The sequence below is a fragment of the Pongo abelii genome, chromosome 1, assembly GCF_028885655.2.
Source record: "Pongo abelii isolate AG06213 chromosome 1, NHGRI_mPonAbe1-v2.0_pri, whole genome shotgun sequence".
Lineage (NCBI taxonomy): Eukaryota > Metazoa > Chordata > Mammalia > Primates > Hominidae > Pongo > Pongo abelii.
In genome coordinates this window covers 136,597,815-136,729,052 of record NC_071985.2, presented here as the reverse complement: position 1 = coordinate 136,729,052, position 131,238 = coordinate 136,597,815, and the positions used below count along the sequence as shown (strand labels likewise).

Genomic DNA, 131,238 nt, shown 5'->3' with positions numbered 1-131,238 from the left:
CGTCCCTGAGAATGAAAAGAGGCTGAATCTTAGGGATAAATTCACATAGGAATTTTTGCCTCAGAAATGAACTGGAGATAATCAACAGCAAGAAAGTCCTTGAAATTCAACAGAGATCTAAAGAAGCTGAAAATTAATCAGCTGCCACAAGGTGGCGAAATCACATTGATGTCCTTCTTACTGCTCTATTTCCTTTTAATGTCAACTATCTGAGGACAAAGGTGTCATTTCTACATTTAAATAAAAACCACTTATCACCAAGATTTACAAACCATTTCAGTGCATTCAGACAGCTATCTGGGTATACTGGATAGCGTGTGAATAAGTAAGGTGACACTGCCAAATATAAAAAGCTAAAAGTACATTTTGTTTTCTCATAGCTACCTGTGAGAACCTGTGTTCTCCCCATATTTGATGTCCGTTTGCTAAAGATTAAGAACAGAAAGCATTTAAGGTATATTTTAGAGCATGTTGCAGAAATTCTGTGAAGTGCAGTTTACTTTAGCTATAAGGTGGGTGCATGAACAAAGATGCAGATACTATTGCAAACATTTCAAGTGCCATCACAGAGAAAAAGGGCAGTGTCAGGATGCAGCGGCCCTGTATCCTGGGCTGCTGCTCACCAAAGCATGAACTCTGCTCTTATTGGTGTTTTCAAATCCCAACACATCCATTTATATTTTTAGGGATTTTATTGAACACCAGCTCCTCTTATTTTAACATATTTGATAACAATACTTCAAACTACTGTTGTGGTGATAAAATGAGTGAATTCATGTAAACATAGCTGCTACTAGCCAGAAGCACACTGTGGAAATTAGACAAAGGTGCCTCTCAGGGTACACACATCCCTTCTCTAGGAGACAGAACATGGCAAGCAAAGCTTCCGCTAGATCTCAGCACACCTGTCCCCTTTCCTGGCCATCCTGTTGCAGGGATCACTCTGTGCAATTGTATGTCTAGGGTCTGCATGTAAAGTACTTAAAACAATGCCTGGCACAAAGAAGATGAACCCTCTAAAAATCATCATCATCTTCATCATCGTCATCATCATCACCAGCACATCCCTTGTGGCCTTGTCATTGTAGCCTTACTATGTCTAGTTTATTCTACAGGTGTGTGAGAAATGTATCTATAGATATGGTAGTAGGGAGATACAATGCAGATTAAACAACTTTATAAACAAATATGCTGACCTGATGGGGAAAAGTACAATAAAAAATTATGAGTCAGAGTGGTGTGAAATCAAGACCATAAAAAAAATAGAGAATGTGTAAAGGGTAAGACCTTTTTACAATGGTAGTTCCCCAGCCAACCCCCATTGTAACCCTTCCTTCCACCCTATCCCTACCTAGTCCAAGGCTTACTACAATTGGTATTGGGACTCAGCTACACATTTAAAGTAGGTCTTTTGCTTTATTTGGTGCTTTTTCAGATACCATTTCTGGGACCCAGTATTACCACATGACTTCCTGGGTGATCACCTTTCTGTAGGGCCTCATGTCATCTCACCCAGACATTAATTTACAGTGGCTACTGTACTCACTGGTATATGGCTACCAGGTATCCCTGACTGTCATTAGGAGTGCATAAAGGAAGACAGGCAAGGAACCAGTTAACAGAACCAGGCTCTGACAAACCACAGGGTCTCAAGGCACCTTTTTATCAAAAGAGCATCGCTATTTACTTTAACTGTGACATTAGGAGCAGTGGCAACAGTTTGTATCGGAGCTAGTATGTAATATAGGTAAGGTGTCTGACCAGGACTCTTTCAGTCTAGATGAAACAAATACTAACACAGGAGAAGTGAAGAATGTGACAGTTTTGCTCTTACAGTTTACATCTTCTTCAGAAGACCTTGGCACACTTTTCAGAAGTGAATAAAGGGTATTCATGCCATGTCATGGCCACTCAACACAAAACTTCCAGTTTACTGATTTATTCTCAGAATGCAGTTGCTGACAAAATGCACATTGATTATGAAAAATGAGGACTTCCAAAATATTGATAGAACTTTTTATGGGGGAGGGAATTAACTTAGAACTTAAAGCATGAATAATATGTTTTGATGATATAGCAATTAAGTCAGTTTTATTGTTTTGGAACTGTTAATTTTCTACTCATTCAAGGGAAAAGGAGGCCTTTGTTTTCTGAAATAAAAATTTTCAACTGTCAGGTTTTGTACAACAGGCCACAAGCCCTTTTGACATCATCTTTTCGTGAGGCGCTTTTGAAGTAAATGTGTTATTAGTACAAGAAAATCAAGACTATTGTAAACAAACAATAACTATTAGTTTTTCCTGTGTATGTTTAACACATGGTTATGGAGCCATTGTAGTACTAAGCCACTTGAAAAGTCATTGATCCAAAGCACAGCATTTTCAGGGCAGCTCTTGTAAATTCTTCCATAACAGAGTCATATTGGGTAGTTTATGACAAGCTCTGAAGCAGTCGCTGGTAGTAACTGGAAAACATACACAAGGCAAAAGCAGGAACGTTGATATAGGGCCCAGCAGAAGTCACAGCCCCATTCACAGGGACAGCTTGGGATTAATATGATGCTGTGCGGGGCAACCTCCCATAGGCATTCTGGGACCCTCATATCAGCCTAGGAAACAGCTGGGCATTATTAATATGATACTCACTTGCCTTCCCTGGATGGAATAGCAGCTTGGAGAAGTTGATGGGATTGTAAAATTGGAGTGGGAGAGTCCCAGGATCTCTACTCCAACTTTAACAGCAGATCTGATCATCTGTTTTACTCATGGGGCTTCTGAGAAAGACTATTTAAAGAAAGGGCCTCACTGCTTTTTTAAAAAGCAACTTTTTTAAAAAAAATTGCTCTGATAGAAAGGGTTAGTGTTGGGAAACTGGAGAAAGGGAGATGAAGGAAGAATGAAACCAAGTTAAAATTAGAGGGTTGATTAATGTGGAGTCCTTTGGGCATCTTGCCGGAGAACAGGTGAGGGTGGGGGTGTGAAAGCTGCATCCTGGCAGCTTTGCTGCACCATAGGATGAAATTAATTTAGATGATGAGGAACAGGAGTAGCGAAACAAAGACAAAAATCTCTCTCCTGAATGGAACTTTTAATCTTAGATACAGCAAGATTAAAATGTGGATTATATATTTTATGTATTATTTTTTCTTTGGTAGAGAAATTACTTTATTCCATTTGTTATGGTTAATTTTATGTGCCAAGGTAGCTAGGCTATGATGCCCAGCTGTTTGGCCAAATACTAGTCTAATGCTGTTCTGAAGGTATTTTTGTAGATGGGATTAACATTCACTACTGGTTGACATTAAGTGAAGCATATTACCCTCCATAATGTAGGTGGGCTTCATCCAAGTTGTTGAAAGCCTTAAGAGCAAAAAACTGAGGTTTCCAGAAGAAATTCTCCCTCATACTATAATATAGAAGTCTTGCCTGAGCTTACATCCTGCTGGTCTGCCCTACTGATTTTGCATTTAAGATTGAATCATCAGCTCTTATCTGAATTTGCAGCCCATGGGCCCACTCTACAAATTTCACATTTGTCAGTCCCATAATTGGGTGGACAAATTCTTTAGAATAAATCTCTTTCTCTGTACACACACACACAGACATACACACACAATGTGTATATACATATAATTGCTTCTCTCTCTCTGGAGAATCCTGAATGACACACCAGTCATCCCAGAGAGGTTCTGATTACACTCAGCCTTGTACTAAAAGGGTATGATGGCTTCAGGTACAACATGGCCCAAGATTCAAACCCAGGCACTGCTGCTTATTAGTGAGGTCCTGTGTAAGTTATTTCATATCTTTAAGTCCCAATTTTCTCAACTATAAAATGGGAGTAATATTACTTATCTTCCTGGTATTTTTCTTTATGAGAATTAAATGGGAAAATGCACACGAAAGTATACAGTACAAAACTCGGCATGTAGTAGCTGATCAACAAGTAGCAAAGAATGTGGATTATCTATGTATTGTACTGAAGAACATTCATATTATTTTACCAGCTATTCAGGTCTGTGAGTTCAATATTATCTCGGTTTCTGTTTCTAGACATAGTCAATTAAAAATAGCCTTTAGTGTATATACAATTTCTTAATATGAATCTCATGAAACACTAGTGCCATGAAATTATTGAAGACAAAAAAGGTCTCAGATTGAAATAAGAGTGGCAGTCTGCCTAGTGTAACACCCTCTGGGAGAGTCACGTTTTACTTTAATATATTAAAGACTCAGAAATTCTGCAGTTTCATTTACTTTTGAATAATCTAATTATGGTAGTCATTTGGCCTATTTACAAATATTCAATTTTCCTTTCCTCCATGAGGTGGTAAGTTTTACCTCCTCACTCTTTCATATTAGACATGGTCATATGACTTGCTTTAGGGAAAAAAAGGTGAATGAAGTGACATGTGACATTTCCTGGTGGAACCACTAGAACCACTTCCCTTCTCCTGTCTTGGACATTGCAGAAGCATAAGTTAGATGGATCTTCAATCAGTCTGGGTTGCTGACTGACAATAATGAGCAGTGTTTCCTCTCCACTGATCTGTTTTGATATGGTACTCATGATTGGGAAATCAATATTGTGTTATTGTATGCCAGATTTTCAGGCTGTTTGTTACTACTACAGCATAACTTAGCTTATTTTGTGTCACACAGGATTTTGAAAAGAAAAAAGTGAGGTGCTGGTATAACAATACCCTAAAATACATAGCACCAGTTCCATGGTATGATGGTTAATATTGAGTGTCAACTTGATTGGATCGAAGAACGCAAAGTATTGTTCCTGGGAGTGCCTGTGAGGGTGCTGCCAAAGGAGATTAACATTTGAGTCAGTGGACTGGGAGAGGCAGGTCCACCTTCAATCTTGGTGCACCATCTAATCAGCTGCCAGAGTGGCTAGGATAAAAGCAGGCAGAGGAACGTGGAAGGACTAGACTGGCTAAGTCTTCTGGCCTCCATCTTTCTCCCATACTGGACGCTTCCTGCCCTCAAACAACAGACTTCAAGTTCTTCAGCTTTTGGACTCTTGAACTTACACCAATGATTTGCCAGGGGCTCTCTGGCCTTTGGCCACAGACTGAAGGATGTACTATCAACTTCCCTACTTTTGAGGTTTTGGGACTCGGACTGGCTTCCTGACTCCTCTACTTGCAGATGGCCTATTGTGGGACTTCACCTTGATATCGTGTGAGTCAATTCTCCTAATAAATTCCCTTTTCATATATTCATCTATCCTATTAGTTCTGTCCCTTTAGAGAACCCTGACTAATACACATGGTTAAGTTGCAAATATTGAGGAAACTGTTAACAGAACCTGAAAGAATAGCAAAGTGTTTTAAAACATAACAATATACATGACCACAAAATCATTTTTCCTGGAATCTCTGTTAGTGAACATACTTTTGAAAACATTGTTCCAGAATGTTCCCTGCAGCACTTTCCTTTCTCTTTGCATGTGAATTATTACCAAAATAAATTAGTAAATAAAAGTGCAATAAAATATTTTATGAATGGGAAATTATTATCTAACATTTCTTGCATAGGCTGTGCATTTTATACTCCCTTCTGTTTGCTTAAACTGCAATGATTTTTCTCCCTCTTCATCTACTTCATCCCATGTTATTCTTCAAAGTTTACCTAAAATAATACCTCCTCAATAAGGCCTTACCAGATTTAACTGCTTGTGATTAATTGCTCAGTCCCATTAATTTTGAATTTTAACTTATTTCTAGCATTTACTGCCTTCTGCCTAATAGTATGATTAGTTTATATACGTATCTCATCCCTACCAGGTTACAATCTCCTTTAAACTTGGAACCATCTCATTGGATCTTAATATCTTCTACAGGATTTTGCACAGGATTTTTCATTTATATTAAACTCAATGATCATTCTTGGAATAGCATTATGCTAATGACTAATCATACAATTAATAATAATAACAATGACATAACTAAAAATTTTGAGCAGTTAGTAATGTGCCAGAAACTATAACAGATGTATATGATTATTTCTTTTATTCTTAATATTATACCTATGTGTAGTTACTGTTATCTCCATTTTATAGGCAAGAAAACTGATGCTGAGAGAGGTTAAGAAACTTGGCCAAATTCACACAGCTGATAAGCAACTACCATATTTTTGCAAATGCAAGCCTAGATATTGGTCTCAGGTGCAGAAAGATAGATTTTCACAGTTATACGTGTGGTATTGGCATGTGCTTGTATCTCTCTTTTCCAATTTAAGGTCGTCAACCCCAAAGTGTGGCAGAGTCAGCTTGGTACACACAAAAATGGGGTTTGGACTGGCAGAAAAAGAAACAATGAGAGAGTGTAAAAGGCAGAAAGAGGCATACTTGGTAGAAACAGATAATAAGGCCGTGACAGCCACCCCTCATCCTTCCCCTCTCATAAATATGGAGAAGTGGCAAAGAGCAACAGAAGAGGGAATAGAGGAGGAGGAGGAGGCGAGTCTGTTGTGCGTGCAGCACATTTTGCTGAGCCAGAAATGAGAGTGAAGCTCAGTGATGTCCTGGCTTCAGAACCTTAGGGATGCTGGTGGGGAAAATATTCAAATAGCATCATTGGATATTAGATGTTGAAAGAGCTAAGATAAGCTGCAGATTACTTTTTAATAAAAGTAGCTTTGGAAGTTGTCTTTGTCTCTTATCCTTCTTATTTGCTGTATTCATTGGAAACCCTGCCATTAGCATTAATTGAAAGAAAGCACCCAGTGTGCTTAAATCTTTGTCAGAGGAAAAAAGACTCCTCCAGATCAAAGAACCAACATTATGCTCTGATGAAAAGATAATCCTATTTCAGTGACACACCACAATTGATTTCTTTGTGGACCATCAGCAATCCATTTACATATGACAGTTGATGTTCAATGTGATCATGGTTCAACAGGGGCTTAATGAATGCCTACTATGTGCTAGCCCAGGGTCAAGAGCCAGAGAGAACAAAAATGACTTCAGAAAAAGTGCCCCTCCCTTCTAAGAGCATGGAACACATTTGAGACAGTAAAATATTGTAGGATATATACATGGAATCTCAGGAGAAAGCAGAGTAAGGTGGTTCACAGTAATGTTGGCATAATTAACAAAGGAAGGTCTAAAAGACCGAATACAAAACTGTAAACAAAGTATTGTCAATATGGGTAGAGAAACTTCAATTCGTTAAAAAAAATTTAACTACAAATCACCCATATTAAAGTGTGGAATACTGACTCTGTGTCAATGTCCAGAGCCTCCTCCTATTTCACAAAGAAGACCTGAGAGAGAGCATAAATGTAAGAGTGAATACCAAAAGAGAATCCTAGCAGATGAGTAGGTATGGTATGCCTTATCTAAAGAGGTTGATAAATCTTATTTTATAGATAAAACTGAGACCCAAGGATATAAAGCAATCTGTCACTTGTTGCACAGATGAACAAACTGAAATTCAAACACAGACCATCAGAATCCTAGAACCATTTTTCTGTTGTTCTGTTTTTCTCCACATTATTCTGGGTTCTCTGCCATAACCAGGAATAGCTAAGATTGTGTCTGGGGAAGACAGGATAGTAGATATCTAGCAAGCTGCCTCACCTAACCATCCTCACATTCTCTAAGAATAGCCAGAAGAGCCTCCAAATCCACATAGTAACATTGGTGTGCCCCTGAGAGCAATTCTGTGATCCTTTCCTTATGACCAACGTTGATTGAGCCAGAAGTGGCATATGACACGGTTGAGACAGTGGATGACCTTTCTCCCTATTTCATTCTTTGACCCTAATTGTTTTTTTTTCAGGGATGATTGATCCCTAAACCAAACAGAGTAAGGAAAATAAATTCAGTCTCAGATGAAGTGGTGGGTTTTTATTAGGAAACTGGGAAATGTCAGCTACATGTGTTCTGCAATATGCTCCAATCATTCAATCCAATCAAAGCTGGTCTGTAGAGAAAAAAATATAGCCTGGAAAGAAGCAGACTCTGTCCCTTTTGGAGGCCCAGCTGCATCTCTGCCTCAGGCTCTGTGAAATACTCTGAGAGGAATTACCCTTTTCTGCTTAAGCCAACCTAGTGGATTTTAGTCACTTGGAGTAAAACGAATTTGACCCAAGAGGAAGTACGTGGATCTTAGTGGCGAAGCAAGGAAGCAATGTTAAGATAAGCAAAAAGGCTGAGAGGTTTAGAGAAACAGAAACAAATGATGAGATACTGAAGAGGTACATGGTTTAGGAAGTTAGGTCCAAACATGGAGTAACCATCCTTGTATGCTACACTTGTCATGTAGTGGCAGATTTTCTAAGCAGGCAGAGCCATTAGAAAACGTGATTATGAACTGGTCAATAGCAGATTTGTCATCTGTGTTCACTGGAATCTCCCCTGGGTTCAGAATGAGTTAGAATGGGTAAGATGTTTATCATTGTAGCCAATAGCAGCATAAATAGAAGCAGAATTTGAATCATAATTGAAAAAGGCGTTCAGTGAAGTGAAATGGGAGTGATGTAATGTTATAAGGAAAAGATAGATATCAGACTTAAATTTGCAAGTGGAAAGACATGGGAATTCCTTATTCCAGTTTGTTACTGTTAACAATTCAAGACTAATGGGATGGATGATAGCAGGTTGTAAAGCATGGAGACTGCAGTCAGGCCGCTAGGTTTAAATCCCAGATCTGCTGCTTGTTAGCTTCGGAACTGTGGGTTAGTTATTTTATACTTTGTAAATTTCTAAAAGAAGAATAGCTGACAACCTGCTATCTGTTGCTATGTAATATAACCAACCCAAAACTTGTTGCCCTAAAACAAAGAGCATTTATTCTTGTTCACAGTTACCTGGTTTCTTTGGATATTTTTTATGGTCTCAACTCAGGGATTCTTCTGGTCTCAGTTGGGCTTATCCATGGGTCTACAGTCTGAGTACAGCATCCATGCTCTTAAACCACTACGCCATATGGCTTCACAGGCATAAATTATATCACCTGCTGCTCTTGGCTTGGTTCTCTTATATATTTTGAGGTTAACTGGATGGAAGCTACTCTAGATAGTTTGACTGCGACAGATCTCCTTTATGTGGTCTCTCAACTACCGGGAGGTTAGCTCAGGCTTATGGCAGGAGCCACCTGAGAGAGAGACAGCAGAAATATGCAAGTTGTGGCATGAGCTCAGAACTGGTACAACATCACTTCCACTGCATTCTATTGGTCAATGCAAATCAGAAGATCAACTCAAATTCAGAGTTTAGGGAAACAGACTCTACTGCTTGACAGAAGAACCTACAATGTTATATTAAATGGGCAGTTACAGGACTATCTGGGTGAAAGCGTATTTTGCATTCAATTTATCACAATGGACATAATAATAGTACCTACTACCTAGTGTTATTTTGAGGATTAAACGTGTTAACGTATGCAAAGCCCTTAGCATAGTTTCTGACAGATGTGCAGTGTTATGTAAGTGTTTGTTTTTATTATCCTGATATCTTAATAGACCCAGACAGGAAAACAATTTGTCACCTTCTTAGCAAGGGGAACAATGTTATTATCATGATTTTTTAAGTCATATATTAAAATTTGAGCCAAAGAGTGCACCCATTGTTACAACACGTCACTGCTTTCCAGTATTTAAAACTGTAGGAGAGGCAAGAGTTCTAACCTTTAGTTTTATTTGTATCAGTGCATTGCTATGACTTCTGGCAAGATACCTGATATGCGCAGGCTTCTGCTTCCTCACTGTAAAGCAAGGTTTGGACTTCATGATCTTAAGTGTCTCCTAACTGCTAACCACTGATGAATCCTGAGAAGAATATTCTCCCCAATTTTATTCCAACAGCTAATGGGAAAGGGTGAGTCTTCTTACCGCATTGACAAAAAATTGCTTTTAACGAAAAAGAATGCCAGATGGAACTGGGCTGCTGAGAATAACTAGGAACTTAAAGTGAATTGTCAAAAACAAGTTGACCTAAAACAATTTTCTCAAAGTCTAAGTGTTGGAAAGAATAAATTGGTTAAAAAAATCATCTAATACAGATTTTTCATTTTAGTAATTTTGATGCACTTGAAGAAGTTTTGTTAGCTTTCATGAGTAATTAAGCTTTTTTTGTCATTTTATTCCCCACAATTTTCAGGGGAACAAAGGTTCCTTTTCTTTATCGTTTCTAATTCATATAGTCAATTATGTCTGCTCTGCTCATTTGTCTTAAAGTTCATTATTCTAAAAATCAATGTTTCCAACTGCCAGTTAACATTATTTTATAATTTTGAAATTTGTTATAATTCTCAGAACTTTTATCCGTATTTTTAAAAGTTATACTTCTTACTATGTAATTTCACTTTTTAAAATGTTTAGATTCATTTTCAGCCAGTGATGTTAACTTCATTTACTTAATCCTATTTTGTGTTCCATTTTGGTTGCACATTTCTTATGTATTTCAGCAAATTTTACAGAGCAGCATTTTTACTGCTCAAGGTTGCTGTCAGATTGAAGCTGTAATGAAAAACATGTAAAGTCTCAGTGTGGCTTCTCAGACAGCTATAAGCGTAGGCTAAAATTTGTTGACCTAACAATGAATAAATGTTTCATGGTAAAATTCTTGATAGCAATTGGCTCTGGGCCCCTGGTAACTTCACTGAAGAAAGCTAGGAAAAGAAATATATGCTGGCTTTTCTGATCCAGTTAATCACTACATTAACTTGATAGTTGAAAGCCTTCATGACTGAAATGAAAAATGCAGAATATTCTAAGTCAATGTGGTGATTAACACAACTTCAACGACATCCAGTAACTTTATTCTTCAGAATCATCTTTTGCCACATCATGTCTTTAATTCTGCAGATTCCTTGGAACATACAATTGTTACAAAAGAGCAAATGACTAATTAAAACAGATTTAGACTAGGTCGGTTTGAGCAATTTGGTACAAAATCATAAAAGTATTGCTAAATCAGAAAAGCAAACATAATGGGATGAAAATGCATCATAAATTGAAAACAGAAGTTTAAAAAACTGGAGAAAAATCTTCTAAATCCTGAAAAAGGAAAAAACAACCCATCACAATTCTAAACACCTTCTACATTATTTCCACATTAATAATACATGAATAACCAATTACAGAAGAATAGTTATGTTTTATTATTTTTTACTAGTTTGGTTTTAGGCAAATTGTTTTTGACCAAATTGGCAGCTAACAAATAGAAGCAGTGATTTGAGCCAATACCCTTTAAATGTGCTAGGCTGATTCATGGTGCTATTTTAAACAGACAGAATTTGATCTGGGTTTATTGACACAATTTATCTCAAACTCTTCAACTTCTTGCTCTTTGGTTCTAGAATTTCTTTTCAGTTCTGACCTCCCCACATGTGTCTGATGTTGGAATTCTCATCGCTGGCCTCTGCTTTCATTTACATCTAGTGAGAACTAGACCAGGTTTTCAGCTTTCTGCTTTCATCATTCGTTTTGTTCATTAGGTCCTTTTTCTTTCTTTGGAACTAAAATGGTCCAGAATGCTCACCAAGGCTTCTCCCCCTTGTTATCTCTAGTAGTCACCCTTTAAAATGAGGCTGCCATCTCAGGGATTCCCACAGTTCTCTCTGGCTCTTGTAATCAAGTCAGGGACTCAGGGACTCCAAAATCTGTCTCCTAGCTTCTTATGGGGCAGACATTCTTATTTCTTCCCTCGGATCCACAAGAGTAAACCCATTGGAAGCCATACTGGTATTATATGAACCACCCTTCCTGATCTTAAGGTAAGATCTTACCTATCTTTTATCTCGCCTCCAATAAGGTAAGATAAAGGAGTAAACATATCTTAACAAACTGGGTCAGATTTTCTTTACCTAGTATTTGGAAAACTGTTGTTGATATGGTTTGGCTGTGTCCCCACTCAGATATCATCTTGAATTTCCACGTGTTGTGAGAGGGACCCAGTGGGAGGTAGTTGAATCATGGGAGCAGGTCTTTTCCATGCTGCTCTGGTGATAGTGAATAAATCTGAAGAGATGCGATGGTTTTAAAAACGGGAGTTTCCCTACACAAGCTCTCTTCTCTTGTCTTCCACCATGTGAGATGTGCCCGAAATCTTGTCCTTCTGCCATTGTGAGGCTTCTCCAGCCACATGGAACTGTAAGTCCAATAAACCTCTTTCTTTTGTAAATTGGCCAGTCTCAGGTATGTCTTTATCAGCAGCATGAAAGCGGACTAATACAGTTGTCATCTTTGTAAGTGACTAGAATATCGTATAAGTCAGATGCTGAGGCTGGGAAGGCATTTTGCATCATGTCAACCAGTAAGTCAGAGAAAACTAGTTGTTGCTTGTAACCTCAGAAAGATATTTTATTCTTTGTTAAGCAATATTCCTTCGTGATTAATCAATGTTGAACAGTTTGACATTTATTGCCAGCCAACAGAGGCCAATTCTCATTGAACTGTAAACAATGTGTATATCCACAGCTTAGTGACCTTTTCCTGTTTAGTATATTCATGTGCACAGTAACAAATTAAATACCTACAATTGTTTGTGTACTTTTAAAAAAACTGTGGTGAAGGCCGAAGAACTACCTATTCAGTACTATGCTGACTAATGGGGTGACAGGTTCAATCATACCTCAAACCTCAGCATCAAACAATATACTTTTGTAACAAACCTGTGTATGTTCCCCTTGATTCTAAAATAAAACTTGAAAGAGAAAAAAATATCAGTAAAATAACAGAATTTACTATCTTAACCAATTTTAAGCATATAGTTCATTACTAACTTAACCGTTTTAAAGCATATAGTTCAGTAGTGTTAATATATTCACAATGTTATGCAACCAATCTTCAAAACTCTTTTGATTTCACAAATTAAACAACAGCTCCCTAGTGTCTCTTTCCCCCCCCTCAGAAACCACCATTCTAGTTTCTGTCTTTATGAATATGACTACTCTAAGTACCTGATATAAGTGGAATCATATGTCATATAGTATTTGTCTATTGTGATTTGCTTATTGCTTTTAACATAATGTCTTCAAAGTCCATTTGTGTTGTAGCATGTGTCAGGATGTCCTTCATTGTTAATGCTGAATAATATTCCGTTGTATGTATGTACCACATTTTCTTCATCCATTTGTCGATGGATACTGGATTGCTTCATTTCTTGGCTATTGTGATCAATGCTGCAATGAACTTGGGCATACAGATAGAAGGCGAATGTTTAAATGGAAAGAAGATAAAAGGATACATAGAGGAAACTAGAGACAATAAACAGAGATTTCTGACCCCTTCCTTGCTCCTAGCTATCATTATCTATTGAGATCCACTTGCATTTCTGTTCTTGAGTTATGTGAGTCACCTCTGCATTTATATACAATAAATTCTCCTTTTTTGCCTAAGATAGCTCAGACTGGTTTCTCTTATTTACAGCCAGAGTCTTGACTAATATATGGTTAGGAGAAAATCTCTGCAAATAAAGACAAGTCCAGCTCATGACAAATATTTCTTTTATTCTGTAAATAAGAAATAAGATAAAATTTCACTGTCAACAAAGAAATTACAAACTGCAAGAACCATCATAAGGTGGAACTTTTGCAACCTCCCAGACCTTTAATAAGAAGCTGAGAAAAGGAGGAAAAATTCCTTCATGAGACCCAAGAAGGAAGGTTAATGATATTTTAGATTTGGTTATTCTTTTTGTTCTGCTTTTGCTTCAATTCTTTACTGTCTCCCTGCAAAACCAGAACTGTCCAACAGGGATTGAATTTTCTGTGGACAGTTTGTCTTTCATAAGCTTCACAGACAAAATTAACCAGCAATGGAAAAATAAGATGACATTACTATTTTTGCAAGTTTAAAATCGTTCTCCCAAGTATCTATTGTATGTCTCATTTTTTTTTTCTTAATCCCTTGGCTTCATCTTCTTTGAAATTACTGCTATAAAAGTTAAGATAATACATATTACTAGTATCCCGGCATCCAAACAGAAGAGTTTTTCTCATCCCATGTTTCACAAAAGCAGTTGAAACAAAAACAAACATATTGCCACATAGCCTCTCTCTTATTCCTGTCTTGTGGTTTTCATAAAGATGTTAGCTTGGAAATTTCATCAAGTCTGAAAGATACCAAGTGATCTTCTCTTCAAAAAAAAATTGGTAGTAAACCTCTCTTCAAAAAAAATTTAATTTCTATATTTATTTGACCCAGTCTTCTATCCATTTTCTCCAAAGTAATTTCAGTATTCAGACCTTGACTCCTAACTCCCACAAAATTCTTTGTGTTTCTGCCTCTTCCTTTCCCATCACTCCTCTCAATAATTTTCTCAAATAACCTGCTTCTTTTTCTCATCATACTTTGGCCTTGTATTTTTTAACCTGCTTTCTCTTTTTATCCACACTGTCTGGATAGTTTTATTTTAAAACTTGATTTCTAAGGGATGGTGCTAAAGAGAAGATATGCGACAAAGACAGAGGGGAAAGGGATATATTTTTAAATGCTTCCATGTACTTATGCTGGTGTTCTCCCTCTGTGCTAAGACACAGCAACCTGAATTTATGGCATGCTTAGAGTTTCATACTGAAAAAGCATAAAGACCTATAGAAAACCCCTCCAAAAACCTCCTAAAAAAATCTACATGTGTTGACATAGTTGAATGATGTCAGCAGCCAAATCATGCATTGGGAGAGAAATTAACATTTAAATAATATAAACATCCAGGAGAACTGTACTCCTGCAAACTTTCTTTACATTGGAATCCTTGTCTGGCTAAACTCCTTATACTAAATCAATGTAACAGAATATAACATGGGATCAAATAACTTCTCTTAAATGACTTTTTCCCTACTCACTGACGAGTTATTAAAGATTTAAAAGTTAAATTTACTTTTGGCTGTATACAGATTAATTTAATTCAACAATAAAATGTCCTAGTTATATTTTTGTATATATTCATGCTCTTTCAAGGTCAGAAAAAAATAAAAGTTTTGCGTGGCTTTTAAAAACAGCTGCCTAAATCATATAAAATTGCGTCGACTGATTTAAAAAAAAACATTCCAGGCCGGAGCAGTGGCTCCGGCCTATAATCGCAGCACTTTGGGAGGCCAAGGCAGGAGGACTGCTTGAGTCTAGGAGTTTGAGACCAGCCTGCGCAACATGACAAGACCTTGTCTCTACACAAAATTGAAAACTAGTATTTTTTTAAAGAACCCATTTCATGTCTGCAATTGATGACATATCGTCTAGTCAATAGTTCCCATTTAGCATGAACATGTAGAAGCAGATGCTGAATCTCAGCCATCATAGCCTGTCAAAGCTAAAATGTATAGTAAAACTATAAAATTTATTATTCAAATATTTATCAACACCTATTTTGTGCATTGTCACTAAAAACTGATAGGGAAGGAATCCATTCAAGACATAGACAACTTCTCCCAAGGAACTCATTAGCTTAGTTGGAGAGATTGAATATACATTCACAAAAGAATTATTAAAAATACAACATATAACCTGATAAGTGTAAAAATGTCAAATGAAAATTGCAAACAAAAATTCCTATAGAGATTCACACAAGGGAAACAGTCATTGACATGGGTGGACGGGAGAGTCCAGAGGAGGTGCAAGGCTGAACTTGGAATAGTTTGCAGGGATCAGGGAAGCAGGAACTCAGAGCAGAGCATTACAGATGCATGACTGTAGGATGGAGAATATGATCAGAGACAAAAACAAAATCATTCCCATCCTGCTTGAGGGGAGGGAAAAAAGAATAGAGCAGTGTGTCTAGACAGGAGAGTTATCAACAGAAAAAAAAAACATCTCATCTGACTTCTCCAATAAGGATGAAAAAAAGCTTTTCAACTAGTGAACCAGCTGCAGAGACACTAGGGTTCTCATATGGTTATGTCTTACACAGAAAAAGAAATAGATATCTGCCTAACTAAAGCAACCTTAATGACTTCCAACAAATATTACAGAAACTCGTATGTGTATTCAGAGTTTCTAAGCTAAAGAGAGAGACATTTAACAGAAAATAAAAGTGAAATAAAGCAAATACCCCTGTAGTTTATCTGTGGCAATTTTCTTTAAGGAAATACACATACATTGAATATGTTTCTTTGACTATGCACAAACACACACATGTACAAGTAGAGTATAAATAAAGATTATGCTGCTGGTATTTTACTTGTTATTTTGAAACATAAGATTGAGATTTGTGAGTAGAACTTAAAAGTTCAAAAATCAATGAGCAAAATTAATCAGTAAGAGAGTTGAAAAATATTTTTTGTGCACCTTTATTAAAGATTAGGCTTAAGACTGCCCTCACAAAGCACAAAGAAGAGTATTTCCTAGACCTGATGCACTTTATTCTCATAAAGATCTTCTCAGACTAGATTATGCATGCACCTAAGGGGATGTGGTTGTGTGCTGGTGCAGGATGCCATGAGATAAATGCACCACATCTTCCTGGAGTTACCATTTTATCCAATGATATGGAAGTAGGGCAAGTTAAGTAATTTAATAGTAAGTAATTGAAGACATAGTTTTTGTATTAAAGCACATACAGAAAAATTATACTGAAGAATACAAACTGCTCCTAAAATTTCATGAGAAAATATGAGGCATCAAATAAATTTCCTTCATGGTTGGTTGCAAGTAATTTCCCACATAGAAAGAGAAACAAAGAAGGCTACTTAACAGAGTTTCAAGCTCGTTTACTCTCCTTACTTTGGGAGAAATTTTTACAGTATAATTGCTCTAGTAGATTATTTATTCCTTCCATACTTATGTAGCCTGCTTTTTAGTTAATCTTATTGTTTAAATAGTTGAAAGATAATCAATCATGTAAGGTTGTTTTCCAGTTTTTAAGGACAAGTTTAGCAACCCATTCTAACTTTATGCGTGCCTCTGGGGCTTCAGGCTGGTGACAATACCTCCAATCCCATCTCCATCCCGTTGAGTTGTTCCTGGGTCCCAAACAATGCTTCCTAGGGCTGTGGGTAATGCCAGACAATCAGTTCAGTCTGCACCATTAACCTCCAGGGATTAGTAGCTCTCCGTGCAATTGAATGTTCCCAGATTAGTCCCTGTGGTGAGCCACCTGCCAGGACTCAGCACTTCACAGGCAAAGCTAAGAAGCTAGTAAAAGATTTAAAGCTCAAACTTGAGCTGAGCAATCAGGATATTTTTCTCCCACAATTTACAGCTACTGTGGCATGACCTAATTTCTTATTCCCCATTTTTTTTCTTTAAATTTTGAGGTTTGATTTACCTGATAGAATTTGTTTCACAAAAATTAATGGAAGAAACATCAATTTTCCTATCATAAAATTGGAAAACATACTGCAATCCAACATAACCTTTAAGCTTTCGTTAAATTCCCATATGTTAACACTTGATACGTATTAAAATAAGAGCTGTTAGAGTTTTGCAAGTAAGGGCTACCTTTCATTTGTTTGATGGAAACACCCAGCCAGTAGCAGAAAAGCATATGGGGAGATCCACACTCTACGTGGTGTGCACACAAAGTATACAGATCGTAAAACGTAGGATTGACTCACTGTAAGTTGACATATTGATGTATAAAGTGGTATAAGGTTATCAATTTGTATCCTGAAAAGGGGATAAGTGTTTCGCTATCAAATGAGATAGAGTAGGAGGGAACAAGTGGAACCTATTCATGCCTGAAACAACTAAAACAGACAAAATATATGATAAAACCATTTTTAAGACACTAGATATCTGGTAACTAAGGGCAATAAACCCAGAGAGATGAGAAGCAAGTGAGATGTGCTCTGATTTCCCCAGTGTAGTGCCTTAATTGTTTGGGGAAACCATGGTGCATGGAGAGTAACCTTGGGTAAAACCTGTCAACTCTCTGAGAAGACAGAGATGAAAATGTGAGGAAAATAAAGTGGCTAGATTTTGCCAGAGAGAATATTGGCAAAAAGAGAGCTACACAGAGAAAAAACTCCGGAGACCTTGAAGGGTCCTCCTCAAATATTCAGCAGAGTACCAGTCAGTGCACATGTATGAGGTAACTCTTCATGGATGGGTAGAATCATCCCAGAGGATTACAGAGAGCAATGTTCAGTGTTCACATAGACCAAGAACAGTTCCTGTTTCCATCACCCAGACTGGAAAAACATAATTCATGGCACATCGGGTAGAGTGATTCAAAAGAGTCTTGCTTCAGTAATGGGAAATGATTATCCCTATGCTGAATGCTGACCTGCTCCTACATTTAGTAGATTGTAAATCTTCTTTTTAAAATTCTTAAAAGAAAGACCTGGATAGATCTAACTATTTCTTAGTAACCAATTGTTCATAAGAATACAAAAATATCTTGCGTTGAACAAAGTAATATTCACAATATCTTGCATCCAATCAAAGAGTAAGAGGCATACAAAGATGCAGGAAAATATAATCCATAATGAGGAGAAAAGCCAATTAAAACCAATCCAGAACTGACACAGACATTAGAACTAGCTAACAATGACATTAAAACAGTAATTATAACAGTATTATTGATGGTGATTAATAAAAGGCACAAATTGGACATCTAAGGGCGAAAACTACAAAATCTGAAATAAACAGTGCTCTGGATGGAATTAATGGTAGATCAGACGTCACAGAAAACTAATGAATTTGAAGGCATAGTAATAGAAACTATCCAAACTGAAACTAATAAAAATATAAAAGAACATTAATGATTTGTACAATTTCAAGCAGCCCAATGTTAAGGTTCCCTAAAACACAGTAAAAATATTTGAAGAACTAATGGATTAAAGAAGTTCAAAAAAATTTTTTTAAGAAAACTATAAGCACTTAGATTCAAGAAGTTCAATGCACTCCAAGCACAAGACATTTGAAGAAAACCATACCAAAGTACTTTATAGTCAAATTATTTTTAAAAACTTATGATAAAAAAATCTTAATAGCAACTGGAGAAAAAAATCCTTATATGCAGAGGAATAAAAATCAGAATAATCGAATATGTCTCGTCAAAAACAATGCAAGAAAAAAGAGAGAAGTGAAAAATCATTAAAGTACTGTTGGTAAAAGAAAATACAAAAAAACTACCAATCAAGGATTCTACACTTAGAAAAAATACATTTCATGGGAATCAAAACCACAATGAGATACCATCTCACACCAGTTAGAATGGCAGTCATTAAAAAGTCAGGAAACAACAGGTGCTGGAGAGGATGTGGAGAAATAGGAACACTTTTACACTGTTGGTGGGACTGTAAACTAGTTCAGCCATTGTGGAAGTCAGTGTGGTGATTCCTCAGGGATCTAGAACTAGAAATACCATTTGACCCAGCCATCCCATTACTGGGCATATACCCAAAGGATTATAAATCATGCTGCTATAAAGACACAGGCACACATATGTTTATTGCAGCACTATTCACAATAGCAAAGACTTGAAACCAAGCCAAATGTCCAACAATGATAGACTGGATTAAGAAAATGTGGCACATATACACCATGGAATACTATGCAGCCATAAAAAATGATGAGTTCACGTCCTTTGTAGGGACATGGATGAAGCTGGAAACCATCATTCTCAGCAAACTATCGCAAGGACAAAAGACCAAACACCGCATGTTCTCTCACTCATAGGTGGGAATTGAACAATGAGAACACATGGACACAGGAAGGGGAACATCACACACCGGGCCTGTTGTGGGGTGGGGCGAAGGGGGAGGGATAGCATTAGGAGATATACCTAATGTCGGATGACGAGTTAATGGGTGCAGCACACCAAAATGGCACATGTATACATATGTAACTAACCTGCACATTGTGCACATGTACCCTAAAACTTAAAGTATAATAATAAAAAAAAAGAAAAAATACATTTCAAAAACAAAGGTAAAATAAACATTGATTTTTGGCTATACAAAAGCTGAAAGAATTCACCAGTAGATTTACACCAAATATATTTTAAATAAAGTACTCTCGGAAGAAGAAAAATAACATCAGTTAGAATAGTAACTACATGGGTAAATATAAAAAGTTTTAATATTTAAATTCCTTTAAAAGGTAATTGGCTATATCAACAAAAATAATAATATTGTACTGAGAGTTTATAACATGCATTAATGAAATATATAACAACAGTAGCATAGGGGAAATGTAACTACACTATTGAAAAATTATTCTACATGAAGTAATATAATCTCACTTGAAGGTACACTATAATCAATGAAAGATGTATAATATAAATCCTAAAGCATCAACTAAAATAGCAAAAAGTTATGGTTAATAAGCCAACAGAAGAGATAAAATGGAATGAAATATTCAATTACTCTAAAAGGAGGCTGAAATAGTGAATAAAGAACAAATGGAACAAATAGAAATGAAATAACAGGATGATAGACTTAACTCTAATGATGTCAATCATCATATTAAATTTAAATGTTCTTAACACTCAGATCAAAAGGCAGAGATTGTCAGATTGAAAAACTTGAAGAAGAGAGAGTACTTCCTAATTCACTTTATGAGGATAGCATTATCCAGATACCAAACTCAGACAAAGACATTGGGGAAAAAACTATAAACTAGTATTTCTTATGAAAAAAAAATTAGTAAATCAAATTCTAAAGTATATAAAAAGTAATTATAGGCTTTATGCCAGGAAGGCAAGTTTGGCTTAACATTCAACAATCAATCAATGTAATTCTCCATGTTAACAAATTTAAAAAGTAAAGCCTGATGATTCAATAGACACAGGAAAAACATTTGACATAATCCAGCATTCATGCCTGGTAAATATTCTCAAAAAACTAAGGATGGAAGACTTCATTAACTGTACAAAAGGTAAAAATCTACAGTTAACTTCATACTTTATGATGAAAGATGGAATGCTATCTTTTCCCCTAAAACAATGGACAAAATAAGGGTGTCTACTCTTCCATTCAGCATTGAATTAGAGAGTTGTAGCCTGTGGAATAATGCAAGAAAAAGAAATAAAAGCAGTGGAAAGTAACCTAGGAAAAGAAAATGAAATTTGTTTTGTTCATAGATGACATGATCACCTTGGAAAATGTGATGAAATCTACACATAAGCTACTAGAACCAGTAAGTGAATTTGTCAAGTTTGCAGGATGTAAGCTTAAAGTAAAATATTAATTGTATTTCTAAGCATTCTGTTTGAATCAGAGGAGAATGTTTTGTAAAACATGACAAACTGATTCTAGAGTTCATATAGAAATACAAATAGGCTAGAACAGCCAAAACAACTTTGAAAAAGAACAAAGTTGACAAGCCAGAACTATCTGATTTCAAGACTTTATTATATGCTCCACTTATTTATTATGCTCCACCTCCTTGAGAGACAGTAGCTACATAAATAATTTGGAATTCTTCGAAGTCAGAGATTTGCTTCTTGTATCCACTAATTTATTTATTTATTCATATCTGTGTGGGTCCACTAATATTTATTTTATAGTCTAGGTTATAAACCAATACAACTTTATTTTGTTGCTCAAATTGTTCCAGCTTTGGTAATTGAGAGCTCTTTCAAGACTTTATTATATACTTTATTTCAAGACTTTATTATTATAAGTTTACAGTAATCTTAGCTGAGCATGGTGGCACATGCCTGTAGTCCTAGTTACTTGGGAGGCTGAGGCAGGATTGCCTGAGCTCAGAGTTTGAGGCTGCAGTGAGCTATGATTATACCACTGCACCCCAGACTGGGTGACAGAGAGAGACCCCATCTCTAATGAATAAGTAAATGAATAAAAATTGCAGTAATTAAGACAATGTGTATATTAGTCTGTTTTCACACTGCTGATAAAGACATACCTGAGACTGAGCAATTTACAAAAGAAAGAGGTTTAACCGGACTTACAGTTCCACATGGCTGGGGAAGCCTCATAGTCATAGCAGAAGGCAAGGAGGAGAAAGTCCCATCTTCCATGGATGGCAACAGGCAAAGACAGAATAAGGAAGACGCAAAAGCAGAAACCCCTGAAAAAACCATCAGATCTCATGAGACTTTTTCACTACCATGAGAACAGTATGGGGGAAACCACCCCCACGATTCAATTATCTCCCACTGGGTCCCTCCCACAACATGTGGGAATTATGGGAGTACAATTCAAGATGAGTTTTGGGTGAGGACACAGGTAAACAGTATCAATGTGGTATCAATGTCATGAGAGACAAATAGATAAAATGGGAAAGAATACAGGCCACAAATAGACCCACACATACATGGACTGCTTATTTTTGATGAAGGTGCAAAAAAAATTCAGTGGGGAAAGAATAGCTTTAAAAAATGCTGTTATAAAAACCTGTTATCCATATGCCAACATAAATAAATAAATACCAATGCATACACAATCTAATTTATATAAAAATTAATCCCAAATGGATCATAGACATAAATATAAAACCTGAAACTGTAAAACTTGTATAAGAAAACATACAAGAAAGCCTTTGTGACCTTGGGTTAGGCAAAGAAAAAAATTAAAAATTGATAAATTAGACTTTATCTAAATTTAAAACCTCTGTTCATAAAGACATTGCTAATTGGATGAAAAGATAACTTTCTACTGGAACAAAATATTTGCAAGTATATGTCTGATAATAGGCTTGCACCCAGCACATACAAAGAAATCTCAAAACTCAAAAGTAAGAAATCAACCCAATAAACAACTGAGCAAAAGATTTAAACAGACACTTGTCCAAAGAATGCATGAAGACAAATAATTTTAAGTAGGCACATAAAAATATATATAGCATTATATATATTTATATAATTTTATATAATATATAAAATTCATTTCATATAATATATATAATTCATTTTATATATAAAATGAATTATATATATTATATACATATAAATGAATTATATATTATATACATATAAATGAATTATATATTGTATATATAAATGAATTATATATATTATATATAAATGAATTATATATATTATATATAAATGAATTATATATATTATATATATATGAATTATATATATTATATATAAATGAATTATATATATTATATATAAATGAATTATATATTATATATAAATGAATTATATATATTATATATAAATGAATTATATATTATATATAAATGAATTATATATAATATATAAATGAATTATATATATTATATATAAATGAGTTATATATATTATATATAAATGAGTTATATATATTATATATATAAATGAGTTATATATATTATATATAAATGAATTATATATTATATATAAATGAATTATATATATTATATATAAATGAATTATATATAATATATATAAATGAATTATATATAACATATAAATGAATTATATATAACATATATAATGAATTATATATAACATATATAATGAATTATATATAACATATATAAATGAATTATATATTATATATAATGAATTATATATAACATATAATGAATTATATATATTATATATAAATGAATTATATATATTATATAAATGAATTATATATAATATATAAATGAATTATATATAATATATATAAATGAATTATATATTATATATAAATGAATTACATATAATATATAAATGAATTATATATATTATATATAAATGAATTATATATATTATATATAAATGAATTATATATATTATATATAAATGAATTATATATATTATATAAATGAATTATATATGTTATATATATATGAATTATATATTATATATATGAATTATATATATTATATATAAATGAATTATATATATTATATATGAATTATATATATTATATATAAATGAATTATATATATTATATATGAATTATATATATTATATATATAATGAGAGAAATTATTAGTCATTAGAGAAATGCAAATTAAACCCCAAAGATATACCGTTATATACCTTTTGGAATGACTAAAATTAAAAGGACAGATCATAAAGAGTGTTAATAAGGACTTGGAGAAACAAACTTCTATACACGGCTGGTAGGAATTTTACATAATATTACTCCTTTGAAAAACAGTTTGTCCATTTCTAAAAAGAAAAAAATTAAACATACGACGACCATATGGACCAGCTATTCCACTCCTAGGCAGTTACCCAAGAAGAAGGAAAGCCTATGTCCTTATAGAAAGTTGCACTTGAATAAACACCCAAATACCCATCAACCGATGAATGGACAAACAAATCATGGAGTACATATCCACACAATGGAATATTACTCTATAATTAGGCTGAATGAAAGGAACCTTACTAAAAAAATACATACTATATGATTCCACTTCTTTAAAACTATGGAAAATGTAAACTAATCTATACTGATAGATCAGTGGTTGTCTTAGGGAGGATGGGAGGGTGGCAGGTGGAAGGGATTTAAAAGGGCATAAGAAAACTCTTACAGATGAAGAACATGTTCATTATGTTATTGTGGTAATAGTTCCATAGGTTTCTACATATGTCAAAACTTATTAAATATGTTCAGTTGATTTTATCCCAATTATAAATCTTTTTTTATTAAGAGAGAATAAATCAACCCTACAGGGGTACAGTTCTACCTGTTAAAAATAGTTTTCTGTCCTTGGATGCTGTGAATCAGACATATCCATTTGGCTCTAACACTGTTGGCCTCCTAAAACCATGGTGCTCCTATCCACATGATGAAAGGATAGAGACAGAACAACCCTGCTCCATATGGGTATTGTACAATTCTGAGTGGAATTGTAGAACTCCACTTTGTGGAATTTGTAAGCAAAAAACATATAGCACATTAGGAGTCATTAAATTCCACAGGTCTTTATTTTTCTTTTTTTTTTTTTGACTGAAAGTATTTTCATTAATCTTTTTCTTTTTATTATTATTATTTTTATTATACTTTAAGTTTTAGGGTACATGTGCACAACGTGCAGGTTAGTTACTTATGTATACATGTGCCATGTTGGTGTGCTGCACCCATTAACTCGTCATTTAACATTAGCTGTATCTCCTAATGCTATACCTCCCCCCTCCCCCCACCCCTATTTTTCAAAAGAAAATGTTTAGGACGTAAGAGTAGCTGTTGCTTTATTTTAGTAGATTTTTAAATAAATACATGGCAGTAGCTCAGGGTAACACCTGCCAGTGTAGCAAAGACCAACAGCTTAATTTGAGTCACCAGAGTAGCATGAGCAATTTCAGTACTTTATCCTCAATGCAGAAGCCATTTATTGCCCTTTTCGGGGCAATAAATTGATTTTTCTACCTTTAAAAGATGTTTTACTTAAATTGTGCAAACATGATTTACAACAATTAGCAACAGTGTAGTTCTTAGACATTGGAGCCAGCTCAATATGGGCAACACACAAACTACAATTTCTAACCCTACAGAAGAAAATGAATCCAAAATTTTATATCAACTTTTGTATTTTTTGGTTTTCCTTCTAGTATATAATACAAAAGTATTTTTAATATGAAATATTTATAATTTTTCTAATATATGTGAAATGTATTTGAAAAAATAAATGTTGATATTTAATCCTGTTATTGTGGGTATCAATTTTAGCACATTTATTTTTTTCATCCTATTATTGCAACCCTAGAATGCTAATTGGCAAAGAGATACACTCCAACTGATATGCTCTGGCATTGCAAAAGGCATTACCCAGAGTATCTTGCTGAATTGCTTGTTAATGACAAATGCTGAGGATTATGACATGACATGATCGTCACCATACAAACACGAAATTGCCTACTGCTGCTTGAAACTGCACAATAAAAATTTTTTCCTTGGATTAAACATTGAGCTCTCCGAAGGGTAAAATACTTTTAAATTAAACTTCATTTTAATCATTACGGTTTTTAAGTTTATTTTACAATTTATCCTTATGAGATTTTTAGTTTATTATTATTTGGTTTACTATTTATTTTAGTTAATTTAGTTTTGTTTTATATTTATAGAAAAACTGGAAGATAGAGTGCCCATATACCCACAAAGCAAGTTTCCCCCATTGTTAAATCAGCACCTTACATTAGTGAACAGATGGTACATTTGTTACAATTAATGAACCAATACTGATACATTACTATTAACTGAAGTCCATACTTTATTCATACAGCCTTAGATTTTACCAAATGTCCTGGTTCTGTTTCAGGATCCCATCCAGGATGCTACTTTGCATTCAACCATCTACCTCTTCAGGCTTCTGTTAGCTGTGACAGTTTCTCAGATTTACCTTGTTTTTTGGTATTTTACACGTTACTCCATTGGACTTCTTTGATGTTTTTCTAATTACACTGGAGTTACAGATTCTTTGGAGGATGACCCAGAGACAAAATGCCATTCTCATCATATTGTATCGTGGTTATGTGCTATCAATATAATTTACCACTTTTTTTTTTTTTTTTTTTTTTTTGAGACGGAGTGTCTCTCTCGTCTCCCAGGCTGGAGTGCGGTGGCGCGATCTCGGCTCCCTGCAAGCTCCACCTCCTGGGTTCCCGCCATTCTCCTGCCTCAGCCTCCCCAGTAGCTGGGACTACAGGGGCCCGCCACCACTCCCGGCCAATTTTTTTGTATTTTTTTAGTAGAGACAGGGTTTCACCGTGTTACCCAGGATGGTCTTGATCTCCTGACCTCGTGATCCACCCGTCTCAGCCTCCCAAAGTGCTGGGATTGCAGGCGTGAGCCACCGTGCCCGGCCGATTTACCACTCTTGATGTTCACCACCTGGCTGAGGTAGTGCTTGACAGTTTTTTCCTTTTTAAAGTTTAATCTTTTTTCCTCCTTTTCATAATGGAATGAAGAAAATTCAGTCACTGTGCACCTAATGAGTGGGGAGTTATGCTCCACCTCCTTGAGGGACAGTAGCTACAGAAATAATTTGGAATTCTTCGAAGTAAGATATTTGCTTCTTCTATCCACTAATTTATTTATTTATTCATATCTGTGTGGGTCCATTAATTTTTTTATACTCTAGGTTATAAACCAATGCAACTTTATTTTGTTACTCAAATTGTTCCAGCTTTGGTCATTGAGAGCTCTTTCAGTTGGTCCTGTCTCACTTTAACATACTCCCATAATTATGGGTTTGTGGAGCTTTAAAAAAATTCCTTATTTTCTAGCACTGTAAGATGCTCCAGTATTACCTTATATATTTTTTGTTGTAGTCTGAAATCATTTCTTCATAATGACATTTTCTCCTTTTATTGGAAAATGTTAGAAACCAAGATCAAGAGCTTGATGTGCTTGTTGATACTGGAGTGTCATTGATTCTCAGCCCTGTCAACTGACCAGATCAAGGAACTACATGTGTATAAGCTAAGGCATGTATATGCACATATATAGATTTATAAATATTGTGTATGTAACTATCTGTATCCATATTAAGCTACACATGAGTTCATTCTGATGTTCTCCACTCTGGCAAGACACATAACTGCAGCCTCCTACCCTTGCTTATCTTTAGACTCCCATTACGGTGTCGAGTAACCTGGCTCACATCATACACCATCCACTTGGTTAGTTGCTTACTTTCAGTATATGTGAACAGTGGCATCAGAATTATTAACCTGTACCTTAGTTTCTTGTGCCTTCGGCCTTACTGATTTTTCTCATTTCCAAAGCTACTTAGGTAGGCACCCTTTCCCCCACTCCCTTCAGTAAGGTTGTTTCATATGTTTAGACTACAATTAGGTGGTTATCCCATTCTGCATTCTATCCTGGGTTCCCCAAACCTCCTAAATTCATTTTCATATTTGCATACATCAGGGTTCACTCTTTGTGCTGTAAAGTGCTTTGGATTTTGACAAATGCGTTGTGTGATGGTATCCACCATTACAGTGTAGCATTCTATACAAGATATAATACTGTATAGTATAATATTGTATAATTTCTGTATTGTATAATTTCTGTATTTTATAATATTCTGACCAGATATAATACTGCATAGTATAATATTGTACAGTATAATTATAATATAGTATAATACTGTATAGAATACTGGATAATACAGTATAGAATACTACACTGTAATGGTGGATACATCACACTAAGCATTTGCACCACTGTAAAATCCTGTGTGCTTTAATTATTCATCCTTCCCTTCTTTCCCACCAAATAATCACTTGCAACCACTAATTTTTTTGCTGTCTCTATAGTTTTGCTCTTTTCAGAATGTGACTTAATTGGAGTCATACAATAAGTTGCCTTTTCATACTGGCTTCTTTCACTTACAATATGCATTTAAGATTCATATATGTCAATAAAGAACGAGATCATGTCCTTTGCAGGGACATGGTTGGAGCTGGAGGCTATTATCCTTAGCAAGCTAACACAGGAACAAAAAACCAGATACCACATGTTCTCACTTATAAGTGAGAGAGAAATGATGAGAACACATGAACACATAGAGGGGAACAACACACACTGGGACCTATGGGAGGGTAGAGGTTGGGAAGGAGAAGATCAGGAAAAATAACTAATGGGTATGAGGTTTAGTACCTCAGTGATGAAATAATCTATATGACAAACCCCTGTCACATAAATTTACCTATGTAACAAACCTGCACATGTACATAAACTTAAAATAAAAGTTAAAAAATTTATGTCATTTGTGACTTGATAGCTCACTTCTTTTTGTTTATAAGTAATATTTTATTTTATTCATGAATCACAGTTTGTTTATCCATTCACTTATTGAAAGATATCTTGGTTGCTTTCAGTTTGGGGAGATTGTAAATAAAGTTTTTATAAACTTTTATGTAGACATAATTTTTTTAATTAATTAAGTAAATACCTTGGAGTGTGATTGCTGGATTATGTGGTTAGAATATGTTGTTTTTTTAAAAACAGCCAAATTGTCTTTGAAGTGGCTATATCATTTTCCATTCCTACCAACAATGAATGAGAGTTACTGTTGCACTTCATTCTTACCATTAACTAGCATTGTTATTTTCATTTCTAGTTTAATTCCATTGTGGTCTGAGAAAGTAAGTTGTACGATTTCGATTCTTTTAAATTTGAGAAAGTGTGTTTTAGGATACAGAATGTTGTCTATCTTAGGGAATGTTTCATGTGAGCTTGAGAAAAATGTATAATCTATTGTTGTTGGAAAGAGTTGTCTATAAATACCAATCAGATCAAATCAATCAACAGCACTCTTCAGGTCAAATCCACCCTTACTGATTTTCTGCATGCTTGAGCTATCAATTACTTATAGAGTAGTGTTAAGGTCTCCAGCAATAGCAATTAATTTGGCTATTTCTCCTATCAGTGTGATTAATTTTTGTCTCACATATTTTGACATTCTGTTGTTAGGTGTCTACCTATTTAGGATTGTTTTGTCTCTCAGAGAATTGATCACTTTATCATTATGTAATACCACTCTTTATTCCTAATAATTACCTTTGTTTTGAAGTCTGCTTGTCTGAAATTAATATAGATACTCCAATTTTTATTTGATTATTGTTACCATGGTTTATTTTTCTCCATCCCTTTACATTGAAGTTGTGTCTTGATAATTAAAGTGGATTTCTTGTAGACAACATATAGTTACAGATAAAATATAGTTGGATTATTTTTTCATCCACTCAGACAATCTGCATCTTTAATTAATGCATTTTGACCACTTACATTTAAAGTGATGATTGGTAGAGCTGGATTAATGTTTAACTTATTTGTAATTGTTTTCAAATGGTTGCATTTATTCTTTGTTTCTGTTTATTATCTTTTAATGCCTTTACTGGTTTTAATTAACAATTTTATATAATTCTATTTTATCTTCTCTCTTAGCACATCAATTATCACCTAAAAAACATAGTAATTGCCCTAGAGTTTGCAATTTGCATTTTTTCCAGCTGTATTGATGTATATTGACAAATAAAAATTTTATGTACTAATGACATACAACAAAATGTTCAGATATATATAACATTGTGAGATGATTACCACAATCAAGCTAATTAACATATCCATCACTTCACATAATTATCTTTTTTATTTTGTGGTGAGAATATTTCTACTTTCTTAGCAAATTTTAGGTGTAGAGTACAGTATCATTATAGTCACCATGATGTACAATCATTCTCAAGAACTTATTCATCCTATCTATCTGAAACTTTGTACCTTTTGACCAGCATCCGCCATTTTCCCTACTTGCCAGCCCCTGGCAACTATCATTCTACACTCTGCTTCTTTCAGTTCAACTGTTGTAGGTTTCAGATTTAAGTGAAATCATGCAGTATTTGCCTTTTATATACCTGGCTTATTTAACTTACCATAATATCCTCCAGGCTCATCCAGGTTGTTGCAGTTACAAGATATACTTCTTGTGTGAATATTTTTTCATGTGGTAGAATATATATGTGTGTGTGTACATATATACACATATATGTATATATGTGTGTATATACATGTATATGTATATATGTATATATTTATATACATGCATGCCATTTTCTTCATTCATTCATCTATCTATGGACACTTAAGTTGATTCCATATCTTGGCTATTGTGAATAATGATGCAGTGAACACAGTAGTGGAGACATCTCTTCAACATACTGACTTTATTTCCTTTGGATATATACTGAAAAGTGGGATTGCTGAATTATATGATAGTTTTGTTGTTTATAATTTTTTGAGGCACCTCCACACTGTTTTTCATAATGGCTGTACTAATTTACCTTCCCACTAATAGTGTACAGGGTTTTCTTTTCTACACATCTTCACCAACACTTGTCATCTTTCGTCTTTTGATTAACAGCCATTCTAACTTGTGTGAAGTGGTATCTTACTATGGTTTTAATTTGCATTTCCCTGATAATTAGTTATATTGAGCATGTTTTCATATACTGTATTATTCTGTTCTTGCACTGCTATGAAGAAATACCTGAGACTGGGTAATTTATAAAGAAAAGAGATGTAATTGGCTTATAGTTCTTCAGGTTCTACAGGAAGCAAGGCAGCATCAGCTTCTGGGGAGGCCTCAAAAAAAGCACAAAGCAGGGAGGTGCTACACACTTTTAAACAACCAAGTCTCACAGTAACTCACTCACTCACTATCACAAGAACAGCACCAAGAGAATGGTGCTAAAACATTCATGAAAAACCACCCCCACAATCCAATCCTCCCACCAGACCCCACCTCCAACGCTGGGGATTACAGTTGAACATGAGATGAGATTTGGGTGAGGACACAAATCCAAATCATATCATACACCTATTGGCCATTGGTATGTATTCTTTTGAGAAATGTCTACTCAGATCCTTCATCCACTTTTTAATCAGGTTATTTTTTTTTACTATTGAGTTGTTTAATTCCTTATGTATTTTAAATATTATCCCCTTATAAGATGTATGGCTTACAAATATTTTCTCCTATTCTGTAGATTTTCTCTTCATTCTGTTGATTATTTCCTTTGCTGCACAGAGGTTTTTAGTTTGAAATGATCAGATTTATCTATTTTTGCCTTTAGGATTGTAGTCAAAACATCATTGCCCAGACCAATGTTACATAGTTTTCCCCTCAATTTTTTTCCTAGTAGTTTTAGAGTTTCAGTTTTTATGTTTAAGATTTTAATTCATTTTGACTGGATTTTTTGTTTATGATGTGAGGTAAGGGTCCAAATTCATTCTTCTGGGTGTAGAAAACAAATTTTCCCATTGTTTGTTAAAGAGACCATCTTTTCTCCATTGTATATTCTTGACTTCTCTGTCAAAGATTAATTGGCCATAAATGCATGAATTCATTTCTGAGCTGCTCTATTCTGTTTCATTGTCTACATGCCCATTTTTATGCCAGTACCATGCTGTTTTGATTACTTTAGTTTTGTAGTACAATTTGAAATTGCAATACAATGTTATACTATACTATGGTATAGTACAAATATTGTAAGTATTATGATACATCTAGCTTTGTTCCTTTTGCTCAAGATTGCTTTGTCTACTCAGGGTCTTTTGTGATTCTATATTAATTTTAGCATTGCTTTTTCTATTTTTGTGAAAAAATGACATTGGAATTTTGATATGGATTGCATTGAATCTCTATACATTGCTCTGGGTAATATGAACATTTGAACAATATTAATACTTCCAATCCATGAACATAAGATATTTTTCCATTTATTTGTGTCTTCTTCAATTTCTTTCATATATGTTTTATAGTTTTCAATGTACACGTTTTACCTTCTTGGTTAAACATATTCTGAAATATTATTTCTTGCTATTGTAGGTGGAATTGTTTTCTTGATTTTATTTTCACATAGTTTATTGTTAGTAGATATGGTTTGTCTGTGTCCCCAACCAAATCTCATCTTGAATTATAGCTCCCATAATTCCCTCATGTTGTGGGAGGAACCCAGTGGGTCCCAATTATTTTAAGATAATTGAATCATGTGGCCAATTTCCCCCATACTGTTCCCGTGGTAGTGAATAAGTCTCACGAGACCAGATGGTTTTATAAGGGGAAGCCCCTTTCACTTGGCTCTCATTCTATTATTTTGTCTGCTGCCATGTGAGACGTGCCTTTAACCTTTTGCCATGACTGTGAGACCTCCCCAGCTACATGGAACTGTGAGTCCATTAAACCTCTTTCTTTTGTAAATTGCCCAGTCTCAGGTATGTCTTTATCAGCAGGATGAAAACAGAGTAATACAACCAATACGGTAAATTGGTGCCAGTAGAATGGGGTGCTGCTGAAAATATACCTGAAAATGTGGAAGCAGCTTTGGAACCTGGTAACAGGCAAAGGCTGGAACAGTTCAGAAGATTCAGAAGAAGACAGGAAAATGTGGGAAAGTTTGGAACTCCCTAGAGACTTGTTGAATGGCTTTGATGAAATCCAGGCTGAGGTTGTCTCAGATGGAAATGAGGAACTTTTTGAGAACTAGAGTAAAGGTGATTCTTGTTATGTTTTAGCAAAGAGACTGGCAGCATTTTGCCCCTGCCCTAGAGATTTGTGGAACTTTGAACTTCAGAGAGATGCTTTGGGGTATCTGGCAGAAGAAATTTCTTTTCTTTTCTTTCTTTTTTTTTTTTTTTGTGTGACATGGAGTCTTGCTCTGTCACCCAGGCTAGAGTGCAGTGGCGCAATCTCCGCTCACTGCAACCTCCGACTTCCAGGTTCACACCATTCTCCTGCCTCAGCCTCCCGAGTAGCTGGGACTACAGGCGCCCACCACCATGCCTGGCTAATTTTTTATATTTTTAGTAGAGACAGGGTTTCACCATGTTAGCCAGGATGGTCTCGATCTCCTGACCGTATGATCCGCCCGCCTCAGCCTCCCAAAATGCTGGGTTTACAGGCGTGAGCCACTGAGCCCAGCCTGGCAGAAGAAATTTCTAAGCAGCAAAGCATTCAAGGTATGATTCAGGTGCTGTTAAATGGTTTCAGTTTTAGGAGGGAAACAAAGCATAAAAGTTTGGAAAATTTGCAGCCTGACAATGTGATAGAAAAGAAAATCCCATTTTCTGAGGAGAAATTCAAGCCAGCTGCAGAAATTTGCATAAGTAATGAGGAACAGAATGTTAATCACCAAGACGATGAGGAAAATGTCTCCAGGGCATGTCAGAGACCTTTGCAGCAGCCCTTCCCATCACAGGTCTGGAGGCCTAAGAGGAACTGGCCAGAACCAGGGTTCCTCTGCTGTGTACAGTCTAGGAACTTGGTCCCCTGCTCCCAGCTGCTCCAGGTGTGACTAAAAAGGGCAAGGTAAAGCTTGGGCCATGGCTTCAGAGGGTGCAAGCCCCAAGTCTTGGCAGCTTCCTTGTGGTGTTGAGCCTGCGGGGGCACAGAAGTCAAGAATTGAGGTTTGGGAAACTCCATCTAGATTTCAGAGGATGTATGGAAATGCCTGGATGTCCAGGCAGAAGTTTGCTGCAGGGGTGTGGCTCTCATGGAGAACCTCTGCTAGGGCACTGCTGAAGGGAAATGTGGGATGGGTGCCCACACACAAAGTCCCCACTGGGGTGCTGCCCAGTGGCACTCTGAGAAGAGAGCCACTGTCCTTCAGACCCCAGAATGGTAGGTCCACAGACAGCTTGCACTGTGTGCCTGGAAAAGCCACAGACACTCAATGCCAGCCCATGAAAGCAGCCAGGAGGAAGGCTGTACCCCACAAAGCCACAGGGACACAGCTGTCCAACACCATGGGAACCCACCTCTTGCATCAGCATGACCCAGATGTGAGACATGGAGTCAAATTAGATCATTTTGGAGCTTTAAGATTTGACTGCTCTGCTGGATTTTGGACTTGCATGGGACATGTAGCCCCTTTGTGTTGGCCAGTTTCTTCCATTGGGAAGAGCTGTATTTACCCAATGCCTGTATCCCCATTGTATCTAGGAAGTGACTAACTTGCTTTTGATTTTACAGGCTCATAGGTAGAAAGGACTTGCCTTGTCTTGTATGATATTTTGGACTGTGGATTTTTGAGTTAATGCTGAAATGAGTTAAGACTTTGAGGGACTGTTGGTAAGGCATAATTGGTTTTGAAATGTGAGGACATAAGATTTGGGCATGGCCAGGAGCAGAATGATATGGTTTGGCTCTGTCCCCATCCAAATCTCATCTTGAATTGTAGTTCCCATAATTCCCTCATGTTGGGAGGGACCCAGTGGGAGAACCAGTCACATGGTTCTGTTTTCCCCAATATTGTTCTTGTGGTAGTCAATGAGTCTCATGAGATCTGATGATTTATAAGGGGAAACCCGAAACCCCTTTCATTTGGCTCTCATTCTCTTCTCTTGTCTGCTGCCATGTGAGACATGCTTTTCACCTTCCACCATGATTGTGAGACCTCCCCAGCCATGTGGAACTGTGATTCCATTAAACCTCTTTCTTTTATAAATTGTCCATTCTTGGGTGTGTCTTTATCAGCAGCATGAAAACAGACTAATATATTAGTGTATAGAAATGCTATTAAATTCTGTATGTTGATTTTCTATCCTACAGCTTTACTGAATTCATTTATTAGTTCTAATAGTTTTTCAATGGAGTCTTTAGTTTTCTGTTCTTATTTATTTAAATTTGCTTTTCCCTATTTCTCTTTCTCTGCTTCTTCTGAAACTCCTATAATGCATATATTGGTTCATTTGCTGGTGTCCCACAAGTTCTATAGGCTTTCTTCACTCTTTCATTCATTTTGTTGTTGTCGTTTCTCTGAGAGAGTATTTTCATATGACCTGTCCTTAGGCTCACTGATTCTTTCCACTGCTTGATTGAGTCTGCTGTTGAAGCTGTCTGTTGAATTCAGTTCAATCAGATTGTGTTCTTTGCCTCCAGAATTTCTGTCTGGTACTTAGTAAGTTTAACCCTCTTGTCGAATTTCTCATTTTGTTCACATATTATTTTCCTGATTTCATTTGATGTCTATCTGTATACATTTGTAGTTCACTAAACTTCTTTAAAATAATTATTTTGAATTCTATATCAAGCATTTTGTAGATCTTTATTTCTTTACAACCAGTTATCAGTATGTACTTTGTTCCTTTGGTAGTGTTATGTTTCCCTGGTTATTAATGATGTTTGTGTCCTTGCATTGACGTCTGCGCATTTGAAGAAATGAACAACTTTGCCAGTCTTTACAGACTACTTTTGGCAGGAAAAGCCCTTCAACCAGTCACACAATCTACAGGTTCTGGGCAGGCTGCCTGGCAGGTTCCTTGGGCTGGCTTGCTGATGGAATCTTTGGATGAGCTGACTTGGTGCTTGGGTCAGTTGGAAGGTGGGCCTGTACCTAGTTCCACAAGGGTGGCCCTAGGACCAGGGTCTGGATCCTGAGGCCATGGTAGCCACATAGGCCTGGATCCTGAGACCATGGTATCTTGCTTGGTACCAGGTCCACTTGGCGAGCCAGTCACATCAATCCCCACAGACAGGCCTGAAGTCTGGATCCACAGGGTAGTAGGAAGAGGCCTGACACTATGTATGCAAGGACCATCTTGAAGTCTGTATCCACAAGAGTTAACCTGGCACTAGGATGTTTGTCAGGCCTGAAGCTGCAAACAGTAGGCTGGAGCTTGAGAACACAGAGTTTTATAGATCCTTGATTTATAAGGCTATCCTGAAACCTGGGACTATGAGGGCTAACCTGGAACTAGGGAAGGCCTGGAGTCTGAGTCTCCAGGGGCAGACCTGAGTCTGGGGCTGCGAGGGTCAAGCTGGAAACTGGGGACTCAGGGACTGATCTGGAACCTGGGCTGGTCTGGCCTGATGCTAAGTCAGGTCTAAAGCCTAGAACCACAGAGTCAGGCCTGAGCCTGAGAACATAGGAGTTGGCCTGGTGATGGAGCAGGCTTGGAGTCTGGGACATCAGGAGTGGGCCTACAGCTTGCAACTATAGGACTGGCTGGGTGCTAGAGGGGACAACTTCACACTGGGATTAACTGGAGTGGGCCTAGTCCTGAGGTCCACAGTGAATCAGGTGCTCATTTTAGTCTCCTCCCCACAACCTAAAGGTTATCTCTACCCATGCTGTGCTGACTGGGCTTAGAAGAGGGGTGATGTGAGTCTTGTGAAACTGTCCTCCCTATCCTCTTCCATGTGACTTTTTCTATTTCTGTGCTATACCCAGGTGCTATAGTCTTGCACCTGGATTCCTTAGTCCTTGTGAAATATTTTTGCACATGGATATTTGTTCAAATTGATGCTCCTGCAAGGGAAAGAGAGGTAGAAAGTTCTATTCTGCTATCTTCTTGTTTTCACTATGCGGAATATACATTTTTACTAATCTAAGTCTACTTTTTTTTTTATTATACTTTAAGTTTTAGGGTACATGTGCACAACGTGCAGGTTAGTTACATATGTATACATGTGCCATGTTGGTGTGCTGCACCCATTAACTCATTATTTAACATTAGGTATATCTCCTATTGCTATCCCTCCCCACTCCCCCCACCCCACAACAGGCCCCGGTGTGTGATGTTCCCCTTCCTGTGTCCATGTGTTCTCATTGTTCAATTCCCACCTATGAGTGAGAACATGCGGTGTTTGGTTTTTTGTCCTTGTGATAGTTTGCTGAGAATGATGGTTTCCAGCTTCATCCATGTCCCTACAAAGGACATGAACTCATCATTTTTTATGGCTGCATAGTATTCCATGGTGTATATGTGCCACATTTTCTTAATCCAGTCTATCATTGTTGGACATTTGGGTTGGTTCCAAGTCTTTGCTATTGTGAATAGTGCCGCAATAAACATACGTGTGCATGTGTCTTTATAGCAGCATGATTTATAATCCTTTTGGTATATACCCAGTAATGGGATGGCTGGGTCAAATGGTATTTCTAGTTCTAGATCCCTGAGGAATCACCACACTGACTTCCACAATGGTCGAACTAGTTTACAGTCCCACCAACAGTGTAAAAGTGTTCCTATTTCTCCACATCCTCTCCAGCACCTGTTGTTTCCTGACTTTTTAATGATCGCCATTCTAACTGGTGTGAGATGGTATCTCATTGTGGTTTTGATTTGCATTTCTCTGATGGCCAGTGATGATGAGCATTTTTTCATGTGTTTTTTGGCTGCATAAATGTCTTCTTCTGAGAAGTGTCTGTTCATATCCTTTGCCCACTTTTTGATGGGGTTGTTTTTTTCTTGTAAATTTGTTGGAGTTCATTGTAGATTCTGGATATTAGCCCTTTTTCAGATGAGTAGATTGCAAAAAATTTTCTCTCATTCTGTAGGTGCCTGTTCACTCTGATGGTAGTTTCTTTTGCTGTGCAGAAGCTCTTTAGTTTAATTAGATCCCATTTCTACAACCATCTGATCTTTGACAAACCTGACAAAAACAAGAAATGGGGAAACGATTCCCTGTTTAATAAATGGTGCTGGGAAAACTGGCTAGCCACATGTAGAAAGCTGAAACTGAATCCCTTCCTTACACCTTATACAAACATTAATTCAAGATGGATTAAAGACTTAAATGTTACACTTAAAACCATAAAAACCCTAGAAGAAAACCTAGGCAATACCATTCAGGACATAGGCATGGGCAAGGACTTCATGTCTAAAACACCAAAAGCAATGGCAATAAAAGCCGAAATTGACAAATCGGATCTAATTAAACTAAGTCTACTTTTAAAGTATACTATTTTATTCTAATGCAAGTACTTTATAACAGTATTCCCAATTCTTACTTCTTATCTCAGACAATATTGTCATTTGTTTCATATACTTATATGCACTGGTGATAAATTCCCTCAGGTTTGTTTTTCTGTGAAAGTTATATTTTTCCTTCACTTTTGAATGATGATTTTGCTGAATATAAAATACTAGGTTGATGTTTTTCTTCTTGCAACACTTTGTCTTATTCTACTTTCTTCTTGGATGCATGATTTCTAAATAAAAGTCTGGTGTTCCTTGTTTTTCTATAGGTATGGTTTCTTGTTTTTTTGTTTTTTGTTTGTTTTTGCAATTTGAATATGATGTGGCCAGGTGTCATTTTTTTGGTATTTATAAGCTTCACATTATCTCAGATTCCTAGTGTTATAGTTTGGTATCTGTCACTAATTTTGGAAAGTTCTGTGCCTTTATATTTCAAAGATTTTTCTGCTTCATTCTTTCTCTCTTCTCTCTCTGATAATCCAATGATATGTAGATTATACTTTTAGAAATTGTCCTATAGCTCTTGGATTTTTCTCTTCTGTTTAATTATTACTACTCTGTTTTTCTTTGTATTTTAATTTGGAAAAGTTCTACTGATATATATTCATGCTCACTAATTCATTTCTTGGCCATGTTCAGTCAACTGATTAGTCCACCAAAGGCATTTTTCTAGTTCTAGCATTTTCTTAACATTCTTAGAGTTCTCATTTATCTGCTTTTATTCCCATTTGTTTTTGTACATTCTATATTTGTTATTAAAGCCTTTAATATATTAATTATAATTATTTTAAATTCCTTATTTAATAATTCCAACATGTGTGTCATATTTGAGCCTGAACCAGATGTTTACTTTTTCTCTTCATACCTTGTATTGTCTTCCTTTTAGCATGCCTTACCATTTTTGTTGAAAGTTGAGCATGATAAATGAATAATAAAAATGACTGCAAAAATAAGAGTAATAGGAACTAAGGTAAATATGTCTTTAGTGTGAGATTTTATCTTAATCTGGCTAGAGCTGTAGGTTCCAGAGGCTTTAAATTAATGCCCTTGTTTTTGTCTCCCCTCTTGACCTCAGTCTTCACTAAGTACTTCTCAGAGATAATCTGTGTCTTGCAGTTCTTCCATCTATAATCCACTGTTATGCTGAAGCCCATTGGTGTAATGGTAAAGTGTGGGGGAGGGGAAGCATTCGATAATCTTATGATTAAATCTTAGCCTGAGTCCCTGGTCTGTGACTATTACAAGTGCTTCTTAGGTTTTTTTGTCCCCCCACACCCCTTTTCACTGATGAGATGAGACAAGAAGGTTAAGGGGTGGGGGGTGGCAGCTGGAACAAGAGAAATACATTTTCCTCAAGTAGGATAAGACTCCTGTAAAGTCTTTTTTTCTAAAAAGTATGTCTTTGTAATGGAGAACATGCTGGGGATATTTCACAATGGTTTCTCTAACTCTCCTTTTGCCAGTCATGAGATCTTTTTCAGAAATTCAATATGAGGACCTGACAGGGTTTTCAGAGTAAATCTATAAAAATGTAGGCCTCTCCTGAGACTGTGGCCTGTAGCGCTTTCTCACTGTCATACTTAGACACACTCAGCCTCCAATAATTCACCAAAATATGATTCCAATGGTTTATCTGCTCAGTAAACAAATTTCATTTGTGACCTTAATTTCACATGTCTCTCCAGATTTCAGGGTAGTAGTGTGCCCTGTGAACTTATATCTCTGATGGGTCTAAGGAAAGTAATTAATTTTCAGTTTGATCAACTTTTTTTCCTTTGAATTATAGAGGATTGAATAATCAACTTCTTATTTTAAGGATGGTAGTGATGTTTTCGAGCTTTTTTTTAATGCTGGATCTGATTTCAGAAGTCTATATAGGGTAATATTTGTAAAGGCAACATTCTAGAAGAAATAACATGATAAATCCTTACACTTAATATATACTGGACACTGTACTATTTATATATCGTATATTATTTAAAAGATAAAACATATCTATAAGATAGTTGTCAGAAGACCTAGTATCCAATACTGTATGCTTTTTACTAAGTCATGCTGCCTCATGTTTCAGAAACTTTGATCTCATATTTAAATAGAAAGACTTACAACAAATATTTTTTCAGCAGAAAATATTTTGGTCAGCAGGTCTAAACTGTATTAATTACTGAAACACTGTTTGACAAGCAGACTCCATGTTGAGAAAAGGCCTTGAGGCTTCTATCAAACTCTCTTTTTTCTTCTACTTGGTCTTTAAATGAGCTACATTTTGCTTATACACCTCCAGAATAAAATTGAGATTTTTTTTTTTAAATGAAATGACAGTTTATTTTTTAAAAAAGATCAACTCTAAGCAACCGGGAAAATTTGCTCTTTAGAATATATTTCAAATAAAGAAAAATTTGAAAGGACAATTGCAGGACAGAGAAATCCTTACTAACATAAGAGAACTGTACAAAAAAAAAAAAAAGTCACAACATATGGCGCTGTATTTTCTTCAGAAAAGCAAGCCTCCTGGGACCCAGTTCTTTGATACTAATCACGACAGTAATTAGAGATGATGTTGGTTAGTGTTCTTGAATGTTTTCCATGTTGAGTACAAATATACAACTAACCAAGGTGTCTTCCTTTTCCCACCCCGTTGGTGGCCTGACAAGTTCATCTCTAAGGTTGGTTTTATTACTGATGCTAGAGACTTGTCACACACATTTCCAATAATGAAACTGGAAACCTATTTATTTGAAAGCCTTTCTTTAATTATAGTTGTTTGGTCTCTAAGTAATAGTTCTGAGGTTTACAGAAAAGTAAAACAAATAGTAGGAGATTTTAAAGCAAACTTGAGCATGTAAATGTGGGTTTGGTAGGTAAGCATCCAAACAAAAGAACTACTCTATATTCAGAAACACTGGCATTGAAATGTTATGTGGATCAAATCTACATTGTGACCGAGTTGTTTTCAAGCATCAATGGGAAGATTTCAATCAAGAGAGCATGGGCAGTATTGATGGCAGAATTTTGTGTTGTAAATATAGAGGCCAGTCTAAGCAGGCTGGAACTATATGATGTGGAAGCCAATTAGGAATAAAAAACAAAAGGGATGGATTTTTTTTCTGTTTTTTTTAACTTTTATTTTAAGTTGAGGAGTACCTGTGCAGGTTTGCTACATTAGGTAAACTCGTGTCATTGGGGTTTGTTGTACAGATTATTTCATCACCTAGGTACTAAGCCTATCACCCATTAGTTATTTTTCCTGTCCTCCTCTCCCTCCTTTTACCCTCCATCCTCTGTTAGGCCCCAGTGTGTTGTTTCCCTCTATGTGTTCATGTGTTCTTATCATTTAGCTCCCACTTATAAGTGAGAACATGTGGTATTTGGTTTTCTCTTCCTGCGTTAGCATGCTAAGAATAACAGCCTCCAGCTCCATCCGTGTCCCCTCAAAGAACATGGTCTCATTTGTTTTTATGGCTGCATAGTATGCATGGTGTGTATATGTCATATTTTCATTATCCAATCTATCACTGAAGGGCATTTAGGTTGATTCTATGTCTTTAATATTCTGAATAGTGCTGCAATGAACATAACGCATGCATGTGTCTTTATAATAGAATGATTTACATTCCTTTGGGTATATACCCAGTAATGGGATTGTTGGGTCAAATGGTATTTCTATCTAAGTCTTTGAAGAATCATCACACTGTCTTCCAATGGTTGAACTAATTTACACTCCCACCAAAAGTATATAAGCATTCCTTTTTCTCCACAACCTCTCCAGCCTCTGCTATTTTTTGACATTTTAATGGTAGCCATTCTGACTGGTGTGAGATGGTATCTCATTGTGGTTTTGATTTGCATTTCTCTAGTGATCAGTGATGTTGAGCTTTTTTCATGATACTTGGCCACATGTATGTCTTCTTTTGAAAAGTGTCTGTTCATGTCTTTTGCCCATTTTTTAATGGGGTCACCTGTTTTTCTCTTGTAGATTTCAGTTCCTTATAGATGCTTGATATCACACTTTTGCCAGATGCATAGTTTGCAAAAATTTTTTCCCATTCTGTAGGCTGTCCTTTTATTGTTTATAGTTTCTTTTGCTGTGCAGAAGCTGTTTAGTTCAATTAGATTCATTCATCAATTTTTGCTTTTGGTGTCTTCATCATGAAATGCTTGCCTGTGCCTGTATCCTAAATAGTATTGCTTAGGTTGTCTTCCAGGGTTTTTGTTTGTTTGTTTGTTTTTTAGTTTTGAGTTTTACATTTAAGTCTTTGATCCATCTTGAGTTAATTTTCGTATATGGTGTAAGAAAGGGGTCCAGTTTCAATCATTTGCCTATGGCTAGTCATTTATCCCAGCTCCATTTATTGAATAGGGATTCTTTCCCCATTGCTTGTTTTTTGTCAGGTATGTCAAAGATCAGATAGTTATAAGCATGTGGCCTTATTTCTGGGTTATCTATTCTGTTCAATTCTCTACTATGTGTCTGTTTTTGTGCCAGTACCATGCTGTTTTCATTACTGTAGCCCTGTAATATAATTTGAAGTCGGTTAGTGTGATGCCTCCAGCTTTGTTATTTTTGCTTAGGATTGCCTTGGGTATTCAGGCTCTTTTTTTGTTTCATATGAATCTTAAAATAGTTTTTTAACTATTTTAACTATTTTAAAATAGGATTTTTTTTGTTTTTTTTGTTTTGCTTTTTGTTTGTTTGGTTGGTTTTAGTTCCATGAAGAATTTCGATGGTAGTTTAATGGGAATAGCATTGAATTTATACATTGATTTGGGTGCTATGGCCATATTAACAATATTGATTCTTCCTCTCCATAAGCATGGAAGTTTTTGCATTTGTTTGTGTCATCTCTGATTTCTGATTTCTTTGAGCAGTGTTTCGTAGCTCTCATTGTAGAGATTGTTTACCTCCCTAGCTAGCTGTATTCCTAAGTATTTTTTATGGCAATTGTCAATGGAATTACATTCCTGATTTAGCTCTCAGCTTGATGGTTGTTGGTATATAGAAATGCTACTGATTTCTGCACATTGAGTTTGTATCCTAAGACTTTGCTGAAGTTGTGTATCAGCTTAAGGAGCTTTTGGGCTGAGACTATGAGGTTTTCTAGATAGAAGCGCATATTGTCTGCAAACAGGGATAATTTGACTTTCTCTCTTATTTGGATTCCCTTTATTTCTTTCTCTTGCCTGATTCCCCTGGCCAGGGCTTCCAATACTATGTTGAATAGGAGTGGTAGAAGAGGGCATCCTTGTCTTGTGCCAGTCTTCAAGGAGAATGCTTCCAGCTTTTGCCCATTCAATATAATGTTGACTGTGGGTTTGTCATATATAGTTCTTATTGTTTTGAGGTATGTTTCTTCAATACCTAGTTTATTGAGACTTTATAACATAAATTTTATATAAAACTTTTTTTCTGCAACTGTGGAGATGAACATGTGATTTTTGTTCTTAGTTCTCTTTATGTGATGAATCACATTTACTGATTTGTATAGGTTGAACCAATTTTGTATCGCAGGGATAAAGCCTACTTGATTGTGGTGGATAAGCTTTTTGATGCACTGCTGGATTTGGTTTGCCAGTATTTTGTTGAAGATTTTTGCATCAATATTCATCAATGATATTAACCTAAAATTTTCTTTTTCCGTTTGTCTCTGCCAGGTTTTGATATCAGGATGGTGCTTGCCTCAGAGAATGAGTTGGGGAGGAGTCTCTCCTCCTCAATTTTTTGGCATATTTTCATAGGAATAGTGCCAGCTCTTCTTTGTACATCTGGTAGAATTCAGCTGTGAACCCATCTGGTACTGGGCATTTTTTTGGTTGGTAGGCCATTTATTGCTGCCTCAGTTTCAGAGCCCATTTTTGGTCTGTTCAAGGATTGAATGTCTTACTGGTTCAGTCTTGGGAGGGTGTATGAGTCTAAAAATTTGTCCATTTCTTCTAGATTTTTGAGTTTATGTGCATAGACATGTTCATAATATTCTGTGATGGTTTTTTGTATTTCTGTGGGGTCAGTGATATATCCCCTTTGTCATTTCTAATTGTGGTTATTTGGATCTTCTCTCTTTTCTTCATTACTCTACCTAGCAGTCTATTTTACTAATTTTTTCAAAAAAAAAAACAGCTCCTGGATTTGTTCATCTTTTGAATGTTTTTTTATGTCTCTATCTCCTTTAGCTCAGCTTCAATTTTGGTTATTTCTTGTCTTCTGCTAGCTTTGGGGTTGATTTGCTCTTGGTTCTCTAGTTTTTTTAGTTGTAATGTTAAGTTGTTAACTTGAGATCTTTCTGGCTTTTTGATGTGAGCATTTTGTGCTATAAATTTCCCTCTTAATAGGAAATTTCCCTGTTAATTGCCTTAATTGTGTCCCAGAGATTCTGATATGTTGTATCTTTGTTCTCATTAGTTTAAAAGAACTTCTTAATTTCTGCCTTAATTTCATTTTTTACCCAAAAGTCATTCAGGAGCAAGGTATTTGATTTTCATGTAATTGTATGGTTTTGAGTGAATTTTTTAGTCTTGATTTCTAATTTAATTTCTCTGTGGGCCAAGTGATTGTTTGTTATAATTTTAGTTCTTTTGCATTTGCTCGGGAGTTTTGTGTGTACAAATATATGGTTGATTTTAGAGTAAGTGACATGTGGCAATGAGAATGTATATTCTGTATTTTTGTGGTACAGAGTTCTTTAGATATCTATTGGGTACATTTGATCCAGTGCTGAGATCAGGCCCTGAATATCTTTGTTAATTTTCCGTCTCAATGATCTGTCTAATATTGTCAGTGGGGTGTTAAGGCCACCCACTGTAATTGTGTAGGAGTCTAAGTCTCTTTGAAGATCTCTAAGAACTTGCTTTATGAATCTGGGTGCTTCTGTGTTGGGTGTATATATACTTAGGATAGTTAGGTCTTCTTGTTGAATTGAACCCTATGCCATTATTTAATGTCCTTCTTTGTCTTTGTTGATCTTTGTTGCTTTAAAGTCTGTTTTGTCTGAAATTAAGATTGCAACCCCTGCTTTTTTCTGTTTTCCATTTGCTTGGTAGATTTTTTTTTCCCCATTCTTTTATTTTGAGCCTATGGGTGTCATTGCATGAGAGATGGATCTCTTGTAGACAGCATAACACTGGGTCTTGATTCTTTATCCAGATTGCCACCCATCTCTTTTAATTGAGGCATTTAGCCCATTTACATTTAAAGTTAGTATTGATATGTGTGGATTTGATCCTGTCATCATGATGTTAGCTGATTATTATGCAGACTCGTTTATGTGGTTGCTTTATAGTGTTATTGGTCTCTCTACTTCAGTGAATTTTTGTAGTGGCTGGCAATCATCTTTCCTTTCCGTATTTAGTGCTTCCTTTAGGAACTCTTGTAAGGCAGCTCTGTTGGTAACAAATTCCCTCAGCATTTGCTTGTCTGGAAAGGATCTTATTTCCCTTTTGCTTACAAAGCTTAGTTTGGCCAGATATTAAATTCTTGGTTGGAATTTCTTTTCTTTAAGAATGTTGAATATTTGCCCCCAATCTCTTCTGACTTACAGGATTTCTGCTGAGTGGTCCATTGTTAGTCAGATGAGCTTCCCTTTTTAGGTCACCTGACCTTTCCCTCTTGCTGCCTTTAACATTTTGTCTTTCATTTTGACCTCGGGGTTTCTGATGATTCTGTGTCTTGGGGCTGATTTGCTTGTGAATTATCTTACTGGAGTTCTCTGCATTTCCTGCATTTAAATGTTGGCCTCTCTAGCTAGGTTGGGAACGTTCTCATGGATAATATCCTAAAATACGTTTTCCAAATTGGTCCCCTTCTCCCCTTCTCTTTCAGAGATACCAATCCATCATAGATTTTGTCTCTTTACGTAGTCCCATATTTCTCGGAGGTATGTTAGTTGATTTTCATTCTTTTTTTTTCTCTATTCTTGTCTGCTTGTCTTATTTCAGAAGGTAGTCTTCAAACTCTGAGATTATTTCCTCCACTTGGTCTATCCTTCTATTAATACTTGCATTATGAAATTCTTATAGTGTATTTTTCAGCTCTATCAGGTTGTTTATATTCTTTTCTATATGGGTTATTTTGTCTGTCAGTTTCTGCACTGTTTTATCATGATTTTTAGCTTCCTTGCATTGGGTTTCAATATATCTTTGTAGCTCAATGATCTTCCTTTCTATCCACATTCTGAATTCTATTGCTCTTGTTTCAGCCAGTTCATCCCAGTTTCCAAACCCTTGCTGGAGAGGTGATTTGCTGGTTTGCATGATAGAAGACATTCCAGTTTTTTGAGCTTTTGGCATTCTTGCACTGATTCTTTCTCATCTTTGTGGGTTTACCTACCTTCAGTCTTTGAGATTGCTGACCTTTGGATAAGTTTTTTTTCTTTTATCCTATTTGATGACCTTTTATCCTATTTGATGATTTGATTGTGGTGAAATGTGGATTCAGTCAACTGGCTTTGTTTCTGGAAGATTTTTAGGGATTCAATACTCAGCTTCCAGCTCCTGTACTGCATACTCTAACTCTGGCATTGGGGGACTTACATTGAGCACTGACTTTGTTCTCTGGCTCCTCAAGGTTTGGAGTCTGCTGCACTGTGGTGGGCTGAGGTGCAGCAGCTGCAGCAGAGTGCTAGTGGATGCAGGGGTGCCTGCCTTCCTGTGGACTTTCACCACAGTGGTGGAGGCAACAGAACTGTGAGAGTGGGGCTGTAGGGGGCCCCTGTTGGAGACTGCATGAGCAGTTGCACTGGAGGTGGTGTTGGCTTGGGAACAGAGTACTGGTAGGTGCAGGTCTGGGTGCCTTCTCTGTTTCCTGCAAGCAGAAGTGATTGCTTAGGGTGTGGGAGGATCCACTGTTCTCTGCCTAGTGTTAGTGCAGAGTGGGGCACTGGTAGAGGCACGGCTTGCTGGGTCTGTAGCTACCAAAGCTCTTTCTGCAATGGCAGTCAAAGGGGGGATGAGGGGTAAACTGTACTCCCTCATGTTGGTAGGTAAAGAAAAACCTACTCATGCAGACATGTGCCCATAAAGTGATGTGTGGTGTTGCCATGGGCCCAGGGGAAGCTGTAGTATGTGAAGGGAGCGTGAGATCTGGTGCATGGCCATAGAAGCCACCTTGCTGGAGCTCTCCACAGGTCAGGCACAGTCCACCAGCACAGAAGCTATGATGTGGGCCCCCAGGGCTCTTGAGACTGCCCTGTGAGCAGGCATGGCCAGGCTGGAGCCCCAGGAGAGGTCATCAGAACAAAGGATACATGGGTTGGACCAGCCCCATCTGATGTACAAGACTGCTCTGCAGCAATCAGGCCCAACAATTCCCCTAGGGCTAAAGTCTCTTACTGGAGTAAGTTGAGCCCAGAGGGATGGCCTTCCCTGGCTGGTCTCTACTATAGATGCTCCAGCACCAAATCTTCTGGACTCTACATAAGCTGGCTTGCTGCTGCTACCATTTCTTTAAACAGCTCTCCCTGCCACCTAAAGTGTCCGTGGTGGTCAAGAGGTGCCCTTTTGCTGGGTTTCTGGAGGCCTGTAGCAAGAGGAGGTTGCTCCTTGCCAGTTCAACTCACCCATTATCCTGGAGCTGTTGTGGTTCAAAAATGGGTCCCAGTGTGTGGTAGCCCAGGCAGAGTTCCCAGCTTTCTCCTGCTTCAGCCCACTTTCTGTGTCTTCCCTCTGTCCACTCTTGGAACCTTCCCTCTGAACATCTGTTCAAAGTACACCAGTTGTCTCAGTCCTGTGTGGGAGCTGTTCCATTTGTCTGCATCTAGTGGCCATGTTGCTCTCTCTCCTTTTCTGATACTTCTTACAGAAGTCAGGAGCATGGAGAAGAGCACGATTAGATGACAGAGGGCATTTTGTGAAAATTATGAGTAGTAATTTCTTCTGAGAAGCCTAAAAGAATATTATTCTTTTTTACCACTGTCATATTGGCCAGTGGGCAGCTTAATGTTATGCTAGAGGTTTACGTGAAGGGTCAGCCTCATAAAGTTTCCCTGCTTACTGCAGTGAAATCCTCAGCAAGTCACTGGGAAACTCCCTAGTGGGGCTTCAGCGCAGACACATAGGCAGCACTCTGATCAACGGGTTGAGAAGCCTCCTAGGAGCTGGGGGCCAAGAACACAGATAAAACAAAGCCTTGTTGGGTTGCCTGGTGTGCAGGCTGTAGTGTGGGCAGAATGAGTACTTCAAACAAGGACAATGGAGACTTATTATGGAAATGATGTACACTGAAACTTCTAAAGGTTGTCTGTAACGTTCTTCCCCTCTGAAGAAATCATGCTTCTATAATAACATTTACAAAGTTTAACATTTTAACCTGGTTAAACACACTTTTCCTTTTTCCTTTTTTTGCTGTCAATAAGTATCTATAACTAGCAACAAAATTAAGTAAGGTCACAAGAAATTTTCTGAAACTTTGCATATGATGGATGTTCCTCAGAAATGATGATCGTGAAGCTAGAAATGTACTCAAGTTGATTCTCAATTATATGCACTAACAGAGAATAGCAATGGGGCAAACAATCCAAATTGAGAGAATGGTAAAAAAAATAATAATTTTTTGACTTTAGAAATATCTTCTATGATTTGTCTCCAGAGTATGTACTTTCATAATTTTGAATAATTTCTCTCCTTAAAAACTCTTCAACTATTCCCATCAACTACAAGATAAAGTCCAATAATTCTTAATGTGCCCCTTATGATCTGTTTCCATAGGTCTTTGTCCTCCAGTCATACTAAATTATTTGCAGTTTGTTAAATCTATGCAGTTTTCAAATCCAGAAGCTAAAGTGTGGCTGATATTCCTTATTTCTCTTTTTCCACTTGGCAAGTTTTTACTCCCCTTCCATAATAAATTCAAACTCTTCTCTGTGAATATTTGTCCTCCCTGTAGCCTACTTACTGGGAGATACTAATGAGCTCTCCACTGTATTCTTTCAGAATTTTTTTCCTACTTCTTTCTTGGAACTCACAGCACTATAGAACAACTGTCTATATATGTCAGTTTTTCATCAAAAGTGTGAGCTACTTGAGGCCAGGGAACTGCTGGAATTCTCAGAGAACCCAAATATCAGCATAATGAATGGTAAATGACCAAGGGGCTGAGTTATGAAAAGAAAGTACAGATTAGAACTCTGCAAGTAGAGAGATACTCTGGGATTTGTCTTTTATGTGAGAAAACCCACACAGTACATAAATCTCCCTGGAATAAATGCATAGTTAGAATTTTATATGTGCTTTTACCTCCTAGATTATAGAGGCCACAGAGGCCATTTGTATTTTATTCTTCCCAAACAAACAAACCTCAGTTTTTCTAACATATTTGACAAGTGACTTTCAGGGAGGAGGCATTCACTGTCTCAAAAGGAAGACCACTCCATTCTTGAATGCTTATAATTGTGAAAATATTATTGTTTGTTGTTTGTTGTAAATCAAACCAAAATCTTTTTCTCTGTTAATTCATCTTTTCCCTGCCAGTCTTGGAGTCAGAACATGCCCTGACAGGCTAAAGAATAAGGTTAACTTGATTTCGTAAAACAAATCATCAAATATTTGAAATCTGAGATCTGAGGTAAATTACCTAATCCCTCAAAGACCCATTGGTTTTTGTTTCTTTTTTAAATCTTTCAATGGAACCATTCTTTTAGATCTTTAAATAGCACTAACCTCCCAGGGTTATAATGATGATTAGATAAAATTAAACATGTAAAGAACCTAAAACAGTGCCAGGTAAATAACACTAAAAAGAAAAAATCTAGTTAAACAACTCTTAGGTCTTTCAGTAATTAATTACATAAAATGTCCCCCTTTTTTTTCCTTTGTGTTTTTGAGACAGAGTCTCGCTTTGTAGCCCAGGCTGGAGCGCAGTGGCACGATCTTGGCTCACTGCAACCTCCACCTCCTGGGTTCAAGGGATTCTCCTGCTTCAGACTCCCACGTAGCTGGGATTACAGGCATGCATCACTACATCTGGCTAATTTTTGTATTTTTAGTAGAGATGGGGTTTCACCATGTTGGCCAGGCTGGTCTCAAACTCCTGACCTCAGGTGATCCACCCACTTTGGCCCCCCAAAGTGCTGGTATTAGAGGCATAAGCCACCGTGCCTGGCCTATACAAAATTTTCTACAACATCCTGGCTACCATCAAGTCCATGCACTTCAGTTTATAACAGTCTCTCTAGGAACAGAGTGTCCAGAATGTTATGGGTCATAACAGATGTGGACAAAGTAGTGCAGATTCCAGTGGAATGATGTCCTTCCTTTATGAGACACCAATCTGCCATTACAGCAACAACATTTACATTCATTTTTTGGCAGCTTCATAACACTATTGATTTATATTGAGTTTATAGTTGAATAACCCCTAGGTCACCTGTGAATGAAGTTCTCTAATCCAGGTCTCTACCATTCTAATCTGGTACAGTTGGTCATTTTGAACGAATATGTAACATTTTCATTTTAATCCAATTATCCTTCTTCTTGGGTTTAGCTTTTTCTTAACTTTCTTAAAGTACAAGATCAACAAGATATTAGCAATCATTTTGTGCTTTTGCTGAGTGCACAGAATATAAAATAAAGAAAATAAAATTTTGACCTGGACTGTGGAAAGGATTAAATAGCGCAGCATATATAAAATTCCAAGCACATTGCCTAGAATATAGGAAGTGTTTTATATTTAATACTTTTCCTTTATGTGATATCCAAATATGATAATCAACACTTTATATATTTTAGGCTAGGACCAAAGCAGAGTAGTTCTCAGTAATAAAAATCAAGGAAACATCAATCAACTATTAATGTTGTTTATGAATGGCCTTATAATCATCTATGAATCCATTTAATTCTACTCTTACTTGCATTTTCTGGTTACTTTATATTAATAACTAGCTTTGATTATGTTGTCCTTTGCCAAAAAGGCCTACTAACACTGGGGTACACATTGTACACCCTCTTGTTCTGGCTGATGATTGTGTGTGTGGGCAGTGGAGAGGAGTGTCCTTCCTGATGATTGCTCAGGGCTCAAGCATAAGGGAAGTGCTTTGTTGGAAAGAACTGTTTTCTTCAGGCTTCTCTCCTCTCTTCAGAGCCCTTGTTTTCTCCTAGGTGCTTACTCTGTGCCCCTTATCTATAAGGCATTGCCTTGATCAACATATACTGATTCTGCTAAAACATTAGTAACAGATTCAGGTTTCAATTCTTGTGGATATATTTTCTTTTTATTGAAAAACCATTGAATCTTTCATGATTCAAAAAAAGATCATAATTTGATAGGATTCCAGGTCACTTAATTTTAGCAAGCTTTCCTGGCCACATACAAAGTAACACCATAGACTTAACAGTCTATTGAGAAAGGTGATAAACCATACTACGTACCACATTAACTCATGCATTCAACAGATGTTTACTGATCATTTATTATATGTGGAGGCACCAAAGATAGGTGATAAACAAGACAGAGATAATCCCTCCCCTCATAATGTTCCCAGTGTATTGAGAGAGATAGGCAATAAACAAATTAGCCCAACAGAGGTGGTAATGAGACTTTGTAGGATAATATTTTAAGATACTAATTTACTTTTTTAATGTTATATTTTCCCTTTTCTCATTAATGCCCTAGGAGAAGTTTGTGACAGGAAAAAATAGGCTAACATGAAGTTTCTTCCCTGGCTTTTGTTTCCAAATGCCATCAGTAATTGAGGAACTCATGCTAGGTGTTTAGAAGGAAAGAGGAAAGGATGTGCCTCTAGAAAGTCAGGGAAAATAGGCTTCCCTTGAGAATGAAAGAAGTTCCCTTAAGTTGGAACTTGGATTGACAGTTGTTGGTATATAGGAATGCTAGTGATTTTTGTACATTGATTTTTGTATCCTGAGACTTTGCTGAAATTGTTTGTTAACTTATGGAGCTTTTGTGTTGAGACCATGAAGTTTTCTAGCTATAGAATCATGTGGTATACAAACAGGGATAGTCTGACTTCCTCTCTTCCTATTTAGATTCCCTTTATTTCTTTCTCTTGCCTGATTGCCCTGGCCAGGACTTCCAATACTATGTTGAATGGGAGTGGTGAGAGAGGGCATCCTTGCCTCGTACCATCTTTCAAGGGGATGCTTCCAGATTTTGCCCAATCCCTATGATGTTTGCTGTGGTTTTTCATGGGTGACTCCTATTATTTTCAGGTATGTTTCTTCAAAACCCAGTTTATTGAGAGTTTTTAACAGGAAGGGGTTTGAATTTTATCAAAAGCCTTTTCTGCATCTATTGAGATGGTCATACAGTTTTTGTCTTTAGTTCTGTTTATGTGATGAATCACATTTATTGATTTGCATATGTTGAACCAAACTCGCATCTAAGAGATAAAGTCTACTTTATTGTGGTGGATTAGCTTTTTGATATGCTGCTTGGCCAGGCGCGATGGCTTACGCCTGTAATCCCAGCACTTTGGGAGGCCAAGGCGGGCGGATCACCTGAGGTCGGGAGTTTGAGACCAGCCTGACCAACATGGAGAAACCCCCTCTCTACTAAAAATACAAAATTAACCGGGCGTGGTGACGCATGCCTGTAATCCCAGCTACTTGGGAGGCTGAGGCAGGAGAATTGCTTGAACCCAGGAGGCGGAGATTGCAGTGAGCCCAGATCGCACCACTGCACTCCAGCCTGGGCAACAACAGCAAAACTCCATCTCAAAAAAAAAAAAAAGATGTGTTGCTGGATTCAGTCTGCCAGTATTTTGTTGGAGATTTTTGCATAGATATTCTTCAAGAATATGGACCTGTGATTTTCATTTTTGTTTTATCTCTGCCAGGTTTTGGAATCAGGATGATGCTGGCCTCATAGAATGAGTGAAGGAAGAGTCCCTCCTCAAACTTTTGGAATATTTTCAATAGGAATGGTACTAGCTCTTCTGTGTTCTCTGGTAGAATTTGGCTTTGAATCCATTTGGTCCTGTGCTTTTTTTGGTTGGTAGGCTATTTATTACTGATTCAATTTTGTAGCTAATTATTGGTCTGTTTGGGGATTCAATCACTTTTAAGTTCGGTCCTGGGAGGGTGTATGTATCCAGAAATCTATATATTTATTCTAGATTTGTGTGCTTATGAGCACACAAACTATAGGTGTTCATAATATTCTCTGATCGTTATTTGTTTTTCATAATATTCTCTGATATTTATTTGTATTTCTGGGGGTCATTGATAATATCTGCTTCATCATTTCTAATTGTGTATATTTGCATCTTCTCTATTTTCTTCTTTATTAGTCTACCTAACAGTCTATCTATTTTATTAAATTTTTCCCAAAAAATCAACTCATGGATTCATTGATCTTTTGAATCATTTTTTGTTTCTCAGTCTCCTTCAGTTCAGCTCTGATTTTGGTTATTTCTTGTCTTCTGCTAGCTTTGATTTGCTCTTGGTTCTCTAGTTCTTTTAGTTGTAATGTTAGGTTGTTAACTTGAGATCATTCTAACTTTTTGATATGGACATTTAGTGCTATATATTTCCCTCTTAACACTGCCTTAACTATGTCCTAGAGATTCTCGTCTGTTGTATCTTTTTTTCTCATTAGTTTCGAAGAACTTCTTGATTTCTGCCTTGATTTCATTTTTTACCCAAAAGTCATTCAGGAGCAGATTATTCAATTTCCATGTAATTTTATAGTTTTCAATGATTTTCTTAGTCTTGATTTCTAATATTTTGCTCTGTAGTCAGAGTCATAGTGGGTGCTATGATTTTAGTCCTTTTGAATTCACTGAGGAGTATTTTTGTGTCTGATTATGTGATTGATTTTAGAGTATGTGCCATGTAGCAATGGGAAGAATGTATATTCTGTAGTTTTGGGGTGGAGAGCTCTGTAGATATCTATCAGGTACATTTAATCCAGTGCTGAGTTCAGGCCCTGCATATCTTTGTTAATTTCCTGCCTCAGCGATCTGACTACTACTGTCAGTGGAGTGTTAAAGTTTCTCACTAATATTTTATGGGAGTCTGAGTCACTTTGAAGGTCTCTAAGAACGTGCCTTATTAATCTGAGTGCTTCTGTTTTGGGTGCATATATATTTAGGATAGTTAGATATTCAAGTTGAATTGAACCCTTTGCCATATGTAATGCCCTTCTTTGTCTTTTATGACCTTTGTTTAAGTCTGTTTTGTCTAAAATTGGGATTGCAACCCCTGCTTTTTTTGTTGTTTTCCATTTGTTTAGCAGATATGTCTCCATTCCTTCATTTTGAGTCAATGTGTGTCATTGCATGTGAGATTGGTCTCTTGACAGCATACCAATGGATCTTGGTTATTTATCTAGCTTGCCACTCTGTCTTTTAACTGGGGGATTTAGCCCATTTACATTTAAGGTTAGTATTGATATGTGTGGATTTGATCCTGTCATCATGATGTTAGCTGGTTATTATGCAGATTTGTTTGTGTGGTTGCTTTATAGTGTCGCTGGTCTATGTACTTCAGTGTGTTTTTGTAGTGGCTGGTAATCGTCTTTCCATATGTAGTACTTCCTTTAGGAGCTCTTGTAAGGAAGGTCTGGCAGTAACAAATTCCCTCAGCATTTGCTGGTCTGAAAAGGATTTTATTTCTCCTTTGCTTATGAAGCTTAGTTTGGCCAGATATGAAATTCTTGGTTGGAATTTCTTTTCTTCACGAATGTTGAATATTGGCCTCTAATCTCTTCAGGCTTGTAGGGTTTCCGCTGACAGGTCTGCTGTTAGTCAGATAGGCTTCCCTTTTTAGGTGACCTGACTTGTCCCTCTAGCTGCCTTTAACATTTTCCCTCATTTCAACCTTGGAGAATCTGATGATTTTGTGTCTTGGGGATGATCTTCTTGTGAAGTATCTTACTGGGGCTCTCTGCATTTCCTGAATTTGAATGTTGACATCTCTAGCTATGTTGGGGAAGTTTTCATGAATAATATCTTGAAACAGTATTTGTAATTTGCTTCCATTCTCCCCATCTTTCTCAGGCACAACAGTGAGTTGTAGATTTGGTCTTTTTACATAATATCATATTTCTTGGAGGTTTTGTTTTTTCCTTTTTTTCTATTATTTTCTGTCTGACTTATTTCAGAAAGCCAGTCTTCAAGCTCTGAAATTCTTTCCTCAGTCTGGTCTATTCTGCTATTAATACTTGCAATTGCATTATGAAATTCTTCTGTGTTTTTCAGCTCTATCGGGTTGTTTATGTTATTTTCTATACTGGCTATTTTGTGTGTCAGCTCCTATATCGTTTTATTGTGATTCTTCACTACCTTGCATTGGGTTTCAAAGTACTCCTTCATCTTGATGATCTTCATTTCTGTCCATATTCTGAATTCTGTTTCTGTCATTTCAGCCATCTCAGCCCAGTTCAGAACCCTTGTTAGAGAACTAGTGCAGTTGTTTGAAGGAATTAAGGCACTCTGGCTTTTTGAGTTGTCAGCATTCATGGACTGGTTCTTTCTTATCTTTATGGGCTAGTGTTCCTTCAGTTTTCAAAGCCGCTGTCCTTTGGATGGGTGTTTTTTACTTTTAGCCTATTTGATGATTTTGAGGGTTTGATTGTGGTATAAGGTAGGTTCATTCAACTAGCTTTGTTTCTAGAAGATTTTAGGTGGCCAAGGCTCATCTCCCAACTCCTGGACTGTATGCTCTAACACTGGGGATCTTGTATCAGGCCTCAACTTAGCTCTCTGGCTCCCTGCAATTACAAATCCATTGTGCTGAGGTGACCAAGGTGTTCCCAGACCACTGGTCACTACACTCCAATGAGTGGTGCAGCAGCAGCAGAGTAATGGGGTCCATGCTTGTCAGCTGCAGCAGGTGACAGCAAGGGCCAGGGTGCCTGCCTTTGTGTGGGCATTTACGGCAGAGGGGGAGGTAGCACAGTTTGCAGGGAAAGGGAGCCCTCGTTGGTGACTGCACATGGTCACATTGGTGATGTTATTAGCATGGAGGCATGGCCCTGGTGGGTGCAAGTCTGTGCTTTTTCTACCAAAAAATAACTGTGGTCTTCAAAATTGTAGGGTCATGAAAGTCAAAGAAAGAAAGTACTATTTTAGATTAAAGGATACTAAAGGAACATGACAAAGAAATAAAATTAATTCTTGATCACAACAATTTTTTTTCTTTTGTTATATAATGCTCTAGCAGAACAATTTGCAATATTTGAATAATAGCTATAGACTACATGGTAATATTATACCATTGTAAATTTTCTGAGCTTGATAATAGTGCTGTAGTTAAGACAATGTCCTTGTTTTTCATGAAAACATACTGAATTATGTAGTGATAAAGAACTTTTTCTGCACAATATTCTCTCAGTATGTATGTATACATACTACATATATACGTACATGAGAGAAGGAAGATAGAAAGCAAATGTGATAAAATTTTAACATTTGGGGAAATTAGGTGAAAATATAATAAATTCTTTGTACTATTTCTGTATCTTTACTGAAAATCTGAAATTATTCCAAAAAATTCAAATTAAAAGAGTAAGTCGTAAACAGAGAAGATATTTACAATGCATGTATCCTACTAAGGACTTGAATCCAAATATAAAAAGATATACATAACTCAAGAATAAAAAGATAAACCTATAAAAATAGAAAATATACTTGAATAGATAGTACACAAATATTTGCCTGTAGCCAAAAAAAATACATAAAAGATTCAATGTTACTCCTCATCAAATTAATACCATTCTTATCATTGTGTAGTTGTTTGCTTTATTACTAATGACCCTTTTTCATTTATGAAGCATATTTTCTAAAACTTTTATGGCTACCCTTCATTTCTTCAGGTTAGTGTTTGTGTTTCTCCTTTTTTTCCATTCATTTACTTTTATATTTTCCATAATTTTGTTTAGGTGTGTCTTTTAAAACATACCTTTAGCTAGATACTTTCTTAACTAGTCTGATGACTCTGTCTTTAGACTGATGAATTTAGTCATTTTCCATTTGTGTGATTAATAATATCTTTAGAATTAAGTTTGCCATCTTTTTTCAGCTTTATATTTCCCTAGTGTTTCTATGCTTCTTTTATCTAACTTTCCTGCATTGTTTAAATTGATGTTTCATTTTATTTTTATTCTTTATTTTTAAAAATTATATACTGTATTCATATTCTCTTACTACTAAACCTTTAATATATTATACTTAAAATCTACAGTTAACATTTCTACACTTCAGTATAATACACATATTTCAGAACTCTTTTAACTCCAGTAATTCCAACTTCGTATTGTCTGTCATGGGTAGTCAATATCATCTTTAGTTTCTATCATTTTAAGTAGAGATTAATATTACTGTTTACACAGCCAATATTTGTTAAGAATGATACCTGTGATTTTTAAAGTTATTCACTCACCATGCCTTCTTATATCTCACATCATTATAACCTGATTATTTTCCTTTTTTCCCTAACTACGACCTTGAGAATTTCCTTAAGTCTATACTTGACAAATTCTCATCTGAAAATGTCTTTATTTTAACCATATCCCAGAATGATAATTTCACAGGATACAGAATTTTATGTTGATAGTCATTGTCCACCAGCTATTATTTTTCTTTCTTGTGGTTTTTATCATTACTATGAAAAAGTCAGCTTCTAGTATAGTTGATTGTTTATGGCTAAATTTAAGATTTTCTGGTTGTCTGATCTCCTGCAGTCATCTGCTAAGGTTTCATTTCTCCCTTTTGAATCTGATAATTCTTACACTTAATCAATCTGGAATCTTCATTCTCTCTTATTGTTGTCTTGCCTCCATTCTCTCTATTTTTTCCCTTTAAAAATTTAATTAGGTGTATCTTTGAATAACTATTCTTATCTTCATGCCTGTTAACATCTTTCTAATTTTCCATTTCCTTTATTTCTGTACTTCATTTGACAATTTCTTTTGATTAATCTACCACTTAACAAATTTACTCTTCAACCACGTGTATTCTTTTGTCTACAACATTGGTTTCAAATTCATTCCAATCATTCTATATATATTTCCATTTCTAGGAGTTACATGCAGTACTTTTTCTGAAGGTATTATCTAATCATTTTTATGGTCTTTTTTTCATTACTCACGCTTTGAACCCACATTTTGTCTCTTTAATCATTTTTAATATAGTCATTTTATATTCTTTGCTTAATTAATCTAAAATATAAAACTTTTGGAGGAGTTTAATTATTCTTTATATAATTTTTTTCTTCAATTCTTTCTCATACCTTATTTCCTCATGTGATTTTAATTTTGGTTTGTATGAGTGACTGAATCTGTGAAATATTTGGAGCGTGAATTGAGGTATAGTGCTCTAGAGAGGGTGTGTGCTTGTTACTGCCAGGCACTCTGGGCATGAAAAACCTAATTCTATTTTAAAATAATGTTTTCACTTGAGATTTTTGTATGACTCAGGCGCACCCACATAAGGATAGCACTATAGCTACAAATTCTCCATTACCTAAAGATATGGGCTTTCAGCCGGGTGCAGTGGCTCATGCCTATAATCCCAGCACCTTGGAGGCCAAGGTGGGCAGATCACGAGGTCAGGAGATCAAGAGCATCCTTGCCAACATGGTGAAGCCCCGTTTCTACTAAAAATACAAAAATTAGCTGGGCATGGTGGCAGGAGCTTGTAATCCAAGCTACTTGAAAGGCTGAGGCAGGAGAATCGCTTGAACCCAGGAGGCAGAGGTTTCAGTGAGCCGAGATTGTGCTGCTACACTCCAGCTTGGTGACAGAATGAGATACTGTCTCAAAACAACAACAACAACAACAACAACAACTGGATCCCTTCCTTACACCTTATTAAAAAATTAACTCAAGATGGATTAAAGACTTAAACATAAGACCTAAAACCATAAAAATCCTGGAAGAAAACCTGGGCAATACCATTCAGGACATAGGCATGGGCAAAGACTTCATGACTAAAACACCAAGGGCAATGGCAACAAAAGCCAGAATTGACAAATGGGATCTAATTAAACTAAAGAGCTTCTGCACAGCAAAAGAAACTATCATCATCAGGTTGAACAGCCAACCTACAGAATGGGAGAAAATTTTTGCAATCTGTTCATCTGACAAAGGGCTAATATCCAGAACCTACAAAGAACTTAAATAAATTTACAAAAAAAAAAAAAAACCCCATCAAAAAGAGGGCAAAGGATACGAACAGACATTTCTCAAAAGAAGACATTTATGCAGCCAACAAACATATGAAAAAATGTTTATCATCACTGGTCATTAGAGAAATGCAAATCAAAACCACAATGCGATACCATCTCACACCAGTTAGAATGGTGATCACTAAAAAGTCAGGAAACAACAGATGCTGGAGAGGATGTGGAGAAATAGGAACGCTTTTACACTGTTGGTGGGAGTGTAAATTAGTTCAACCATTATGGAAGACAGTATGGCGATTCCTCAAGGATCTAGAACTAGAAATACCATTTGATCCAGCAATCCCGTTACTGTGTATATACCCAAAGGATTATAAATCATTCTACTATAAAGACACATGCACACTTATGTTTATTGCAGTGTTGTTCACAATAGCAAAGACTTGGAACAAATGCAAATACCCATCAATGATAGACTGGATAAAGAAAATGTGGCATATATACACCATGGAATACTATGCAGCCATAAAAAAGGATGAGTTCATGTCCTTTGCAGGGACATGGATGAAGCTGAAAACCATCATTCTCAGCAAACTAACACAAGAACAGAAAACCAAACACCACATGTTTTCACTCATAAGAGGGAGTTGAACAATGAGAACCCATGGACACAGGAAGGGGAACATCACACGCCGGGGCCTGTTGGGGGTTAGGGGGCTAGGGGAGTGATAGCATTAGGAGAAATACCTAGTGTAGGTGATGGGTTGATTAGTGCAGCAAACCACCATGGCACATGTATACCTATGGCACATGTATACTCTGTATACCTATGTATATTCTGCACATGTACCCCAGAACTTCATGTATAATTAAAAAAAAAAATTTTAGAAAGAAAAAAAAGATATGGGCTTTTTAATGATATTCTCAGTTCCAACACTACCTCAGGTGGGTCCAAGGCCTTGCCTGCTTCCCCATAAAGCTATTACATTAAAAACAAAAACAAAAACAAAAAAAAAAGCAGGTTTCTGCTTCTCAAAGTAAGTTCAACATCAGTTTCTGTTTATCACATTGGTAGACATGTCCTTCTTCAGTATTTTCCTACTTTTCTTTTTCTTGCAAATTCATCTGGGGTTTTGATTTTCAAGTTTGGCAATTTCAACTGTTTGGTAATAAAATTTTTTCCAAATATCTGGACTACCTATTTTCAGAAACCCAACTCATAGTTGTTTAAATTTTAGGGTTATATTTACATTAGTGGTGGAGAGTTTATTCACTTCAACTAGCTCATGATCAAATACCATCATTTTCCAATGAATGACCCTCATTTTGAGTTTCTTATTTATTTATTCTTTTTCATTTATTAATTATTTTGTTTGTTTAATTTATTTCTCTCCTCTTATTCTCATTCTGCACTTCACTTTTCTTCTTTTCTAATGGTCATTTATTTGAAAGTGTTTAAGGTCTCTTCTTTCATTTTTAGGTTTCCTTGTAAAACATGCAATATTATTTTGCATGTGTGTGTTTCACCTGACATTAATGTTATTATACTTTAGACTTTTGATTTTTACTCTCTCACCCAAGTTATGTTTCTGTGGTCTATCATTTTGGTCTATATACCTATACGCATCTCTTCCTTTGCCTTCAACTGCTTTATAGCATTTATAGTGAACACTCACTATTAATGACAGTTACTTAAATTGCCCCCAACTTTCTTTTACTACAAATATTGTAGTGAATACTCTACTACATGTTTTCTAATGGGCACATAAAATTTTCCCTGAAACATGTAAGGAGGAGAGACATTCCTAGTTTGTATAATGTTTGTACTTTTAATTTGGCTGACTACTGACACAGTGCCCTCTCAAATACCTGTACCAGTCTACACACCCCCACTGCGTGTCTCCACCCCTCCAATAGATTTGAAGGAAGCATCTTGTCCCACTCATCTTTCTATCTCTTACAATTTACTCGGCTCCTGGAACATAGTCATGGCTCAAAACATTCATAAACTTTAGCAGAAACTCAGTCCATGGAAATGCAAAAAAAAAGTAATTTCTAAATATTTGAATGATCTGATACCTAAGTAACAATTTTCATAAAATGAGAACATAGTATGAGCAGTTTCTTTTTTACACTTAATCATTTTGTTTTAGCTCACATTCTAATACAGGGAAATTACTAAAACTATTGCTTTCTTTCCACTATTGGATTGCTCTAGGGTGAATTACTGATACAACAAATACCTAGTTCATGTTATATGCTGTTAAAAAAATAGTCTGAAGTTAATAATTCAGCTCACTTTTCAAAACACTGTTGCTTTCTACTTATCATTTTGTTTCATTATGATGATTTAGTTATTCACAGAACTTTGTTTTCTTTCCTGAAACCAGGTATATTAAAGAGGAGGTTATGTTGTTGTATGACAAAAAATATTTTAAATTCAACCTATTGAAAATGCAACCTCTAGTCTTGACAGCATCTTTTAAAATGTTGTACTTTAACAAACTTGAGGTTTCTACTGAGAAAGTTAATTTCTTTCTCTGTGTTGGTATATGTCCTAGCTTTAGGGCAATAAACACAAATAAATACTACTTTTTCAAAGATCTTGTTGCTATTGAGAATTGATGTCTAATAGACATCCAAAATTCAAACACCTCATTTTATAAAGTGTGAGACCATTGTGACTTTGAGGTGTGTACAGATCATCTGTAGAAATAGCATTTAACATTCACTTCCATTTTCTTTATATATATATTTTTTTTCTTCTTTCTTTCTAGATAAATTTTCTCTGCATAATTCATTTTCTTAAGATATATACCTTGTGCTGTCATGTGTGTACCATTTTCAGAGCTTTTCATAAACCTGAACTAATATATATCCCTTTGTAACACAGTATAACAATAGTTGATTCTCATTCAAACTGTGGATTAAATATCTGTTAATAAAATATTTTTGTGGGTCATTGCTTTATCTCCAATTTCATAGTAATAAATAAGCATTTAAATAAAAGCAATAGGTCAAAATGTTCCTTGTAGTTATTCTTTTAAAATATCAGAGGAATTCATTCCTACCTTGTTGCAGGTGGAGTACATAATGATTTTATTGAAAAAGGCTTGCTGGAAAGAGGATACATCCTTCTGATACAGAAACCCAAAATAAAGTGACTTAGTGTCATACAAGTTCACTTCTGTCACATGTAACAAACTAGATTGAAGTATCTCAGGCTGGTATGCAGGCTCTGCTGTGTCTAGGACCAGATTTCTTCTATCTTGTTACCATGCCATCCTTAGAAACTTGCTTTATATCCATTGATCCAAGAGGAATCACCACTATATCTATGTTCCAGTTGGCAGGAGGGAGAAAGGATAAGGGAAGGGGTCGGGGAGAGACATGCATCCTTTGAAGGTCAGGATTCAGAAGTTGAAATTATCATTTCCAATCAAACCCTTTTCACCACAATTTAGTCATGTGGCCACACATAACTGCAATAGAGACTTGAAATATATAATCTTTATTCTGGGTGGTCATGTATCCAGCTAAAATTCAGGAGCTCTATTAAAATAGAAAAAGGGAAGAGTAGATAATTGGAAAATAACCAGCCATATTCTGCGTACATCGTCACTGAATTTCAGCTTATATTTCCTATCCAGAATGGATAACATCTAAAAACATGTGAGAACAATTTTAACATTCCATGAACCAAAGAGAAGGTGGTAAGCCTGAATAAATAATGAAATTTCTGCTTATGTGAAAAATCCATTTTGTTAAACACATACCTTCCAGATATCCAAAGTAACCGTAAACAGAGGTGCAGGTTTCCCATCAGTGGAGAAACTATCCAAGTGGATTCAAAACTCTTTAACTTTTTATATTCAAGTATTATCTTTACATTATCCAAAAGGAGACATGCACCTTTAAAATATAGTTGCTGTGCAACTCCTTACTAGTGGATAAAACAGATCGCACTTTGTGCCCAATGAACGTGATACAGAAAAGGAAGCCTAGGTGTTTCTAAATAAGTCTTAAGCAAGAGCAAAGCTCAGAAATTCAACTGGGGGGTAAGGGAGATGAGCTGAATTCTAGCTATATAACATAATACAGTCAAGATAATTAATAATTATCAATAATTAAAAATTACCTGGGTACTCACCCAGATTCCCTTTAGCAGCCTGTGAAGTCTATACCCCTACTTCTGCAGGCATTGGCTGCGAAGGATCATCACATTTGCACCTTCTGCCGAAAATTGCCCTTAGTTGATAGGCGCTACCTTGCTGGACGATGCCTGGGATTTACCCTGGCGCGTGACCACTGCTTGGCAGGGTCTTTAAAAGCCCAGTTCCTGGCCTCTGAGTGGACCAAACTCTGTAATGTGATATACTCTTCAGCACTTGCAGTGTGATCTGATTGAGTCTATACTTCTCCTAAAACTGTATCTTTGCTTAGTTTCTTCCTCTTTATCTTCACTCCCTTCAATAAATCCCTGGGAATATTCCTTAATAAATCACTTTCATAAGAACCCCCATCTCACGCACTGTTTCTAGAAATCCCAAACTAAGATATTTTTCCTTAAACAGGCTTATTATTCTGTTAACATGAGGCATAATTAGACACATCCTGATACAATGCTCAATCTACGTCATCATCAACAACTGCCATTTTGATTAAGGACATTGAAATATTTTCACTAATCATTTATTTTATCAGAAAACAATATATAATATGTAAACCTATAACGGAGAAATATAGCTTAGTTAATCTATCCAATAATGGCTTGGCACAGTAGCTCATGCTTATAATCCCAGCACTTGGGAGGCTGAGGCAGGTAGATCACCTTAGGTTGGGAGTTCAAGACCAGCCTGGTCAACATGGTAAAGCTCTATCTCTACTAAAAACACAAAAATCAGCCGGGTTTGGTGTCAGGTGCCTGTAATCCCAGCTACTCCGGAGGCTGAGGCAGGAGAATCTCTTGAACCCAGGAGGCGGAGGTTGCAATGAGCCGAGATCATGCCACTGTACTCCAGCCTGGGCAACAAAGCAAGACTCTGTCTCAAAAAACAAAACAAATAAACAATAATAAATATATTTTAGCCATAAATGATGCAGAATTGTAGTCCCAATGCTAGTCAATATACAATTTTGATAAATATATATAATAAAATTCTACCAGAACCGTTTTTGATTACAAAAAATTCAGGATCATGAAATTATGAGGTTAATGAAATGGCCTAGGTGAGCTTACTGTGAAGAATAGGAGTCAAGCTCCAATTGTGCTGCTGTATCTACAAATTTGTATTATAGCAAGGCTTATTATTGCAGGGTGTCATTCTACATGACTACTCAAACATTCTTAAAATTTGCAAGATACATTTAGCCCTGGAATATCACGATTCTGACTCTTCTTCACATCATTAATACTGCCAAATTTACCAGTTTTATAGTAAAAAAAAAAATGTATTTTTCAAACGCCCATGAGATGTAAAAGTTGCTTACAGTAACTTTACAATAATTCTAAGGCCAAAAACTTTGCAGTAATTCTAAGAAATATATTTGTATTTATAAAATATCATCGCTTTTTAATGAATAGTTTTGGTTTTTAACCAAATTAGTTTTACTTGAAACTAGGTCACATTCATTAAACAGATACTTGTTAATTCTTGATATTTGCAGTCCAAAGGCAACCACAAGAATTTAAAATATGATTCTTGTTCCTATTCATGTTTCCAAGGAGAGGGACTGATTCTAAATTAACATTCCTGGTATCTTGTCTCATTTTCTTACTCATTGTTTCTTATGAAATAAAAGTGAAATTACTGACTGTTGTGTCCACATTGAATGATTGGGAAATCTATTAAAAAATGACCAAGGATTTACCTATATATTTTCTTCCATCTCCAACCCTGACCGATGTAACTCAGCAATGAGTGTGTCACCTCTTCCATTCCACACGTTCCTTTAGGTGAGTGTCTAGACCACCAAGGACTGAGAGTGCTGCAGGACCATTGACCTACCGTGGGGCCATTACTGCCAATCAAATGTTTACCAATGATAAAGGTGTAAATTTTATCTCGTTTTTGGTCAGTTATTTCTCATTGTTTTCAAAACTAGAATACAGGAGAGAAGATGGTTATTCATTGACTTTCTAAAACCCCAAGAATTCTTTTCAAAATGTTTGTGTCTGTTGATGTGGTGACTGACTTCCCACCAAGCAGCCTGACGACCCCACAAAATGTATGATGCACTGATCCCAGGGCACTTCAGAAAAGGCAAATGTGCTTTCTGTGTTTGCAATCAAGCCAATGTGTATGCACATTTTGATCCTGAGTGAACTTTTAAAAATATTTTATTTTATTTTATTTTATTATTTTATAAGTTCCGGGATGCACGTGCAGGATATGCAGGTTTGTTACGGAGGTAAACATGTGCCATGGTGTTTTGCTGCACCTATCAATAGCTAATGCATGCATTCGCTCTTTATCCTGATGCTCTCCCTCCCCCAAACTCCCATGACAGGCCCCAGTGTGTGTTGTTCACCTCCCTGTGTCCATGTGTTCTCATTGTTCAGCTCCCACTTTTAAGTGAGAACATGCAGTATTTGGTTTTGTGTGCCTCTGTTAGTTTGCTGAGGATAATGGCTTGCAGCTCCATCCATGTCCCTGCCAAGGACATGATCTGGTTCCATTTTATGAACCTGAGTGAACTTTTTTACTTAAATCAATAATATTCTTCATTCATATCTTTTAATGTACAGCTTATTTTTAAAACTTGAGTTGTCAGAAGTCCCTAATTTAAAAAAAAAAAAAATCTTGCCTCAAGAAACTGCTCAGTATCTCCAAAAATATTCATAATAAAACCCTGAACTGAGATTTTTTTGTATCTTACACATTATATTAAAAGACATTGCCTGACCATCATCGAGAGGTTTCTTTTTTTTTGCAATTTCTTTTTTTGAGATGATGTCTTGCTCTGTTGCGCAGGTTGGAGTGCAGTGGCACGATCTCGGCTGACTGCAACCTCCGCCTCCCAGGTTCAAGCAATTCTCCTGCCTCAGCCTCCTAAGTAGCTGGGATTACAGGTGCCCACCACCACAACCGGCTAATTTTTTGGTATTTTTAGTAGAGACAGGGTTTTGCCATGTTGGCCAGGCTGGTCTCAAACTCCTGACCTCAGGTGATCTGCCTGCCTCAGCCTCCCAAAGTGCTGGGATTACAGGCGTGAGCCAAAGCGCCCGGTCTTTTTTGCATTTTAAAGAGTCATTTTGTTGTCTATAACACATTTATTCAACCTGACAAGAAAAAGGGGAAGAGAAAAAACACACCACGAGCTCCTCAAAAGCGGTCCACTGCTGAAATGTAGGAATTTCTCCCACCTCTTAAAAACAGTCTTTTCCTCTCACTATGCCCTGGGCAATCTCATCTGCTTCATGACTTTGTACTTCATCCCTGTGTTTCTGACTTGTACCATTTGTACATCCTGTCTTGCCTGCAACATTAACATATTTGCTCTACCTATAATATATAAAACATAATTTCAGAATTGCTACATCCATATCACTAGCAAAACAAACTTTGTAATAAAAGTAAGGAATTTCTGTGCATTTTTTTAGTCCTTAGAATATATCCCTCTGAGGCTGTATAGTCAGTATACAGCATTCCAAAATTACCTGGATTAATTCATTTTTTCTTTTTTGTAGTTTTTTTTTGGTGAGCTACAAAGTTAAGTTTATTTGTTTCTGCTTATCTCCAGTTTGAAGTTTTTCTTCATCTTTGTTGATTTAATTTTCTGAAATTTGTTAAAAAAAAAAAAGCATAGTTCACAATGAAAACTATATGAAATATATATGCAAAAAAAATCACACTCACATCTATACCCCTTCCACCTAACTCACAACCCTGTAGGTAATCAATTTTATTACTTTCTAGTTCATTATTCCTGTATTTGTTTCAGTGAAATTAAACAAGTATAGACATACATATTCTAATTTCCTCTCGCTGCTTAGAAGAAAGGTAGCATATTCTAGGGTTTTCATTTGCATCTTGCTTTTTTCATATAATAATGCATCCTAGAAATCACTCACATTAAAGAGATTTTTAATGTCACATTAAATCTCTTTAATGTCCCATTAAAGGGATTTTTTTTTATCATTGCCTGTACTGATTAGTTATTTTACTAATTAATATTTGGCAGCTACATAGTACTCCAATGTGTGAATGTGCCAGAACGTATTTGACTTTCTATATGGTATTTAGGTTGCTTCCAATTTTTGCTTGCGAGTAATCTTGTACCTACTTTTTTTTTTTTGTATCTTCAGACTAAAATCCTAGAAGTGGGATTGCTGAGTCATGTGGCAATGAATATATAATTTCCATATATATTACCAAGTTTACCTGTACTGTGGCTGTACCGTTTTGCACCCCCACTAGGAGAGTGCCCATTCCCCCACCTCTGTTGAACGGCCGGTGGCCAATCCTCTGGCCAGTAATTTGACAGTTAAAAATAATACATCAGTGTACTTTTATCATTTTTTCTCTTATTATGAGTAACATTAAGCATTTCTTTTATATATTAAAAAGCCATTTGTGTATCATTTATTATAAACGTTTCATGATTTTGTCCATTTTTCTTTGTTGTTGTTGTCAGTTTTTAAGAGTTCTATATATATTGTCATTTCTTCCTTTATGGTTGGTTTCTTTTCTCCTAGCCCTAGTCATAAAGATGGTATCTTATGTAAACCTCTGCTGATACTGCCCAACAGAACTTTCTACAGTGATGGACATGTTCCATATCTTTGTTGCTCAATGCAGTGGCTGCTAGCCACAGGATTGTGGCAAAAGCTAGCTATTGCACAATTGAAATGTGACCAATACAACTAAGGAACTGAATTTTTAATTGTTTTTAATTTTAATTAATTGAAATGTAAATTTAAATACCCATGTGACTAATGGCTACTTTATTGACTAGCGCAGCTTTATATAGATACTTTAATTTTTTTATCTTTTGAATTTAAATCTATATGAGGAATTTATTTATAATTGTGAAGTGGCTGGCAGTTTTATTTTTTTAATATGGACATTAAATTTATCCAGCACCATGTATTGAAAAGATCCTGTTCTGCAGAGTTATGTGTAATAAGTCAAGTGACCATGTAGTTTCGCTTCTAAATTGTTCTGATCCACTAATCTGTTTTTCAATCCTTAATTTCAATAACACTTGTGTAATCTCAATGAGCTTATAATGTTCATATGCGGTAATATGTTTTGCGACTTATCATCTTAGAGAGGCTAGTTTGAGTCCTTTAATTTTCCATATAATTTCTAGAATAATAATTTTACTTTACACAATTGGCGAATTTTAGTCTATATTAATCAATGTACAGAGAATTGACATCTTAAAATATCAGATCTTTCAATCTCTGAACATGGTATATCCTTTCCCAATAATATCAACATTAACTCTGATCACTTGGTTAAACTGGGGTCTCCCAAGCTTTTCCACTGTAGACTTAGAATTTCTTGATTTTTTTATATTAAATAAAATTTGCATTTCTACAAAATATTCAACATGGTGGTGATATATTATCCTTTATATACATTGTTGAGTTTGGAATGCTCATATCACTTTAAGATATTTAATCAATGTTCATAACAAAGATTGACCAGTAACTTATGTTTTTATCAAGTATTGTATCAGGTTATGCTGGCCTTAAAGATTAGTTGAAAATTGTTTTTCCTTTTGCACATTTTGAAAACAAATTACAGATATGATTCTCATTTATTTTATCTAAATTTTTAATTTTGAGGAAAAAAGGTGTTCATAATAGTCATTGAATATCTTTTAATGTTTGTAGGCTCTATCGTTATGTCCCTTCTTCTGTTACTTAGTATTGGTAATTTGTACCTTTTTGCTCCACTGTCTTGGTTAGTCTTCATATGTATTTATCAAATTTTGGCTTTTGAAATGAACAACTTCTGATTTTGCCGATTTTCTTTATTGTGTGCTTGTTTTCTATTTTATTAAATTTGATTCCTTATTATTTTCTTCATTCTGCCTTATTTAGGTTTAAACTTATGCTCTTTTGCTAACATCTTCAAATGGATACACAGATCATCAATTTTCAGGTTTTTATCTTTAAATATATAATTTGCAGGCTGTAAAATTTTTTCTAAAAATGGCTGTAACTCCATACCACAAATTTTATACATTCTTTTTTGGTTATATTTTGATTCAAAATATTTTTTATTATTTTATTGATTCTTTAAAAAATTATGGATTATTTAATTTTCAAACTTTAGGGGGTTAACAGTCACTAATTTCAAATTTAATTCCATAGTAGTAAAAAAACACACTTTGTATTATTTCAATTATTTGATATATGTTGAGATTTGCCTCATGTACATATAGTCCAGGATATAAACATTTTGAGAAATATTGCATGTGTACTCCTGTGTATTGTACAGTTGAATGCAGTGCTCTATATGATTGATTAGGCCAATGCTTATTAATCTTACTTTTTGAGTATTCTATATTTTTACTGATTTTTTACGTGCCTTATCCTATGACTTTTTGTGAATTTTGTGTTAAAAATCTTTCACTGTATTTGCGTACTTATTTATTCATTAATTTTTTTCAGTTTTGCTTTCTAAGGTATGTAATTATGTGCATACAAATTTTAAATTTTAAATTGATCTTTTTATCATTACAAAATGTCCCCTCTTTACCTCCAATATACTTCCTGTCTTAAAGTCTACTATTTCTTATCTTAGCATAATTACATGTTTATTTTGATTATCCTTTGAATGTTATACCTTTTTTCTTTTATTTGACTTTACAATTTTTGTGTAGTTATTTAAGTTTTATCTCTTTTAAAAACCACTGTATATAATTGGCAGTGGTTTTTATTCTGACAATCTTGACTATTAATTGAATAATTTAATAGAAATTTAATAACTATTATTAATTTAAGTAATTACTGATACATTTGGATTTAAATCTACCATCTTAATGCTTTATTTTATTTCTCCCACTTGGTCTAGACTTCTTTTCTCTCCTTTTGTTTTTTTGTGTTTATCAAGTATTTTTTTGTTATCACATTTTCTCCTCTATTAACTTTTAAGTTATATTAATTCACTTTTAAAATTTTATTTTATTTGTCCTTTTGGTAGCTCTTCTGTAGATCTCTCATTTCTAAATCTCATATAAATTAGCATCCCTAGGTAAGGCAAGGATGTTAGAACACTTCAGTTACCCCTTTTCCATTTGTTATTTTGTCATGTGTTTTGATTAAATGTCACAATACATTATTATTATTGTTGTTGTTTTATATATATCTCATTTTTGAAGAATATTTACTCTGAGGAGAATTCTACTATAACAACTATTTTTTTCAGCATTTTAAAGATGCCATGTCAGTCTTTTCTAACTGCTATTGTCTTTGTTGAGAAGCAAGTTAATAATCATAAATTTGTTCCTTTGAAAGTAATTTATCTTTTTATTAGATGTTTCTAAGATTTTGCTCTTTATCATTAGTTTTCATTAACTTTACCATAATGTGCCTGAAAATGATTTCTTTGTTCTCATTCTGATTGGGCTTTATAGTGTTTCTTGAATATGTGGCTTAATGTCTTTCATCAGTTCTGGGTAATTTTTGCCCTTTATTTGGTCTCTTTTGCAGTCCTGAGAGTCTGTCACATATATGTATTTTCTATGTATTATACAAGTCATATTATCCTTTTTGTGTTTGCCATCCTATTTTGTATTTTTTTTACTAACTTATCTTTCAAAATCACTAATTCTCTGTCTTGCAACTCTCTGATAGCCAGTTAGTATGAAAGTCAGTCACTTTAATGCAATTAGATATTAAGCTATTTATAACTGGTTTTAGGCCTGGTCTTCTAATTTGCTATTATTCCTAGTGTATGCTATTTCAGGAGAGTTAGAGAAATACCTAGAAAGTTTATTGTGGTTTTCCCCCTTGCTGGGCTTTGAACTTCATTTAAAAATCTCCAAACAGCACTGAAATTCTCTGCCTCTTAGCATCTGCCTTCTTTCAGCTTCTGAGCCTTTCTACCCACATTGCATATGCACTAACTAATGACTCAAAGGGAAAAGCTGCCAAGAAAAATACTCTTAGCAAATTTTCCTTCTCTCTGGAATCCTGGGTCTCCAAGTTTGGTTGCCTTGATTACTTTCTGGTGGGTTCAAACAGGTTTAAATTTTTATCTAGCTTTTATTTTTGCTCTCATTGAGAAGGTGGTCTTCTACGATCTATTTCTTTCTAGCTGGGAATATAAAGTTCAAGATATTTTTTATAATACTATGTTAATAATAACTCCTCCATAAAGCTTTTTTTCTTATTATTTCAACAGAAAAAAATCACTATCTCAACTAAATTCTTATGAATGTAGTGATTAAGAACACAGAATATGGAGCTTTTAGAATCAACCTTCACCATGACTTTAGACAAGTTACCTAACTTCCTTTTGCCTCAGTTTTCTTATAAGATTGAGATCAATGTACAGACATATTGTACTTATGTCACAGTATTGATATAAAGATTAAATGAGATAATGGATATAAATCACATAAGCATTCCATAAGGGTTAGATATTTTTGGTAATAGTTTTAGTAATATGATGGCATTTTTTATTAAAAACTTTGTTATTTAAGCACATAAGAACCTGACTAGATTCCCTGATAGAGAGAAATGTCTTCCTCATCTTTACTCCTCAGCCTTGGGATATTTCCACACTGGGTATCTATTGCATTGGTGGATAAATGCAAAATTAATTGCATACATCCAAAATTGTTAATCCAATGAGATGAAATGAAAATTTATTTCCAAAGACCCATGGCAGGGGGAAGAAGTTTAGCTATTGCAAATGAGACCTGAATCTGTAGATTTTCCATATCCATGTTAATATGTTTTTAACTCCTTGAAATCAGTTATTTTCTGTTTTGTTCATCTCTTTATGTCAGCACCTAGCTCAGTTTTTGGTTAATAAGAGACAATCAGTGTTCGCTAAATGACTAAAGAAATAATTCATTTTTATCTTATTACTATTGATTATCTAATATTGTCTTTTCACAAGTACTTCTTTATTCAGATTTCAACTTATCAAATCTTCAAAAATTTTTAAAAAATCCACTAGTTTTTTTAAGAGCCAGTTGTATTTCTCTTTTTCAGTAAGCTGTGTTTGCCATTGAGTTTATTTTAGAAGCAGATTATAAATGATCTGTATCGGTCAGGTGTGTTTCTGCTATGCTGAACTCATAATACAAGTATCATCCAGGTGTCTGTAAACCAATAGACCAAACAATTTAAACACCTTCTCATATGCTACAGAAGGCAGTGAAAGTTTTTTTATATTTTTCTTTTAAGCCTAGATTGTCCTTTTAAACTTTTGATCCTAATCTTCATTTTTCATAACATTTGCCAAGGTCTCACGGATTTTATTTTCTATGTGTTGCCTTCCCAGTTGTTCTTTGATGAAGAGAAGAAAATGTTCAAAGACTCTATCTGGACAGCAGAGCAGTGCACAGCTGTGATGTTTCTTTTTTCTCTGCCTTGACCTTACTCTGAAGAAAGTACTCCTTTAGGCTCAAACTCCTGAAATTGACTGAAGTATCTCTTAGGGAATGCTTTGGTCATAAAAAATTTTTTTAAAAACTTACTTAAATTTCATTGCAGGTGCAGCCTCTCTTTACTTTATAGGTTAAAGTGGGAAATATCACTGGGAAAGGGAAAAGGATCATGAATATTTAAAGTTTATCATAAATGAGAAGTCTGTGAACAAAGCCTGCCCATGAGGCTGAGTTTTGTGTTACATCATCTCTTGAAATCCCTCTGAAAAAAGAGTATGCACTAGACAATTGCACCAACATAGGGAAAGCAAAGGCATATCTCATTATCACCCTGAGAAATGCCAACACCTATGGTCTTGATCATTTTTAGACATTTTTCCTTTAAGTCACATAGGCCTTATGGCTCACACAACAGAGAAATTATTCTTAAGTCTTATAATTGATTGTTGTTGTCATTTTTTAAAGGAATTTTGAAGTTAAGAAAATATATGAGAAAAATATCTGTTAGATGAATAGAAGAAAAAGCAACTCTCTGGCATAAAATGACGACTTCCAAGGTTAATATTTCACTGGAAAAAACACCAGTAATCTTTGAATGAATGATATGTATGATAACAGTATTAAATATTCACTTACCTATTGAACAAACATTAAAATGTGCTATATACCAGACACTGCAAAAGGCCAAGTGAATTTACAAATTTGGCCCAAATTTGCTATAGACACAATGCCAACCACCAATCAGAATATAAAACATAAAACAATGCTATTTGATGAAATTATATAAACCCTATCCTATAGCTTTAAATGTAAACAAAACAACTCCCTCCATTTTCAAGTATGTCTTAAACCTCCATTGCTTTTACCTGCTACACACACACCAAATCATGGTGTACACTGGTGAATAAATGATATGTAGTCCATAGCCTTTACCATCATTGAAAAAATAGTGTCCCTCCACTAATTAATTCATTTATTATCAAACATTACGATTCTACTATATGCAAGGACGATCTATATAATACACACTAACTTCAGTGTATTCCATATTGTTGGGTTATTGAGTCTGAGGGATTAGCAGATTTATTTGTAAAGGACTAGGCAGTAAATATTTTAGACATTGGGGGCCACTTATATCTCTCTTGCTGCTGCTTTTTAAAATTTATATTATTTTTAACTGCCAAATCATAATATATTACATTTATGGAGTACAATGCGATATTTTGGTATGTATATGTAATGTGGAATGATTAAATCAAGCTAATTAATATATTCATCACCTACTTACTTAACATTTTTTGTGATGATACATTTGATATTTACTCATGTATTTTGAAATATATAATACATTACTATTAACTATGGTAACCCTGTGTGACCAAAACTTAAAACATTCCTCTTGTCTAGCTGAAACTTTGTCCTCTTTGACCAGCAGCCCTCAAACCCACCTTGCCTTCCCACCCACCTCCCCACCCCCACACCAGGCTTCTGGTAACCATCATTCTACTCTCTACTTCTGTGAATTCAACTTTTTTAAGATTCTATATATAAGTGAGATCATCCAGTACAGCGGTCCGCCCTTATGCATAAAAGATGTTTTAAGGCCCCCAGTTGATGCCTGAAACTGCAGATAGTGCTGAACGTTATGTGTACTAAGTTATTTAGGTCTAGTAACCAAAATGGCTACTAAGTGACTAACGGGCAAGTAGTGTATACAAAGTGAATTTGCTGGACAAAAGGATGGTTGATATCCCAGGTGGAATGAAGCAGGAAGACAAGGGATTTCATTATGTTACTCAGAATGGCATGCAGTTTACAAATTATCAACTGTTTATTTCTGAAATTTTTCATTTAATATTTTTAGACCATGGTTGAGCCTAGATAACTGAAATTTTGAAAAGCAAAACTGGAGATAAGTGGAAAGTACATATTTGTCTTTCTGTGCCTGGTTTGTTCCAAATGACATGATTTTGTTCTTTTTTTAAAGGCTAAATAGTATTCCATAGTGTATATATATTTTAAAAATATTTTCTTTATTCATCAGTTAGATGGACATTTAGGTTAATTCCATATCTTGGCTATTGTAAATAATGTTGCAACGTACATGAAAATTTACACATCCCTTCAACATATCTATTTCAATTCTTTGGATATATTCCCAGAAGTGAGATTGCTGCATCATACGGTAGTTCTACCCCCATATCGTTTTCCATAAGGGCTGTACTACTTTACATTCCCACTAGTAGTATATAAGAATCCCCTTTTCTCCACATCCTTGCCAACACTTATTATATTTCATTTTTTTAATAAAATCCATTCTAACAGGTGCAGATGATATTTTGTTGTGGTTTTAATTTGCATTTTCCTAATAATTAGGAATACTGAGCATTTTTTAATTAATCTATTGGTCATTTGTATGTCTTCTTTTAAGAAATGTCTGTTCAGGTCCTGTGCTTATTTTTTAATCGAGTTGCTTTCTTGTTCTTGAGTTATTAAAATTCCTTATATATTTTGGATATTATCTCCTTATCAGATGTATGATTTGCAAATATTTTTTGTACTCTGTGGGTTTCTTCTTCTTCTCAATCCTTTAGAGATTTAAAAATTATTCATAGCTCATGAGCAATACAAAAACAGGCCTTGAGTTGGATTTGGCCAGCAAGACATAGTTTGCCAATTCCTGGTCTTGAAGAATGTGTTTATCAGAATAGTACAAATTGAGCTCTAACACTCTCACTCTTATCCTCTTTAGAATCTCTGCCACCATGAGATAAATATTAAAATTCATGTTTTTTTCATCATCAGGTTTCTGCCTAGGTTTGTAGATGGTAAGTGATTAAATACGGGTACACACGTATTTATGTTTAGAAACCATTTCTCTAGTGAAACATAATCTCCATGGATGCAATTTCACTCAAACTGAAGACCACTTCAGTATTATCATGCAAAGCAGTTTTTTCACCATGGAGTTAAACCTCAGTAACAAAACCTAGGATTGCAATTTTCTCTGCAGAAATAGTCTGTTAAGGTGATCCTTCACATCAAAGGAGTAGTGTGCTTTAAAATATAATTCTTAAGGAATAAAACACTGCAGTTTAAAAATGTTAATGCTAATTTCCGGATTCTGTTATCCACGATTTCAAAACAGTCTTGGGTACAGGCTTAGAAAATATAAATACAGTAACATACATACAGTGAGTCCCACACATGTTGTGAAAAAGAATAAATTGGATTCAGTTTTATTTATGGTTTTTGGAATCAATACCATTTGTTCAGGGTTATATCTAATATGTATATATATACATATACTACATTATAGTGGAATTAGTAATGCTAAGTGACTGTTAGTTATAATGCAAAGTCATATGTAATAGATACCCAAAATAAAATGGGTTAAATAAGATAAACATCTATTTCTTTCTCACTTAAAAGTCTTGATATAAATATTTCACCATTTATATGGCAGCTCAATAGTCATCTTGGACTCAGGCAACATTTGTGCTTCTGCTCTTCTATCTCTAGGACAGGTCCCTCAGCCTCATGGTCCAAGATGTGGATCCAGCTCATGAAAGATAAAGGGTGGAAGGAGAACCATATGACTTTCACTAAGAAGAAAGTTCAGAAACTGCACCTATTGTTGTTTTCCACATTCCCTTGGCCAGAACTTAGTCTCAAGATCACAACTAACTATGGGGTAGACTGAGAAGTGTAGTTTTCTGATAGGCATGAAAATCATATGTTCAACTGGAGAAAACATAGATATGAAGAAATATGACATTATCTTTCCCTATAGTGACCAGAAAGTTTTAAGACCATTTAGGGGCATTTAAAGCTAGATAAATTATCTACAAAGGAGTAAACCATACAGGTACTTCTGACACAATAAATGGAATAAATAAACATCTTATTAAAGGCTATTAGGATGGAGTGACATCAGCAAGATGGAGAAGAAAGACTTTCTAGCACTCATCCCCTTGCAGAAACATAAATTCAAACAACTATCCATGCATGAAAATGCTTTCATAGCAGCTAAAGAATCCATGTGAGAGATTAGATTGCTTCAGTGGAGCACAGAAATAAAAAAAAAAAAAGAGGCATTGATGAGAGTAAGAATAGTTTCACATTATCACATCACTAATTCCCTGAACCCAGGTAGCACAAGGAAGATACTCTTCACCTAGAAAAAAGAGAATAAAGTAAGAATGAAGTAAGTATCTAACTTCACTGTGGAACATCAGCAAAATTCAGCACTAGGCTAGTCCCCACAGCCCCAGGCTCCAGGTTAGCCCTTATATCTCCAGGCTGCAGGCCAGAACCCTTACTTATGGACTCAGGATCCAGTCTTGGCCCTATGGACCCCGGTCCCAATCTGGCACACTCACTGACCAAGACACTAGATCAGCCTGCCTGAGGATTCCAGCAGCAATCCCATCAACAAACCCTTTCAGACAGGCTGCTGAGAATCTCTGGGCTGGCTGACTGTTGAGGGGATTTCCCCAATGAAACCAGTTCATAAAACTAAAAGAGGTGTCTATATCTTAAAATTCGCAGACACTAACACAAGGCCACAAGGATCAGGAATAATCAGGGAAACATGACACAACCAAAGGAACAAATAAAGCACCAGTAAGCAACCATAAAGGAAAGAATATCTACAAATCTAAAAAATAATTCAAAATAATTGTTTTTAAAACAGTGATCTACAAAAGAACACAGACAACAAAATGATGTCAGGAAAACAATGTATGAACAAAATGAGAAGTTCAAAAATGATATCAGAGAATTAAAAAAACAAACAGAAATTCTGAAGCTAAGAAACACAATAAACTGAACTGAACAAAAAAATTCCACAGAGAGCTCCAACAGCATACTCAATCAAGCAGAAGAAAGAACCTGTGAGCTAAAAGACAGCTGCTATAGTTTAAATGTCTCCTCCAAAACTCATGTTGAAATTTAATTGCTATTGCAAACATTATCAAGAGGTAAGACCATTAAGAGGTGATTAGATCACGAGAGATCCACCCTTATGGGTGGGCTGGATACTTTTTTTAAAAAAGAGTTTTTAGTGGTGGGTTCCCTCTCTTTGTCCTTCTGATCTTTTGCCATGTAAGGAACAGTGTTTCTCCCTTCTGGAAATTTCGGTGTTCAAGGTACCATCTTGGAAACAGAGATCAGATCTTTATCAGACACTAAACCTGCTGCCATCTTGATCTTGGACCTTCCAGCCTCCAGAACTGTAAGAAAAATTTTTATTCTTTCTAAATTATCCGGGCTCAGGTATTCTGTTATAGCAGCACACACAAAAAAAAGACCATAGGTTCTTTAAAATTATCCTGTCTGAGGAACAAAAAGAAAAGTGAATTGAATGAAAAAGAGTAAAGAAAGCCTATAAGATTTATGGGACACCATCAAGAAAACCAATATATTAAGTTAAAAAGTTCCAGAAGGAGCAGAGAAAGAGAAAGGGTGAGAAATCTTCTTTAAAGAAATAATGACAGAAAACTTGTCAAATCTGAAGAAAAAAATGAAGATCCAGATCTATGAAATCCAAAGAACTCCAAATAGATTAAATATAAGAAAATTATTACTGAGACATATTATAATTAAATTATCAAACATAAAAGAGAATTCTGAAAGCAGCAAGAGAAAAGCAACTCATTAACTGTAAGAGAACCCCCATAAGACTATCAGCAGATGTCACAGTGGAAAACTTGCAGACCAGAAGAGAGTGAAATAATACATTCAAAGTGATGAAAGAAAAAAAACCTGACAACACAGATTACTATACCTGGCAAGTCTGTTCTTCAGAAATGAATGAGAGATAATGATTTTCCAGACAAACAAAAGTTGTGGGAGTTTATCACCATTGTATCTCTTTTTACAAAAAAAAAAAACTAAACAGAGTTCTTTAAGTTGAAATAAAAGGATACTAATTAAAAACATGAAAAAATAAGAAAGTATAAAACATAAAACTCATTGTAAAGATAAAAATATAGTCAAATTCAGAATACTCTAATACTGTAATAGTGGTGCATAAATAACTTTTAACTCTAGTATAAAAGTTAAAGAACAAAAGTATTAAAATAACTATAGCTACAGTAATTTCTTAATGGATACATGATATATAAATGATATGAATTGCTACATCAATAATATGAAATATGGAGGGAAGAGAAGTTAAACCATAGAGTTTTTGTATTCAAAGGTAAGTTGTTATCAGCTTAACATCGATATTAATTATATTTACAAAATGTTTTAGGTAAGCCTCATGGTAAATAAACAAAAAAAAAAGGCCTGTAGTAGGTAACACAAGGCCACGAGGATAAAGATAAAGAAAAAAAAAAAAGCATACAACTATAAAAATAATCAAATCATAAGGGAAGAGAGCAAAAGAAGAAGAATGGAATAAAGGAAATGAAAAAGAGAAAATAATTAACAACATGACAGTAGTAAGTCCTTATCTATCAAAAATGGCTTTGAATATAAATGGATTAAATAATCCAATCAAAAGGCATACAGTGGCTGAATGGATTTTAAAAATCCAACTATATCCTGCCTATAAGAAACTCACTTTAGCTTGAAGAACACATAGGCTAAATGTGAAGGGATAGAAAAAGATATTCCATAAAAATGTAAACAAAAAGAGTAAGAGTAGCTGTAATTCTATCAGATGAAATAGATTTTAAGCCAAAAATGGCCACGAGAGACAAAGAAAGTCAACATATGATGACAAAAGGGTCAATTTATCAAAAAGATATACCAATTGGAAATACGTATTTCAGAGCACTTAAAAATATAAAACAGATAGTAACAAAACTGCAAAGAGAAATTGAGAAAATATAATAACAGTAGGAAATTTTAATACCTCGATACCAGTAATGCATAGATCATCCAGTTAGTTAGTTAATAAGGAAACAGCAGTTTGAACAACATGATGGACCAAATGAACATAACACGCATATTGCATAGATCCTATCCAACAGCAGCAGAAAACATTGTTTTCAAGTGCACATAAATATTATCCAAGATATGTGATATGTTAAGCCCCAAACAAGTTTTTATCCATTTAAGATGAGTGCAATTATATCAAGTGTCTTTTCAGACCACAGTGCTATAAAACTAGAAATCAGTAACAGAGGGGAAATTCACAAATATGTGGAGATTAAGCAACACACCAATGAAGAACCAATGAGTCAAAGAAGAAATCAAAAGAAAACTTTAAAAAATCTGATACAAATAAAGAAGGAAATACAGCATACCAAAAATTGTGGGATCCAGCAAAAAGAGTTTCAAAAGGGAAGTTTATAGTAATGAATGCCTACCGTAAGAAAACAAATTTTCAGATAAACAACTTAACTTTACACCTCAAGAAACTAGACCAAGGACAAATTAAGCCTAAAGTTATCACAAGGAAGAAAATAATAAAGATCAGAAGAGAAATACATGAAATAGAGAAAAAAGCAAATAGAAAAGACTGACAAAACTAATCATTTCTTTTGAAAAAATAAACAAAACTGACAAACTTTAGCAAGAGTAGGAAAAAAGAAAAGACTCAAAATTGTAAGTAAAAGAAAAGTCATTACAAGTGATACCATGGAAATACAGAAGATCTTGAAGAATCATAAGCAACTACTATGAATAATTACATGCCAGTGAGTTAGATAACCAAGAAGAAATGGATAACTTCCTGGAAACATGCAACCTACCAAAACGGAATCATGAAGAAATAGAAAATATAAACAGACCAATGAGAAGTAAGGGGAGTGAATCAGTAGTTACAAATCTTCCGACAAGGAAAAACCCAGAACCTGAAGGCTTCACAAGTGAATTCTACCAAATATTTAAAGAATTACATGATTACTTCTCAAACTCTTCCAAAAAAATGAAGAAGTTTATTTTATGAGGCCAGAATTACTCTGATATCAAAGCCAGACAAGGACTCTACAAGTTAAGAAAATACAAGTTAATATTGCTGATAAACACAAATGCAAAAATTCTCAAGAAAATACTAGCAACGGAATTCAATAGCACACTCAAAGTATCATACACGCTGATCAAGTAGGATTTATCTTTGGGATGCAAGGATAGTTCAACATACACAAATCAATAAATGTGACACATGATATTAATAGAAGGAAGGATAAAATTATACAATCATTACAATAGGCGCAGAAAAGGAATTTGACAAAATTCGGCATGATTTCATAATTGAAAAAAAAAAGCTCAACAAATTAGGTATAGAAGGAAGGTACTTCAATATGATAAAGCCCAAAGCTGATATATGACAAACCACCGCTAATATTATATTCAATAGTGAAAAGCTGAAAGCTATCCTCATGGGACCAGGAAGAAAACAACAAGAAGTGCCCACTCTTACCACTTCTTTTCAATATAGTACTGGAAGTCTGAGCCAGAGCAATTAAACAAGAAAATAAAATAAAATTATCCAAATAAGAAAGAAGAAATGAAATTGGATCTGCTTTCTGACATGATCATAAAGCCTCTACCAAAAATTGTAAGAAATAATAAATTTAGTAAAGTGGCAAAATCAACATAGAATCAGCAATGTTTCCATACACTAACAACAACCTATCTGATAAAGAAAGCAGGAAAATAATCTCATCGTTTAACCTGATGAAGGATTAATATCCAAAATATATAAGGAATGCAAACAAATAATCTGATTTTTAAATAGGCAAAGAGGCTGGGCATGGTGGCTCATGCCTGTAATTTTGGGAAGCTGAGGCGGACAGATTCTTGAGCTCAGTAGTTCAAGACCAGCCTGAGCAACACGGTGAAACCCCATCTCTATACAAAATACAAAAATTATGCAGGCTTAGTGGCATGCACCTGTAGTCCCAGCTCCCCAAGAGACTGAGGTGGGAGGATCACTTGAGCTTGGGAGGTTGAGGCTGCAGTGAGCCATGATCACACCATTGCACTCCAGCCTGGATGACAGAGTGAGACCCTGTCTCAAAAAATAAAAATAAAAATAAAAATAAAAATAGGCAAAGAACCTGAGTAGACATTTCTCAGAGAAAGATGTACAAATGGCCAAGTATATGAAAAAAATGTTCAATATTGCTAACCATCAGGCAAATAGCATTTTAAAAACAAAATACTTAGGAATAAATTTAACCAAGGAGACAAAAGACCTATACAACTCTCAAACATTAGTGAAAGAAATTGAAGAAACACAAATAAATGGAAAAATGTCTTATGTTAATGGACTGGAATAATTAATATTGTCTGTATATCCATAGTACCCAAAGTGATCTACAGATTCAATGCTATCCCTAAAGTTCCAATGGTATTTTTTAAAGAAATAGAAAAATAATCATAAAATTTTTATGGAACCACAGACGACTTTGAATAGCCAAACGAATCTTAGGGAAAAAAAAAAAAAACACCAAAAAATCAAAACAAAACTAAGCTGGAGGCATCACACTACCAAATTTCAAAATATACTACAAAACCGTAGTAATAAAAATAGCATAGTATGGGCATAAAAACAGACACATCAACCAATGGAACAGGATTGACAGCCCAGATATAAATCCATGCATTTATGGTCAACTGATCTTCAGCTAAGGTGCCAAGAATACAAAATGAGAAAAGGATGGTCTCTTCCATAAATGACGGTGGGAAAACTATATCCACATGCAGAAGAATGAAATTGAACCCTTATTTCACACCATATACAAAAATCAACTCAAAATGAATTAAAGATTTAAACATAAGACCTGAAGCTATAAAAATACTAGAAAAAAATCATAGGGTGAAAGTTCCATGACATTGGTCTAGGCAATGATTCCTTGGATATGACCCCAAAAACACAGTAACCAAAAAAAAAAAAAAAAAATTCTAAAAACCTTCTGCACAGCAAAGGAAACAGTCAACAGTGAAGAGACTACCCATGGTTTGAGAAAAAAATGTTTTCAAACCATATACCTAAGTTATGGGGTTAAGTATCCAAAATACAGAAGGAATGCAAATGACTCAATAGCAAGAAAACAAATAATCTGATTTAAAAATAGGTAAAGAATCTGAGTAGACATTTATCAGAGGAAGACATACAAACGGCCAACAAGTATATGAAAAAATGTTCAACACCACTAACCATCAGGGACATGCAAATTAAAACCATAGTAAGGTATCATCTCACACCTGTTAGAAAAGCTATTATCAAAAAAGAAATAAGTATTGGTGAGGATATGAAGAAAAGAACCCTTGTGCAATGTTGGTAGAGATATACATTATTACAGCCATTATGGAAAATAGTATAAAACTTCCCCCTAAAATTAGAAATAGAACTACCACATGATCCTGAATCTCACTTCTAGATATACATCCAAAGGAAATAAAATCAGCTGTTGCCTATCTGTACTCTCATGTTCAATGCAGCATCCCTCACAATACCCAAGATATGGAATCAATCTAAGTGTCTATCAGTAGATAATGGATAAAGCAAATATGGTATAGACACATGATAAAATATTATCCAGCCTTAAGAATGATGGAAATCCTGTCATCTCTGATAACATGCAGGAACCTGGAGAATATTAAGTGAAATAAGCTAGGTACAGAAAGACAAATACTGCAGGATCTCACTTATCTGTAGACTCTAAAAAAAGTTGAACTCATAGAAGCAGAAATTAGAATGGTGATTGCCAGTGGCTGGTGTGGGGAGAAATGGGAAGATTTTGGTCAAAGGTACAAAGTTTCGATTAGGATGAATAAATTCTAGAGATCTGTTGTACAGCACGGTGATGATAGTTAATAATAATGTATTGTATACTTGAAAATGCTGAGATCAGAGCTTAAATGTTCTCCCCACACACATAAAAATAACAATGTGAAGTGAGAGACATGTTATTTAGCCTGATTGTGGTGATTATTTCACAATATATCGAAATATTATGCTGTATACCATAAATATATACAATTTTTATTTGTCAAAAACGTATGAAGAGAATCTTTTCGTAAAAAAAAAACAAAAAAACAAAGCTATTTGGAAACATTCAGTAACGACCTAAAAACCTTAATTAGAAGACAGTGGTGAAATAAAATCAATGTATTTTTACATGTTTTTTACATCAACACTGCTTGTGATATATTTAACTAGAGGAGACATCTGTAGCTTTGGAGAATTCCCCATCCATTCTCCTTTTTCTGGTTAGAAGCATCTTCAGTTTCCTTTGGAAGACTCACTTCTACTCCACTGTGTGCAGCCTTCGTGGAAATATCAATAGGTGCTCTACCTAATTGCTGGGCATGGGAACTAAATTAAATAAATGAGATTCTCCCTAGAATTTGAAATGAAACCAAATGATACCAAGTTGGAAGGAAAGGTTGGAGTGATTGATTCCTATAGCCCGCTAGTGAGCTATAGACTCCATAGCTTCTTTGTTCTCCTTCTATTTGGATTCTACATCTATATACTCATTTCTTTATTTAAGTGAGCCACCCCAAATCAACTTAGTGAATTCTCTTTCTGCTTCTGTTAAAAAACATTATATACTGTTACTTTCAAACAAAAAAATAGCTATACGCCAATAAGAAATTCTGTACTAGAGGTGAGTATATTATATATGTACACATGCACACAAATATATATATATGCACACACACAGAACTCATGAAAAAGAGAACAGAATTTATTGCTTTTTCTCTTTCATGTCCTTTTAGTCTCTTTGTTTTTTCTGGATATATACACTGAAGATGAGATATCCTACTTTAATTGTATAAGAAACAATTGGAAGAAGTGTTGATAGCTAGAAGAGAAGCGATCTTCTCGCCTCAGCCACCCAAAGTGTTAGGAATACAGGTGTTAGCCACCAAACCCAGCCCAGATAGAATATTTTACCCAGGAGCATAATAATCTTAATAAAGTGATTTTTTAGCCAGGCACAGTGGCTCACACCTGCAATCCTAGCACTTTGGGAGGCCAAGGCAGGTGGATCACTTGAGCTCAGGAGTTCAAGACCAGCCTGGGCAACACGGCAGAACCCCATCTCTACAAAAAAAAAAAAATTAGTCAGGTTTGGTGGTGCATGCCTGTAGTCCCAGTTACTTGGGACGCTGAGGCAGGAGGATCACTTGAGTCCAGGAAGTCAAGGCTGCAGTGAGCTGAGATTGCACCACTGCATTCCAGGCTGGGTAACAAAGTGAGACATTCCATTAATTTAAAAAAAAGAAAAAAAAAAGAGGAAGTTATTTTTCTGCGTTATATACAAGCCTAATATTTTTAGAGCTCTTTTTCCTAAGGATAAAGTCATACAATGCAAATGAAAACACAATGCATATATTAAATGCCTCTGGTTGTATTAACACCGAGGGCTTTTATATGTATGTCTTTATTATTGCTCTTCTATTGTCGTTTTAGAAAAGAATTTCTAACAGAGCACTTCTAAAGGATACTTTTGGCTTAATGGTTATAGCATTTGTGAAAGTGTTCACAGGGTCAAATTGATTCAATTATTTTCATTTGGATAAAAGGAACAAATACTTTTGAGAGTCAACTATGTTGGTTCTTAACCCAAGTTGAATATTAGATGTGCCAGGGAGCTTTTTAAAATACATATTTCCAGAGCATTTAAAGTGCCCCCCCTCCATTGCTGTGATTTTGATGTATCTAATAAGTACTAAAGATCATGCCATGTGCTTTGTATATGATATTGTACTGCTGTAACAAACAGGATAGTGCAGCAATTAACAGCCCAGGCTCTGAATCCAGACTTCATTTAAAAGCTGCTTCATCACAGATTAGCTAAGTAACCTGGAGCAATTTACTTAAGCACATTGTGTCTCCAGTTCCTCAGCTATAAAATGAGGACAGTATTAGTGCCTGCTTCATTCACTTGTGCCTTCTACATAGTTAGCATTCATGATCGTGGACTATATAATAGCCAATTTTAAATCCTTATGGAAAACTGATTGTGATTACTATTATTTTCATTTGACGTATGAAAAAACTGATGTTTAAAGATGAGAAATAACTTTCCCAAGTTCATCTAGTTTGCCACCAAGCTAAGATTTGGTGCATTAGCAATAATAGAGAACATATGATATAAAAAATGCTGGGGGAGTTTGGTCATGGTAGATTTGAAATGGTTATGAAACAACTGAGTAGAGATGCCTAGTAATCAATTGCATCATGTAGCTCTGGGTCCCCGCAGGGTGGTCAGTCACAGGAATATTCATTTGCAGTCTTTGACAAATAAATTATGATGGAATCCTTGAGTGTGAGTGTGCTGATTAAGGAATCATGTCTAGAGGATAGCTGAGGGCTGAGGACCTAGCATTTGAGAGCTCCAACATTTTATAGGACAAGTCATCAGTGTCAAAATTAAAAGACTAAGAAGCCAGAGGCAATAGTAAACTCTGAGAAAGCACTATCATAAAGATTTAGAGAGAAAGGGGTTTCGGAAGGTCACATGCTGACGGGGAAATGTCAGTAGAGAGAAGGAGAGATGAGGGAAAAGGGAAGAAATAATTAATGAAGTAAGATCTTTTCAAAGTAGGTATAGGAGGGTGATTCACAGAGTAAAGAAGAAGGAATTTATCTTTCACTGAGTGGAGAAAAGAAAGAAAAAAAGAATACGAATGGATATGCACTTGCAGATGGAAGAGCAGAAAGATAATAGACTTTTAGCTAAATGACCTCAGTTTTCTCTGACTAGCTTTTTTGAAGTGAACTATTTCCAAATGAGTATGCAGTACCTGTGTATAACTGTGTATGTGTTTGTGACACACAAAGAAGTCAGAGATGTAAATATATTGAGGGCTTTGCTTAATGGGCTTATAAAACTTACCCCCTTGAGTGAAAAAATGAGGCTATAAGTCAATGCTGAGATGGACTATTTCATCTCTTTAAAATACTAAGTGGTAGATGAAGAAAATGTAATATGTGTATATGACGGAATACTATTCAGCCATAAAAAAGGAGGAGCTCCTGTCATATGTGACATCAATGAACCTGGTAGACATTATGTTAAGTGAAATAAGCCAGACACAAGAATAAGCCAGACACAAAAATAAGCCAGACACAAAAAGACAGATAGATACCACATGGTCTCACTTACACATGGGATCTTTAACAAATGTTGATCTCATAGAAGTAGTGAGTAAAATGGTGGTTACCAGAGGCTGGGGAGGGGAAGGGTTATGAGAAGATGGAGAGAGATGAGTCAATGGGTACCAAGTGACAGTTAGATAGAAGGAATAAGTTCTGGTATTTTATTGCTCAGTAGGGTGGTTTTAGTTAACAATAATGTATACTTGAAAATGCTAAGAAATTAAATCTTAAATGTTCTCACCAAGCACAAAAAAAATGATAACTATGTGAAGTGATGGATATGTTAATACATTTGATTGTGGTAATCATTGAAAATGATGCAGATATCCACCCTATTACTAAGTTGTCAGGAGACACTGGGTGTGGGTGGGGAAGCCTCTGGAACAACTTCACAAAACAGAAGCTGATTGCCACCCAAAATGAGATACACTGGAGAAGCTGAAAATTTAAAAAAGGAAGCCATCTACCAAAATGGATGTAACCACCTTTCATAGAACATATGTTTAAAAGAAAACATTTTATGTAGAAATATCTGAATGATGTGAGCAAATATTTGTTAATGGCCTCCCACGCAAGGACTCAGTACATGGAAGAAGAAAGATTTGAACTTCTGACATTTTTTCTTGAGTTGTGCGGTTAGCTCATTTATCTTCTGAGGGCAGGAAGTGACTCATTCTCATCCTTATATTCCCCGAAGTGTTTAGGAAGCCCCTTGCTAATATTCTAATACACGTTTGTTATTTGAGAAAATGTGGGCTTTGTAAGCACACAGGCTTGAGGGCCTATGCTGATATCACTAAACACTAGACATATAAGTGTTTGCCACGTGACTTCAGCATTCTGATGTTGATTTCCTTCATTTCCAAATAACAATATATATGTTGAAAATTTGACGTAAGGAGTAAATAATAAAACAATTGTGATATAATGCCTTAGCAGCTTTTAGCATAAAATCTAAGATGGATGGTACTGAATAAACATTAGTTCTTTCTCTTTTTTCCCTTTGTGTTTTTTTTTTTATATACTTAACACTTGCTTTGCTGTGATAACCCTGTAACTTGCATTAATGGCTTTTTTCTCTGACTCTGGCTCAGCACATTCCTCCAGTATTCTTGATTTCCAGCTCCTGGTCCTGACCCTCACAGACTCCCTGTGCAGACATGATCCACTCTGACCCCCTTCTCCCCAGTCCCTCATTTCCAGGACCCCTCATTTCAGAAGTTCTTCCACCACATTATCCTCACTTGCCCCATGCTTTTCTCTAATTCTGACCTATCTGGCTACTGACACTAGCTCCAGGTCCTGGCTGTAACTTCTCATTTCTCATGCTTCTTGATGCATTTTCTCACATCATGGCCATCTTCCTGGAAATTTTTCTTCACCATTGATTCTATTCCACATCTATGACTTTTTTCAAAGTGCAGTTCAAATCCACTTCCATAAAAGGCTCCATTCTCTTAGAGACAAGGAACAAACTAATCTTAGGTTGTTACCTGGAAGGTGGTCCATTCTCCTCAAGTCTTGCATGTGTCGTTTTCAGTAGTGTAAGCTGCAGTGCACTGAGAAGGCAGCATGACCCACTGAGTCCTGTGTGGACTTTGAAGTCTAAAAGATTTGGGATCGAATCCTGGGTTGACAAACCTGTATAACATTGGGTTAGTTACTTCGCCTATTTGTACCTTCGTTTCCCTATCACTAAAGTGGAGATAAAACCTCACAGAGTCTCTCTGAGGATTAAATGAGGTGATGCAGTGAAACATTTAGCAAAGTTTCTAGGATATAATAAGGCTTAATGCAATGCTTCTTTTTGTTAACGGGCTTGTTTGTGTGTGTTTGTGTGTAATACAGTATATTACTTCCCAAATTACGTTGCGTTTAATTGTCCATGATATTTAATCAATGTTGAATTTGTCATAATTTTTCAAAGAATAAGATGTTTCTTATGTCACTTGTAAATTTCACTTTTATCTCTTTGAGTAAATATCTAATATGGTGCCATGCATATATTAGAGCTGAATTATTCTCTGATAGGTAAAAGAATTATCCAGTCTATATATGAATGCTATTTTTATTTCATCATGTCTAACCACTACCACTTAGAGCTCATAAAATGTACAACTATTAAAACCATACAGCTGAATCTTGGGACAAAATAAAAGTAGACTTTGGAAGTAAGATTTAGTTACATCTGAATTTCATTTCATTTTGATAATGTCTATACTCATTTCAGTATTATTTTATTTGCTATTGTTGACATTTTGCAATAGTTTGTAACAAATTTAACAACCAAATTTTTAAAGCTTATGAGTTAGCTAAGATATATGTATACATATATACATACACAAACATATACATATATAAATATGTGTAAATATAGTTAAAATAATAATATTTAAAAATAACTTATAAACTTATTCATCTGAATCTGTGTTCATCCAAGCACCTGCTAAAAATGCAAAAGGACATTGCCATATACATGCATTATCACTGAGAGATAAGCAGAAAAATGAGAGGAGTGTAATTTCCTACATATATACCACAGATTCCATCTATTATACCAATATTCTCACAAAAAAATGTGCCTTATTATTCAGGTGCTGGTGTTTTATAAAGAAAAGTTATATATTTCCTAATAGAGAGAGTTTTCTATGCAATATCTATAGCTATACAGTATGTGTACCTTGGTTCCATTTTCTGTCGTTCTTGGGCTTGTTGTTAATGAATGAACATATGCTCCTAATCTATTTTTACTGCATCAATAATTCCTATTTTACACTTTGAACTCCTGGAGGTCACAGTATAGAACCTACATGACAGGTAGTAATCGGGTTCCATTTTTATGGTAGCAAAAAGAAAAGGAGAAGAAAATACGAAGGGAAATAAGATATATTGTAATTGTTTATTAAGTGAATCAAATGGCAGAATAACGGATGTTAAAAAGCAATGAAGAGCAAGCAACCATGAGCATAGTTTTCACTAACCCTCAGAGCTACAAAAATTTGTAGGTCATATAATTCGGTTCATTTGATGGGGAATAGCCTGTCCTTGCAATTGAATTTCAAAATCGGTCTTGACTCCAAAGACATGATGGATATTACATGTTCAAAATGAGAAAGCTAATCGTTCCTAAGCATACACAGAGTTAATTGGAGACTCAAACTTCCCTACCCAACACTGCCCCCTTTATCCTTCCTCTATTGCACCTCCCCTCACGGCTCATCCCTTTCTTTCCTCTTTTTGTATCTGTTCCAGGAGATTATGGGTTAAAAGCCCTTCCTACAGGTATTTTTCTCGTCACTTGTCTTATCAAAGGGAAACTATCTGTAGTCTTTGTCTCCTGAGGAGTCTTAGACAGCAGGTCTTGTCACTTGAATATGATTATGCGTTTGTTGGGGTACCCAAGTGTCCCAACTGGTGGCTGAATCTAAGGAAAAGTAATACTAATTATTGTAATTTATCCAAATGTCTTAGAATCTGTACCTAATCACTATGCAACACAATAACATTTATGCGTATCTTTAAGTGTGTCAGATTAATTTCATAAGACATTTGGTTTACTTTTTATATTGAACACAGATCATGCTCATTTTGTTTTTATGGCTTATACACACCTGGCTCTGCATGAAATTTGAAATAATTAAAGCGAAAAATAATCAAAAGCCAAGAGTCCTGCTCTTAACTTAGGTAGCTAGTGACCTTGGGCAAAGCATTCAATTTCTTTGCGCATCAGCTTCCACAGTTGTAAAAAATAGATCCACCTAATTTGTAAGGCTATTATGAAGTAAAGTAAGAAAATAGATATCAAGCATTATACAAAACACAAATTTATCTGCAAGTGGAAGACTCCTGTAATACAAAATATCTGGAACTTATTATTCATTCTTTCATTTATTCAACAATTTGTTTTCTTTATTTTTAATCAACAAAGAAAAATAGTATATATTTATGGTGTAAAACATAATGTTTTGATACATGTATACATTATGGAATCGCTAAATCAAGCTATTTAACATATGCATTACCTTACCTCACATACTTATTTTTTGTGTTGAGAACACTTTCAATCCACTCTTAGCAATTTTTAAGTATACAATATATAGTTGTTAACTATAGTCGCCACAATATACAATGAATCTCTTGAACTTATTCCTCCTTTCTAACTGAAATTTTGTACCATTTGCCCAACATCTCCTCAATCCTCTACCTCCCAGCCTCTGCTAATCATAATTTTACTATTTCCTTGAGTTCAACTTTATTAGCTCCCACATATGAGTAAGATCATGTGGTTTTGGCCTTTCTGTGCTTGGTTTATTTCACATAACATAATGGTTTATTTCACATAACATAATGTCCTCCAAGTTCATCCATGTTGTTGAAAATGGCAGGACTTTTTTCTTTTTTTAAGGGTGAATAGTATTGTATATCACGTTTTTAAAATCTGTTCATCCATTGATGGACACCTAAGTTGATTCTATATCTTGGCTATTGTGAATAATCTTTAGTGAATGTGGAAATGCAGGTATATCTTTGATATGCTGATTTCATTTCCTTTAGCTATATATCCAAAAGTGGGATTTCAGAAAAATATGGTAGTCTATTTTGAATTTTCTTAGGAATTTCCATGCTGTTTTCATAATGCTGGTAATAATTTATGTCCCCATCAACGTGGAACAAGGATTCCCTTTTCTCCACATCCTTGTCAACACTTGTTATTCTTCATCTTTTGATAGTAGCTATTCTAACAGGTGTGAGGTAATATGTTATCATGGTTTTAATTTGCATTTCCTTGATAATCAATAATCATCAAATTTTTTATCACCTCTTCTCTGATAGACTATGTGCTTGGATTATGACTTAACAAAAAAAGTCATTGCCATATCTTCATGAAACTTAAAACATATATTTAAAGATTTACATGTTAAGCTTAACGTCTCGTCTTTAATAAATGCCAGAAATAAAAGGTGTAAGGTGATATGATAAACAATAGTAGAATCTGACTTAGGAAGATGCAAAATGTGCTCTGCAGAGGTGCTGATGGAAATAAGATCTAAAGGAAGATTAGAAGTCAACTGAAGAAAGAGTAGAACTTCCTCAACAAGGAAACAGGATATACAAACCCAGTGACTAATGAGAGAAAAATAAGTCTGAAGTATTGAAAATGAGGAGTATCGATGTAGAAATGAGCCTGGAGAAGAGGATGAAAACCAGACCTGCAAAATCAAGAGTTTGGGATTTAATCTAGAAGATCAATAAATAGACACTTAGATATTTTAAGAAGGATGGCCAGTGGCATGATCAGAATTTTTTCTTTGAAGTTCATTGTAGCTGAATTTTGGAGAAATTCTAGAAGAAAACTATTGATGGGCCATAATCGATGGCCTATATTAAGAAATGAGCCCACAGAAAATATTTGTTTGACGTAAAATAGTCAAAGTGGACAGAAGATCATAGTACAACCAAATGTTTGTATGTCCTCTTGGCCTTCTCCCAGCACAGCATTCATCCTACCACCTGTGACTCTGTAATAAAAGACAGAAAAAAATCAACTTTCACTTCTAGGGAAATATTTGTACCCTGCAGGTGTTAAATACAATTATTATTGCTGCATTCATTGGTGTAATGCTAGTGGCTATAATAAATAAACTTCACTATTTCATTGTTTTATTTATTTATATTTTTTCAGACTGGGCCTCACCCTGTTACCCCCGCTAGAGTGTAATGGCATGATTTCGGCTCACTGTAGCCTCAACCTCCCTGAGCTCAAGCGATCTTCCCACCTCAGCCTCTAGAGTAGCTGGGACTACAGGCACGTGCCAACATGCCCAGCTAACTTTTTTAGTTTGTTTGTTTGTTTGCTTGCTTGTTTGTTTGTTTGTAGAAATAGGTTCTCTCCTATGTTGCCCAGGCTGGTCTGGAACTCTTGGCCTCAAGTGATCCTCCCATCTCAGCCTCCCAAAATGCTGAGATTACAGGTGTAAGCCCCCGCACCCAGCCTATTTCATTGTTTTGAACAAAATAGATTAATTTTTCCCTCACATAACACTTCGGTGTAGGTGTCCTGAACTACAGGCATCTTTCCCCCATACTGTGATTCAAGACGTCAGTGATTATGCCATTTTTTTTTTTATTCCCTAAGGTCTTATAGTCCTCTGATCCATGCAGAAGTGAAATTGAAAACAGAGAAGGCACAATGACCAACTAAGTGTTTTGGTCTAGAGGTGACACACATTGCTTTCACTTACATCCCTTTGGTGAGAACCAACCACATTGCTCCAAATAGAAAGCAGGGGTGTAGGTCCAGTGGGAGGGGACAGTGAGATCTTGGCTGGGCAGCTTCTTTCCAAGCCCAGCTATAATATAGAAGAAACAGCACAAATTATTGGTGGACATTTAGCTATTTTTATCAGAACTAAAGGTTGATTGACCATAAAAGAAGGCAAAATCTGTCCCAATCAGATTGGAGGATCAGCAAACTATGCATGAGCCAAATACAGCCCATAGTTTGTTTTTTATATGTGATGAGCTAAAAATGGTTTTTACATTTATAAATGGTGGGAAAAAGAAGAATATTTTCTGGCACATTAAAACTATATGAAGTTCAAATTTCAGGGGTTACAAATAAAGTTTTGTAGAGATACAGCCACACTCACTCATTTACATATTGTCTAGGACTATCTTCATGCTACAATGGCATAGTTGATTAGTTGTGACAGACAACATATGACCCACGAAGCTCTTTACAGAAAAAGTTTTCTGACCTTTGTTTAGAACAATGCTTTAGTGCTAAAGAATTTATGTGCATTTAGCTAAAGCTCAACTTGTCAATGTTTTGAACCTTTAAAATATATTTAGTTGGAGTGTTTTGCACAAAGTTTTTTTATTGCCACATCTTATTCTCTTATTGAATTATACTATACAGGACATTGTCTGCAGGTACTAATCACATATGTGGAACTGTGCCACCATTAAATTATGCATGTAAAATGCTTCAACATTGTCAAAGGCTGACCATGCCAAAGGCTCTGTGGCATGGACAATAATATAATGTTAATCTTTTTGAAATATGTATGTCAGAACCACAAAAGAAAACTACTTCAAGTTAGGTCCTTATGAAATTAAAACTACAGGAGATACTGACATCATTGCATAACAGAGCCTCACAGACCAGATAACTCCCATTAGAGAAGCTGCATTCTGCGTTGGTATCAAATAACATTGAAGTGTTGCAATAATAACGATTTTTAAGATCTGGATGAATGTAATCAGGAAACCTCTATATTTTACACATGATAAATTATTTGGCTCTTAGTTTGATCCCACTAAGCTGATTCTTGTGAATCATGTTTCCCTCTTAAAGAATGTATTTTACTATTTGATAAAACAGAGGGCATCATCTGAGAGGGATTCAATTTTCTACACGTTTCTAAATTATCAACAAAAATTTAAAAAAATTGAGAAAAATATATCTACTCTTGGCATACAAATGTATAGTGATAATTGGCATATGCTTCAGTGAGACCATCCAGAAAAGAGGGGAAGATATGTGTTCCTAAAGAAAATTCCTTTTTTCAGTATACTGAAGGACTTCCACCATTTAACCCCTCTGAGCCTTTATTTCCCAATCTGTAAAATGGGAACAAAATCATCTATTTACTAGCCGTGATCCTAAATTTAACCATGCAAAGTATTAAGCATCCTGTCTGGCAAATACTGTAATGTTTAATTGTTAGTTTCTTATTTAGTCCACATTTCTTTCTGGGTTCCCACGATGGGTCAAATTGCTGTCTTTCATCATTTCAGAAACATTTATTCATTTCTAGATGTGTTAATTAATTTGCCAAAAAATAAAATCACTTTATCAATACTTGTCTAGACTCTATGGAAAGTCAGATATATTATAATTCTGGGAAGAACTTAAAAATAAATGAGGACACAGAAATTGCTAGAAAATTTTTTAGCAACCGTATGAGGTTGGGTATAAACTATATACACAGATTAAACATAATTTAGAAAGATTCAAACTTTACAAATTTCATAGATTTAAAAAAATTTCATGGATTTGTAATTTACATGAATTTTATGGATTTCACGTAAATCCCCAATGATTTACATTTGAGAAGTTATCTTCTGGAAGAGATAATATTATTTATGAAGGTTGAGGCTGCAGACCAATCCACATGGGTCTAATTATTTTATTCTTTTTTTTCAACAAACATTTAACAAGCATCTACTGTGTGTAAGACACCAAAGTAGTCACTGCAATACAACTGAGAAAAACGTGAAATAAAAAAGTGAGTCATTCACTTTTCAGAAGAAGATATACATGCAGCCAACAAGCATATGAATAAAAGCGCAATATCACTGATCATTAGAGAAATGTGAATCGAAACCACAATGTGATACCCTCTTACACCAGTCACAGTGGTTATTATTAAAACGACAAAAAATAACAGGTTCTGGCAAGGTTGCAGAGAAAAGGGAACACTTTATATACACTGTTGGGGGTAGTGTTAATTAGTTCAAGCATTGTGGAAAGCAGTGTGGCAATTCCCCAAAAAGCTAAAAACAGGGCTAACATTTGACCCACCAATTCCATTACTGGTTATATACCCAGAGGAATATAAATCATTCTACCATAAAGACACATGTATGTGAATGTTCATTGCAGCACTATTCACAATAGCAAAAATATGGTGTATTAGTCCGTTTTTACACTGCTATAAAGATACAATCTGAGACTGGGTAATTTATGAACAAAAGAGGTTTAATTGACTCACAGTTCTGCATGGCTGGGGAGGCCTCAGGAAACTTACAATTATGGCAGAAGGTGAAGGGGAAGCAAGGCATGTCTTACATGGTGGCAGAAGAAAGAGAAGGTGAAGGGAAAACTGCCACTTTTAAAACCATCAGATCTCATGAGAACTCCCTCACTATCATAAGAACAGTGTCGGGGAAACTGCCCCCATGATCCAATCACCTCCCACAAGGTCCCTCTCTCAACATGTTGGAATTACAATTTGAGATGAGATTTGGGTGGGGACACAGAGCCAAATTATATCACATAGAGTCAACCTAAATGCCCATCGATGAGATCAGATGAAGAAAATGTGGTACATATATAAGACAGAATACTATGGAGCCATAAAAAATGAGATAATGTATTTTGTGGGAACATGGATGGAGCTTGAGGCCATTGTCCCTAGTAAACTAACACAGGAACAGAAAACCAAATACAACATGTTCTCACTTATAAGTCGGAGCTAAATGATGAGAACTCATCAACATAAAGAAGGAAACAACAGACACAGGGTCTACTTGAGGATGGAGGGTGAGAGGAGGGAGAGGAGTCGAAAAAATAACTATTGGGTACTAAGCTTAGTACCTGAATGATGAAATAATCTGTACAACAAACTGCTGTGACACAAGTTTACCTATATAACAAACCTGTACATGTACCCCTGAACCTAAAATAAAAGTTAAAAGAGGAGATAAAGAAGTGAGTCATTACGTAAATTAACCTATAGACCCAACTAAATCATATATAGTTAGATGATGTGACAAGACCTAGAAAGATAAACAACGATGTCCTAAGAGTAAAGACAGCTGATGCACAATTTTGTATTTAGGGCTTTAGGAAAACTATGAGGAAATAACATGTGAGCTAAGAAACAAAAGGTGAGTTGACTTAGCCAACTGAAGATTTGGGTTGTAGATATTTTCTCTTTGTCTTACCAAATTCACCCTTCTCTCTGCTCTGTGCAGCAGAAAGCTGACTCGCATGGACTTTGTTAATGGGTTGCCTTTACCTCTGACTTCAGGTTGAATTTGGCCAATGGAAAAAGGATGTTATAGGATGGGAGAAAAATAAATTAGGTTTTATTTTCTGTTTTATTAAGGCATGAGTTTGTGTCTTTCTACTAAATGCTATAACTCCTGTCAGTTGCCTTTCTCTGTACAGTCGTTTTTTCTAATTGTAGTAAAAATACCCTCTTATTACCCTTTTAGGCCGAGGAGTAGTAACAGCCTCCCCACACTTACTAGTCCAGAGGGACTTTAATGATAGCATAAGAGGAAGTACCACAGGAGAACACGACATTGGGAGAACAAATGGCTATGTTAATTGATCACTGTGACAGCAATAATGATTATAGTGATTATGACATCAGCTGAATGTTTCAGATTATCCTACAGAGATTACCTAAGAAAAAATTGAAGGCTGTGAATTTCTAACTCAAGATCTGAGCTAAAAATCATAAGCCTTAATGGCAGCTCTGAGAGACCTCTCATCTATTGTCATCACAGGGGAGATAACGGCTGCCAACCAAGCCCAAAACTTGATTGTTAAAGGGTTATATGATGGCAATACAGATTAGATGCTTAAATGCCCTGTGCTAAAATCAGGTAGTAGTGGGAAGAAGGAGAACCGTTGAGTGAAATCTATTTTCATAGTGTCTCAGTCCATGCTGGTGGCTATAACAAAATATACTGGGTAATTTAAAAACTATTACCCAAGTTCTGGAGGCTGGAAAGTGCTAGATCCAGGCTCCAGCAGGTTCAGTACTTGGTGAGGACTCACTCTGTTTCTGAGATGGTACTTTCTAGCTAGTCCTCGCATGGTGAAAAGGTAAAAGTGCTCCCTCACTCAGGCCTCTTTTATAAGGGCACTAATCCCATTCATGAGGTCTCTGCTCTCATTACCTAATTACCTCCCAAAGGTTCCATCTCTTAATTCTATCACCTTGAGGGTTAGGTTTCAACATACAATTTTTGGGAACATTCAGATCAGGAAGGTTTGGAAACATAGCAGGTAGAAAATGTTACATGAAAACCCACAGAACTCTCCACCTTTCTCTATCTACATCTGTCAAGAAAAGTAAGCCAAATGTAATTTTGCATTCCTGGAGTAATTACAGAGGTTAGTAAAACCTTTAAATACTTTAAACATTCATGTAAGATCTATAATATTCCAATTTCTCATAGTTGTATGTCTGGTTCACAAACCAAATGGGTCATGGAAAAATGAAAGTAGATTATGATAGACTTAATTAGGGGGAGATACCAATAACAAGTGAATTTCTCCATGTGATGTCTTTAATGAAGCAAATCAGCCCAATCCCTGGCAGCTAGCATGCGGCTATTGACCTAATTAACCTGGAATTCTTTTTCTATACCTTTAAGCAAAGATAATCAAGAACTTGCCTTCACAGATACCACAGCATACATTTATGGCCTTGCCTCAAAGCTATGGCACCTCTCCCGTGGTGTCATAATATAGTCTTGAGGCCCCCTTGATCATCTTGATATCCTACAGAACATAACCCTGGTCCATTACACTTGTGACATTTTGCTAACTGGATCTAATGAACAGGAAGGGCAAGCATTTTCGATGCCTTGGTAAGACATATGCATGCCAGAAAGTAGAAAATAAGGCCTATAAAAATTCAAGAGAATATGATATTCTGAGGATCTAATAGTCCAAGGACTGTCAGTATATCCTGTTCTTAGTAAAAGACAAGTTGCTATATATTGTACTGAAAGCACACACACACACACACACACACACACACAAAAGTGCAACTCTTGGTAAGTTTCTCTGTGTTTGGGAAGCAACATAAACCATATATGTGAACCTGTACAGATTTCTAGTTTTTTTGTATGCAAGCTTACAATTCACCACCCCTTCCTGCTATGACTGAACATAAGTCCCCTCCAAAGCTCATGTTGAAATTGAATCTCTAATGTGGCAGTATTGAGAGGTGGAGCTATTAGGTCCGTTAATCCATTAACCCATTCTTATACAGTCCCCAGTCCCACTTCCATGATAACCCATTAATTCAAGAATTAAGTAGTTCATGGGAACTTTAGAAGAACTTTTAGAAGAAAGACCTGAGTGACCATGCTTATCCCCCTCACCCCTCACATGATTCCCTGTGACACTTCAGGATGCTGCAGAAAGTTCCCAATAGCAACAAAGCTCTCACCAGATGTGCCCCCTTGACCTTGGACTTCTCATTTTCCAGAACTGTAAGAAATAGATTTTGTTTCTTACAAATTACCCAGTTTCAGGTATTCTGTCATAAGCAACAGAAAACAGACTATGACACTCCCACAACCCACACATGTGACCTCATGGGAATTCCTTGTGACCAATAAATGGGGAAAGAAAAGCAAGGCTATGGTTTCTAGATAGACCTGCTTAATATGCTCATTTAAATCAGAAGTTGATAGTCACTGCGATGTAGTCCAACTCAGAGAAAGCCTTGAAATAAAATAGTGTGAGGAAATAGTTCCTGTGGTCAGAAACTGAGGTAGCACATCTGACTGCCTGTTTTCCACAGAAAGATAGTCTCAGGTTCAGGACCATACTGATTTATGAATAGTGGCCACCAGGTTGTCTAAATGATTGGGAACATGGAAAGAATAAAATTTTAAGAGTGGTGTCTTCTGAGACAGTTTCAACAGAACTTCCAGGAAAGAGTACAAAGTGTGAAAACATTTTTTCCACATAAATGCCCACTAGAACAAATCCACTATAAAGAATGCTTTCAATAATCAGGTTGTCAAGGTGTTCTTTCCTGTGGCTATCTCAGTTAGCCTGGTTCTCCTGCTTCGTTAGTGGTTGCTAAAATGACTTACATACAGAGTATTTGTGGGGAGTAAAGTTGAAGGCTATTCACATGTTCAACACCTTCTATTTCCCCTCATAAAGACTGATTTTGCTGCCACCGTGCCAAATGGCCAACCTGCCCCAAGAAATCTGATATGACACCATTCTCCAGCAGAGACTGGCCTGCTACCTGGTGACAGTTGATTACAATAAACTTTTCTATCATGGAAGAGACAGTGATTTGTTCTCACAGAGATAGACATACATTTTGGATGCATAAGTACCTTAACTGTTGACAGCACTTTTGCCGATACCACCCTTCCAAATACCTTATCATCTTCAGCCATGGTATACCACAGAAATAACCTTATAATGGGCTACATATATTACAGAAAAGGATGTGTAACAATAGACTTCTGTTCACATAATTGACTGGCCCTTGCCATATGCCATCATCACCCAGAAAACAGATGGCTCAACAGAATGGTGAGATGTACTGCTGAAGCCACAATTTGGGCACTGAGTAGAAAACAACATCATGAGAAACCAGGGATCTAACTAAAAGGATAAAGTATATTCCTAAACCAGCAGTTGATAGTTAGTGCCACTACCCTATAGCCAGAATTAACAGGTCTGGGAATCAGGTTATAGAGCTGAGAATGATTCCTCTCATTATCACTCCAAATAAACTATTAAAGATAGTTTTCCTCCCTTTCTTCAAACTTAAATTCAGTAGTTCAGGTGGTATTAGAGCCAGCTAGAAGAATTCTTCCACCAGAAAACAGAGTTAGAGCCCTTTTGAATTAAAGCTAAGATCACCTTCTGAACTTTTGGGGCTCTTTATGCCATGTAACAAACAGACGAAAAGAGCGTCACTGCATTTGAATCTTATCTCTTTATGCCATGTCACAAACAGATGAAAAGAGTGTCACTGCATTTGAATCTTATCTCAATAAAGCTCTTACATATTGGACAAAATTTCAGGGAATGCAATGACTCTAGGAATTTGCAGATTTCAGGGAAAATCCAATAAAATACATAATAAATAAGTTATGGAAGCAGCATGTGTAAATGTCCCAAGATGGGAGAGAATCTGGCATAGTTTCAGAATGACCAAATCATTCAGAATCTGTCAGGCCATGGCAAGAAGTTTCAACAATATTCTAAATATAATAGATGCTTATTTAAAGGTGGTTGAATTATCCCTGGCTACAATGTGGAAAATGGACCGAAGAGTAGAAATTAGAATAGAAAAGAGGCTATTTTAATAGACAAGGCTCAAGATGATTAGTATTATCCTGGGGTATTAGCAGTAGTGGCATAGAAATAGATTAATTTGAAAATTACTTTGGATATAAACAAGCACAGGGCTTGGTAATGTATTGAATGTGCTTAAAGCTAAGAGAAAGGTAAAATAAAAATAACTGAAAATCTTCTGTTTAGTGTAACGACGTGTGGTTGCTCCAACGTCAGATAAGAGAACACTGGAGATGTAGTTTGTGGTGGAAGATTTAGAGAAAGAAGATCATGGATATTCAGGTAGGCCTATTGAATTCGAGCACCAAAGTTAGAGTAGACACGCCCAGAGAAAGGAGATGAGTATGTGCACGTGATGAAGAAAAAAGAAAGGGATAGGGATAGAGAGACAGAGAGAGAAGCTTGAGATCCCATTAAATATGGCAAAAAGGTAGGTTTTTTGTTTGTTTGGTTGGTTGGTTTTTGCAGTTTGGTTCCATATGTCTACAAATCTTTCCAACAATTCTTATTCTCCAGTTTGTACCTTTCCATTACTTGCAACCAAAGAATCCTGGAACAACAATCAAGATGTCTTTCCCTCATTAGTACCTCAAAGTCAAAATATTCATATAGCATTTGTAATAGGAATGTTTCAGTAACAAGTGACAAAAAATGAAATTAAGTTAAAAGTTCTAAAGTCAAAATGACTTTAAAAAATAAAGGGAATATTAACCTATGTTACTGAAGAGTCAAAATGAGGCTTGATTTCCCACCTCAAATAAGATTTTCCAGGACCTTCTATCTCATGGTCATTCTACTCTGCTTCTCTGTTAGCTGTATTACCACACTGCCCTGGTAGTCCCCTGAGAGTTCCAGAGTATTCCTGAATTTTTGCAAATGTTTGTAGCAACTCCAGATGTCAGACCCTCACAGAAAAGCTCTCAAGGAGGGAAGAGTCTCTTAACAGTAGTAGCTGCTGTATATGTCCTGGGAATCACTTCCTCTCATTGGCCTGAATTAGAACACATGCCTTTGCTTGAAACAATAACTATGGCAACAAAGTTACAATACTCTGGACTGGCTTTCAGACAACAAATGCCCACCCCTAAAGCAAGTCATATATTCAGTCTTTCCCAAATTGCTTGATTACAAAAGTGGAGGGAGCAAATTTCTCCCTCAAATATAAAGATATTATTGGCTAATTTACATTCCCACCAACAGTATAAAAGCATTCTTATTTCTCCACAGCCTCACCAGCATCTATTGTTTCTTGATTTTTTTAATAATCGCCATTCTGACTGGTGTGAGATGGTATTGCACTGTGGTTTTGATTTGCATTTCTCTAATGATCAGTGATGTTGAGCTTTTTTTCATATGTTTGTTGGCTGCATAAATGTCTTCTTTTGAGAAGTGTCTGTTCATATCCTTTGCCCACTTTTTGATGGGGTTGCTTTTCTTCTTGTAAATTTGTTTAATTTCCTTGTAGATTCTGAATATTAGACCTTTGTCAGATGGGTAGATTGCAAAAATTTTCTCCCATACTGTGGGTTGCCTGTTCATTATTATGATAGTTTCTTTTGCTGTGCAGAAGCTCTTTAGTTTAATTAGATCCCATTTGTCAATTTTGGCTTTTGTTGCAATTGCTTTTGGTGTTTCCATCATGAAGTCTTTGCCCATGCCTATGTCCTGAATGGTATTGCCTAGGTTTTCTTCTAGGGCTTTTATGGTTTTGGGTTTTACATTTAAGTCTTTAATCCATCTTGAGTTAATTTTTGTATACGGGGTAAGGAAGGAGGAGTCCAGTTTCAGTTTTCTGCATATGGCTAGCCAGTTTTCCCAGCACCATTTATTAAATAGGGAATCCTTTCCCCATTGCTTGTTTTTGTCAGGTTTGTTGAAGATCAGATGGTTGTAGATGTGTGGTGTTATTTCTGAGGTCTCTGTTCTGTTCCATTGGTCTATATGTCTGTTTTGGTACCAGTACCATGCTGTTTTGATTACTGTAGCCTTATAGTATAGTTTAAAGTCAGGTAGCATGATGCATCTAGCTTTGTTCTTTTTTCTTAGGATTGCCTTGGCTATATGGGCTCTTTCAACCATTGTGGAAGACAGTGTGGCAATTCCTCAAGGACCTAGAACCAGAAATACCATTTGTCCCAGCAATCCCATTAGTGGGTGTATACCCAAAGGAATATAAATCCTTCTACTATAAAGACACATGTACACATATGTTAACTGCAGCATTGTTTAGAATAGCAAAGACACAGAACCAACGCAAATGACCATCAATGATAGACTGGATAAACAAAATGTGGTGCATATACACCATGGAATACTATGCGCCATAAAAAAGAATGAGAACATGTCCTTTGCAGGGACATGGATGAAGCTGGAAGCCATCATCCTCAGCAAACTAACACAAGAACAGAAAACCAAACACCACATGTTCTCACTCATAAGTGGGAGTTGAACAATGAGAACACATGGACACAGGAAGGGGAACAACACACACTGGGGACCGTTGTGGGGGGAGCAAGGGGAGGGAGTGCATTAGGACAAACACCTAATGCATGAGGTGCTTAAATCCTAGATGACAGTTTGATAGGTGCAGCAAACCACCATGGCACACGTATACCTATGTAACAAACCTGCACATTCTGCCCATGCAACCTGGAACTTAAAGTAAAATAAAATAAAATAATAGTAATAATAAAAGATATTCTTGGCTTAAAAAAAAAAGTAAGGGGAAGAGAGAATACATGCCAGAAAGGCAACAAAAAATACCCTTCAAAATAATTTCCAGGCATCATCCTATAATATGATATCAAATCACTCTCTAGAGACCAGAAGTCTTATTGATTACCTTATATTATTTTCTTCTTTGAATTAACAAAAAATAACAGTAGAATATTTTTATTTCCCTATACTGCACAATGAAGTAAAGGCTTGAAATTGTGGTAAAGAAAATTGGCATGCAAAGTCAGTGCACTGAATATATTGTCTATTCCCATCTTTCATTCAAATTCCTTGCATATTTAGCAAGGGTCACTCAGAAGTACCCATGCTAATCAAAAAGAAAAAACTATGGTGTAGCATGCTATAGATGGCCCCTTTTCCTGGATGACTAAACAGCATTTAAAGTTACTTTACTTCTTTATTGCAGCCAAAACCCTGCAGGTGTGTTAAAGGATTAGTGTTCCTAAGACAGATACAGAAAAATATTAGTGAAAATATGTTGATTTATCACACTCATCTATGAAAAATATAGTTTTTACATTTTTTTAATTAGTAGAATATTTAAAACTACTAATACTCCCAAATAAGTGCATTAATGAAATTGCTTTGTTTCTTAAAAGGGTGAAAGGAACACTATTACAAATTGCACTCTTATCTTGGCTTTGTCTCTTTAAACACACAAGGCATTCACACTTGCTTCCTTTGCGCAGTCAGATGAACAGAAAACTGTAAAACCAGTCTATATAAAAATAGATCTTACTTTTAAATCATGTTATAGTCAAGTTTGTCATTAACAATTTTATAAAAATATACGATCATCATGTTTCATTGGCAAAAGTATGACATAAAAAGCACTGTATGCCAATTTTCAAATTTGTATTTATAAGTGCTGTACTAGATCAAAAAAGGATTAACAGTAATGTGCATCACTATAAATATTCTGTAACACTCTGCTCCAAATAACTATACCACTGCAATGCAGACTTTATAAATATATTCTCGTTCATCATTCATATGATTTAGTCAATAAATTGTATTTTTTAAAATAAGTTTATTAAAAGCACAAATTTTGTTACTCTTCTAAAGTCAAAATTAAATGCTACAATATTTCCTTCTATTAGTTTAAGGTATATTTCTGACTCATATTTACCCTGCTTTAGAGGAAAACTTTAATATGTGAAGTTTAAAGAATTCTAACTATTTAAACTTTGCTGTCAAGTTACTTGGCTTGAACTATGAAACGTTACTGATTCTTCTAAACAATAACCACTCAAGGGAAGAATAAATGTGATCCACCGATGCTCTGTATATATAATATAGAACCAACCAGGGCAGGAAAATAATAATGATAGTATAAAATTATTTCATTGGTAAAAATTACTAGGCAATCCTAATGTTTGGATTCATATCACAAAGTAAACAGATGATTGACTAAAATATCTAACTTCCTCTATTCTGATGTCATAGTTTCCTGTAATTCCTTCAAAATATTTTAAACTGTTGCTATCACATTTCAATATTTAATCTACATAGAATTAATTATGGTGCTTCGTTGGGGACAGGGATTCACAATTTTTTCTTTCATATGGATAATCAAAGGTCTGAACACTGTTTGATCAGTGGCCTATCCTTCTCCACTGGTGGCAATGTCTCCTTTGCCATATATCAAGTTTCCACCCGTGCATTGCCATATTTCATCTCCCTGTTCAGTTCCATAAGCTTATCTTTCCTAGAACAATGCACACTGTCTTTATTGTTTATGGGTTTATATCATTTATAATTTATAAGTAGTCGTATATGTTAGAGGAGCCTCCTTATATTGTATTTGTTTTTAAAAATTATCTTGACTATCTTAACCATTTGCACTTTCATATATTTTAAAATCATCTTGTCAAGTTACAAGGAGGAAAAAAAAGTTGGGATTCTGATTGAAATTTTGCCCTATTTTGTCTTATTTTACTGGCTTAGATATCCAATTTTGAATGGGGTTCGGGGAGTGAGATTTTTCACCATCATTTTGTTTTTTTTCTTCACTAAGAATTAGGTTTGTAATTTCTTCTTGAGTCACCTAGCTATATGTCTCCAAAAAATTGAAAATTTTGCTTGTTTTCAATTTTAATGGCTTAAAATTTTTATATCTTCTTAAAAAAAACCCTGCTCTTCTGTTTCTGGGGTTATGACACTACTCTTTTCACTGTTAGTATTCTTTAATGGATTCTCTTTTTCTTTGTTGTTCTTACTCAGACTTGCCAGAGGGTGTCTATTTTATTAAACTCTTCAAAAAGTGAGTGTTTGGCTTTGTGGACTCTCTTTATTTCTTGTTGTTTCCTATTTAATTAATTTCTTTTCTTATTGTTATGTTATGATATCATTCTTTCTACTTAGAGTTTATTCTGTTGTTTTTCTAACTCCTCTAACTTTGGTACTTAGATTACCAGATTTCAAACTTTACTTATAATACAAATAATCAGGGTGTTAAAACTATTTTAAGTAATGGTTTACTTATATCCCCTACTGTTTAGAATGTAATGTTTTTGTGCATTTTCAGTTTAAAATATTTTCTAATGTCCATTATGGTTTTTTCTTAGGACCAGGAATGATTTGAAAGTGTATTTTATTATAATTTCTAAATAGATTTTAAGTTATCATTTTACATTTCTAAATTAAATACTTTTTTCACAGAGATAGGATCTCGCTTTGTTGCACAGGCTAGAGTCAAACTCCTGGCCTCAAGCGATCCTCCAGCCTCAGCTTCCCAAAGTGCTGGGATTACAGGCATGAGCCACTGCACCTGGCCTAAATACATTTTTAGAGAAAAGATAATATATTTAACAAAAAATTGATTTTTTTGATACCTGACTTATGTTCTAGAATATACTCAGTTCTTACAAATGGTCCATGTGTATTGTGAAGAATATACATTCTCTAATTGTTGGGCATAGAGTTGTAGGTGCCCATTAGATCTGACTTGTTAATTGTGTTGTTCAAATCCTCCATATCCTTACTAATGTTTTTGTCTGCTTTCTCTATTACATATTAAGGATAAGTTAAAGATTTCTTATGAATGTTAATCCATTAATTTCTCCTCATAATTTCGTCCATTTTTTCTATATATATATATAAAATATATTACACCTACAACAAAACAGGTTTAAACTATATGGATCCACTTATACACAGATTTTTTTTCAATAAATTCAGTTGAACTTCCTTAACTGTGGGTTCTGAATCAGCAACCAAATGATGATGAAAAATACAATATTTGTGGGTTATGAAACCCATGGATAGGAAGGCCCAACTTTTCCTTTATGCAGGTACTACAGGGCCAACTTTAGGACTTGAGTATGCAAAGATTTTGGTATCTGCAAAGGTCCTGGAACCAAACCAATTTCCTGTGGATATTGAAGGGGAACTGTATATATAGATATAAAGACTGTGTTTTTAGGAGCTTATAATTTTAGATTTTTTGTATTTTCCTGTGAGAGTTGTACCTTTCATCATTAAATATTGGCACTCTTTACCTCCCAAAAGAAAGTTTTTACTTTGAAGATAATTTTCTCTAATAGAGATCTATATATGTACATAGCTATACAAGGTTATTTTATTTAGTATTTGCCTAATATACTTAACCTTTAAGTTGGAACTTTTATGTGTCTAATGCACAGGTATATTTTAAAAATAGCATATACTTAGATTTTACTAATTATCTAAACTGAGAATATTTATATTTTGACCTGCATGTTTACTCCATTAACATTTATTGTGTTTAATAGTATATTTTAAGTTATTTCTACCACTTACTTGCTGCTTTATGTTTATCTGGCTATTTCTCTGCTTCTTTTTCTTTTCTCCTCTCCTGCCTGCTTTTGAATTTATCAGGCATTTTACATTCCATTTTCTCTCCACCAATGGCTAGTGAGTTATATAATACACGCATTTGGGTAGTATAAAACTAGCTTTTGTAACTAACTAGTCTTCATGTTTCAGTTGCTTAATACAGTGTAAATGTGTTCCTTAGACACCTATCAGCCCAATGCGAGTGTTCCTAATCAGCAAAAGGCTTTCCTTTATGGGATAAATGAGGAATCCAGGTCCTTTCACTCTTGTGCCTTCATCATCCCCAGGAGATAGGTAATCTCTTCATTTAACAGAGTAAGAAGACTGAGTCCCTTCTTAAGAGCCATGGCCACTGGGTGACCAACATCATTACCTTTTATATTTTACTGGATAGAATAACAGTCTTTGGTGGACAGCCATCCCTCCCAGCATCAACTCTATACTATGTCTGAGAACGAATTCTTGGTGGATAGCTAGCCATGTCTACAACAGCATATTTAACCAAATCTGAAGTTTTCAAATCTCTACCTCTACCCAAACATTATAAGGTTTTCAGAATGTTTTAACTTGGTCATTGCCTCCATTTTTACAAATTATCACTTTTTTCAGTATTTTAGTTTTTTAAATGTTATCAAATCACTCATTATTATTGTGTATTTAGTTTTATACAAATAGATCCTGTTTATAGCATTTTATCAATATTAGGTCATTTAAGTCTCATAGCCACCCCCTGAAGTTTTAGCACTTATGTAATAGGAACTATGTTCTCCTTGTATTTTGGATATGAGAAGGTTGAAGTAGAAAGCAGTTAGTGAACTTGCCTTATGTCACCCAATTGTGACCACTTAATTAAGTGGTGAAGCCAGGATTCAAAGCCAGTCAACCTGGCTCCAGAGGCCGCTCATGACTCTGCTTTATGCTGTCAATGGTTGTTTATATTTATCTACATGTCACTGTTCCTTGTTTAACTACACAGAGATTTCCCATGGCAAAACTTTTCTGTATAGGATCGGAGAGTAAATATTCAAGCTTTGCAGACCATATGGTCTCTGTCACAATCTACTGTACTCTGCCTTTGTAACACAAAAGCCGCCAGAGTCAATAGATATGAGACCAGCACTTTGGGAGGCCAAGATGGGTGGATCACCTGAGGTCAGGAGTTCGAGACCAGCCTCACCAATATGGTGAAACCTCGTCTCTACTAAAAATACAAAAATTAGCCAGGTATGGTGACATGTGACTATAGTCCCAGCTACTATGGAAGCTGAGACAAGAGAATTGCTTGAATCAAGGAGGCAGAGGATGCAGTGAGCCGAGATCATGCCATTGCATTCCAGCCTGGGCAACAGAGCGAGACTCCGTCTCAAAAAAAAAAAAAAAAAAAAAAAAAGAATGAGCGTAACTCAAATAAACCTGCATTTGTGGATGCTGAAATTTACATTTCATGTAATATTCATGTACCACAAAATATTATTCATCTTTTGTTTTATTTCAACCATTTTAAAACATAAAAAAATTCTTAGAGGACTTCTTATTTCAGATGAGACATATCAAGAGTTTTAAAGTCATCACTGCCAATCTTATAACAAGTTAAAAAACTGAATATCAACAACTCCTTTTAGATCCATCAGAGAATTGAGGACACAGAACATACCACCACCTGGAAAACTAGAGAGAGAGGGCAATATACCTAATGCTAAATGATGAGTTAATGGGTGCAGCACACCAGCATGGCACATGTATACATATGTAACTAACCTGCACATTGTGCACATGTACCCTAAAACTTAAAGTATAATAATAATAAAATAAAATAAAATAAAATAAAAAGAATCACAACTTACCAGGAGCTGCAGCAGGTAACTGGTAGGAACACTTAAATGGTAATTGATGAATTGTTAGAGGCTGAGTGTGGACTAGCTTGAGAGTTAAAAATTCCTGGGGGTCCAGTCTTAGGGAGATCCCTATACCTTTGTGAGTTTTATTTTCAGGAGCCCAGACTGGAGGAAAATCCTCTCCCATTTTTTGGCAGGAGGAGAGAAAAAGTAAACATTTTGAAATATGCCCAGAGCATTTCATTTTTCTTAACAAAGCCCTGGCCTCAAGGGAAACTACTGTAACAGGAATAAAAAGGAAGATTACACAGTGATAAAGGGGTCATTCTCCAAGAAGACATTAAAATCCATAATATGTGTGTGTATTGGTAGAAGCATGTATATACATAAGTGTGTATGTCTGTATGTACACACAGTAATGTGTATGAGTGTATGTATAGGTGTATATATGTGTCTGTAAATATTGTTCCATCAGTTTTAACCAATGTACCACATGAATATAAGAACTAATAATAGAATAAACTAGAGCAGAGGTGGGGAAGCGTATATACAGGAACCCACTGTACTCTCTCTTTAATTTTTCTCTAAATCTAATATTGTTATAAAATATAAAGTTATTTTTTTCAATATTCTTAGCTCACAGGAATTACAAAATCCATCTGCAGGTTGGATTCAACCTCTGAGCCGTAGTTTCTTGACTTCTGATCTAAGAGAGCTTCATTTTGAGGTCGGTTTTCATCTTTTTGAAGCATTTTGGAAATATCTTTGTGAGATATGCCACATTCTGTTGGTGGTAAACTCTATTTTTGTTTGTCTGAAAATTTTTCTATTTTATTCTTTCTTTGAATAAAGTTTAGCTAAAGAATTCAATTTTAGGTTGACAGCATGTTCTTTAAGTATTTTGAAGACACTATGCTTCTGTCCTTCTTTTGTCTGTGAGAAATCTGCTGTAATTTGTCTTTTCTTTCTGATAACCTGTAATACTTCTTGTTTGTCTCTGGTGTTCTATAGTCTCTGGGATAGGCCTGATTGTGTGTTCAAAAGGAGATTTCTTGTTATTCCTATTTGAATTTTGGGAAGGATTCTTGACACTGAAGTTTTCTATTTTTTAATAATTTTATATCTTTTAATAATATATATATATAGCAGTCTTTATTTCTTTAAACATTCTTAGTTATCAAATCCTCATATTCTTGCTCCTAACCCTTTGACATTCACCTCTACATGCCAAAATCTGTTAGCTGGATCTTGCTGTTCTCTGCCTGATTACTTTTTGCTTGATCCTAAGGGCACACTCAGCCCAGGCACAAAGAAAATTCAAAGGATGAATGACCTGATGTTTCCAGAAGCATCCTTTATTTAATGATGGATAAGAAGCTGATAAATAAGCATCGCCAGCTTCCTTGTATCTTAGTTGGGATAACTCTGAAGCATGTTCCACCTCTGCTAGCAGCATTCCCAGTGATACTGAGATTCAATTGTCCACAGTAGAAACTCATTTGATAATATATCATCTACTGACTTCTTTCTCTTTTCTATCTAATTTTCCCAATCCTTTACTGATATATTCTGGGACCATCTACTACATAAACTACTTGCATTTGAATCCTTCCCTTGCAGTTAGCTTCTGGAGGGAAACCAAAATTTTATTTTACATTCACCATTTGATATTCCCATTACATGATGCTCCTGAATGGTACATTTGCTGTGTTTTTTTTCCCTCTTGATTCATGCTTTTGTTGGCTTATTACTGTGTGTGTGTGTGTGTGTGTGTGTCTTTTGTTGTTGTTTAATTGTGAATTTATGTTTTGCATAATTTATTTATGAGACTCTTGCAAGATTTGGGTTTTGAGTTTATTTGGGTTCTCTTAAAAGAGATTTGTTCTTTGCTTTCATCAGGCTTGCCAGGGTGTTATGAACAAAATTATGTTAATTATTTTAACTTGAATTTCCCAAACAATTTGTCATAGTGTTTTATTTGAATCCAGAAGTGGTTAAGGGAGCCAAGTCTCCCTGGGTGCAATTGGTTGGGCCTGGTCTCCAGAGCTGCTACGGCTCCCATGGAAAGTGTAGCAATCATAACAGAGGCTGGCAGACAAGGTGGTGGCAGCTGTGTCTGGTACAGAGGCAGCAGCCAGGACTCCCATGAGGAAGCAGCCACCGGGCTCCAGAGGTGAGAAAGATCAACCAAATATGAGATGGTACATAAATTGCGTCCAGTGCATTGTGTCAAAGGTACGAATTGCAAGAGGGGAATTTTCTTCAATCTGGAGCCCAGGCTAACATAGACAACTCACCTTCCCCAACCCAGCCCCCTGGCCCCTAGCTCACCTTTTCATTGAGGGAATAGGCTTTCAAGTGCCTGTCTTTTCCAGGGGGTCTCAGTTCCAAGCCTTCATCTTCCACAGTCCTAGGACATTTTCTCCGTTAGGCGTTGGGCCATTATCACCCAACCCTGGCCCCAGTGCATCCGTAGCATTAACATAAGCCTAGAAATGTGTCTTTCAACTCTCTTTTCAGTTTGATTTCTGGCAATTTCTGCTGATTTCTCAGAAATTCCTCCTTGTATTTATTCAAAAGGGCTTTTTGGTACCAATTTCAGCTCTTGTACATGAGTCTTTTGGATTTCTATCACATTGTCAGGAAACAATAAATATCTCTTCTTTTGAAAAGATTTATTATTCTATAAATTTGTCTTAATTTTATAATTAGAAAAAATATTTAAAAGCATAAATAACTATACAAATACATACATATATGCCACCCAAGAACTATGAACCAAATTTACATGAATAGTGATTAATTTGATCAGAAAGGTTAACCTACAACCATGGTTCTTAACTTTGGCTGCACATTTAAATTGACTATAGGAACTATTAAGAAACCATAATGCCAGGATTTCACCCACAGGAGGTCTTATTTTACTGGTCTGAGGTGAAGCTCAAACACAGATATTTTCATGAGCTACTCAGGTACTTCTGTAAGCATTTCTGGCTAAGAACCAGAAATAGTCTAGACCCATTAGAGAGACTCCTCTGTAAGGAAAGAGGAGTGATTAGACTTAGAAAGGACAGGTTCAAATAAGACACAGAACTTTACAACTCATCATCAGCATGAGTGCCCTGAATGTGAGATCCAGTACTCTCTACAACTAGTGACTCTGATATCCTAACTAGGACCTCCAGTCTAAGCTTTGGAACCAACCCAGTTCCAAATCAGGTTCCTTTCTTACTCCTATAACTAAGTCTCTTCCTTATCTTCTATTTAATAAAATCAGTTTCCGATACCTTCCCTTCAAAACAGTTTTCTGCTTCAATAACCTGTGTTACAATAACTATTCCAGCACCCTCTACGATTGGAGCTCTATTTGTATGCTTGTTGTATGCTTTACAGATTCCTACATTGTAGTCATTAAGAGCGCTCAGATTTGAAGTATGACCAACATGGGTTTAACTCCCAGTTCTGTCACATACTAGTTCTGTGACTTTGGGTAACTAACCTGACTTCTGTATGTCTTTATCCATAAATGGCTATGATAATACTGCCTGTATTATAGAGCTGATATGATAAGAAAATGTGATGCTGAATGTAAGTTTTTTATTATAACACCTGGCAGATGGTAAACTCAAAATGTCATTGTTAATGTATTGTTATTATTATTTAGTATCCCTTCCAAAAACCCGATTTCCCATGCTGCCTCATCTCATTCAGGGTAACTCTCAGGCTAGTCACTTCATAGTGCTTGACTCATGACACCCTAACACCATCCTCCCTCTACTCCTACCTGCTCTGGCATCACCAGGTACCCCCTGACTTAGACCACCCATTCATTTATCCATTCAGTGTTTATTGAGAGCCTAATGTGCGCTAAGACCTTTGCCAGAGCTAGAAATACACTGAGAAGGAAAAACTGTCATAGCCTGGAATGTCACTTCCCACATTTCACCTTATGTCCTGCATGGAGAGACAGAAATGTGTGAATTTTTAAAATGTCCCCCTAGCTACTGCTGAGTGATGCGTGCTCACCTCATCCCCCACCAGACACACACACACACACACACAGACACACACATACACACACGTACACCAATTATTGGTCCAGCTGAACATTTTCTCCCATGGTAAGATGCTGGTCTTATCGTGCAAACAGGTCTTTCCTTATCATCCCCACTAAGTTCTTTTAAGATCTTCTAAAATTCTAGGCACGTAATTGGCATAATATAAAACCTATTAAAATTTGCCCACATCATACAATAAATACATAGTATAGTAACATTGTATAAGTTGGGCTAAGCTTCAGTGAGGCCAAAATTATTATTATTTTTTTTTCATTTTCTTTCTTTTTTTATTATTATTATACTTTAGGTTTTATGGTACATGTGCGCAATGTGCAGGTAAGTTACATATGTATACATGTGCCATGCTGGTGCGCTGTACCCACTAACTCGTCATCTAGCATTAGGTATATCTCCCAGTGCTATCCCTCCCCCCTCCCCCCACCCCACAACAGTCCCCAGTGTGTGATGTTCCCCTTCCTGTGTCCATGTGTTCTCATTGTTCAATTCCCACCTATGAGTGAGAATATGTGGTGTTTGGTTTTTTGTTCTTGCGATAGTTTACTGAGAATGATGATTTCCAATTTCATCCATGTCCCTACAAAGGACATGAACTCATCATTTTTTATGGCTGCGTAGTATTCCATGGTGTATATGTGCCACATTTTCTTAATCCAGTCTATCATTGTTGGATGTTTGGGTTAGTTCCAAGTCTTTGCTATTGTGAATAATGCCGCAATAAACATATGTGTGCATGTGTCTTTATAGCAGCATGATTTATAGTCCTTTAGGTATATACCCAGTAATGGGATGGCTGGGTCGAATGGAATTTCTAGTTCTAGATCCCTGAGGAATCACCACACTGACTTCCACAAGGGTTGAACTAGTTTACAGTCCCACCAACAGTGTACAAGTGTTCCTATTTCTCCACATCCTCTCCAGCACCTGTTGTTTCCTGACTTTTTAATGATCGCCATTCTAACTGGTGTGAGATGGTATCTCATTGTGGTTTTGATTTGCAGTTCTCTGATGGCCAGTGATGGTGAGCATTTTTTCATGTGCTTTTTGGCTGCGTAAATGTCTTCTTTTGAGAAGTGTCTGTTCATGGCCTTCGCCCACTTTTTGATGGGGTTGTTTGTTTTTTTCTTGTAAAGTTGTTGGAGTTCATTGTAGATTCTGGATATTAGCCCTTTGTCAGATGAGTAGGTTGCAAAAATTTTCTCCCATTTTGTAGGTTGCCTGTTCACTCTGATGGTATTTTCCTTTGCTGTGGAGAAGCTCTTTAGTTTAATTAGATCCCATTTGTCAATTTTGGCTTTTGTTGCCATTGCTTTTGGTGTTTTAGACATGAAGTCCTTGCCCATGCTTATGTCCTGAATGGTAATGCCTAGGTTTTCTTCTAGGGTTTTTATGGTTTTAGGTCTAACATGTAAGTCTTTAATCCATCTTGAATTGATTTTTGTATAAGGTGTAAGGAAGGGATCCAGTTTTAGCTTTCTACATATGGCTAGCCAGTTTTCCAAGCACCATTTGTTAAATAGGGAATGCTTTCCCCATTTCTTGTTTTTCTCAGGTTTGTCAAAGATCAGATAGTTGTAGATATGTGGCATTATTTCTGACGGCTCTGTTCTGTTCCATTGATCTATATCTCTGTTTTGGTACCAGTACCATGCTGTTTTGGTTACTGTAGCCTTGTAGTATAGTTTGAAGTCAGGTAGTGTGATGCCTCCAGCTTTGTTCTTTTGGCTTAGGATTGACTTGGCGATGTGGGCTCTTTTTTGGTTCCATATGAACTTTAAAGTAGTTTTTTCCAATTCTGTGAAGAAAGTCATTGGTAGCTTGATGGGGATGGCATTGAATCTGTAAATTACCTTGGGAAGGATGGCCATTTTCACGATATTGATTCTTCCTACTCATGAGCATGGAATGTTCTTCCATTTGTTTGTATCCTCTTTTATTTCCTTGAGCAGTGGTTTGTAGTTCTCCTTGAAGAGGTCCTTCACATCCCTTGTAAGTGGGATTCCTAGGTATTTTATTCTCTTTGAAGCAATTTTGAATGGGAGTTCACTCATGATTTGGCTCTCTGTTTGTCTGTTATTGATGTATAAGAATGCTTGTGATTTTTGTACATTGATTTTGTATCCTGAGATTTTGCTGAAGTTGCTTATCAGCTTAAGGAGATTTTGGGCTGAGACAATGGGATTTTCTAGATATACAATCATGTCATCTGCAAACAGGGACAATTTGACTTCCTCTTTTCCTAATTGAATACCCTTGATTTCCTTCTCCTGCCTAACTGCCCTGGCCAGAACTTCCAACACTATGTTGAATAGCAGTGGTGAGAGAGGGCATCCCTGTCTTGTGCCAGTTTTCAAAGGGAATGTTTCCGGTTTTTGCCCATTCAGTGTGATATTGGCTGTGGATTTGTCATAGATAGCTCTTAGTATTTTGAGATACATCCCATCAATACCTAATTTATTGAGAGTTTTTAGCATGAAGGGTTGTTGAATTTTGTCAAAGGCCTTTTCTGCATCTATTGAGATAATCATGTGGTTTTTGTCTTTCGTTCTGTTTATATGCTGGATTACATTTATTGATTTGCATATATTGAACCAGCCTTGCATCCCAGGGATGAAGCCCACTTGATCATGGTGGATAAGCTTTTTGATGTGCTGCTGGATTCTGTTTGCCAGTATTTTATTGAGGATTTTTGCATCAATGTTCATCAAGGATATTGGTCCAAAATTCTCTTTTTTTTGTTGTGTCTCTGTCAGGCTTTGGTATCAGGATGATGCTGGCCTCATAAAATGAGTTAGGGAGGATTCCCTCTTTTTCTATTGATTGGAATAGTTTCAGAAGGAATGGTTCCAGCTCCTCCTTGTACCTCTGGTAGAATTCGGCTGTGAACCCATCTGGTCCTGGACTTTTTTTGGTTGGTAAGCTATTGATTATTGCCACAATTTCAGCTCCTGTTATTGGTCTATTCAGAGATTCAACTTCTTCCTGGTTTAGTCTTGGGAGGGTGTATGTGTTGAGGAATTTATCCATTTCTTCTAGACTTTCCAGTTTATTTGCGTAGAGGTGTTTGTAATATTCTCTGATGGTAGTTTGTATTTCTGTGGGATTGGTGGTGATATCCCCTTTATCATTTTTTATTGCATCTATTTGATTCTTCTCTCTTTTTTTCTTTATTAATCTTGCTAGCAGTCTATCAAGTTTGTTGATCCTTTCAAAAAACCAGCTCCTGGATTCATTAATTTTTTGAAGGGTTTTTTGTGTCTCTATTTCCTTCAGTTCTGCTCTGATTTTAGTTATTTCTTGCCTTCTGCTAGCTTTTGAATGTGTTTGCTCTTGCTTTTCTAGTTCTTTTAATTGTGATGTTAGGGTGTCAATTTTGGATCTTTCCTGCTTTTTCTTGTGGGCATTTAGTGCTATAAATTTCCCTCTACACACTGCTTTGAATGCATCCCAGAGATTCTGATATGTTGTGTCTTGGTTCTCGTTGGTTTCAAAGAACATCTTTATTTCTGCCTTCATTTCGTTATGTACCCAGTAGTCGTTCAGGAGCAGGTTGTTCAGTTTCCATGTAGTTGAGCGGTTTTGAGTGAGATTCTTAATCCTGAGTTCTAGCTTGATTGCACTGTGATCTGAGAGATAGTTTGTTATAATTTCTGTTATTTTACATTTATTGAGGAGAGCTTTACTTCCAAGTATATGGTCAATTTTGGAATAGGTGTGGTGTGGTGCTGAAAAAAATGCATATTCTGTTGATTTGGGGTGGAGAGTTCTGTAGATGTCTATTAGGTCTGCTTGATGCAGAGCTGACTTCAATTCCTGGGTATCCTTGTTGACTTTCTGTCTCATTGATCTGTCTAATGTTGACAGTGGGGTGTTAAATTCTCCCATTATTAATGTGTGGGAGTCTAAGTCTCTTTGTAGGTCACTCAGGACTTGCTTTATGAATCTGGGTGCTCCTGTATTGGGTGCATATATATTTAGGATAGTTAGCTCTTCTTGTTGAATTAATCCCTTTACCATTATGTAATGGCCTTCTTTGTCTCTTTTGATCTTTGTTGGTTTAAAGTCTGTTTTATCAGAGACTAGGAATGCAACTCCTGCCTTTTTTTGCTTTCCCTTTGCTTGGTAGATCTTCCTCCGTCCTTTTATTTTGAGCCTATGTGTGTCTCTGCACATGAGATGGGTTTCCTGAATACGGCACACTGATGGGTCTTGAGTCTTTATCCAATTTGCCAGTCTGTGTCTTTTAATTGGAGCATTTAGTCCATTGACATTTAAAGTTAATATTGTTATGTGTGAATTTGATCCTGTCATTACGATGTTAGCTGGTTATTTTGCTCGTTAGTTGATGCAGTCTCTTCCTAGTCTCGATGGTCTTTACATTTTGGCATGATTTTGCAGTGGCTGGTACCGGTTGTGCCTTTCCATGTTTAGCACTTCCTTCAGGAGCTCTTTTAGGGCAGGCCTGGTGGTGACAAAATCTCTCAGCATTTGCTTGTCTGTAAAGTATTTTATTTCTCCTTCACTTATGAAGCTTAGTTTGGCTGGATATGAAATTCTGGGTTGAAAATTCTTTTCTTTAAGAATGTTGAATATTGGCCCCCATTCTCTTCTGGCTTATAGGGTTTCTGTGGAGAGATCCACTGTTAGTCTGATGGGCTTCCCTTTGATGGTAACCCAACCTTTCTCTCTGGCTGCCCTTAACATTTTTTCCTTCATTTCAACTTTGGTGAATCTGACAGTTATGTGTCTTGGAGTTGCTCTTCTCGAGGAGCACCTTTGTGGTGTTCTCTGTATTTCCTGAATCTGAATGTTGGCCTGCCTTGCTAGATTGGGGAAGTTCTCCTGGATAATATCCTGCAGAGTGTTTTCCAACTTGTTTCCATTCTCCCCGTCACTTTCAGGTACACCAATCAGACGTAGATTTGGTCTTTTCACATAGTCCCACATTTCTTGGAGGCTTTGCTCGTTTCTTTTTTTTCTTTTTTCTCTAAACTTCCCTTCTCGCTTCATTTCATTCATTTCATCTTCCAGGGCTGACACCCTTTCTTCCATTTGATCGCATCGGCTCCTGAGGCTTCTGCATTCTTCATGTAGTTCTCAAGCCTTGGTTTTCAGCTCCATCAGCTCCTTTAAGCACTTCTCTGTATTGGTTATTCTAGTTATACATTCTTCTAAATTTTTTTCAAAGTTTTCAACTTCTTTGCCTTTGGTTTGAATATCCTCCCGTAGCTCAGAGTAATTTGATCGTCTGAAGCCTTCTTCTCTTAGCTCGTCAAAGTCATTCTCCATCCAGCTTTGTTCTGTTGCTGGTGAGGAACTGCGTTCCTTTGGAGGAGGAGAGGTACTCTGCTTTTTAGAGTTTCCAGTTTTTCTGCTCCGTTTTTTCCCCATCTTTGTGGTTTTAGCTACTTTTGGTCTTTGATTATGGTGATGTACAGATGGGTTTTTGGTGTGGATGTCCTTTCTGTTAGTTTTCCTTCTAACAGACAAGACCTTCAGCTGCAGGTCTGTTGGAGTACCTGGCCGGCCGTGTGAGGTGTCAGTCCGCCCCTGCTGGGGGGTGCCTCCCAGTTAGGCTGCTCGGGGGTCGGGGTCAGGGACCCACTTGAGGAGGCGGTCTGCCTGTTCTCAGATCTCCAGCTGCATGCTGGGAGAACCACTGCTCTCTTCAAAGCTGTCCAACAGGGACATTTAAGTCTACAGAAGTTACTGCTGTCTTTTCGTTTGTCTGTGCCCTGCCCCCAGAGGTGGAGCCTACAGAGGCAGGCAGGCCTCCTTGAGCTGTGGTGGGCTCCACCCAGTTCAAGCTTCCCGGCTGCTTTGTTTACCTAAGCGAGCCTGGGCAATGGCGGGCGCCCCTCCCCCAGCCTAGCTGCCGACTTGCTGTTTGATCTCAGACTGCTGTGCTAGCAATCAGTGAGACTCCATGGGCGTAGGACCCTCTGAGCCAGGTGCGGGCTATACTCTCCTGGGGCACCGTTTCCTAAGCCCGTCGGAAAAGCACAGTATTCGGGGTGGGAGTGGCCCGATTTTCCAGGTGCCCTCTGTCACCCCTGGAAAGGGAACTCCCTGACCCCTTGCGCTTCCCGAGTGAGGCAATGCCTCGCCCCTGCTTCGGCTGGCGCACGGTGCGCTCACCCACTGACCTGCGCCCACTGTCTGGCACTCCCTAGTGAGATGAACACGGTACCTCAAATGGAAATGCAGAAATCACCTGTCTTCTGCATCGCTCACGCTGGGAGCTGTAGACCGGAGCTGTTCCTATTCGGCCATCTTGGCTTCTCCTCCTCCCAAAATTATTTTTTGAAGTCTCACACCTCATGTAGCTCTTGAAATCTTGTACGCCCGTGACACTTTGCCTACATGCCATTACCTTTGCCCACTCACCTCATCACCATTTCAATTCTCCTTCTGCTCTGACTTAGTTTTCCGGAGAGAAAGGGGAAAAAAAGTAATGGGTAGATAAGTTGCTCATAGGAAAATTAGAAATATTCAAATTCTGCCTTCTTTGCAATTTTGTCCAAGTCTCAGATAGCAACTGATATCAAATGCATAAATAAAAATATGCACATATATTTAATAAAAGGGAAAACTACATTCCCTTGTCAGTCCAATCTAGTAGGAACAATTTTCAGCTTTTATATAGTGCTCAACATTGAAAAAGTATCTTCATTTACTTAATATTATAAACAAAATATAATTATAATCCCATAGGATGGCAAAATTGAAAATCAGAGAAGGAATGTATCTTGCCGAGGATAACACAGGCAGTAAAAGGAGAGCTATGATCTGACCGGTATGCAGATGTGATGTCTGGAAATCCCAATTCCTTATTCTGTGACCAGCTTCCTGTATAATGCACAGTGATCCCAAACAGAACAGGGCACCTCCCTCAGAGGGAGCATATGCATATGTGTTCTCAAAGTACCGCTTCAGTCCTCTCAGCGCTTTGAGACTATATCCCTAAAATGCAAGTGTCTGCTGATTCTAAGCCCTGACTGAAGTGGAGCTGCACCCGTATGTGCCTATTCAGTGCCAGGATGCTGTTTTACTGCCGCTCCCCTGTCTTTAGCAGCAATCTAAGAACAAGGACCTCTAATCCCATATCAAATTTGCACTGCATCAAGGTCAATATCTCTTTTTTACCAAAGTAGTAAATGCATTCTTCACAGTTTTAAACCAAATAATAACCATTCCACACAGACTGGGTCTGACTTCAACATTATTGCTTTTTTTTAAGGTCCATAACTGTCTTAAATTACTGTTCCTTCCAGCATCAGCCATGCTGTAAAATTTTCAGGGACAAGCCTTTACTGCCTCCCACCTCTTCCTGCTTTATTGTCAGTGGCAATTTTAATTCATTTCATTTCTGTGTCACTGTCACTCCAACTGCTGTCTTCAGCTCTGTGTGGTGTCCTGAAGTTCAGAGTTAATGTAGAAACCTTTGCTTTAATAGAAAAATCATGTTGACTTTTTCTTTAACATTAATAGAGAGTCAGCCAAGGCCAGCTCCAAAATTCCGCAAAATAAAATTATTTCCAAATGCTAAGGGACCCTTCACTGTCTTTGAAAGAGTGCTAGTGAGGCAAGAATTACCATGTACCTGAAACAAATAAGAAAACAAGATTTTAGGGAATAAATGGACTGGTTTTTCTGAGGTCTGGCTTTAGTTTCTTGCTTTATCACTGGTTGGATGGACCTGTGATTTCAGAAGAACATCTTAATCTAAGGTTCTCCCTCTCTCCTTCTCGACCCCTTTCTAAAAATTGAGATACAGCTATTGCCATTTATTTTCCACTCAGAGATGCTTTAAGTTTCAACTCAGTGGAAAAAAAAAAAAAACAAGGTACAAATTGTTACTGCTGACAATGGATCTGATCTTGTATTGAGCTAAGATGAACAAAATGCTCTCTGGGGAAGAGAAAGGTTCACCTATGTGAGGTAAATGAATTCTTCCACAGCTCTAGGGAACAGTGAGATTGCTGTATGGTATACTGATGCCCCAAGGAGTTTATTATCTTTATCCTGTTTGTGGATAACTTGCCCGGACTTGATATAGAACCCAGTCAATAATAATGTCTTTTTTGGATTTACACAGAAAAACTGGATACTATGTTTAGTACTCTTTTATTTTTGTATCAATAAGTACCTTGTAGCTGAGGCACAGAAAGAGGGGCAGCTATTTATCAGAGCCAACAACTGCCCCCTCCTTGTTCCCCACCACAGTCTAGGTTTGTGGGAAGATGGTTACCTGAGTTGGCACACAAAATTGAAAATAAGGAGTAAAGAAGTGGGAAACAGAATAAATGTTGATAGTAGCATTTTCCCATCCCCAGATATCTTTTCCTTATTTTCTGTCTCTGTATGACAAAGGCATTAGAAGGAAGGAAATGTACCTTCCCTAAGGAAGGTAGGGGATTTATGAAATTGTAATTATTTCTGGGCAACTGATAGAGTTTCTGGTAAAAAAAAAAAAAAAAAAATGAAAGAGATGACTCATATGACTTATCGTCTTTATGTTCTGTGATACTTGAGTCACTGAAGTAGAACTGAATGAATTGGTCCATATTAGAAATGGGGTCTTTCCTGGAAAATCCAGCTATATGACTCCTTTACCTCAGACCTGTATCTGAAATTGAAAACTTATCACTTCTGGCTTTGACCTCCTCTTTTCTTGCTAGAAAATATGCTAAACAAATAATTACATCATGGTAACAATAGGCCAGGAACTTTTCCAAGCATTTAGCAAACTGTAAATCAGTAACTGGTAGAATGGCTGATACTAAAGTTTCCCAGAGTCTCCAAGATAGTCTATCCTTTAACTCTGTAAGCAAATAGCTTTTCCTTTTCAGACTCCACAATTTCCACAGTAAAACTGAATTTCTAAGAAAAGCAAGGTAACATTTTTTCTGTAATCTTATAGATGTTACTTTTTTTGTTTGTTCTCTCAAGAAAAATTTAACACCTATTAGACATATGTTGAAATTGTAGATTTCCCACTTCCTATCCCACTCATCTCAGAAGTGTGCCGTTCTCAGATGATACAAAAATTTTATACTGCTGGAAGTCTTCACTTTAAAGAGATTCAAATGTTCTTTATTATGTTATGGTCTTAACTTGAAAATACAATGCAATAGAAAAAAATAGCAGCTACCGAACATTGAAAATAATTATTTTTCTATCAGGAATTGTTTTTGCACTAAAAACAAACAAGTGTAAAGAGAGATTGGGATTAATCCCCCAGGCTATTTTTAGCTACAGGTAACATAAAACTCCAACTAAAGTCATTTAAATCACAGAAAATTAATTATATCCCATAACAAAAGCTTGACAGCAGGAAATTCTGGACTTAATTCGGCAACTTAACAATGTCAGATTTCTCTATGATTTTCCCTTCGCTTTCACTCATGGTCACAAGATGGCTCCAATGGCTCCAATTATCACTTCCATACATGACAACATGTAAAGATAAAAAGCACAAGCTTTTATTAGCTGTCACTTTTTAAGGGTAAAGAAAACCTTCCGAGGTACTCCCAGGAACCCTCTTTCTTTTATTTAACTGACTGCAGTGCAGCACATGACCATCTTTTGCTGACACGGGAATAAAATGATTATGATTGGCCTCAACATTTATCCCTCTAGTTTTGAGAAGTGATCCAGGAAGCACTTAAGAACCCAATACTTAAATAAAATAAAGATTTTATTAAGAGGCCGGGCGTGGTGGCTCATGTCTGTAATCCCAGCACATTGCAAGGCCGAAAGGGGTAGATCACCTGAGGTCAGGAGTTCGAGACCAGCCTGGCTAACATGGCGAAACCCTGTCTCTACTAAAAATACAAAAATTTGCTGGACATGGTGGTACGTGCCTGTAATCCCATCTACTCAAGAGGCTGAGGCAGGAGAATTGCTTGGACTGTGAAGACAGAGGTTGCAATGAGCCAAGATCATGCCACTGCACTCCAGCCTGGGCGACAGAGCAACACTCCATCTTGGGAAAAAAAAAAAAAAAAAAAAAATATATATATATATATATATATATATATATATATATATAAAGAATAATGAGGATGGGAGCTATTTACCAAGGAGGAAAGCAACAAAGGATGGGGTAATACTCTAGAGCTGGTAACCACAGGAGGTGTCACCATGTCTAAGCCATGAAGAGGCAGGAAAAGAAGAGAAAAGACCATGAAGCATGGGCCATCCAGCAAAAGCTGTAGCCTGCCACAGAGTGAGGCAGCCACATGTGAATCCACAGGGAGCAGCCAGGAGAATGAATTCCTCAACCTAACTGTACTCCCTGTCTCTCGTCCCCCCTATAGACCGAGCCTAACCAGAAGCCAGAGAACATGGGAACTCAGTGATGCATCCTGTGTGTCAGCCTCCTGGGCGCAGAGCAGGATTGTAAAGCTTGAGGAAGCTGGAAGATGGTTCAGGAGAGACAGCAGCTCTCCATCACAGTTGCCATTCATAGAGGACTTACCTTGTGCTAGGAAGTATGATAAGTGATCTATATGCATAAAACAGGGATTTCACATGACAACTTCAACTGGGTAAATATGCTATTCACCACGCCCCCAGGAAAGAAATAGCAACATTGTTTTTAAAGATCCTTTGAGGAGAAATTGCGTGGGAAATGCCAAGGCTGAGTGGATAAAGTATGTAAGCAGAGAGGCCAAATATTCTGAACCTGAAAGACGGGGAGATACCCCAAACTGGGAAGGGGTGGGGGTTTTGACTGGTTTTGCAGGTAGTGAAGATCCACACCCAATTCAGTTTCTGCTCTCTCAGAAGATACAAGGCCTTGGAGTGAATGGCTGTGTGCTGTACTAGGGGCACTAAAAGCTGAACCTCCCAGTCTTAGCAAAGGCCCCTACACCCAAGCTTGACACAGAACTAGCAGAGCCTCTTCTATTAGAGTTGAACTATAAGCATCTAATAGCAACTACCATGGGTTGAGGAGTTGAGAATTGTTTTCCTTCAAGACACAATATAAGGCTCCTAGATTCTTTGGAAACAACTATCTGTGGCTAGAGGCAAAGAACAAATATGAATGATAATAGCTGTCTCACTATCCTGGTGAATGGCTGCTCATAGTGAGATTTAGTTTTTATTTAGAAGAATCATATGACATTTCTTACACTCAAGTGTGATAGGATAAAATCAATATCCTCAATACTTGTATCATCTGCTTTATCATAAAAAATTTGTGAAATAAGAATTACTGTCTCTATTTTATTGATAGTGAAAGAAAGATTTAAAGAGTCCAAATAACTTGTGTATGATCATTCCACTGAAAAGTGGCTGACTGGGACATCCATTTGCCACAGTGTGCTTCAGAGCCTCTGTTCTCAATCACTATTCTATTATTACACAAAACTGACTGGTATGGAAATGTGGTCATCTTCTCCAGGCATCATGGAGCATTCTGTACAACATACCAGGTAATTTCATTGGATAATATTTGCTGCTACTGTACTTTAAGTAAATAGCAACACATTGAATCGTTGTAAACATTATCCCACTTGATTCTTACATTTGATTCCTGCCAAGTAGCCAAAATGTTACAACCACCACCACCATTCATCACCATTTTACAGATGATGAAAGCAAAGTTTTAAAAACTAAGGAGGGGAAAAAAAGAAGGAAGGAAGTAGAAAGAAAAAAAAGGGAAGGCTACCTAACTTAAGCAACTAGGAAAAGAACCAAAATCTTTTGACTCCTAGTTCTGTACTCTAATGCCTCTCTGCTTTAAGCACCACAAATTTTAAAAAGCAAAAACCAAAACATTGGTTTCTCCTTCCTACAGCACAGACAGTGATTCAGTGTTTGTGCAACGAGACTGAAAAGGCAAAGAGCTCTGTATATATCAGTGCGAGAATGCCAACAGACTGCTAATGGAAGTTAGAGAATGGGTAAATGTCAGACAAGGATCAGTGACTCTTTGAGGATCACTTACCTTTTCAATACAGATCAAAATCCTTAGTACAAACTACTAATATGCCACATGTGTCAGATTACCCCTCCATTCCATCAACAATATCAATGGGGTGGCCTATCTTCCTGTCCTGGTAGCACTACAACCCCAACCTTAAATACTGTATCTATGACGTAAGACTTTTCTTCTGGGCTATGTTATTGAAGTATGGCAAACATCTTTCTCTCTTCTTCTCTATTCTTTCTCTTCCTGGATTAATTATCTCAATTGATGCCATATTAAGTCTCACAGTTTTCCAAGAGTAAAATTTGGCTAATCACCCTTGAAACTTATTTTCCATAATCCCTCAGAGCCAATCAGCCAGTATCAAGTCTATGCTATTTCTGAAATGCACCTGAAATCAGATCCTTCTTATTCTTTCCCCACTACCATTGTTGCTATCCCCTTAGTCCATGTTTCTATTTTTCTCCTGCCTGACCTTGGTAATAGACCCCTCTCTGATCTCTCTACCAGTAATCTCTCCCACACTAATTTATTATATATGCTCCTACCAGAGTTATATTTATAAAAGAATGTTTTGATGACATCTGTCTCTTGCTTAAAAATGTACTCAGTGACATTCCCCTATTCATTAAAACTCAGTTCCTTGTCAGGGCCCACAAGGCCTAAATGACCTGATTCCAACTTCCCTTACCAGCCCTTTCTCCCTCCTCTTCTACTCTAACACTACTAAATTCCTCTTAAGGACCTGATTGTATAATTTCTATGTCTTTGCATATATACGTCTTTTTTTTTTTTTTGCTTTCACTTCCCTCTCTGCCTTACATTCTTCAACTTACCCCTTGAAATGAGCTTAAATATTCTCTCCTCCATGAATCCTTTCCTAACCACTTAGGCATGGTTAATCAGTCCTGTGTCAGGATTATAATATCACTTTGGCATTGGACTGGGGCTAGCAGCTGGAGCTTAAGCTGTGTTCATGGTGGGATCCAGCTATATCCAGGCAAGCCTGGCAGCCTGGAATGGAAAGATCTGTAGAAGCTATTTGCACTAGGAACCAGGGGCCTTGAAAGTATCAGGCCCAGACACTGACCAGAACCAGTTTTGTGAGAAGAAATGTTTTATGCACAAATGGGGTCTGTTTCTCAAATATTTCCCCTGGTCCACAATAGCCCTAAACTCCTATCTGAATCCTTGGGAATGAGGACTGCAAAAAATATGTATACTAAAAAACTATCTCATTGGGAGCTCAGTGGGCCACTAAAAACAGGAGCAGATTGTTTGGGCACAGCCATGAAAAGCAAAAGGCACTTTCCTTAGGTTCATATAGAAGTAGTTCCATTACTGTTTGGATTCATTGAACTAGCTCTAGAAAGCTTGATGCAGCTTTAGAAATGGTCATGCTAGAAATGTTCATTGTCTGCCCCTCTGTGGGGGAAGTGAGGAGAGAAGAAGGTTTAGGCTGCAGAAACTCATCCTTGTGGCTATGGGACAAGAAGAGGTTTTAGCAGCAGGTATCCCAAAAGGGAAATAAAGCAAGATAAAAAAAAAATGCGGAGATTGCCACATTTTAGTTCAAAAAACCATATTAATGAACTCAAATGAAATACACCTCAGAGACCTTCATCCATTCATTTACCACTTGTTCATGAGGGTCTACTCTGTGATTACATCCTACCGGGTGCCAAGGACATGGCAGAGAATAAGACAGACATAGGAAGGTGAAGGTAGACCATAAACCAGCCCACAAATAAAAGCCAAAGGGCGTTTTAGGTATCCATGAGTTTCATAAAAAATTAAACACGTTGATGTGATTGAGAGCTGGAGTCAGTGTAGGTCTCACTGAGAAGATGCCACTAGAGCTGAGATTTGAAAAGCAAAAAAGAATCAGCCTTGTGAAGATCCTGAGGGAGGAACATTCCAGGTAGCATTAACAGCAAGGGCACAGGCCTGAAGATCATAATAAGCTTGGCATTTCAAAAACCCAAGAGCAGGTCATAGGGGAAACCACAATGTGTGAGCAAGTGAAAGAGTGGTAGAGGGTGATTCATGAAGATGAGTAGGCATTGAGTCATGGAGAAACTGTTAAACCACATCAGGCATTTGGACTTTATTCTGTGTGCAGTAGGAAACTACTAGAAGGTTTTAGCTAGGAATTGCCATGATCTGAATTTTGTTTTTGTAGCTTCACCGTAGTTGCTCTGTAGAGGCTGGAATGTGGAGGGAAGTGGCAGCAGAAGGGGAAGTGCAGAGATCAATCTAGAGACTATGGCAGCATTTCAGGAAAATGATGGTGGGTGCTGAGATGAAGATAGCAGCACTGGAAACAGAAAAATACTTAGTTGACTTGGGACTTTGCAAATAACAGTAGACAGGATTTGCTGACATGTTGGATGTTGGGGTGGAGAAAAGAACAGAATTAAAAACACTTCATGGGGCCAGGCACAATGGCTCATGCCTGTAATCCCAGCACTTTGGGAGGCTGAGGTGGGCAGATCACTTGAGATCAGGATTTAAGACCAGCCTGGCTAACATAGTGAACCCCATCTCTACTAAAAATACAAAACTTAGCCAGGTATGGTGGCTGGCACCTGTAATCCCAGCTACTTGGGAGGTTGAGGCAGGAGAATCACTTGAACCTGGGAGGCGGAGGTTGCAGTGAGCCGAGATCGTGCCATTGCACTCCAGCTTGGGTGACAGACTCCATCTCAAAAGAAAAAACAAAACAGAAACAGAAACAAACAAAAAACAAATGAACAAACAAAACACTGCATGGTTTCTAGCTGAAGCAACTCTTAGAGAAATGGCTAATTATTGAAAAGGGGCAAGAACTAGGAATAGGTTCAGGGAGAGGGCTATTTATTTTGTGACCTTTTAGAAATTCAGAGAAGATGTCAGATAGGCAATTGGATTAAAAAACAGTCTGGAGGTCGGGAGACAGGTCATGGCTACAGAGTTAAGTTCAGAAGCCATCAGAATATCAGTAATGGAAACAGTCCCAGAAATAAGTGAGGGAGATCTGGAGAAGCAAACTAAGGTTTCACAACCTCATGGAGTGTTATTTGCAAGATAATATTAATGATTTTTAGAGAGACTTAAGTGGATGCTTATCAAGAATGGTGTGAACTGTATGAGGCACCAAGCTTAAATAACAGAGACCAAAAGCCAGAAAAAAACTTGTCAAATCTGCACTTATCTTTTTTCTTCCTACAACTTCTCTAACCTGTGATTTTATAACTCCTGAACATCCTCCATGCCTTTCCTTGAAGATGCTGCTGTCATCTGCATTCCCTTTCACTTTCAGACTTCTGTGGCATCTCCTTTTGTGATTACAGTAATATCATCAGGATAGAGTTGAAAAAACTAGAATTTATTTATTTAATGAGTAATATTTGTGTGATTTGAGAAAGATATATGTGAAATGACGAAGTGTCATATTCGTGAGCTATTAGGTTGCTGCAAAACTAATTGCAGTTTTTGCCATTACTTTCAATGTACAATTGGACAATAAGCAATTAAAAGTAATGGCAAAAACTGCAATTACTCTTGTGCCAGCCTAGTTTCTAGAATAAAAAAAGGTAAGGCAAAATTTTAGTGATCAAAAATTATCCTTGAAAATCTTCCAAATTGTCCATCTAAAGCAGAATCCTTTGTATATCAACCCTATACAGATACAAGTTTCTCAAGAAGTCCAAAGAAGACTGATTTTGCTCCAGCATTAATACAAACTACTTCTGTGATCGAGCACCAGATAAAAGCTGTGGTTGTACCAAAGAATACTAGCAGGTAGAATTGAATTCATGAATGTTCCGAATATGTATGAGATGAGTTCACATTATAGCTAATACTAGTCTAAGCTTCCTTCCAGCCAGATATGCAGATTCTAAAGGGGGGTCTTCCAATGGTAATGGAGGGGAGCTTTGTGCACTAGGTGTCAAGGGTCCTAAGAACACAGAAATGAGACTGCTGAGAACATATGTCCCTGATTCAGGAGCAAAGAATGCATTTGCTTATTATGGAATATGAGTGGGGTAATGTGTAAGAATTTGCAAGCCACAACACAGGATTAATGTCAACTTTACGTATAATTTCCTAAAACAAATTCTATGTGTTTTGAGTTCCTATTCCAAAAAGCTGGCAAGAAATTCAATCTTTGTTATCATTGAGTTTGCTACACAGACTCTAAGATCGGCTACACAGACTCAGATCTGCAGAGCCAAGCCCAGTGCCTGGGAAGGGCCTTCTGGTTTCCTGTTCATGAAGTTCATTGCCTGTATGCTCACTGTTCAAGTCAGCAGGTGCTCTTTAAGAATAGGGACTCCAATGTGTCTTTGTCAAGATCAAAGTATCCAAAATTTCCACTTGCACCGCAGATCTCATCAGAGATTCTACAGCCACCCCAAGCAGATAAAATGTGCAATTCTTTTAGAAACTGTAAAGCCCAGGGCTGGCCTCCCTTTTTCCCCCACCGCTCTCCATAATGATGTTTCAACCTCCAAGCTTTGGCCTTAACTTCACCTGCATTATGGCTCCTTCCAGCAAAGATCCAGTACAATATTGAGGTTGGGCTTTTAAAAACAAAACTAGTTTGTTTTTTTTTTTGGCCCACAGTGCAGAAGACCCCCAGACAGGGAATCACAAAGACTTGGTATATAGGAAGGAAAATACATGCAAAAGAAAGAGGGTTACAGTAAAAATTGATATTTTTATAGATTATCCTGCTACCATTTTTATGGTAGAGGGAAATGGCTTTACTGGATGGGGATTGCAAAGTATTCTGCAAATATGGAAAATATATATAATCCATTAAAACCACAAACACATACAGATCCAATGACTTGCTGCAAATTTAGTTCTTCGAGTCAGTCTTGAGTTGTCACATTGCTTATTCCCATTTCTAAAGGACACCGAATTCAAAAAGTCTTCTTAAACAAGTTAGAGGACATTGTTCTTACTACATTATCCCAGAATACAAGAGGCTACAGCTACCAAAAGACAGTACTGGGACTGGCAAGAAGTTAACCACATTTTCATGCTGAATTTGGTGGAAAATTGGATGCATTCCAGTCTGTTTACAGTTTGGGTGGGAGGGACAGATTTGCCAGTAGCACATTTAGCATGTTGCAGCATAGTTTATCTGTCTGCAAATCTGTCCATCCCACCAGACTATCTCTGCCTTGAGAAGTGGAATCCTGACACACTCATTTCCATAATTCCAGCAAGTCTTATGGTCTGGCATACAAAGGGCACTCAGTAAGTGAAGCCCACTACCATGATTGGGAAAAGGCTTTTTCCACTTAGTTTTCTGTTTGTCATGACACCCCTTCCACAATTAAGGCCGTCATTTGTTGCTTATACTCTACAATCCATTGACTCACTAGACTAGGGCCAATTTTTGGGAGCTCTTCATGACAAAGTCAGCCATGCTTCAGCCCCTTGGCTGTTCTCCCTGCAGAGCTATTCCAGAAGCTACAGAGGATGCTTTTTTATCTCAGACCTTCTGTTGCTCTCTGGTTGACTCTGGTTAAAGAATTCTTCTATAATCCCATTAGGATCAGCTTTTCTCCGTCTGTTCCTTATCACGAATCATTATTAGATGAAAGACAAAAATCCTATCACTTTAGTTAACTGGGTCACTAAGAACCATATGAGTCCTGTGTTCCTGTTCTGAAAGCGTAATTAAAGCCCTGACTAATTAGTATTAAAGTAACCTTAATTAACTAACCTAACTTACCACTAATCAAGGGAATGGGTCTTCCGAGAGATCATGGATCATTTTCTAGTCAGTACACAATATAAGTTAATATACATACATACCCCTACGGATGCACTCATTAAAAAAAAAATTAAAACTCTTCATTGTTGGGAGTGTAAGTTGGAGGTTACTTGCTTACTTGCTTATTTATTTATACTCTGCCTCTTCCCACAAAGGATTGGACTCAGAGGACATTATCTTGCATTTGTACTGCAGAGCTCTTGCCATGATTATGAAACAAGAAGGTATTTAGCATGCTCTTTACTTGCTCTGGGTTATTAGTAAGCCCATGATAATTATGTTACCAAAGTAATGTAGAGGCTGCTGTATCTGATTTCCACATTACAGATAGTCCCTAGTCATCTATGTGACTTAGCACGCATCACTTTACCTCCCTGGAACTCAGCTTCCTCATCTATATAATGAGGCCAGTTCAGTCATGCACCCCATAATGACATTTTGGTCAACAACAGACCACTTTTATGATAGTAATCC

At 36.2% G+C, this 131,238-nt stretch overlaps 1 long non-coding RNA gene across 1 annotated transcript; it reads right to left on the bottom strand.

Moving 5' to 3' along the window:
- Positions 1–11,472: 11,472 nt before the first annotated feature.
- On the bottom strand, positions 11,473–119,481 carry LOC103892001 (uncharacterized). The gene is made up of 5 exons (XR_656241.2): positions 119,438–119,481; positions 111,306–111,384; positions 62,140–62,205; positions 61,368–61,448; positions 11,473–13,141 (listed from the first exon to the last, which is right to left on the bottom strand). It is a non-coding gene; the product is annotated as an uncharacterized LOC103892001 (long non-coding RNA).
- Between the last annotated feature and the right edge of the window lie 11,757 nt (positions 119,482–131,238).